Genomic DNA, 143,738 nt, shown 5'->3' with positions numbered 1-143,738 from the left:
AAAAAGCCATGCCACCTTACTCCTGCAAAAATGGTCATAATCAAAACATCAAAAAATAATAAATATTGGTGGGCATGTGGTGAAAAGGGAACACTTTTACACTGCTGGTGGGAATGTAAACTAGTACAGCCACTATGGTAAACTGTGTGAAGATTTCTTAAAAAACAAAAGTAGAACTACCATTTAATCCAGCAATTCCATTACTGGGTATCTACCCAGAGGAAAAGAAGTCATTATATAAAAAAGGTACTTGCACAAGCATGTTTATAGCAGCACAATTCACAATTGCAAAAATATGTAACCAGCCCAAATGCCCATCAATAAGTAGATTAAGAAATTGTGATATAAATAAATATATATATATATGTAGGAATACTATTCAGCCATAAAAGGAAAAAAATAATGGGATTCACAGCAACCTGGATGGAATCAGAGACTAGTATTCTAAATGAAGTAATGTCAGAATGGAAAACTAAACATTGCATGCTCTCGCTCGTAAGTGGGAACTAAGCTATGAGGATGCAAAGGCACTAGAATACTACAATGGACTTTGGGGACTTGGGAAAAAGGGTGTGGGTCGTGAGGAATAAAAGACTACAAATTGGATAGTGTATACTGCACAGGTGTTGGGTGCACCAAAATCTCACTAATCACCTCTAAAGAACTTAATCTTATAATCAAACACCACCTGTTCCCCAAAAACCTATGGAAATAAAATAAAATAAAATGAAGAAATTTTGTGTATGCATACCACATATTTTTTAACTTTTTTCACAGGTTCATTGAGATATAATTTATATATTAATTCGCTCATGGAAAGTATAAAATTCAATTTTTTTAGTGCATTAACTGGGTGGATAAGCAATCACCACAATATAATTTTAGAACATTTTTATGCTCCTTAAAAGAAACATTGCACCCATTAGCAATCTTTCCCCATTTTTCCCACTCTTTCTTTAAACCCCTCCCAGCCCTAGGCAACCATCCTTCTACTTCCTAACTAAGGATTTGCCTATTCTGGAAGGATTTGCCTATCCTGGACATTTCATGTAAGCAGAATTATAATAATATACAGTTACGTGTGACTCACTACTTTCACTTATCATGTTTTCAATGTTCATGCTTTTTGTAGCATCTATTAATACCTTTTTCTTTTTCATGGCCAAGTAATACTGTATTTTATGGACAGGCCACATTTCATTAATCTACTCACCAACTGATGGACATTTCTGTTGTTTCCTACTTTTTGTTGCTATAAATACTTGTATGCTACTTTTTGGGTAGGCATTTGTTTTAATTTCTTTTTGGTGTATACATAGGAGTGAATTTACTGAATCACGTGGTAATTCTATATTTAACCTTTTGAAGAACTGTTTCATTCTTCTGCATGTGGCTTGCCAATTATTCCAGCACCATATAATGAATAGGGTGTCCTTTCCCCACTTTATGTCTTGTTTGCTTTATCAAAGATCAGATAGTCTGATGCCTCCAGGTTTGTTCCTTTTGCTCAAGATTGTTTTGTTTTTTTAGCATCTTCTGTGGTTCCGTACAGATTTTAGGACTAATTTTTCTGTTTCTGTGGGCATTGGATTTGATAGTGGTTCCATTTAATCTGTAGATTGTTCTGGATAGCATTGAAATTTTGACAATATTATTTTTTGAATTCATAAATATATTTTTCTATTTATGTCACTTTCAACTTCTTTCATCAGTGTGCTATAATTTTCAGTATACACATCTTTCACACCCTTCATTAAAATTACTTAGTATTTTATTTACTTATATATTTGTTTTGATGCTATTATAAATGGAATTACTTTATTAATTTATTTTTCACATAGCTTGTCATGGGTATATAGAAACAAGAATACTATTTGTATGTTAATTTTGTAACTCTCAACTTTATGTGTTTATCAGCTTTAACAGGTTTTTTTTGGTGGAGTCTAAGATTTTATGTTAAGATTACATTTTCAGAAAACAGAGACAATCTCACCTCTTCCTTTCCTATTTGGATGCCTTTCATTTCTTTGCCTTGTATGATTACTCTGGCTAGCAGATTACATATAATGTTTTCAGCATTTGTAATTTGACATCAAATCCATCTGTTGTAAATACACTGATGTTCACTTTTCAACTTGAAAACCTGGACATTTATCACTACTCTCCCTTTCTCTTGGTCTAGCCCTTATCAAAAAAAAAAAAAACTATCAATGTAAACCAGTATAATTATTTTTCTATAAAACGATTTCAAAGGCATTTTAAAAATTTAACAATTTTTAAACTGTCTATGTCAATGATTTTAAACTGTGGTCTCTCAAAACAAATCCAATACCTTCAGTAGGAAAAATTATGTTAATCCCTATATTATCATTGGGTCTAGCCAAGAGTTGACCAAACATGATATTAATAGATATGCTTATTTATTACCTTGTTCTAACAGTTGTTGTATAAGTCTCAAAAATCAAGTAAAAATGTGTAAAGATTATAATTGCACAAACTATCTCATGAATCACACCGTTAATCCAAAGTATTTTTTCTAACTTATCAGAAAGCCAAAAAATAAATACAATGTAGTGTTTAAAAATAATCCTAATAAGTATATTCTATAAATGAAACACTAATTGATACTATTTATTGAATATCTCATATTTATTTACATAGAAACAAAGGAATCAAAAGCATATTATGTAACATTTAAATGACTAAAAATACTTGAGATAGCATTGCTACATAAATGCTATGTAAATGCTGACAAAAGTAAAAATGCCATTCCCTACATTTGCTAAATATATTGTGACACATTATAAGTATTTTAAAGATATATCACTAATGCTTGGGTCAAGTGGGCAAAAACGATTCTAAGTATTTAATTGTGAAAAAAATTAGTACGGGGATATTCATGTGATGGAAAAATTTTAAGTGGAACTCAGATTAGCAGCAGCAGGAAGTTTTAATAACATAGCAGGTGTAGTGTCTAGGATACAAGACAGAACTGTAGGTAAAGTCTGACTCTTTCCAGCATAGCTAGGTCCATGGCTAACTCCACCTGTCCCCAGGCCTTACCTAGAAATTGAACAGCTCCAAACCAGATAAACAAAACAATTTTCCAAAGCCGAAGAATCAATTTATGACATTAAAGCACTTATAAAATTTAACCTCTGACTTAAATTAGACAAAATGAATAAATTTTGATGATTTTTTTACCAATGATTTTAACACTGTCTTTATTTCCCAAAGATTACTGAAGTCATGTGAAATAAAAGGCATTAGAGATTCTATTTTTCTGACAAAATATTTAAGAGCTTTCCTTTTCTTTTAAGCCAAGTAATTAGGCTCCTTTATATATACATCACATACACAACACTTCTAGACAGGAAAAGATCTAGCAGTTGTAAGTTTTTCTTTCTCATTTTATGAACCCTAACACAACTTCCACAGACCCTCTATGACACAATTGAACTTTCTGACTTTTCCTGTATTTTCGTCTTTCATAGTTAGTCATTCTACTTTAGGACAAGAATTTGCCATACAAGATCCTCTCTCATATAACATTTCTTTCCTTCATAACTTTTCTTACCATAAATACATCTTCATATTCACAACTTTCTTTAGATCTCTCTCCCTAATTTCTGATGCTCACCCAAACCTAAAAGGTCAAATAACGCAAAGCGAAACAGAGGAGAGCCTTAGATTTTGAGAGAGACCTGTCTGCCTGAAGTTCTTGGGGTTCCATGAAGACAACAGAGGTTTCTCCTAAAATGGGGTTTGTAGCACCTTCTGTTTTTCCTTAAGGAGTCCCAGGCTGTCAGAAATTACCTTAGATCCTCTCATGTGGGCACTGAGTGGCAACAAGACAGACTAGGGAACAGTTGGCAACAAGACAGACAACTGAGCAGAAAAAGAAAAACTTACTACAGTCCCCACTGTAAAGATGGATAAACTGAGGCAACATGCAGTTTAAAAATTCATGTTTACATAGAGTTGGGCTCCACAGCTCACTCTCTTAACCATTCTGTAATTTTGCCAAACCTATGCCCAGTCACTGATGCACCTGTATGGTACCTCATGGCCCCCTTAGAGCTTAGAATCTGGGTTTCATTCCTGCTCTACAGCTATATAATTTAAAAATTTTCCTCTGAATTTGCTGGATTCTAACCCTATATTTCTAAAGTTTTATTAATATTACTGAATCTTAAAGGGAGCTGTGATGTCTTTAGTCTTAAGAAATATTAAACCTATAAACAAAGGACTATGTGAAGTTAAACTGTGTTCAAATTTCTACATGCTTTAAAACATTGAGGCAATGTATTAAGAAACACACCTAAGAAACTGCAACCAATCTACTCTGGACAAAAATTTAGATCCTATCTCTTCAAAATAAGCTACCTGGTGGTATTTATACATATTCTTCCATATATCAAGAGTATCTTACATGCTCATATCCTTAAAAATAACTAAAAAGTGTCAGAATTATAGGCCTTACACATTTCTGTTGGCTTGAAAAGTGATACAAAATGCATAAACTTCTAGAGTAATCAGTTTAAAAAAGAGTTCATACCAAAGGTAGTAATACTAGGAATCAAAGAGAGCTAAATACTGCAGGTTCTTAAAGGTGAAAGTTAATAAAACCTCATTTTTGGTTGTGAATCGTTGCCTTACAACATTATACACATAATTATCCCCCCTTCTTTTTCCTCTTGCAAAGATGTGGTGATGAACCAGGTTTGCTCATGCAGATGACAGTACTCTTGAAAATGGTGGCAGAGAAATAAAATGAAGGAAATATGGTTCACTTAATAATCTCATAAATTAAACTTATTACCCCCATGACTCTTGCATAGCTCCAAAAAAATATGTGAGAGAGACGAAATGGCTGTTTGCTACCAATATTTTATGTGATGCTTCATTTTTTGATTCCTTGAATAACACTTGCAACACATTAGCCCATTTATGCCAGAGACTGCAATTTGTTCAATTTTTGCATTAGTGAAAAATCAGACCTTGTCGATGTCATTTGGCAGTAGGATGTAAGTAACTCCCGCATGCTTAGCGTTCCAATAATGGAACACTAGGCATAAGTGGGTTAACATGATTATGAAAGCATAGCTATTCAAGTAACTAATTATACAACTGACATTTTTCCTCATCTCTAAAACATAGTAAGGGATCAGTTATTTTAAAAATACAACAGAGTGACAAGTATTTTATTTTTAACTCGGTTTTGGTTTGTTAAGGCCATTTTCCAGCATTAAAAAAAAAAAAACAGAAGGCGAAACAAGAACACAAACATGAAATAGAAGCAGTAGCAAAAGAAAATGAAGAGGAACAAGAAAATGAGAAGAAGAAAATACAGAATGGAAGAAAGGAAAAAGAACAGGTATGGGAATTAGAAGGCCTATTATGATACCTTTTATCTCTTCCTCAATTCATAAAATTCGAGTAAGTCCAAGAGTATCTCAACAAAAAAGCAAAAGGATACACAAATAGTCACCCCCTACATTTTGTTAAGAATGAGACAATGCTGCCACTCATGCTCGGCTCAGGCATCAGCAGAAGGAGGGCACCCTCCAGAGACTGCAGAAGAAGAGGGAGGACTCCTTGCCCTAGGTGTGCCTCCACTACTGCTACCAAGGCCTGCGTTACAACATCCACAGGTTCCTCCCCAGCCCAGAACGACATGGGCCCCCTGCACTGCTCCTATTCCCCCTTCCCAGCCCCTAGACTTCCTACTGCTACCACCACTAGTGCCGATGCCAATACAACCACTGTCGCCCTCAATGTACCAGCCCACCCTACCAAGCTCCTACCACCTGGCCCCCGTGAGTGCCCTCCTACCGCTCCGGTTGAGCTGCGGTCTCCATCACCACCACCACCACCAACCGCATCAAGCAAGCTGCAGAGCCACGTCATCTGCAGTTTGGACCATACCACAGGCGACTCCTCCTTCTCCTCCTTCAGCCTGGCTTGGAGCAGCTGGACAGACAAAGCCAGAAAAGCCCAAAACAGGATTCAGGGAGTGGAACCGTTAGAGCCTCACCTTGTCACACTGGAGACTGGGAGGCAGGGATCAGTTTAATTGAAGGCACTCACACCCACCTTCCAAATTCCAGCCTCTACTTCTGGCAAAAGCTGGCCAGGAACTGGGGTCTGGGGTGGGAGTGAGTGCCTTCACTGAAACCGGCCCCTGGCCAAGTCCAGCTGGCCAGGAATTGCTAGGCCCGCCAGGGCTGCCCTCCTCGGGGAGCCCGAGTAGGAGAAACTCAAACCCAGCCAGCCCTGCCCACCCAAGGGCTGGTTCCCATTCCTGACACCTCCTCCCAGTACCCTGTCTCCCACTTCCCCCATGGTGCCTACGACTCCCTGCCCAGTAGTCCCAGGTGGTCTCCGCAACACAGCATGAAGGCAGGCCAGGAAACCAAGGTGGGTGTTGGGGCCCTGCCGTGCAATCTAGCATAAGCAGGGAAAGATCACCTTCTACAGTCTGGAGTCCGGGAAGAGCAGAACGATCCCTTACTTGGAGACCACCAGAAGGAGGAAGGAGGCCACTGCTGTCGCTGTCGCTGCCACCTCCTCAGCTCGCCAATGCTACTGGCAGTGTATCCCCCATAGCACCCCTAATCTGCCCCCTGCCACTACCAGTGTAGCCCCCGGATAGAACATCCAACACACCCTACAGTTTAAGGCAATGTAACCCCAATACCCCCCCTCAAGCACTCTCCCCACACCGCAGGCAGTGTATCACCCAATAGTGCCCACAATCTGACCCAGCCACATGTGTTCCTGCACTAGACAGGGTCCCAAACCTGCCTCCCCCCACCCCACCACGGGCAGTTCAGCTCCGATGGCGCACCCCCTAGTCAGCACCCAACAATGCCCCAGGCAGTACAGCACCCAACAACGCCCCTAAACCGCCCCCCACTTCTAGTATTGTAGCTCCGGATAACTCCACCCTACCCACCCCCTGCCGCAGGGAGTGCAGCAGAAAATAGTGCCCCTAACCCTTTCCCAGCCACCGGCAGTACACATTAGCGTACACAACCTGCCTCCCCCCACCACCCCTGCCACCGCGGGCACACTAGTGTAGCCCCAGATGGCCAGCCAACCTGCCCCACCACCAGCAATGCCACCCCGGAAAATGCCCCAAACCAGACCACTGCCACAGGCAGGGTAGACTCTAGCAGTGAGCCCCAATAGGACACCCAACCCTTGCTCCCAGAGGCGTACAGGGCAGCCCCGGGAAACTCACCTACCCCATCACATTTCCACCACTGTGGCCGAGCTGCAGTCTCTGATGTCACCACCAACCACAGCGAGGTGAGCCGCGGTTGCTCAGGCTCCAGCTTCCAGCATGTGGCAGTGCCTCTTCCTTCTAGTTTTCTAGCCGGCAGGATAAGCTCCCACTGCCGGCCGCCCTCCTAGTACTCTGTCGCCACCACCAACCGCAGCGAGATAGTGTCCCAGGCTCCAGGGCTCCAGGCTCCATCCATTCTCCAGCCAGCGGAACGTGGCGGTCCCTTCCAGTTCTCTAAGCTGGGCACAGAGTAGTAGCTCCTCCGCCTGACACAGAAGAGCCCAAAATGATCTGACACAACTTCTGCATATTTTATATACTGAGGTTATACAAGTACAGTTCCTGGACTACATGTTCTGATTGGAGGAGAGAAAAACCTCTAGGCCTACTCTGATTGGACTTTATTTTCATGCTGTGATTGGTTAAGACTTGCTATCATCCAATCAGAACATGATAATAAAGTCCAATCAGAGTAAGCCAGGAGGTTTTTTTCTCATCCAATCACAACATGCAGTCCAGGAACCGCCATGGGCGTAACGGCAGTATATAAATGATGCTGACAACAGATCAGGATTTTTCGGGTTTTTGTGTCTCGCTGATTTGCTCAGTGCCCGGGCTAGAGGATTAGGACTCGGGAGTCACTGGCCGTATGCTGGAGGCTGGAGCCAACGGGAGCGCGGCTCGCCTCGCTGCGGTTGTTGGCAGCGACTGAGATAGCAGCCGCCTGAAGCGGTAGGAGAAGGAAAACAGTTTTGGGGTAGATGGAGGGGGGTAAAGTGGATAGTTAGTGCCAAAGGGAAAAAAGGATAGCTAGCAGGAGAAAGCGTTGCAAAAAGATGGTGGGGAAAAAAGGTTTTGGGTAGATGGAGGTGGAAAAACGGTGGGGAGCGGGAGGGAGGGAAAGTTTTGCAGAAAGACGGTGGGTAAAAAGTTTATGGGTAGTTGGAGGGGGAAAGAGAGGGTAGGGATGCGGGAAAACGGGGGCGAGCAGTAGGGAGAGAAGGTTTTGTGAAAAGACGGTGGGGCGAAAATACAGTGGGCGGGGGGGGGGGGAAGTTTTTGGGTAGAGGAGCAAAATAGGGTACCAAGTGGGAGAAGGAAAAAGAGGATAGCCAGCAGGAGGAAAACAAGGTTTTGTGAAAAGACAGTGGCAGAAAAGAAATACGGTGAAGAAAGAAAACACGGTGGGTAAAAAGTGTTTCGATAGATGGAGAGGGGAAAGAGGGTGACGAGGGGGAGGAAAGAGGGTGGCGAGAGGGAGCAGGGATACACGGTTGGGAAAAAGACGGAAAAATAGTTTGGGGTAGATGGAGGGCAAAACAGGGTGGCAAGCAGGATAGAGGAAAGAAGAGTACGAGTGGTAAAGGGGGGAGACTGAAAAGATGGTGGGGAAAGTTTTGGGGGATACATGGAGGGGGGAAAGAGGGTGGGGAGAAGGCTTTGTAAAAAACGGGGGGAAATGTTTTTGAGTAAATGGAGAAGGGAAAGAGGGTGGCAAGGAGGAGTGGGGAAAAGATGGTGGGAGAAAACAGTGGGGAAAGTGTTTGGGTAGATGGATGGGGAAAGGGTGGTGAGCGCGGGAGAGCAGAGAAGGCTTTGCAAAATGACGGTGGAGAAAGAAAAATGGTGCTGAAAAAGTTTGGGAGTAGGTGGAGGAAGAAAAAGGGTAGCGAGAGGGAGTGGGGCAAAGGCGGTCGGGAAAAGAAAGTGGGGAAATAATGGTGGTGGGACAAAGATTTTGGGTAGATTTTTTTAAATAAGAGCATTTGTAATTTTGCTTTTGAGTAGTTTGAGTTCTTTATGTTTTGTGTATTAACACGTTGCCTGATGCATAGTTTGCAAATACTTTCTTCCATTCTCTGGGTTTCTTCATTCTCATTGCTTCCTCTGCTGTGCAGAAGCATTTAAGTTTAATTATATCGTTGCTTTTGTTGCTTGTGCTTTTGATGTCTATTTGAAAATTCCTTGTCTTAACCAATTTCATGAAGCGTTTATCTTATGTTTTCTTTAGTAGTTTCATAGTTTCATGTCCTACATTTAAATCTTTGAGTAGAGTTTTGTATATGGTAAGATAACAGCCTAGATATGTTCCTGTGCATGTGGATGTTGGGTTTTCCTAGCACAGTTTATTGAAGAGTTTGTCCTTCCCAAATGTGTGTTCTTGGTGCCTTTGTTAAAAATGAGTTGACCATAAATGCGTGAATTTATTTCTGATTTCTCTGTTCTGTTTCACTTGTCTATGTCTGTCTGTCATTCATTCCTCTCTGTCTCTCCCTCACCCCTTTTGTTGATAGTACTATGCTGTTTTGATGGTACCATACTTACTATAGATTTGTAGTATATTTTGAAATCAGGTAGTGTGGTGTCTCCAGCTTTTCTTTTTATTCCAGATTGTTTTGTTTATCTGAGGTATTTTGCATTTCCATGTGAATTTTAGGTTGGTTTTTACTATTTCTATGAACAATGTCTCTTGCATTGATTCCTGTAGATCCCATTGGGTGATATAGATATTTTAACAATATTCATCTAGTGCGTGGACATGGGATATCTTTCCATTTACTTGAGTCTGCTTTAATATCTTTCATCTATGATTTATAGTTTTCATTGTGGGATCTTTTGCCTTTTGAGTTAAGATTATCTCTAGATATGATTTTTTTGGTAATGAAATATGATTTCTTTCTTAGATATTTCACTATTGGTGCGTGGGCATGCTACTCATTTTTATATATTGATACTGTGTCTTGCAACTTGACTGAATTTATTATTTCTACTAGGTTTTTTATGGAATCTTTGGGGTTCTCTCTGTATAGATGTATGTTCATGTCACCTGCAAACAGACAATTTGACTTCCTTTTTTCCAATTTGGATGCCTTTTATTGCATTCTCCTGTCCAGTTGCTCTAGCTAGGACTTCAGTACTGTGATGATTGAAAGTGGTGTAAAAGTAGCCACACTTGTTCTAGATGTTAGAGAAGAGCTTTTAACTTTTTCCCGTTGATAATGATGTTAGCTGGGGGTTTGTCATATATGGCCTTTATTGCACTGAGATAAGTACCTTCTGTGCTCATGTTGTTGAGTTTTTATCATGAAGAAATGTTGATTTTTTCAGCATCTACTTAAATGATTATATGGCTTTTGTTCTTGATTTGCTGAATGTGGTATCACACTTATTTGTGTTTATTGAATCATTTTAATATTCCTGGGATGAATCCCACTGGATCATGGCAGATGATCTTTTTATTGTGTTGTCAAATGCGATTTTCAAGTATTTTGTTGAGGATTTTTTACATCTTTGTTCATCAGGGATATTTGGCTATGGTTTTCTTTTTGTGTTGTGTCCTGGTCTGGGTTTTGTACCAGGGTCATGCTGTCCTCATACAACAAGTTTCAAAGCCTGCCTTCCTCTTCATTTTATGGGGAATATTTTGAGTAAAATTGGTATTAGCTCTTTTAAAAATGTTAGGTAGAATTTGACAGTAAAACCATGATTCTTGTGTTTTTCTTTGCCGGGAGACTATTACTGCTTTAATTGCATTACTCATTATTGGTTTGTTCAGGTTTGTTATTTTTTTATCATTCTTTCTTGGGAATTCATTATGTGTCTAGAAATTTATTCACCTCTAGATTTTTCAATTTGTTTGTATATAGATGTTTTTAATAATCTCTTCAAGCCTTCATATTTCTGTTATCAACTGTAATGTCTCCTTTCTCACTATGATTTTTTTTCTTATCCTTAGTCTAGTTAAAGCTTGTCAATTTTCATTTCTCTAAAACACCCCAGCACTTTGTTCCATTGACTTTTTGTATTTTTTGTTTCTATTTTCAAAATTTCTTCTCTTATCTTTATGATATTTTTTCTACTAATTCTAGCATTTGATTTTTCTTGTTCTCAGGACTGGAGCTATGCTGTCAGGTTGGCTATTTGAGATCTTTCTATGTTTCTGATTTGTAGGCAGTTATAGGTATGCACTTTTCAAACTTACAGCTGCCTTTGCTGAGTCCCACAGGATTTGTTATGTTGTGTTTCTATTCTTATTTGTTTCAATAACTATTTAATTTCCTTTTTATTTTTTCATTCATCGGTTGTTCATGAGCAGGTATTTTAATTTCCATATATTTGTACAGTTTTAAAAGTTCCTCATTATTGATTTCTAATACTATTCCACTGGGGTCAGAAAAGATACTTGATATGAATTCAGTTTTTAAAAATGTGTTGTGACTTGTTTTCTGGCCTAACACATAGTCTGTCCTGGAGAATAATCCATGTGCTATTCAGTAGAATATCCATTGTGCAGTTGTGGAGTGGAAAGCTGTGTAAATGTTTGTTTGGTCCATTCGTATAAAGTTTAACTGATATTTTGTTGTCTGTATGATCTGTTCATTGACGGTAGTGGGATGTTGGTTATAGTGAAGTGTTGAGATTCTCTACTGTTATATTGCAGTCCATCTGTCCTTTAAGGTCTGTTAATATTTGCTTCTGTATTTAGGTGCCTGAGTGTTGGTTGAATATGCACTTACAATTGTTAGGCTGCTGTTTACTTCTTTCTCATTATATAATTATCTTTATTTTTTGTTTTTTTGACTTAAAGTCTATTTTATCTAAGTATAGCTACTTCTGCTTTTTTGTTTCCATTTGTGTGGGATATCTTTCATCATCCCTTCACTTTCAGTCTATGTATGTCTTTATAGGTGAACTGAGTTTCTTGTAGGCAGTATATAATTGGGTCTTCTCTTTTAATCCATTCAGCCAGTCTTTCTTAATTTAATTTAATTCACATATTCAGGGTTATTACTAACAGGTAAAAACATACTACTGCCGTTTTTTACTTGTTTTCTTGTTTTGCTACTCTTTTTTGTTCTTTCTCCCTTCCTCTTTCTCTTCTCTCTGATCTCTTTTTCTTTCTTCCTTTCTTTTCTTTCCTCCTCGCCTTCCTTCCTGTCTTTATTTGTAGTGAAGTAATATTTTCTGGTAGTGTGTTTTAATTCCTTGCTTTTTATGTTTAGGATGTCTATTATTGATTTTTGTTTTCTGGTTACCATGAGGCTAAAAACCATATAATTATAATAAGTTACTTCAAACTGAAGAAAACTTAACTTTGGTTGGTCTTAGCTACTCAGGAGGCTCAGGTGGGGAGGATTGCTTGAGCCTGCGAGGCCGAGGTTGCAGCCAGCTGAGATCGCGCCACTGCACTCTCCAGCCTGGGTGACAGAGTGAGACTACGTCTCACTAAATAAATAAATAAATAAATAAAAATACAGTAGCTTATAATGAATTCTGATTATAAATTTTGAGATGATGATATTTTAAGGTATAAAGAAGAAAGTGAAATTCATTCATTATCTCATTACCCAAAGATAACTATTTCTAATGTTTTGGTACATATGCTTCCTAATTCATAACCCCTTCTCTCTCTCTGTCACACACACACACACACACACACAAATGTACACATAAGATAGATATATTTTACACACAGATATAATTTTATTGTAACTTTTCAGAAACAGTTTTGTAATTTTTTAAAAAAAAATTGAGAATAAATTTTGTGAATAATATTCATAGAAAATATTATACAGCTTAATTTTAAGATTTTGTTTTATGCTCTTTGGGGTGGCAGGTTCACTTCTTGCTAAAATGAATCGTCTCAGTGTCTTTGATTTTCCTTCTCTCCGCTACACTGTTGCTTTTGGAAGGGGGGCCTGTATCTCCCTCCTGTTTGCTTGGGGGCAAACACATAGTATCATGGGGTTATGAAGACATGTTGCCTGTGCCAGATAGCAATACTGGCTGTAGTTCTGAAAATAAAGATAATGTAAGAGTTTTTGTCCTGTGATTAATATAAGATGTAAATAAAGTGGTTTTACATCATCATAGCAAATGATTTAGATAAAACTGCATTTTAGATCATTGTAGCCAATGATTTAGATATAATTCTGTGTGTACCTTTTAATTAAGAGTTCAAGATTTCTATACAGTATGTTCATTGTCCGCTTTATCTGTAAAGCATAAAAGCTGATACTGGGTGAGGTAAGAAAATGGATACGTTTTACTATCACAAGGAAAAGGTGGTATCCATAGTCTTGCCAAGGAGGCATGGACTACTTAAGTTGGCTTCTGGATATTTCAGTTTGGGTATGATAGCCTTAATATGAATTTTTTGGTTACTGCTTGATAATACTTAGTAACTGATTGTGTGTGTTTAGTAATGATTGAGTATTGTAATTGATTGATTAGTAATTGATTGAGTTAATGAACCCTCCCGTCCTAAAGGCAAAAATGAAGAGGTTCAAGGGAGCATGAATTGTTAACATCCCCTTTAAACAAATAGGCTAGGTTAGAAATTTTTTTACAGAGCTTTACAGTATTACATGTCAGTTTATTACAGTATAACATGTCAAGAAAAATGGCAGAAGCTCTCTTAACTGACTTGCCAGATGGATTAGATCTCTCCATTCACTCAGTAAAATGTCCAGGATTTCATATTATACTTTTATGAAAAAAAAAAGGAGTTTTAGACTTTTATGTTGCTCCAATTTATGGATACCTACTCTCTTGTACTTTATATCCAAATTTATAGATCTATTTGAAGAATTCAAAGAATCTATGGAAGATGGCTCAGCTTGCTGTGAAGCAAAGAAACCAGGGACCTTCTCCAGAACCTCTGAAGTTGATGTTAGGTCCAGCTAATATTTGTCCTCTAAAAAGAGTAAGTATCTAAAGCCCGAACAACTTGCATGGCTTTCTTTTGTTAAATCCGAATAATAACCATTCAGATCTTAGAGGAGATTATAAATATTTAAATACATGTCAGTTACCCAGGAAGGATTCTATGTAAACCATATTCAGATTCCTTTAATTGAAACACCTTAATAGCTGCTTTTATATTTGTGGTGCGTAAGTCCGTTTAGTCCAACAATAGATTGTTTTATTACCTTTTTTTTAGAAGTGGAATTCTCTCTCAGTTATACTAGTGCTCGATTCTAGTAGCTACCCTAAAGAATGTGGAGAAAAAGAGATGAGTCTTTCTGATTGAATAGAAGTGGATCATTTCCATTAGAACAGCTTCAAAGCTTCCCCCAACTTTTACAGAACATCCATTTCTTAGAGGTATGTGACTGGACCATATGCTTGTTTGCATTTTTCTATTTGAACTTCCTTCATGGCCTTTTGTTTTTCTTTTTTTTTTTTCTTTTTTTTTTTTTTTTTTGAGACAGAGTCTTAACTCTGTCACCCAGGCCGTGGCACATTCATAGCTCACTGCTGCCATGAACTCCTGGGCTTATGTGATCCTTCCACCACAGCCTTCCAAGTAGCTGGGACTATAGATGTGCACCACCATGCCTGGCTAATTTTTAAAAAAATTTGTATCAGGCTGGGCATGGTGGCTCACACTGATAAACCCTAACTGGGAGGCCAAGGCAGGTGGATCACTTGAGATCAGAAGTTTGAGACCAGCCTGGTCAACATGGTGAAATCACATCTCTACCCAAAAATACAAAAATTAGCTGGGCATGGTTGTGCATGCCTGTAGTCCCAGCTACTCAGAGGCTGAGACACGAGAATTGCCCAAACCTGGGAGGCAGAGGTTGCGATGAGCGAAGATCTCACCACTGCTCTCCAGCCTGGTTGACAGAGTGAGACTGTCTAAAAAAAAAAAAAAAAAATATATATATATATATATATATATATAAAATAGTTGCCCAGGCTGGTCTCAAACTCCTGGGCTTAAGTGATCCTCCTGCCTCAGCCTCCCAAAGTGTTGTAATGATAGGCATGAGCCACCATGCCCAGCCTATTTTTGTTATATATTTTCTGTATGATGATTTCCTTATTCACTTTTCAGATACTTAACTGCTGATCAGTTGTTCTGTCATTGGCAGCTGCCTTCTCAGATGGGCTCAGTGCTAAACAACTCTCTGCTGCTTCACTACGTTAACTGTGTAACAGATGAGCCAGTCTTGCTGAGGTCTTATTAGTGGTTGAGTCAAACATTACAAGAAGGTAAGAGTTGCGTGAGGATGGGACAAGATAGTTTACAAATGGGTTTCTTTTGTAAGGGTGCCAAATTCTAGACAAGAAGAGCCTTCCTATGCTGTAATTATGTCTGTGGTAATCATATATTTAGAGCATGAATGTTTCTGTTGTAATTTCAAGGCAGTAAGAAGAGAGACGGATTTTGTTAAGGAAGCACTGCTGGATGCCACCAAGACTCACTGGGTGCCTCTACTTTGATGACTATCTGTCTGTGGTAATCATATATTTAGAGCATGAATGTTTCTGTTGTAATTTCAAGGCAGTAGGAAGGGAGAGGGATTTTGTTCAGGAAACACTGCTGGATGGGTGACCACCAAGACTCACTGGGTGCCTCTACTTTGATGACTATCACAATCCAAGGATTCTTCATCTTTGTATGTCCAGAAACTTAATGTGAGGCCCCCAGAGTCATCCCGTTAATGGTAATGAAACTCAGAGGAGACTAATGTAAGCCAGATTGTCAGCTAATTATTAAGTTAATTATTTCTGGTAAGCAAAATGCTCATATCTGCCGACTAGAATATCTCCTGTCTGCTATCAGCATATATGGGAACCAAATTTGTCATTAGAAAGTTTCTTAATTATAGAATTAAAGGAAAGGGCAGTGAGAAGCCTTTCATCCAGGCCATAGTAAAGCCTAAGCATTTCATTCCTCCACTGGTGGGGGGTGGCGGGGAAATGATATTTCTTTTGACCAAACTGAGTGTTTCATTACTGGATAAGCTACTCCTGATTTTTCTAGTGGTTAAAATTGCTTTTAGTTGGTTCCAGGCCAATTCTCCTCCTTCTACTCTGAATCTTTTAAACAGAATATGATAGTTAATTAGATTTCCACTTACTAAATTTCTATCATTTTTACATTAGACCCAGCCTACCCTAATTGAAGTTTAGGGTATTCTAAAACTTTCAATTCAGATGTTTATACTTTCTTGGAGTACTATGTGATATAAAGCTTACCTTATTCATTATATGTGAATTTTCTCCATTTATGTTTTCACTGTAAGCTTTTCCCTATGTTACCAAGTTGTTGAACGTATCTGTTGTAGTCTACCTCATGAGTTAGCTAGGATGTATAAGACTAATGGCTTTTTTACTTTGTCACTTATTTGTCACTTTAGTGATAATTACGTTCTGTGCACTTTTTTATTGTGGTACAGCTAGATGCTTATATTTACTGTTTCTGCTCTAGAATGTATTTGGTACAAGGTGAATAATTATGAACATGGAAAAGAATTTACCAACTTCCTGGATACTATCACCAGGGCAGAGTCCTTCTTACAAGTAAGATTTCACTTGCTGCTTCCACACTCCACCACTCTTTACTAACATTTATTTAGATACCCATTGAAAACCTTTTTCTTGGCCAGGTGTGGTAGTTCACACCTGTAATCTCAGCACTTCGGAGGCCAAGGCGGGTGGATCACTTGAGCCCAGGAGTTCAAGACTAGCTTGGGCAACATAGCAAAACCCCATATCTACAAGGAATACAAAAATTAGCCACGCACGGTGGCATGCATCTGTAGTCCCAGCTACTCAGGAGGATGAGGTAGGAGGATCACTTGAGCTCAGGAGGTCGAGGATGCAGTGACCTGTAATTATGCCACTGCACTGCAGCCTGGGTGACAGAGTGAGATCCTGTCTCAAAAACAAAAATAAAAAACCTTTTTTTAATACCTGACACCTTTTGTAAATAATATTTGTTGAATTTGAAACTCATTATAAATAGAGCTGAGTTGGACTTTAATCTTTGCACTGTTGGATTTGAAGAAAGAATATGTTACATTATGCAAATAAAAGAGAAAAGCCTGTAATTTAAGAGAACAAACTGAAGATGTAATTAAATATATTCAGTTAATTGGATTAGCCAGTAATGTAAATTTCATAAGGTCACTAATATTCTTATAATCAACAAACATTTTTTGTGTGTCAAATATATTCCAGCCAATGGACTGATTGGTCTGGGTAACCCTGAGTTGTATTTTAAGCTGCGACTCAGGTATCAGCACCATCAAGAAGACTTCACTTACTGCCCAGTGTGGGTTAGCTCCTTGTTCTATGTGCTCCCATGGCTCCCTATGCTTACCTCTATCGTGACACTTTCAGCATCCATTTTTCCACACATGATGAGCTCTCAGCAGGCAGAAACCATATCTAACTCTTCTTCATGTTTAGATGTTCAGCTTGATTGATAAATGTTTGTGGAATAATTCTTTGGGGTTTTTTTTGGGGTTTTTTTTTTTTTTTTTGAGACAAGGTCTCACTCTGTTACCCAGGCTGGAGTGCACTGGCACAATCATGGCTTACTGCAGCCCTGACCTCCTGGGCTCAATCATTCCTCCCCGCTCAATCTAGTAGCTAGGACTACAGGTGTGCACCACCACTCCTGGCTAGTCTTTTTGTTTTTTGTAGAGTTTTTTTTGGGTTTTTTTTATGTTTTTTGTTTTGATTTTTGTTGTTTAGTTTTTTGTTTTTTTGTTTTTGTTTTGTTTTTTGTAAAAATGGGGGTTTACCATGTTGCCCAGGCTGGTCTCATACTCCTGGGCTTAAGCATTCCTTCTGCCTTGGCTTCCAAAAGTGCCAAGATTACAGGCGTGAGCCACCACACCCAGCCCAAGTTTTAGGGATTTGGTGAGAAACCATTTAATTGGAAGCTGGGTGCAGACGATGGTAGTGAGGATAGCAATTTAGGTTGACATTTATGTTTCCTACTTGGGAAGATGGATGGCATTCACTGAGAAAAGAAATACAGGAGGAGCAGACTTGGAAGGAAAGATGTTTCACTTAAGAGATGCCTATGGGACATCAAAGCGGTCATATCCAGTACCCAGTAAAATAATGAGTCTAAAGCTCAGGAATGAGATTTGGGCTAGAGATACAGATTTAGGACCCCTCATGTTAAAAGCGATGGTTTTAGCTATGATGTGGATGAGACTGTCCAGAGGATTCATGTCATGAAATCAGGTCTTAGGACAGAGTCCTGGTGCATGTCACTATATAAGGCTTGGGTGAGAAAGGAAAAAAGGGAAGCCCCAGGTCCTCACTCTGGTGGAAATATAAGCAGCCTAGACATTTGAGCCTCTAAAGATGGAGCTGCTCAGAGTTGGGATTTGGCCTATGGCCTCTAATGAAATTCTAGCTGTATTACATAACATTGTACACATTTTCACTGTTGACATTACTGCATGTACCCCAAGATAATAAATTTTATTTTAAAAATTCTGTAACTTTTAGCTTTCTTTCCAATTGATGAAGTTTTTTGGTATTTGAGAACTATATTGATAAAGATGGCAATGCATTCTAATACTAATCATCTTATCCTTTTTCTGAGGAAGTCTGGCATTTAACCTAAGGCTGTTTATATTGATGACAAAAAATTAGTCTAAGAGTGAAGCAACTATAGAGCACAAAATAAACTGGTTTTTTAGAGCATAATTTTTGACTGAAGAGTTCCATATAAGAATTTACCATTCACTTGTGTTACAGGAGGGGTTTCATTCCTGTGAAGCATTCCTGTTTAAGAGCCTTCCTTCTGGGATGGCCTCTATTGTTGGTCACAGATCCTTCAGCTTGTGAGCTGGATTCTTTTAAGTAGCTTCTCTGGTATGTGTCATGAAAATTTGGAGTCATTTAATTCAATGTACTATGATTGAAAGGATTTTGATACATATTTTTTTAATTCCCAGAGGTGAAACCACTTCTTTTTGATCGTCTAGCACAGCTCTTCTTTTATATCAACGATTTATTTCAAGGTAACAAAAACTTGCCTTGCTGAGATTTAACAGGATATATTATTATATTGCTAGTGGTACACAATTCCAAACTGACATGACAGCAGTGGTTTTGTAACAGGATTGTCTTGGACCTGGGCTTTGAGGTGCTGCATCACTCAACTCAAAGTTAATGCATAAAATGTTCCTTTTTTAAGGCTGTGTTGCATACATTTTTCCCTGTTTCCACTTGTAGCAAATGACATAGTGAATGAACAAGTGGCAAATGCATATTAATAAATAATAAACTGACAAACAGTTTGATTGTTGTGGTTTATGTTTTTGTGGATACATTTATTCATGTCACAAATATTTTTTGAACATGTACTATATAGTCTTCTTGACACTGGGAATACAGTAGTGACCAAAGCAAACTAAACTCCCCATGACATTCAATTTTATATGTATAATTAAATAGTCATTTTCTGCTAACAAACTGGCCACACAGAGAGTAAACCATTGGGGTGCCCAGGGAAGTGGGGAGACAGGTTGGGAGGCTGGTCCAATCATCTGTCTTGAGATGATATGACTTGGACCAGAGTGGTTGGCAGGAAGGAAGCCCCTTGTGATGAGACTCTGGGCTGCTTCTCACTCCTCCCAGCTCTTCCTCTCCTTCCTGAATCAGCGGCTTCTTTCCCTTAAGAGGATCTTTGCTGAAGTAGGGATTCCCAGCAGATTTACCATTTTGGAGCAAACCTCAGCCCTACTTATGTCACACAGGTGCTTTATCAGTTTTTGTTTGCAGTCTTTTCAAAGTACGCAATTACAATAATACAGCATTGTGTTTGACTTTAAGGTGTCCATTGATTTTCTCAGAGGACCGGATTAGATAATGCTTCTGAATGCCAAGCTTAAAGTGATTGATTTTTATCTTGGATGCCTTTAAAGAGGTATATTTAGAATTGTCCGACATAAATGGAGGTGTATTTGCTAAAGGTTAACCTAGCAGGAGGGTTGAGGTAAGACAAGTAAGAGGGGGACGTGTTGAGTTTTAGGTGACAGAAGGCTGTTCAAGTAGAAATGTTGGTGGGTAGGGTGAGGCGTAGTTAGAAAAGTGGGACTAGCTCTTAGCAGCAAAGATAGGTCAGTAAATAGAAATGTGGGAGTCGCCATAGAGAGGTGGAGTTGGATTTGAGGAAGGGCCCTGATCTGTGTATTCAGCAAGCCATCAAGTATTCATTGAATACCTCCTAAGTGCTGGGAATGTTACGGCGAAGAAGGCAGGCGGATCCCTGTTCTCAGGGAGTTGGCATTCAGTCAGGCATGGGGAGGTAGAAGGGCAAACAATCATGACCTCATGAGTAAAATACTTTCTGAGAGTGGTAAGTGCTGTTCAGATAATAAAAGTCTGATGTACTCTGGCTTGTGGGTGCTGGGGAAGATTCTTTCTTAGATTGGCAACCAGGGAAGGCCTCTATGAGTAGGTGATGTTGAAATGACACCTGAATGATAGGAAAGATCCCACCTTTCGAAGATGTAGGGATAGAGTGTTGCAGGTAGAAGTCTTGGACAACAGAAGCTAAGTCTAATCTTGGGCAAGGTCTCATTTAAGCAAGTGAAGATGTTGAGCAGCAAAGAGAGAGACAGGAAGAAGGACAGGGACCTTGCTGGCTTCACCCACCAGCACAATAAGCACTTTACACAGAGGTAAGTGTTCATGTTAAAAAGAAACAAGGCTGGGCACAGTGACTCATGCCTGTAATGCCAGCATTATGAGAGGCCAAGGCAGGCAGATTGCTTGAGCCCAGAAGTTCAAGATCATCCTGGGCAACATGGCAAAACCCTGTCTCTACAGAAAATACTAATACAAAAATTACTGGGGCATAGTGGTGCGTGCCTGTGGTTCCAGCTACTTGGGAGGCTGAGGTGGGAGGATCATCTGAGCCTGGGGAAGTTGAGGCTGCAGCAAGCGGTGATCATGCCACTACACTCTAGCCTTGGTGGGAGAGGAAGACTCTGTCTAAAAAAAGAAACAAATGAGGATTGTGTTCTGCCACCAAGACTGAAGAATCAGAATCCCAAGAAGGATGGCAGTGATGGTGTGACCTGCAAGGAAGTCAAGGAAAGGGTCACTGGTTTTGATCTTAGTTACTGGTGGACCATTAAGATTGTGCACTCATTAGAGGGTGCTGAATTCGGGGACCACCAAATGCAAAGGGTTAAGCAGGGGATGAGGAAATATTAATGGCATTTTTGGACTCTAACAAACTTTTCCTTTAACGTTTGTGAATATGCCATAAAAGACTCCCCCACTATGTGCACCCCCACCTTTGGAAATCTTTCCTGGCTGTGCTCCTGAATTTACTCACCTTCTCTTGTCCCTTCTCCGTGGACTCCTCCTTTACTTTCTCTTTGCTGCTGAAGACTTGTCACTTTGCATTCCATTCTCTCTTAATCTCCAGACACCCCATAGCTGCAGGCCAGTCCTGCCTGTCTTGGCTGGTGGGAACCTGGTTCCTGGATCTAGAAAGTGGCCATGAGATGTGACAAAAGGGATGATATTTTAATGGGCCACCAAGGTGTTGTTTAAGACTTGTGAATGTTTGAAAACAGAAGGAAATTAATAGAGAGGGAGACACTAATGATGAAGGGCGGAAGAGAGCACAGGATTTGAGGCAGAAGTGGAAGGGCTAATCTTAATATAAGGTGAAATCCTTCTTTTTCTGAATTAAGAGGAAGGAAAGACTAAATGAGGCTGAGTTCCAAGATTCTAGAGTTGGAAGAGACGTGAGTGGGAGAAGCTTATGGTAAGTGGTCTGGATCTTTGTAGCAATACAGCAAGCCAGGTGGAAAAAAAGAAAGCCAGGTGGTCTGCTGAAAGTTAAGCTAAAAATTGTTGCAGGAATTTTGGAGTTACCACTCCAAAGATTTTTCTGGGGCCTAACCAAGTGAAGAATGAAGAAACTGCTAAGCACCAGCAAAGATCCAGTTGAAGTTGACATGTATTTTTAGCAAAGTCTGCCTTTGTCCAGGCTTGCTCTGCCAGGGCCCAAGCTGGTGCTAGTGTTAACTGCTGTTTATAGAGAGTTTGGATTTTAGTCACTGATGATATTTTGAGAAGACATCATTCTCATACTTGTCCTTAACAGGAAATCAAAGACTGATTTGTTTTCCTCGCATTTCACTTTGACCTGTCAGGGGCATGTAATTAGTAAGCACTGCCTGTGGAATCCAGTATAAGGAATTGTAATTAACAATTTTTCATAGACCTATTAAATGTGGCTCATTACATTTAGAATCTGAGCTGTTAGGAAAAATGAAAGCTCTCAAACTTAGCATAATCTCATTTGTTTGTAGTAGTTTCTATAGCACATTGTAGTTTTAAGGTGTATGTCTACTCAGGTGTAGTTTTTTGAAATATTTTTGAGCAGCTACTAACAATAATATCCTCAAGTAGAAATTTGCTAACTAAATGGAAACAGATAAATCATTTTGGGATCTCCCTTTTTTATATATTAGGTTGAAAACGGTGTATTTGTAGCCAACGCAGTTCAGAACGTTCAATACTAATGAGAAAAGAGGGCAAGTCTGCAGAAAATATTAATGAGATGCTTCTAAGTAGACTTTCTTGATATAGAGCCTCCCTATCAGCAACGCTAACTGCCTGGACTGGTTCCACCATCTCCAACACTCTGAAACAGTAACAAGCAGCTATGTTGCTCTGAGTTCCCCAGACCTGTTCCTCTGTATAGCTCTGTTCATCCATGTTTCATTGAGCACTTACTCTGTGCTTTACAAAGCCCTTACCTATGCATACTTGACCTTATTTTTTTTCCAGTCATTGTCCAGATTTTTATTCCAGCCAATACATGTTGTAGGCTATGGACATAAATTTGCATGAACCTGTAAGAATGCAAAACAGCCCCATCTTTAACTGTAAACACTTTATCATCATCACTGTTAGTATAAATTAGTTGATTTCATGTTTTTCATATGCTTTGTGAATGTGAAAACCTGATATTTAGCATCATCTTTGCTAAATGCAGTCTTGACCAAGCAAGTAAAAGCTTTCTATAGTACATATTTTTTTAGAATTTACCATTGTTTTTGTAATTTAATGTTCTAAAATAGCTGTACAGAGTTTTAAAGTCAAAACAGTGTACAAAGGTATATGCAGGGAAGTGTTATTCCCACCATGTTGATGAATTCTATATTCTGCCCCACCGTATCCCCCAGAAGTAACCATATTTACTAGTTTTCACTTATTCTTCCAGGGTTTCTTTATGCAAATATAATTACATTATATATGTTCATAATTTCTACCTTAATAAAAGGTAGTATAGTATGTATGCTGTTCTGTCCTTTTTTTTTTTTTTTTTTTGAGATAGAGTCTGGCCCTGTCACCCAGGCTGGAGTGCAATGGTGTGATCTCGGCTCACTGCAACTTCTGCCTCCCAGGTTCAAGCAATTCTCCTGCCTAAACTTCCAGAGTAGCTGGGATTACAGGCGCTCACCACCACGCCTGGCTAATTTGGTGTATCTTAGGAGATACGGGGTTTCACCATGTTGGCCAGGCTGGTCTCAAATTCCTGAACTGGTGACCCACCTGCCTCGGCCTCCCAAAGTGCTGGGATTACAGGCATGAGCCACTGTGCCCGGCCCACTGTGATTTTAAAGTAGGAGGAGTTCTTAACCAGCATAAACCTTTAAGGGGTTATTAAACATACTCCCTCAAAGTTTCAAATACCATTTTATCTGTATCTGGTCATAACTTTCATGAGATTTTCAAAGCCATCTGTGATTACCCAAAAGATTAAAAATCATCATTCCATAAGAGTTTACAGATAGCATACCAAATATCTGGATTTGTAACAAACCATAAGCTGTAGTAAAAAGGTAAGGCTAGAAAAAGATGCCATACGTAGAAAAATGCATCTGAGTTAATACGCATTTAATGAATTCAGTGTAATTTTATGCTTTAATTTTATAGTTGGAAATGCTAGAAAGTGAAAATATGATTAATTCGTTGTGTGACTACCAAGTTAAATACTCACACCAAATGAAATACTTATTAGTCCACACTAGAATTTAAGGACAGTATTTTATTTTCATAGGCCTCTATTGTATCAAATAGAAATGATAAAATTGTTAATAGTTGTTATAACTTGTGTAAGTGGATAATTTGAGCTTTTTAGAGGACAATTTATTTGTTTGTTTTACCTGAATAAACGTTGTCATAAGTTTGAAGGCTTGATCTGGGCTTGTCCCGTGGGAGAAAATTAAATCTTACCCTAAACAATGGAAATACTGAAGGAATGCTTGTTGAAAATGTGTGCAGTATTAAAAAAAAGCCATCAGAAGGCAAAGGTACATTTATAACTTGGTAGAAGTTGGTTTGAATATTTTAAACATGTGATTTCAGTGTTTTTTTTTTTTTGAGAGACAAGGTCTTGCTATGTTACCCAGGCTGGTCCCGAACTGCAGGGCCCAAGTAAGGACTGTACTTTTATATGCATTCTCTGTGTATTCATTTAACATGATATCACTACATTGAAATTCACCAGTTATGAACTGAGTAAAGTTTTGAAAATTAGGTGAACATTCAGGAGGTCTATAAGTTTTTATTCCATTATAAATTACTACCTATGACCATGTTAATAAGAGTGTATGTGTTAAAAACATCTTGGTGAAAATGTTATGCTAACAAAGTTCCTAATTTTTCAGTTATTCCCCTTTTTGGGTTTGTTACCAGTGGAAATTTATCCTCTTGGATTTATGTTCCTGAATGAAGAATATACTTCTTGGGGCTTACAGTTTAAGGAAAATGAAGGTTTTTAGAAGCACAGGCATTCAAAACAAATACCAGACAGATTGATTTTTACTTTTCTAATCTAAACCATTTAAAAATGAATTTTCATCTATCTAGGCTCTTTTTTTCTTCTCAAGATGGAATCTCATTCTGTCACTCAGGCTGGAGTGCAGTGGCATGATGTTGATTTCGGCTCACTGCAACCTCTGCCTTCTGGGTTCAGGTGATTCTCCTGCCTCAGCCTCCCAAATAGCTGGGATTACAGGCATACACTGCCACAGCCGGCTAATTTTTGTGTTTTTAGTGGAGATGGGGTTTCACCATGTTGGCCAGGCTGGTCTTGAACTCCTGACCTCGTGATCTGCCCACCTTGGCTTCCCAAAGTGCTGGGATTATAGGCATGAGCCACCGTGCCCTGCCATTAAGTTATATTTTATAGCCTGACAGCTTTCTAAGTGAACCACTCTGATTTTCTGTTGACATCATCAGTTCTCACTGGGCTTGTATATGGAAAATCCATAAACTCCATGTTTCAGATATGCCAGTAAGGGAGATTAAAGTACATTTTGCATCTCCTCACTAGAAACAATAATTATTTTCCTAATGATAGTTTATGTCATTGACTCTTTATAAAAGGAAAAATAAAATACATATAAAGGGTTACAATAAGTTACGCAGGTATAAAATTGTTTTGTAATATTTGAAAGCTTTTATTAGGGTGAAATTTTTGGCTGATTTTATGTTGGAAGTTGTTTGTTATGAGTGTAGTATCACAAACCTGTCAAGAATTTATGCTGTATAAAATGGAAAATAAAAGCCCAAGATCTTGATTGGAATACAGGTGGTTCATCCCAAATCTAAAAATCCAAAGTGCTCTGAAATCTGAAACTTTTTGAATGCTGATGTGATGCTCAAAGGAAATAATCTCACTAATCTCAGGTGTAATAAGTAAAAATAAAAATAAAGAAAATGTTCATTGGAGTATTGTGGATTTTTGATTTTTCAATTAGGAATGCTCAACTCTTAAGTGTAATGCAAATATTTCAAAATCTGAAAAAATCTGAAATCCAAACACTTCTGGTCCCAAGTATTTCAGATAAGTGTATTCAACTATATCAGTTTTTTTAGGGGAAACACAAATAGGATTTCTTCTCTTATTTTGAGATTTAGTCCACGTGAGAAATTTTTTTGGAATAATTTGTAGAGGCATGAGGCCGTATTGAGGATTGGGAACACTCTCAAGAAATGTCAGACCATATCATAGGAGGCCTTATAATAATAGAGCACATAACTGGGGTCAGGCTGTGGAGTCAGAAGATAAGTATTTTTTTTCCTTAGCTATTACTTCTTGCTCTGTTTTCATAATTGGGATTTATCTTAGTTTCAGTTTGGGGCTCCCTCATTTATACCCTAATCTGTTTTGGTAATCAAATGAATTTCTGTGTCAAATATTTAGACTTAGTATTTTCATTCCTTTCTCCAGCAAATACTAGCTGTGGGCTGCCTCTAAAAATGCTGCAGAAGACACATACCTGTGGCACCAGCTTGGTGATACTGGTGTCTTCTCCAGGGGGATCAAGCAGCTCTACCACTCGCTCTCCTTTTGGTGGAACAAATGGTTTGTGATCTTTGAAAAGTAAGTGATTTTTACTTGTGGCTCATTCCTTGATTTATCTCAAATTCTGAAATTTAAGGCTTGCCTATTATTTTAAACTTACTTTGTTAAACAGTTGTTTGTGGCCAGGTGTGGTGGTGCATGCCTGTAGTCCCAGCATTTTGGAAGGCCAAGGTGGGTGAACCACCTGACGTCAGAAGTTCAAGACCAGCCTGGCCAACATGGTGAAACCTCATCTCTACAAAAATAGAAAAATTACCTGGGTGCCTGTAATACCAGCTACTCGGGAGGCTGAGGCAGGAGAAGCACTTGAATCCAGGAAGCAGAGGTTGCAGTGGGTTGAGATCGCTCTATTGCACTCCAGCCTAGGTGACAAAGAGAGACTATCTAAAAATAAAAAATGTTTGCAATAATTCTCTGACAACCAAAAACACCAATTATCAATATAGGGTAGGAAGATTTAAAAATACAATTTTTGTGATTGACATAATAGTATAGTTTTGAAAAGAATCATCCTGTAAAAGTAGTCGAGACACTAATCAGTTCAACAAAGTTTTAGAAAACAGTATTTTCCCATGTTATTTACCGATGACAGCAAGAACTCTACTCACTATGATAGATTTTCAAAGCTATTAAAATAAGCATGTAAAACACCTCATTTTAGGACACACATACAAAATACTAAGCATACAATACAGAAAAAATGTATAGAAACAATATTTTTAAACGTACATATATTTTTATAAGGAGGCATACTATAGTAATTAAAGCAGTGTATTTTTGGCTTCAGAGTGGGTACACAGTTAAATGGAATAATGTATAGAATCAAAAAATGTTCCTCACGCTGGGCATGGTGGCTCACTTGTGTAATCCCAGCACTTTGGGAGGCCAAGGTGGATGGATCACCTAAGGTCAAGAGTTAGATACCAGCCTGGTCAACATGGCAAAACCATCTCTATTAAACATACAAAAATTAGCCAGGCATGGTGGCACACCAGCAGTCCCAGCTACTTGAGAGAAACAAACTCAAGAGACACAGCACTAAAGTTTTGTTTGAAAGTGGTGAAGAAAATAAAATCAATGATCACGATTAGTGTATGTGTGTGTGTGTATATATACACACACACATATATATACACACACTATATATATATATATACACACACACATATATATATGCTGGTGTGGATCCTTGACATATTTAACTCATTTACTCTTCACAATAACTGTATAAGGTAGGTATGTAGTTTTATTATTTCCACTCTACAATGAGGTAACAGATATTCCATGACTTTGCCAGGGCCACCCAAAAGTGTTAGAGCTGGAATTCAACCTCTGAATCCTAAAGTCCATGCTGTCACTGCACTGTCCTGCGGTAAGGGAAAAGGCCAAGGTGTCTCCAGGTTTTAGAGCTAGTATTTGGAAGGATTGCAGCTGAGCTATGTTTGGGTGTACACCAAACTGTATTGAGCACTAACTACAAAGTGTTTCCTGTAAACATTTTTACCTTGCATTGTTAATGATCGTAACCCCTCTTAAGTTATCCTTTTGATAATTAATGTATATCGGGAAAAGCCTTCATGCAAAAGTTGCCATTTTAGAAACACTTTGCAAATTCTGGTTCAGTATTAAATTTAGGAAGATGTGTGGCGACAGTTTTCTTTCTGTGGTCTTACGTGTTTATTTTCCATCTCTTTACCACTAATTGCCACCAATACACAACAATGACAAAAGGGTGTGATTGTTAAAAAGTCTTGTTAAGAGCCTAAAACTTAAAAACTTTGAAAATCATCTCCAGGCTCATGAAACAGCTTAATGTTTGTTTCCAACGTCCTAGCCTCTGGCTTGGTGTATCATATTTTGGGTGATCAGTTTACAAGTCGTGCAGACCCCATTGCTGCTGGGAGCTCACTGGGCTGTAGTGCTCTTGTACCAGGATTGAATAAGAAATAAACGCATTTCTTTGGAAAATTTAAAATTTTAGCAAATTTTCCCTGAAGTATCTTGCCAATTCTCTGTGGCATTCTAGTTTCCTTGAAAAGAAAGAAGTTTTGTTTAAGACAGAATCTCTTCTGTCACCTAGGCTGGAGTGAAGTGGCATGATCTTGGCTCACAGCAGCCTCCACCTCCAGGGCTCCCACCTCAGCCACCTGAGTAGTTGGAACTATAGGCACACACCAACATGCCCAGTTAATTTTACATTTTGTAGAGCCAAGGTCTCACTATGTCCCCCAGCCTCGTCTCAAAGCCCTGGGTTCAGGCAGTCCTCTCGCCTTGGCCTCCCAGAGTGCTGAGACCACAGGCAGGAGCCATCGCACACCGCCAGAAAGAATCTTTTGTGCTATTTAAATTTGGGAATCAAAATGAGAAATTTCTATATGCAAAATCATTCTGAATAAACTGCAATTGAAGATACTGTTCAGTAGGTTGTGTGATGATGCCTATAACAAATTATCAAGGTTAATGCTATGGAAATGTTTATTTCCTGTGAGGAACTGGTACACTTGTTATTGTGAGAAAGGGAACATTATGTAATACACTGGATTTTCTATTTGCCCTGGCTGGTGGGAAGCTTGTATCTAAGTGTTGGGCTCAGTTACTAGGGCTTTTTATTGTGTATTAATGTTAATTGGTCCCCTTTTACCTGGATTTTTAATGTAAGCCACTTAAATTCCTTTTGGAATTAGGCCACACATAAATCAGTTACTGTTTATTCTGTGAGACTTATTCCTTCTCACACAGGAGGTAAGCAAAAATTTAAAAATCTTGGCTTCTTGCCAAGTCCCAACCTAGTGTTCTGCCATGTAAATATATGGGAGTAAGGATGTGGGTTTCAACATTAGAGAGCACCCTTGCCCTTGTATTTTTGAGCAGTGCTTGTGTGGAATGTGTGTACAGGTAGCTGGTGGCATGATAGTTAAATAAAGTATGCTGTTTTTACAGGCACGTGCTAGGACTCTGTGAACAACATGTTATGGATGTGCTCAAATGATTATATCGATCAGTGGTGTAACCCTGGGAATCGAGCCTTCCGTTATGTCTGCAAGAGACTTGGAGTCCGTCAAATCGTCACTGAGCCCAAAGGTGAGGTCATCCCACCACCTCAAGGCTATTGCAGGGAGGCCAGGCAGGGAAGAGACCCCTCCTACTGGGAAGAAGGCAGGCCATGAACAGACCAGGGCAGCCAGTCCCCGGGAGCCACAGGCCAGGCCTTCCTAACAGGTGCACACCTGTTCCTGTCTTGCCCTGTGTGAATGTGGGGGCAGCGTGTGCTGCAATCAAGGGGGCTCCAGCTTAACTGACGCACATGGCTGTCTGTCCTTGCGGAGCAGCAGTGTGATGAAAAACCTTTCCCAGGATTCCATCTCTTAGTACAGAATTGTTGGTAAATGTGTTTTTAAAGATATCGATTACATTTATGTGGTCCTTCTCCTCTCCTACCCAGCTAGAAGTTGTTGAAGTTGGGACTTGTCTGTTTGATCCCTCATATGAAACCTGCATTGTCCCACACAGGGACAGACCATTGCCTTAGGAGGGACTGAGTGATGACTTCATGTGGCCCCTTCATTTTACAGAGGAGGAATCTGGGTCCTACCATGCTGGCAGAGTTGGTGCAGGCCACTCAGAGAGCGGGAACTAGGAACTAGAGGCCAGCTGCTGCCCAGTAGTGTAACACGTACTTCCTTCAACTTGAATGGGTTGTGAGCCATCCCTAGGGGCTAGTACCCCACTGCCTCATGCCAGGGTTTTTCTTTGCTCCGTGGTGACCATCTTTCCTGTCCCTTCTTTCTCATCACCCTGCTCACTTTCTCCCTGACTCAGCGGCCTGTCATTGCTCTCTATTGAGTGCACCTTCCTTCTTGCCTCTCCTGGACCTCAGCCAGGCTGGCGTGCTGGGGACAGCACCACTGCAAGGCCTGTTGCCCAAGGTCCCACAGCATTGGACTCAGTGGTGTGTGCAAACCTCTCCTTTTGTGTTTCAGCGAGGATGCCATGATGAAAGCTGGCGTGACGCATAGTAAATCCAGCAGGGATATGGAGAGCCATGTGTTCCTGAAGGCCAAGTCCTGGGTAAGGCCCTAGTGGGTGAGCCCCTCTGGCAGAGAGGCTGGGAAAGGACAGTGTCACAGACTCTGGAACCCCTCTGTGGGGGATCCTAGGGAGTCGGGGTGTCATGGTTGCTCATTGATTGATCACAGGGAGTCTGGGAGGAGTGGTTTATTGATCACAGGGAGTCCGGGTGGGGTGCTTGCTCATTGATTGATCACAGGTAGTCAGGGTGGGGTACTTGCTCATTGATCACAGGCACAGTTGGCTTTGCCTGCAGCACTCTGGGTCCTCCTGTGTGTCCACGGTATAAGGAGGACACGGGATGCAGGCCCAGCCTCTGGCCCCAGAGCTCACTGCCAGCACCTTCCATCTGTGGTCAGCCCCCATGAATCCTACAGAGAGCTCAGTTAGACCCCAGCTGCTCCTGTGGAAGGGATCAGTGCCATAAGCAAGAATCTGGTTTGTCCTTATAGTCTCTCCTAGGGGTCTTTACCTAAGCCCCACAGAGCCCTGAGGCGTGGGCCAGAAGCATCCCTGTCCCCTTTTGCTAAATGAAGAAGGTGATGCTTATCTAGAAGAATTCATCCCAGTGGAGTAGAGAAGGGTTTCCACCACATGAGCTCTCTCCCTGGGCCAGCACCACACTGAGAGCCTGATGTGACCACCTCCTTTCATCTGTGAGTGCCCTTGGGACAGAACTGTTTTACTAGAAATGAACAAAACACACATGCACTTATGTGCACGTGTGTGTGTGAGACAGAGCTGCAAGAGCACAGGGGCTGAGGTGGGTGGAGTAGGCTCTGTCTATGCATGCATGTGATAAGCTTTTTCTGTAAGAGCTTTATCCAATTCACCCTTTCAGGTTTACATGTTAGTAGTCTCTGTGATATTCACAGAGTTGTGCAGCCATCACCAAAATCTAAGTTTTGAACTTTCATTAATAAATAAATGAATAAACAGGTGCACCTTCACTGTGTTGCCCAGGCTGGTCTCAAACTGCTGGCCTCATGCAATCCTCTTGCCTAGGCCTCCCAAAGTGCTGGGGTCACAGGTGTGAGCCACCAAGCCCGGCCTAATTTTAGAACTTATTTTGTTTTTTGAGACAGTGTCTCTGTCACCCAGGGTGGAGTGCAGTGGCATGAACCCAGGCCACTGCAGCCTCAACCTCCTGGGCTTAAGTGATCCTCCTTCCTCAGCCTTCTGAGTAGCTGGGACTACTGGTGTGTGCCACCACACCGGGCTATTTTTTTATTTTTTATAGGTACAGAGTCCCACTGTGTCACCCTGGTTGGTCTTAAATTTCTAATCTCAAGCTACCCTCCTGCCTCCCAAAGTGATGAGATTACAAGTGTGAGCCACCATGCCCAGTTTGCTTTTTTTTTTTAACTGAGTCTTGCTCTGTTGCCCAGGCTGGAGTGCAGTGGCACCATCTTGGCTCACTGCAGCCTCTGCCTCCCAGGTTCAAGCAGTTGTCCTGCCTCAGCCTCCTGGGTAGCTGGGATTACAGGTGCACTCCACCACATCCGGCTAATTTTTGTATTTTTAGTGAAGATAGGGTTTTACCATGTTGGCCAGGCTGGTCTCAAACTCCTGACCTCAGGTGATCTGCCCTCCTGAGCCTCCCAAAGTGTTGGGATTACAGGCATGAGCCACCACACCCGGCCCAGTCTGCATTTTTTAAAGGAACTTTATACCTGTTAGCAGTCACACGCTCTTCTTTCCTTCAACCCTCAGCCACCAGTTATACTTTGCACTGCCGTGGATTTGCCTATTCTGAATTTTCCGTATAAATACAATTGTACAATACATGTTTTATTTTGCAGCTGGCTTATTTCACTTAGCATAATATTTTTAAAGTTTAAGGTCCATGAACAGTGTTTGGTATGTACTTCATTCCTTTTTATTGTCAAATAATCCATGTATAAATGGCTATATCACATTTTTCATAGCCATTCATTAGTTGGTGGATATATGGATTGTGTCTACTTCTTGGTTATCATGAATAGGTAAAACAATATTTGATGGGGGCTGTGTTTTCACTTCTCTTGGGTATATACCTAGCGGTAGTGTTGCCCGGTCATATGGTACCTCTGTATTTAACCTTTTGAGGAATTGTCAGGTGTTTCCCAAAGCAACTGCACTATTTTAAATTCTCCCCAGCAGCTTAAATGACATTCCAGTTTCCCCTCATCCTTTCCGGTACTTGTTACTGTTTAACTATAGCCTTTGAATTCGTGTCTCATTGCTTAGATTTGCATTTGACTAGTGACTAACCATGTGGAGCATCTGTTCCTGTGCTTTTTGGCCATTTGCGTATTTTCTTTGAAGCATATCTATTCAGATCCTCTGTTCATTTTTAAATTGTGTTGTTAGTCTTTTTATTGTTGGATTGTAATAGTTCTTTATGCATTTGGATGTAAGTCTCTTATGAGATACACAATTTGCAAATATTTGGGGGAATGTTTTCTTCAATGAAACAGAGTAGCTCTGTTGCCCAGGCTGGAGTTCAGTGGTGTGATCTCAGTTTACTGCAACCTCTGTCTCCCAGGTTTAAGCGATTCTCCTGCCTCAGCCTCCCGGATGGCTGGAATTACAGGCCTGCAGCACCACATCTGGGTAATTTTTGTATTTTTAGTAGAGATGGGGTTTTGCCATGTTGGCCAGGCTGGTTTTGACCACCTGGCTCAAACAACCCACCCTCTTTGACCTCCCCAAGTGCTGGGATTACAGGTGTGAGTCACTGCACCCAGCCTATTTTGGGGGATTTCTAATTTAAAAATTTGTCAATTTTTGGCCAGGCACAGTGGCTGATGCCTGTAATCCCAGTACTTTAGGAGGCCAAGGCTGGTGGATTGCTTGAGCCTATGAGTTCAAGACCAGCCTGGGCAACACATTGAGACCCTGACTCTGTTTTTTTGTTTGTTTGTTTGTTTGTTTTTTGAGACAGAGTCTCGCTCTGATACCTAGGCTGGAGGGCAGTGGTGGGATCTCTGCTCACTGCAACCTCCACCTCCCAGGTTCAAGCAATTCTCCTGCCTCAGCCTCTCAAGTAGCTGGGACTACAGTTGCCTGCCACCACACTCGGCTAATTTTTGTATTATTAGTAAAGACGAGGTTTCACCATGTTGGCCAGGCTGATCTGGAACTCCTGGCTTCAATTGATCCGCCTGCCTTGACCTCCCAAAGTACTGGGATTACTGGCTTGAGCCACCATGCCCGACCAAGCCTGATTCTGTCTTTTAAAAACTTTTTGTTTTTGTTAGTTTGTAGTTTCTTAAAATTAAATAAGCTTTTATAAGGGCTTATTAAACTATCTCAGATTGAAAGGCAAACTTACTCGTTCAGCATTATTAGTTCATAGCAAACCACCCCACAACTTAGGGGCTAAAGCAGCAAGTTACTATTTCTCCTGCATCTGTAGGTCAGGAGTTGGGGCAGCTGGAATTGCCTGGCTGGTCTGTTCTCCCAGTCTCGCTTGTGACTTCTCATGTGGCTGCTTTCTCCCCACAGCCCAGCCAGGCTGGAGGGCCATAAAGACTTCACTCTGGTGGCTGCACATCAGCTTTCCTGACTTGGCCTCCACCGTGGTATCTTTAGCAGCATAGCTGGACTTCCCTACATTATGGCAGCGGGCTTCCAAGAGGAGGAAGAAGTGGCAGCTGCCAGTCCTCACAGCCCCTAGAACATCACTTGAAAACAATAAGTCCGAAGGCCAGTGCAGATTCAGGGGAGGGTAAATCACCTCCACCATTTGATAAGAGCAGCAGCCTATAGGTAGGCAGACCGTTGATTATTTTGGGAGCATCATGGAGACTAGCTACCACAGACACCTTCCCACTGCCTGAGGATTAAGCTTTCCCTCCCAAAGGAGGCATCCAGCAGAACACCTGCCCCTCCCGAAGGAGGTGTCCAGCAGAACACCTGTCCCTTCCGAAGGAGGCGTCCAGAAGAACACCTGCCCCTCCTGAAGGAGGCATCAAGCAGAACACCTGCCCCTCCCCATGACAGCTTGTTCTGCCTTGAACCCTGAATTACTGCAGCCCACACACTGTGCCTTAATGATTGTAGTCTATTTCCTTTTATCAAGCTGGTTCTAAATTCCTAACTCCAAGAAGAAGCTTTAGTTGGAAGACAAATATGTATAAGAATTTTGTTGGAAATTTTCTGCATTATTTTTAAAGAGACAGACATCTTTACTTGGATATTATTGCCTAGTGGCCATCTTTATACTTAGTGCTCAAGCTCCACATGGAGGCAATGCCAGCTAGTGCTGTGAGGGCTGTCTCAGCAGGTGGACTGTGGTAGGACTCCAGGTCAGATGCAGCCCAGGCACACTTGTTACCTGTTCCTGCTGCCTGAGACCCTATTGGAGCAACCGTGAAGGAATGTAAAACGTGGGACCCATGAGCAGGGAACAGGATAGGAAGGAGTAATTTCTCTGTGTTTCCAGACCCCAAGAAAGTCTGGGAGGTTGTGGGGACATGGAGGAGGAGGATGACCCTCCATTGCAATCCTGGCAGGCTTCTGAGTCCAGAGGTGCCCATCCCAAAAGAAACCAAAAAAAAAGCCTTAGGTGCCCCACTAATGGGCACCTAAGGCTATCAAGTGTATACCCCAGGGCAAGGAAAGCCTTGCATGTACTTGTCTAAAGAATTCACCAAATGGTCTGGGATGAGCTCATGCCTTCAGTGTGGGTGTCAGCACCCCAAGTTAAAGCCCTCCATATCCTGTCATTGCCTGGCTCTGGGTCTCACAGCCAGACCCCATTTGTGCACTCTACAGTGATGTCTGCCTGCAAGGCCCTGTTCTGCATGCTTCATGCGTGTGCAAACTCATTTGATCCCTACTCGGCTACAGTACCACTCATTCCAGTTTATGGCCAAGGAAAAACCGAAGCATGATACTAATTGTTATGCTCAGGATGTCACTTGGCTGGTGTCAGAGCCCACACTATTACTGACATCTCTTGCTGACTCCCACCTGTCAAAGCAAAAGTTACCCAACACTCACTTTAATTTCTTAACACCTTAATTTCTGCAGGTGGGACTACTCTGTCTACGGGAGGCTGAGGGATACAAAAATAGCTATGCCTGGGGGTGGTAGGTGATAGTGAGGATGGCATCTCCAAACACTCCAGCCAGCCTCCTGAAGGAAAGTTCAGGAAGATTTCGCACCCACTGAATGAGAAGACGGGTACTGGCACCTCTGTGTCAGCACCTACAGGGGCAGTGTGGAGAAACGTTTACTGGAATTGGATGTATTTCTGGACATTTGCTTACTTAGCCATTAGAAGCTAAATACCTGTCACCTATTTTGCACTCAACATAGTATTATGGAAAACTAGTGCCTGTTTCTAGTTTGCAGTTTAGAAACTGCTGGTACAGAGCTGAGCCCTGACTAGGAGCTATGGTGAAACTCAGGGACTAGGGAAGCTGAGAGGGCATCAGAACTGGGGAGCCACTTTGGGATTCATCAGAGAGGAGGGCCTGGGCTGAGCAACCAACCAGCTAGAATCAAGGGGCAAAACAGATAGTCAGGCCCAACTGCGTTCCCCAGGTTAGCAAGAGAGGACAAAGATGCCCACATGCCTCTGATGAATGGAGATGCTTTGCTACCTTCAGCTTTGTGTGTGTGTGTGGTTAGGGTGTTGTTCTATTGCCTGGGCTGGAGTGCAGTGGTGTGATCATAGCTCACTGCAGCCTCAAACTTCTGGATTCAAGTGATCTTTCCACCCCGGCCTCCTGAGTAGCTAGGACTATAGGTGCACACCACAAAGCCTGGCTAATTATTTTTAACTTTTGTATTTTTTTCATAAAATTAACTCAAAGTGGGTCAAAAAATTTATAAACTGAAACTAAATATGTTAGAAGAAAGTAGAGGCATACATCTTCATGACATTGGATTAGGCAACAACAGTTTTTTTAGATATGATGCCAAAAAGACACAAGCAACAAAAAACGTAGATGACTTTGACTTCATCAAAATTAAAAACTTGTACATCATAGGACATTGTCAAAAGAGGGAAAAAGAAGAACGTATTTGCAAATTACATATCAGGTAAGAGTTTAAAATCAAGAATACATGAAGGATTCCTACGACTCAACAACACCAAAAAATGTGCAACTCAAAAATGGGCAAAGTACTGGAATTAACATCTCCAAAGAAGAGATAGAGATGGCCAAGAAGCACATGAAAAGATGCTCAGCATTACTAGTCATTAGGGGATTGCAAATAACCACAATGAGATGCCACTTCATACCTATCATAACGGCTGTGATTTAAAAAAAAGACAGACAAAAATAAGTGTTGACAAAGATGTAGAGAAATTGGAATTCTTTTTTTTTCTTGCGATGGAGCCTCTCTCTGTTGCCCAAGCTGGAGTGCGGTGGCCCAATCTTGGCTCACTGCAGCCTCCACCTCCCAGCTTCAAGTGACTCCCCTGCCTCAGCCTCCTGAGTAGCTGGGACTACAGACACACAGCACCACAGCTGGCTAATTTTGTATTTTTCATAGAGACCAGGGTCTCATGTTGGCCAGGCTGGTCTGGAACTCCTGACCTCGGGTGATCCAAAGTGTTGGGAGTACAGGTGTGAACCACCACACCTAGCAGAGAACCTGGAATTCTCATACATTGGTGGAGAGAATGTGAAATGGTACAGCTGCTTTAGAAAACAGTATGACAGTCCTTCAAATAATTAAATGTAGAGTTAACCATATGACCCAGAAGTTCCACTCTTAGGTATATACTCAAGAGAAAAGAAAACACGTCCACACAACAACATATACACAGATTGTTGTAGCATCATAACATCATTTGTAATAGCCAAAAGTAGAAACAACCCACATGTCTAACAGCTGACGAATGGATGAACTGAACATGGAATATGCTATGGAATATCATATGGCCACATGAAGGAATGAAGAGCTGGTAAATGTTACAACATGGATGAAACTTAAAAACGTTAAATGAAATGAAGCAGTCACAAAAGACTACATATTGCCTTTTTATAAAATGTCCAAAGAGGCCGGGTGCAGTGGCTCACACCTGTAATCCCAGCACTTTGGGAGGCTGAGGTGGGCAGATCACGAGGTCAGGAGTTTGAGACCAGACTGGCCAATATGGTGAAACCCTAAAAATAACAAAAATTAGCCCAGCATAGTGGTGCATGGCTGTAGTCCCAGCTACTCGGGATGCTGAGGCAAAATAACACTTGAACTGAGGAGGCAGAGGTTGCAGTGAGCCGAGATCACACCACTGCACTCCAGCCTGGAAACAGAGCAAGGCTCTAAAAAACTCCAAAGAAGAGGTAGATCTGTAGAGAGAGTATATTAGTTTCCCATGGCTGCACATAACAAGATATCATAAAGTTGGAGGCTCCATCTCTGTGTCTATGACTTTGGCTTCTGATCCCATGGCTCTGCCCTCATGCTCATCTTTGCTTTTCTTAAAGGGTAGCACATGTTTGAGGTTGAGTAGTTTTATCAGCCTGTTTCCCACCTCTAAAATTTTGAGAGTTATTTGATTTTGTCTAGTCCCTAAACTTTCTAGTCCAAGCTGGCAGTGTTTATGCTGGTAGAACATTCTAAAATCCTTGTGGAATTTCTGCATATATGATGGAATTCATGGCACTAGATGAGGTTTTTCCACAGATCTTTCTTAGATAATTTCATCTCTTTCTCACTTCCATGAGGTGATTGAGGGGATTCATGAGTCCCATGTGTAATCTCTTTGGCACTAGGGAAATTTGCAAGACATGCCACACCCTTGGCATTCTCAACAGAACACGATTTCCTAACAGTGAACCTCCTAGTTTTAGCTTTTTGGTTTTTTCCAATCTAAATAGCCTGAGAATTCCCCAAATCATCAAGTCTAGGTTCCTTTTGGCATAACAATTCTTCCCTCAGTTTATCTATTTTTTTGTACTTTTAAATTATTTATATTTTGTATTATTCCCTCAATTTATCTCTTTCCTCTTGCATTTACTATAAGCAGGAAAAAAGCCAAGCTGAGTCTTGAATGCTTTGATTGGAAGTCTGCTCAGCTAAATGTGCAAGCTCATTGCTTATGATTCTGCCTTCCAAATAGCTACAGGACACAATCCAACTAAATTTTTGCCATTATATAACAAAGATCATCTTCAGTCTAGTTTCCAGTAACATGTTCCTTGTGCCCTTAGCATTACCTTTACTATTCATGTGTCTACCAACATTGTGTTTATGATAATGTATGTATTCTTGAAGATAACACAGACTTTGTGTATCAAGTTCCTCATTTCCTTTAAGGCAGAGTCTTGGTGACAGAGTCTTGAACATCCACATTTCTACTTGTTGAAGGCAACCTAGGCCTTTTCTATCATGCTTCTCACAATTCTACCATTGACCTCATTATCCAATTCCAAAGCCACTGCCACATTTTTAGGCACCCCACTCCTGGTAATGAAATTCATGCTTCCTGTGGCTGCTATAACAAGTTACTACAAACTTGGTGGCTTAAAAGAACAGAAATTTAATTTCTCACAATTCTCAAGACCAGAAGTTCAAAGTCAGTACCACGAGCAAAAATCACAGTGGCAGCAGGGAGGCTATAGGAGAGGAACCTGTTCCTCACATCTTTCAGCTTCTGGTCACTGTTGGTACTCCTTGGCTTGTGGCTGTATCACTCCAGTCTTCAAGGCCAACATCACAGAGTAAATAAATTCTCTTTATGTTCCATCTTCACATCGCCTTCTCCTGTGTGTGTGTGAATTTCTGCCTCCCTCTTATGAGGATACATGCAATTGCACTTAGGGCCCACCTGTATAACCCAGGATTAACCACCATCTCAAGATCTGTAACTTCATCACATCTGCAAAGAACCTTTTCCCAAATAAGGTAACATTTACAGGTTTCAGGGAATAGGACATGATGTCTTTATGGACTGTTATTTAGCCTACTGCAGATAAAAAGTTGATAAGTGATTGTCAAGGGTCAAGGATGCTGTGGGGGAAATGGAGTTTTAATTTGGAGTGACAAAAATGTCCTGAAATTGGTCTGTGCACGGTGGCTCAACATCTGTAATCCCAGCACTTTGGGAGGCTTTGACAGGTGGATTGCTTGAGGTCAGGAGTTTGAGACCAGTCTGGCCAATATAGTGAAATCCCGCCTCTTCCAAAAATACAAAAATTAGTCAGGTGTCATGGTGCACATCTGTAGTCCCAGCTACTCAGGAGGCTGAGGCAGGAGAATCGCTTGAACCTGGGAGGCGGAGGTCGCAGTGACCTGAGATCATGCCACTGCACTCTAGCCTGGGTGACAGAGGGAGACTATATCTCAAAAAAAAAGAAAAAAAGAAAATGTTCTAAAACTGATTTTGATAATACTGCACAATTCAGAATGTGGTACCAAAAACCACTGAATGTAATGCTTTAAATGGGTGAATTGTATCTCAGCCAACCTATTACATAATGTATTTTTAATGGAACAAGTAAAGGTGATGGATGACGGGTCTGTCCTTCCTTGATGATCAGGTCAGGACAGCATGATTTCCTTGGGTAGCGGGCACTGCTGGGGCTGCCCAGTCCCTGATTAATGAAATCCCGCACTTGGACAGAACCGGAACAGAGGCAGTGGAGTAGGTTGTCTATGAGGCATTGGCCATCTTGTTAGAGGAGGTCCTCCATGTGACTTCCTCCAGGAATCCAGATCCTTGGGCTGCCTTTTTTTTTTAAGTTGCAATATTTAATAGAGTGAAAACAGCTCCCATACAAAGGGAGGGGACCCAAAGGGGGTTGCCACTCCCTGCTCGAATGTCTGGGTTTATATCCCGATCATTGTCCCTTCCACTGCGCTTTCAGGCAGTATATGATCTGACTATTTCTTTACCTCCTGCTTTAGCTTAATTTGTATTTTAGTGAGCCCTCTACTACCTGATTGGTTGGGTGTGAGCTGAGTTACAAGCCCCATGTTTAAAGGTGGATGCAGTCACCTTCCACAGCTAGGCTTAGGAATTCTTAGTCAGGATCCTTGGGCTCCTCTTGCTGCAGCCTGTCCATGGTCCGAGTCCATCTCAGCTATGTGAGGGTGCACTCAGGGTGTTGTTAGAGTGTCTTGTGTGTGCTCGACACACCCCTACTCACTTCTATAGGACAACACAGGACACGTAATTCTTTGGTCACAGTTTTGGGTTCAGGCTGAGCTGCTTTGGACAAGTGGGGCACACTCCTGGAGAAGCCCCAGTCTAGGACACAGGCTGCCCTTCAGAGGGAGGGCTGGCTTGGGGGTGCTGCCAGCTTCCCACCACCAACTGGGCCTCAGCCCTCACAGCATTCCTGCTGAGCACTGTGGGGCACCCAGGGCGCAGGGCTGTCAAGGATCCTACTGCAGGCACACCTGTGCTGCTCGCATGAGGACCATGTACTCACTGTGAAGGATGAAGAGCAAGGCCCTCGGGACCTGCGTCCTCAAAATACCATGCACTGCACCACTGAGAGGGGGCCTGGCGGCTGGCGGGGCCATGCAGTGAGCGCCTCCCTGTGCTGCCTGCCACTCTGGGCAACAGCCTGCAGCCCTCTGGTGATGAGGGATCCCCCCTTTTTTATGTGCACTACCCCATCATTTGTGATTGTTATGATAAATTCATTATTCCTGTGTTCATCAGGAGTTGTCACTGCGTACCCTTCTCCATGAACCTGGGCCCACTGTCCTGTCAGGATGCTGTCAGCCTTGGGGCTGGCACTGTCCAGTCTGGCCCTGGTCAGCCCTGACCTTAGCTCTCCTTTTCTGACATAGTGTCCCATTCCTTGGCCTGGTTCATCCTCCAGCTTCCTGGCAAAGTTCCTGCTCCCTGAAGCAGGAAGAGGCTGACATTAATGCCAAGGAAATGGGGCTGTGGGCCTCGGAGAACTGTGCTGCCGGGTGAGGGTGGCACTGAGCTAGCTGGCCACTCCCAGACAATGGACACAGCTGTGCTGTGGTGGGAGGGGTGGTGCAGGTGTGACCACAGCACTCTGGAGACAGTCTTCTGAGGCCTGTCACTTGTATTGTGTCAGGGCAGGAGAGGACAGCATCTTGTCCCCAGGAAGTGCAGTCTGGGCAGGAGACCCAGAGTGGTCATGTGTTTGGAAGGCAGCTCCAGCCCAGCTAGGGGACCAGAAAAGCCCTCCCACCTCCAGGGAGGTGTGCGCAGCTCTGCCAGGGCAGTGCCAGGTCCTGGGATGAACAAGACTCCTTGGCAGCCCAGAAAGGTCCCTGAAGGCAACAGAGACTGGGAAGAAACACCTGATAGCCAGTGAGGACAAGGCACACGACTTGGAAAGAAACAGCTTTATTTTCAGTCTTCAACAGGTAGGACAGTACTTAACTTCATCATGTGCTTTTGTGTGAATATCAAATAGCAAAATACTAGAACACAAACAGCTTATCAGATTGGAAATCAAGTACTTTTTCTATCTTGAGTGTCATCTATCTTGGAATTTAGCTGGGTTGAAAAGTAGTGGAATTGGCTAGGGGTGGTGGCTCACACCTGTAATCCCAGCACTTTGGGAGGCAGAGGCAGGTGGATCACAAGGTCAGGAGATCGAGACTATCCTGGGTAACACAGAGAAACCCCGTCTCTACTGAAAATACAAAAAAAATGAGCCGGGCGTGGTGGCGGGCGCCTATAGTCCCAGCTACTTGGGAGGCTGCGGCAGGAGAATGGCTTGAACCCGGGAGGCAGAGCTTGCAGAGAGCCGAGATTGTACCACTGCACTCCAGCCTGGGCAACAGAGTGAGACTCCATCTGAAAAAAGAAAAAGTGGAATTATCAGGAAATGGTGTAGTGAGTCAGTCTCCAGCTGCAGGTAGGTATGCCTGGCACTGACCAGCTGCGGGCATAGATCCAGGTGGCTCAAAGCACTGAGCGGGGCAGGTGCCAGTTCTGCAGTGCCTGTAGCCTCTTCTGCCACTTGGCAAAGTTGTTCTTCATGGTCTGCTTCAGTGCAGGCAGAGTGGCACGTGCTGCCACAGGAGTGGGGCTCATAAGCAGGCTGGGGGCGGGTAGAGGGACTGTCCCCTTAAGAATCCCCAGGAGTGGAGTGTGCATCAGGACCCAGTGAGGCCACAGCCTCCTCTGCTTCTGCACTGCCACCCCTCCTTCCCCACTCCCTCTCTGGGGCCCAGGCTGCAGGGCTGCCCCTATCTGCATGCCAGTGGGACTCACCATTTCTTGGAGAGGCTCTTGGTGGAGAACTTGGGGAACTGCATGCTTTCCTGGTCCCTGGGTGAAGGAAGAGTCAGCAGTGAGCCCCAAACAGGCACCAGGGATGGGGCGGGAGTGACCAGGCACTCACCTGGGAGAGCTAGACCCAGCCTCCTCTGGGGCTGCCTGAGGCCTCTGGCCCTTTTCCAGGAGGGACTTGAGGTACTGCAGCTGAAAGACAAGGACATCAGCATGGTGGGGCCCACAGCAGTGCCAGGCTGCCCAGGGCCACCCGCACCACCCAGGGCCTCACTTCTTGGGCCTGCAGGAGGTTGACATTCCACAACTGGCAGATGAACACGCTGCCAAAGTGTGGTGGGCTTTCACAGGTGCGGGGGCAGGGTCATTGGGGGGTGTGCTCTCATCACCTCCCAAGCACAAGGGTGGGGCTGTGTGGCAAGTCCCCCCAGCCTGCTGTGAAGACAGCGGCCAACACAGTCAGGGCTGCTGCACCTTCCCCATTCAGTCAGCGGCCTCACAGCTGAGGCATAAGAGGACATAGCCCAGGGCAAGCAGCAGTGCCAGGGAGGGACCAACTCAGAACAGAGAGGCCTCAAAGAAGGCCAGCAGCAGCCAAAGCAGAATCTGGTAGCTACCCAGGAAGCACAGGCTGAGACTGGGGCCATGGGCGTGGCCGGCTGTCTGCCTCTGCCCATGGGGCTTAGCAGGTGCCTGCTGGCCAGCACAGGCTCATGACATGGTAAAGAGACGGAAGCTTCCCAGGAAGTCATCCCAGGAACGCACAGCTGCCTGCCATCTGTCCTGCAAAGTGATGCACAGCGGCAGGGGGGCATGGGGTGGTGGAACCACAGTCCACCCCAGGACTGCACCGTGCACAGGGGCATCCAGAGCCCTCTCTGAAGAGGTCAGGCTGGCCCTCCTGCCCACTCTGCGGTGGGTGGCAGACGACCACCAGAAGAGCACACAGACCAAGCTGTCAATTTGTAGCTCTAAATGGGCTGCAGCTCTGGGTCCCCCTGGTACTCAATGTCAAACCTTCACAGCCAATTGATGGTCTATAAACCCAGGCCACAGGGACAGGCCAGAAAACAATGGCCCACACACAACTCTGAGGAGTGGAGCTGCATCTGTTCACGGGGGAGGAGGGAGCTGGGGACAGGTCAGGGCCCAGCCCATGCACCTCTCACCTGGTACAGACCTCCAGGGGCATGAGGATGAGTCCATCCTTACCCACGATGCAGTCGAGGACCTGCTGCTTTCCATTCTTATCCTGGGTGGTGCCCAAGGCGAGTGTGAACTGCTTGAGCTGTGTTTCACTGAGTTGCCAGAGAGAAGTGCCTCTTCTCTCAGTATGAAAGTGAAGGGTGGGGACTGGTCTTCACCCCACCGGCCTCTTAGAAATGGCAACAAGGAGACACAGACATGACGCTCAGGGTGTGGGCCTGCCTCCCACAATACTGGCTTCATCTGAGTGGGGCCTGGGACTGGTACTTGGCTGACCACAGGCTGAGGGGGAGTGGATCCTTTGAGGAAAGGGACCCTGATGGCCGTGAGGCAGGCCCCATAGTTCATACAGGGAGTATCTGGAGCAAATACTCCAGGGCCTCCTTCAGGTACTTGTCTGTCTTCCAGACACTGTCCTGCCCCATCTTGTCTGGATCATTGGCTGGGTAGGAGCAGCCGGGGGGCTCTCTACGCACTGGTCCAAGATGGACTTGGCCATGTGCTTGGCCTGCATGATGAGCTGAGCAAGGTGCGGGACCTGTGAGGGAGGCATGGGCAGGTCACTGGCAGGATGGGCCTGTGCTGCCACCGAGGCAGGCCAGCCAGGGACCCCAAGAGTGATGCACAGCCAGACGGTTGAGCACCAGAAGGAGCAGCGTCTGCCAGAGTGCTTTCAAAGACTAAAGGATGATCTTGTAAATGTGAAATTTCCCAACCAACACTGCCTTTGTTATCAGAAAAAAATCAGACTTTACTGAAACGGGAAGATGTGGCCTAAACGCTATGCCAGCCTCCCTCCTTCCTGCTGGAACACAGCACTCCCCAGGCTCTGCTCAGCCCCACGGCTCTGGGGACCCTGAGGATGGGTGCCAGTGACCCACTCACCAGGATGCGGGCCTCTGCCCCCGAACATTCGAGTGTGCTTACAGTCCTGGTCCTCCAGGCTGTAGACGTGGCTCTTCACCTTGAAGGACGCATCAGTGACTGCTGGCGGCCACTGTGACAGGAAGCTGCTGGTGAATGTGGGGACCTTGAAGAGTCAGTGCTTGTTGCGGGGGCGGTGACAAGCTCTGGCTGCAGGAACAGCTGCTTACTTGGAAGTCAGGAGACGTACCTGGTGCCCACTTCCAGGGGTAGAGTGTCCGGCTACTGCCTGTGAAATTCTGGGGTGCTTCTGAGGTGTCTGGGGAGCCATGACCAAAGGGTGTCCTCCTAAGGCCCTGTCTGGCCGCATCTCCCGTACAATAGGTGGTTGACATGCGGAGGGTGGGCAGGGCAGCTGGTGGTTCACAAAGAGCCCCCCAGCAGTGTTTGCAGGAGGCAAACACCAGGAGGAGTGATAGAAGCCAACGCCCAACCCAGCCAGGACAAACAGCAGAGACCAGGCTTGCCTCCTGAGACAGCCACCAGGAATCACCAGGGAGAAACGGGGCTGCAGCTTGGACTGCAGCCCCCCTCTGTGGGCACATCTGCAGCCCCTCACTCAGTGCCTGGTGGCTGCAGGGCAGGCGGGGTCCAGCCGGTCTCACACTTCACCTTGCAGATGTGTCCCAGGAGTCTCCACAGCACCCTTTGCCAGGGCCCACTTTGAGCACATGAGTCTCTGTTGCAGAGCTGCCACCCACCAGCAAAGGGCCTGGCCCCGGTCTGGCTGGGTCAGGATCTGCCAGTTTTGCCCAGGCTGAGGATTTACCTTTTTGGATCATCTTGGCCAGGTTGGGCTGGGCAAAGACTTTGGCCACTCAGAACATGATGAGTGCATGCTTGGGGCTGACCAAGTCTGTGGGGAGCTCATGGTTCAGGAACCCCACGAAGAGCTTGGTGTACATCAGGTTCTTCTGGACAAAGGGCGCCCTGGGGAATGAGGTGGCAGGTCGGGGCCAGTCCTCCCCCTGGGGGAGGGGCTGCACTAGTCCATGCCTCTAAGACCCCTGCTTGTCCCTGGGCTTCCAAACTCTCCCTGGCTGAGGAGATAGGGTGTCAGATGATAGCTCATGGGGCCGCGGGTGGGCAGAAAGGGCAGGTCGGAGGCAGGTGAGACCCAGGCCCTCTGAGGACACTGCATCCTTAGCAAGGCTGAGGTCCCTTTCCAAGAGGACTGAGGCCACCATTGGCAGAGGCCAGCTCAGAGCCAGAGGGGGGTGAGGGAGGATCCCCCAGAGGATTCAAAGGGAAAGGGCACAAGGGAAGAGGTCGATGGCCAGGCCAGGTGCCACAGAAGCCTGAGGGTCTGCCACAAGGATCACACAGGAGATGAGGGGAAAGTGGCCACTGCTTTGCTCTGTGCTGCTGGGGGTCAAAGGATAGTTTGGGGGTCATTGAGCATTTGTCTGGGCCAGAAGGTGGAGGGGACAGGGCAGGATGGGACACCCACTGCTTCCATGAGAAACCAATTCTAGGGCCTGGCAAAGTTGAGCCTAGGAAGGGCTGGTCTGCTCCACAAAGCAGGGCCTGGGAGAGGGGCCCAGGAGGCCACTGGGATCAGGGCCAGACTGACCCCAGCACAGGCCGCTGGCTTGGCCTCCACCCACTGCAGCAACGTCCATCCTGGGGAGCCAGTGGCATGGCTGTGAGGAGAGGAGCTGAGGCTCACCGTTTCTTCAACACACACCAGGAATGGGAGTCACTGCCTGGAGCCTGCTTGTCAGGCGCATAACACCATGGCTGCAGGTAGCTCAGCCACATTTCTAGGACCTGTGGGAGAGGGTGTGAGCTGAGAGCCCAGTGGCTGGGGGCCAACTCCTCCATTGGCCTGGAGTCCAGGTCCCAGGCAGCAGCTGGGTGGGACTGACTCTTCCCACTTCCCCCAGAGGGCACAGGAGACTCACACAGCCCTGTGAGGTTTGGCTCTCTTGCTGGCCCTTCAGAAGCCAGGGCCATGGGTGTGCTTTTCCCAGCCCAGGGGGTCCAGTGCTCCCTGGCTGGGTAAGGGTAGGAACCTGCTTGGCAGCAGACAGGTGGGACAGGGCAGGGCTTTCCTGTACCTGAGGGTTGGCTTTGGAAACTGAAACAGAACCATGTAGCCCTCCAAGAGCCCCCTCCTCTTCAAGGCCTCGTGACAACACTTGTTCTCCTCATCCACCCCAGGGGACCTCCCTCGTTAGGGTACACAGTGGACACAGGCACACGTGTGACAGGGCTGATACTCACAGCTCTGAACAATGCGTCCAGGGGTCAGTGGCCAAAGCAACGCTGCAAGAAGGAGTTTCTGCCGGATGAACCTCAGGATGGTGGCCCTGCAGAGAATAGGGAGGGCCACCTGCTGCTTGCCTGGTAAGGAGGCCTTGCTCATAGATGATGAGCCCAGGGCTCAGCAACAAGGGTTGGATCTGCTGGGGGAGAGCACCATGCACCTCTGAGAGGTAAGAGATGACCTTAGCACCATTCCTCAGAGGAAGAAACCAAGGTTCAGGGAGGTCAGGGAACATCCCAGAAACAGCACACAGGTGGCCAAGCCAGTGCAACTTATGCACACACCACCTCAGTCCCACACAAATAGCCCACTCTGCTGGCCCTGGTGGGTGGGAGTCAGGACCACCCCAGCCCTTCTCCAGACAAGGATGGGGAGGAACAAGAGATGGCAGCACGGTAGGGCCTCTCTGGCCAGTCTGGAGAGAGGCTCTGGGAGCCAGAGATCAGCTGGCAGCCCTGCCGGGCCATCTGGACAGGGTGAAAAAGCAGCTGCCTAGCCCTCCAGAGGCCTCACATCCTATGTGAGCAGGAAGGGACTCCCCTCACCCTGCCCCCACCATGCCCTGGGGTGAGGTCGCTATGGGTGACGCCTGAAGAGGGGTAAGAGGAGGAGACGGCAGCTGCAAGAAGCCGCAAGGGCCACCCACTATTTCAACTCCTCCAGGGGGCTGGTGGAGTGGGAGTGGGAGGAGAGTGAGGCCTGCTCTGACTTCAGGCTTTTGGCAGAGACATGCAGATGCTTCTGCAGCAGGTGCACCACCAGCACATGCTCCTCAGTGGGCCCGAACCACTGCTAGGTGGAGGAAGAGAGGGTCAGGGATGGGAAGGACTGCGGTGCCCACGGCACTCGGCCTCCAGGTCTGACCACATCCTGCCCTGGGCCATTTGCTTTGCTTCCCCACAGGAGGCATGAGATGAGCCAGGCCGGCAGTGGGGCCACCGTGCCCTGGGACACCACTGTGCCTGGCACCCAGCAGATATACCTTGCACTGCTTGGTCTAAACTGCAACCAGCTTGTGGTAGGGAAGCACTTGGCCTAACACCCACAGAGCCCACCCTGGGGAGGGCTCGCTAAGCAGACACATCTGCAGGGGGTCTCCCAGCCCTGACCCCTCCCCCTCCCCACTGCTGTGCACCTGCAGTGGGTGGCACAGGATAGACCTCACCAGGCTGTGCCCTTGGGCACTGCTTGACCCTCAGGGCAGGAGAAGGCCAGTGTCACCCCCAAGCTCTAGACCCAGGGTCTCCCACCTGCCTCCCAAGTGTGTGCAGAAAGCACACGGAACCCAGGCGCGGTGCCTCAGACCTGGAATTCCAGCACTTCGGGAGGCCAAGACAGGAAGATCGCTAATGCCGGGAGTTTGAGATTAGCCTGGGCAACACAGGGAGACCCTGTCTCCACGAAAGATTTTTAAAAGTTAGCTGGGTGTGGTGGTGCATATCTATAGTCTTAGTGACTCAGGAAGCAGGGGTGGGAGGATCACTTGAGCCCAGGAGTTCGAGGGTGCAGTAAGCTAGGATCATGCCACTGCACTCCAGCCTGGGTGACATAGTAAGACCCTGTTGAAAAAATAAAACCCCATGGCTTCACTTTCTTCCCCAATTCCTTCCACCTGCTCCTCATCCCAGACATAGCCCGACTAGGGCTCAGCCCAGGAGAAGCTCCAGGCATCACTTCCTCTGTTGCCCATGGACCTGTGGTCAGGAAAGCCCCAAGACAAGAGCACTGTCAAGTGTATAAGCCAAACTTTCGATTTGCAACACACAAGCAGGATCCTGGAGACCTAGCCGGAGAGGAAAGCCTTTTTGCTTGGCTGTGGGCTTCCTCTGGTTGCTCAGCATTAGGAGGGCAGGTGGGAGCATCCACTGGATGAGGGCAGGGGAATGGGGGCACTGAGGGTGGGATGTGAGTCTGAGTGGACATGCTCGCCTCTCCACGCTTGCCCCCCAGCCCTTTGGGCCTCAACACATCTGTGCTGCTGAGGCTGGTGCAGGGCATGGCCTCCAGGTATATCCTGGGATGCTGCAGATCTTGCAGGGGTCACTGCCCACATCACAATCCACTCAAGTCTCTGTCAGAAAAATGTCCCACAGGTCCAGGTGACACCCCGCAGATAGTGGCTGAGTCTGAGGATCGAGCTATGGGGTGAGGGGTATTTTCTTCTTTCTTGAGACAAGGTCTCACTCTGTCACCCAGGCTGGAATGCAGTGGCGTGATCTCGGCTCACCGTAGCCTCTGCCTCCTGGGCTCAAGGGATTCTTCCACCTCAGCCTTCTGAGTACCTGGGACCACAGGTACATACCACCACACCTGGTTAATTTTTGTATTTTTTTTTTTTTTGTAGACACAGGGGTCTTGCCATGTTGCCCAGGCTGGTCTCAAACTCTGAGCTCAAGCAATCTGCCTGCCTCACCCTCTCAGAATGCTGGGATTACAGGCATGGGCCACCATGCCCTGCTATTTACTTCTATTTATCTATACTGTTAGGTCTTTGGGCAATAAATTTGCGCTGTTTTGGAAGGATGGACTAGGCATGGTGGCTCATGCCTGTAATCCCAGCACTTTTGGGAGGCTGAGGCAGGCAGATTACTTGAGGTTAGGAGTTTGAGACCAGCCTGGCCAACATGGTGAAACCCTATCTCTACTAAAAATACACAAATTAGCCGGGCATGGTGGCATGCACCTGTAATCCCAGCTGCTAAGGAGGCCGAGGCAGGAGAATCGCTTGAACCCAGGAGTTGGAGGCTGCAGTAAGCCGAGATCATGTCACTGCACTCCAGCCTGGGCAACAGAGGGTGACTCCATCTCAAAAAAGAAAGGAAAATAAAAAGAAGAAAGGAGAGAAGTATGAGATGTAATACTTGTACCTATACTGCCTGACTAGAAGAGCACCAGCAGGGTGGGTCCAGCGTCCTTCTCCAGTCTCAGCCCTGGCCATCCTTCTGATCCTGACCTGGGATCCTGAGTCATGACATCCTCCTTACAGTCAGGGGAGCAGATGACCTCCACATGGGAACTGGAAACCCGCCTTCCCCGACTGGTGCACTCACCCCATCTCACCTGGTCCTTCAGAAGAGTATGGAGGGCTCACTGCCCCTGCCCCCAGCAGTCACATGGAACCCTCTCATGCTATTTTTCCACAGGTTTGCTGAGCCAAACTTCTCCCCAAGCTTTGCACCCCTCCTGGGCCACATTCCCACATGGAGTCCCTGGTTACAGTTGCACCTGTTTGCTTCTTAAGGATGTGTCCGCAAAGCCCCACGTTTCCTACTTGGCCCAGCCTTATAGTACCTCAGCTCACCCCGCATGGGCCTCACTAGTCACCCCTCCCACCATAGGGTTTGCCAGATACTTCCTGGACACTGCCTTCCCCACCTGGCCCTAGCCCCCTGGTCCCTCGTCTGCGTGGCTCCTGCAGAATAGGGTGTTCCCATGTGCTGCAGCTGCCATCCCAGCCCACCAGCACTCGGGGCCCAACACGTTCTCTAATCTTGTGCTCAAATTCCCATTCATGTGTGCTCCTTACTGGGTGAACAGGACATACCCCTGGCTGCGAGCACCACTTGTCTCTCCCTGCTCTCACGGATCTGTTAACTCTGCCATCCCTGAAGTCCCCTACGGTCTGAACTTTGCTTCACTGACCCCAAATCCATCCACACACTTGTCATTCCTGCCTAGACAGCCACAACCTCTATGAGGTCACCACTTAAACTCATCCATTTCTGAAGGTGTGTATGAGTGGCCAGAGCTCCCCAGGTGAAGGCTGGGCCCTGGCTGGGCTGTCAAGGACTGACAGCCTCTGTGGGCTATAGGGTCAAGCCCCAGATTCTTCCCATCCCCCTGCCTCACACATAGGCTCTGGGTCACAGCACCTCTAGACAGACACTTCTGAAGAAGGCAGAAACCACACCACCCGGAAGTCCCAGGCCTCTGTATCTTCCCAAGTGCCAAACCCTGCAGAGTTGGGGTGAATCTGGCCACTGCAGAGGCCTGACGACTCCAGCTCTTCAAACCTGGGCTAAGCACGGGGCCCCCAACACCAGAGAGCTTGTGACACCTCCACTGGCTGGGAGCCTGGCCAGCCAGGGCCATACACCTCATTCTGCCTCACAGTCACACTCCTGCCCACACCAGGCTACTCTGCAAAGCCAGGGGCCAGGCCAAGCTGGACGCTGACCCCCGCCTCTTCCCAATACAGGGGTTTCATTCTGCCTCGATCTAGACTCTCGAGTCACCTGTGGCTGGACCCTTGCTTTGCCAGGCACGGACATGCAATCCGGGCAAGGGTAAGGGAACAGAGGACCACAGCCAGTACGTGGTAGGCTGTGAAGAACCTGGAGGCTAAGTTGGGTGGGGCTGTGAAGGGTGCTGGAGACAGTAGTGCAGAATCTCCAGCTGAGAGAACCAACAGAGAAGCAGGAAGACACAGAAGAGCAAGGACAAGAGGTTGGGGTGGGGAAGGGGAGAGATGGGACCAGACATGGGAGGGCAAAGTGGAGAGAGAAAGCAATGAGAATGAGGCTGGAAGTGAGGAGAAAAAAACACTACAGTCAGTGACAATCCAAACACAGTCCCAGCAGCCATGGGTCAGTGCAGGACCCCCCCGCCACAGCCAGGCCAGGGCTGTGGCCACACACTCATCAGCCTTGGAGGCCCGGGCAGAGAGACCCTCCAGGTCACCTGGGTGGCCACTCAATGTTGCTGGGGCCTAAAGGCCTCTCCAGTTCATTGGAAGGGCCCAACTCACTGCCCTTCCAGATGGGACCCACTCTCCCCAGTGACTCAGGCCACACTATGTCACACATGCACATCAGAGGTCGTCAAGGGCCTTGGGCCCTCACTGGCACATGCTGCCAGCCACCAAGACCTCAAGATCCTGGGGCTCAGAAAAGAAAACCAGTGGGGCATATTCCAGGAGGTGGACTCCACCCAGAAAAGACTGGATTTCCCTGGGTTGTCTTGAGAAATTTAAGACATGATCAGTTCCTATGTGTCTAAAACCCAATCAATGTTCCCTCCATGAGTGGCTGTCTGAGAAGTAAGGATGAGCACAGGTCTCCTTAGGACACAAGGCCCTGCCCTCCACTGCTACAGTCTGGAGGTCAGCTGAGGTGTGCACATCAGTTCTGACTCTAGGAGGCATCCTCTCCTACAGCACCAGAAACTTCATCCTCCAGATATGGCAGCCTTCCAAGGGCAGGAGCCCCCAAGGATCTGGCCAGAACCACACACACCCACAGGTAGCAGGAGCCTGACGCTCAGCTGGCTCCCATCCAGGACCCTCCAACCTACACGCCCCACAGCACTGTGGCCTGCCAAAGCACCTCTTCAGTCTAGCACAGCCAGAGCCAGCCTGGCACACATCCTGCCCTGACAGCACCATGCCTTCTGTCCAAGCAGTGCATCCACTGGGGTCCATATCAGGAGAGATCAGAACACACCTATTAGACATCAAGACAAGCAGAGTAGGGTGGGAAAGAGCAGGGCAGGGAGGTGTTCTCCACAGCCTTCCTCTGCCATACCTGGGGCTCGGGCAGGAATCAGACATACAGTTCCCCCTGTGTGGTGCGTCCACACTTGCAGAAACACAGCGGCCTGCAGCACTGTGGCCATCCTTCCTGCCCACAGGGCCATCAGGGAGCAAGCACACACCCTGGACTCAACCAGGGCGAGGAGGATGACCCCAGGAATCTCAGTCCGTGCATCCAGAAATAAGGGCTAGCAGGAATGGGCAGGGATTTCTGTATGGCAGGTGCAGCACAGACCCGGGAAAGGGTCCTTAGGGGACACAGACATTCATAGTTGCCTTTCTCTGACTGCCACCCACCTAGTTTTCAAGAGTAAGTGAATATGGGGAAGAAAGGAAAGGCACCTCCTACCCTCTACAGGGACAGCCACCTGTTCTTCCCTCTGGCCCGTGAGGACACAATCTTCACAGGTGACAGCCCAGAAGAGCCTTTCTGGCTAGCCTTTGAAAGATGTGTTTCCACTCACTCAGAAGACAGAAGAAGCAACAGGAACACACTGCTACAATGTAGCAGTCCCCGCCCCTGCCAGGCAGAACCACATGCAGGCACACTGAGTGTCCCGGAGCCCCGCGGGAGGAATGGGCCCTGGGAACAACCAGGCCCCCAGGCAGTGGCCAGGCACACGCAGCTAGTCTGCTCTGGAAGCAGAAAGGGCACTGCAGGCTCTTTGTGACTCAGGAGGACGAAGATGGGGCCCTCAGCTTTTCCCCATTCTCCCATGTGATACTGAGGGTGAGGATTTGGGGGACCCTGTGCTCTGAGACAGCCTCCACACTGCAAAGCCTGGCTCCGTAGAACTGGCTGCAGAGACCGTGGCAGAAGCAGACCCACAGCTCTTCCCCAAAATCAGAGGAAAAGTGACAGGATGCTCTTCTGAAGTTCAATTCCATCACCCACAGAGCCTTTATTCTGGAGGAAGCCCTCAAAAATTTTGTTAGTGACAAAGCCAAAGTCCCCAAAGCACAATGATGCACAGACACTGTGGGCACCAGACTGCGTGGCTGATGCTGCTTCAGCCAGAGTCCTGGATGTGCGTGAGTCAAGCTGCTCCATGGAGGGTGACCGACTGGGGATCTACCACATTCTCACTCTGACCAGTCCAGAGGGATGTTAGCCCCATGGACAGCAACAACAGGAGCGACCCAGGGCCTCCGCCACCTCCATGCATCTGTGAGTCGCATGCTTCCCAGAGAGCGAACAGGGAGAGGTGAGGCAGAGGGAGAAAAAGCAGGCCAGGCCACATGCAGGAGGGCACCAGGCCCCATCCACCATGAGAAAGGCTGCTTGTTCATGCTCTGGAGGAGGTGGGGGAATAGGGGAGACAGGCAAAGGAGGCTCCAGGTCACCATAGTGGGCAGGCGTCTGCCCCAGGCAACCACTTCATGGGAAAACACAAAGTTGCTGCTGATGGTCAAGGAGACAGACGAGAATGGGCTCCCAGAGATGTCACGGCTCCCCCACACCCAGAGCAAGAGCACCACAGCCTCATGTGTTCCCCTGCCAGGGAGGGGGCTCCAGAGAGACCAGGCCTCAAGTGTCTACACATCAGGGTGCCACGCCCCCTGCCCTCCACCGGGAACTAGAGAACTATGCCCACCTCTTGTTTGGCTTCTGAGTGAGGGGTGGGTGGTGAGTCTCTATTCCCACCATCCAGCCTGTGCAATCTCACTCAGGATAAGAAGCAGCAGGCTGAGCAGGGTCAGAAGCAGGAGGTGGGAACAAAAACTGTGGAAACATACCTTGGCATGCGGGGACTGCATTTTTTGGCACATCTCCAAGGAATACGGGTGAAGCCACATTTCAACAAAAGCCTGCAAAAAGGCATTAGCTAGTCAAATTATTCTCAACAATGGTGCCACGACCGTTCAGTGGGGAAAGGACAGTGCCCCCAACAAGAGAACTGGGAGCACAGAATAGCCACGTGCAGAACAGTAAAGCTGGGTCCTTCCTTCACACCATCACCAAAAACTGAAAGTCGGTAAGCAGCCCAAGGACAAGAACTAAAACCATAAACTCTCAGAAGAAAACACAGGAGATAGCTTCATAACACTGGATTTGGTGGTGATTAATTAAATATGACACCCAAAGCACAGGCAACAAAAGAAAAAAAAAAGACAAGCAGACTTCATCAAAATCACTCAGGTATCAAAAGATACTACTGATAGAATAAAAAAGCAACCAGCGGATGTCGTGGCTCATGCCTGTCGTCCCAGCACCTTGAGAGGCTGAGACAGGTGGATCACTTGAGGCCAGGAGTTCAAGATCAGCCTGGCCAACATAGTGAAAATCTGTCTCTACAAAAAATACAAAAATTAGCTGGGTGTGGTAGGACACACCTGTAGTCTCAGCTACTTGGGAGTCTGAGGTGGGAGGATCGCTTGTTCCCAGTAGTTTGAGGCTGCAGTGAGCTGAGATTGTGCCACTGTACTCCAGCCTCGGCAACAGAGTGAGACCCTGTCTCAAACAAAAAAGAAAAACAGAAGCAACTCAAGTGTCCACTGGGAGATGAATGGATACACATAATGTGGTACATCCACACAGTGGAACACTATTCAGTCTTAAAAAGGAAGGACATTCTGACACAGTTGGTAACATGGATTAATCTTGAGTCCATTTTGCTAAGTGAAGCATGCTAGTCACACAAATCAGTACTGTGTTTCTGCAGATCTAGGAGTCAAATCTGTAGAAACAGAAAGCAGAATAGTGATTGCCCGGGGCTGGGTGGGGAATTGTTTAATGGTTCGGTTTCTTTTTTGGTTGTTGTTAAAAGATATGGGGTCTCATTATGTTGGCCAGGCTGGTCTCAAACTTCTGGCCTTGAGCAATCCCTCCCTTCTTGGCCTCCCAAAGTACTGGGATTACAGGTGTGAGGCCTCCATGCCAGAGCTGATTCAGTTTCAAGTTTTGCAAGGTGAAAAGCATTCTGGAGATGGGATGCGCAGCAGCGTGAACGTACTTAACACTACTGACTGTACACTTGGAAATGGTTAAGACAGTACATTTTATGGTATGTATATTTTAAAATTAAAATTTCTTTCTTAATTAAACAAAAAGGGCCGGGTGTGATGGCTCACACCTGTAATCCCAGCACTTTGGGAGGCCGAGGCAGGCGGATTGCCTGAGGTTAGGAGTTCGAGATCAGCCTGAACCAACATGGTGAAACCCAATCTCTACTAAAAATGCAAAAATTAGCTGGGCATGGCAGTGGATGCCTGTAATCCCAGCTACTCGAGAGACTGAGGCAGGAGAATTACTTGACCCAGGTGGAGGTTGCAGTGAGCTGAGATCTCACCATTGCACTCCAGCCTGGGTGACAGAGACTCCATCTAAAAAAAAAAAAAAAATTAATGCTTTGGTCTGGAAAACAACAGAACCTTCCAGTTCTGCCCTGTAAGCCTGTGTCATGGTCTCCTGCCCACTTCACAGCCAGCACAGCCCACAGTCCACACACCCGAGAGCCATCTGGGCACCATGGCCCCCTCTGAACAAGAGTGATGGTTCCTACCATTCCACCCCTGGAGGAAGCTGTGAAATGACATGGAGGCTTCAAAAAGCACAGCACCCCACATACTAGGAGTTCTGTACAAGGTGGGAGAAAGAATCCTATCTTATCTACATGCCAGGCTGTCAACAGTGAGGCTGTGGCTACCAGGTCAGCCCTAGGGTCCAGTGTAAGAAGAAGCACCTGCCAAATCTTTCTAAGGTGTGCCTAGAAGACACAGCCAGGACCTGAGAGACGGCCAGCACTCAGGAAGCGAGCCAGCCCACACCATCCTGAGAGGCTGCAGCCCCTCTGGGCAGACAGGGGACTCTGTCATCTACTACTCACATCCTCTGAATCAATTGAAGGCCTGTGGAGGCTGCACAGACCCCTCACCACTCAGTCATAAAAATGCTACTGGGGCAGGGCTGTATATCCACATGGTGGTAATCACAGGAAACATCTCCAGCAACACAGGAGATGGACACTAAAAGACTCTGCAACAATTATATCACCATGGGCAAAATGAAACAACTCCCATGGACAGGGGATCCTGGGATGAAAAACACTGTCAATGACATATGATTTATTTTATGCTTTCTAAATGTCATAGCAGGAAAATATCAACAATTTAGAATTAGCCCCTGGCTGAGGGGCCGTCTCTGGGACTCTCCTGCACATAGTGGAAGGTGGCTGAACACTTCTTTCTTTTCTTTTCTTTTGCAGTGGCACAATCTCAGCTCACTGCAGCCTCTGCCTCCCAGTTCAAGTGATTCTCCTGCCTCAGCCTCCTGAGTATCTGGGACTACAGGTGGCTGCCAGCATGCCTGGCTAGTTTTTGTATTTTTACTAGAGACAGGGTTTTACCATGTTCACCAGGCTGGTCTCCAACTCCCGACCTCAGGTGATCCACCCACCTCAGCCTCCCAAAGTGCTGGGATTACAGGCGTGAGCCACCGTGCCCACTGGCTGAACAGTTTCTTTTGAAACAGAAGTTAAGACCAGCCCAGCTCTCACTGGGACAGAGTTTCTGACCTCCAGATCTCATGGGAGGTGGGGTCTGCATTCACAGACGTCTGATGAGAGATATTTCGCTTCAGGAAGCTAGTGTGGTGGAGGCTGTAGGAAGCAAAGGGCATGGCTGGTGTCCTGAGGGAGACACAGAAACAGGTCCAAGTTACAGGCTGCTGCTGGCCTAGCCAGGGGCAATCTGGACATCAAAATCAATGGCAGTAGGGACTGACTGCAACTTGTTCAATAGCACAATGCTCCCCCTTGCCCCGTGATCCACACTGATATCCCTGAATAAATAAATAGCAAAGAGGAGTCTTCCTTACCACAGAGTGACCACAGACACACTAATCAATGTAGGAGGGATGAAGTTAGAGAGCCACCATTTGGCAACTGCCCTATTAAGAGCTGATTTGGTCCAGAATCAACACTGAGGTCACGCATGGGGGCGCATACCTGTAATCTCAGCACTTTGGGAGACCAAGGCAGGAGGATTTCTTCAGACCAGGTATTTGAGACCAGCCTGGGCAACAAAGTGAGACCCTGTCTCTAGAGAACCATTAAAACATAAAATAACTGGGCATGGTGGTGTATGCCTGTAGTCCTAGGTACTTAGAAGGCTGAGGAGGGAGAATGGCTTGGGCCCAGGAGTTGAGGCTACAGTGACATATAATCATGCCAACTTCACTCCAGCCTGGGGTGACAGAGCAAGACCCTGTTTCTAAATACGAAATTTCCAGCCTGGGCAACATGGCAAAACACTGTCTCTACAAAAATACAAAAATTAGCCAGGTGTGGTGGTGCCTGCTAGTAGTCCCAGATACTTAGGGGGCTGAGGTGGGAGGATCACTTGAGCCCAGGAGGTTAAGACTGCCGTGAGCCAAGATCACACCACCTCACTCCAGCCTGGGGTGAGAAAACAACACCCTGTCTCAAAATAAAATTAATTTGAAAAAAGGAGAGAATCAACAGTAGATGCTAATAGTAGTGATAATTACAAAGTCTCCATACATCTTCCTGGTAAATCGTCATTACCATTTTTTTTGACAGGGTCTTATTCTGTTGCCCATGCTGGAATGCAATGATGCAATCACAGCTCACTGCAACCTCAACCTCCTAGACTTAGGCCTCCCAAGTGGCTGGGACCACAAGTGCACACTGCCATGCCTGACTAACGTTTTCCTTTTTAGTAGAAACAAAGTCATGTTGTGTTGTCCAGGCACTGATTACTAATTTTTTTTTGAGATAAGATCTCGCTCTGTAGCCCAGACTGGAGTACAGTGGCATGATCTTGGCTCACTGCCACCTCTACCTCCAGGGTGAAAGTGATCCTCCCACCTCAGCCTTCGAAGCAACTGGAATTACAAGTGCATGCCACCATGCCTGATGTAAATTTTGGGTAGAGATGAGGTTTTGCTATGTTGTCCGGGCTGGTCTTGCACTCCTGAACTCCAGTGATTTCCCCTGCCTTGGCCTCCCAAAATGCTGGCATTACAGGCATGAGCCACCACGCCTGGCTTCATTACTATTTAATCTGGGCACAAAGTATTTATTTTACAGAGACAAACCAGGCTGACACTCTTTTGCCCAGTGATAAAGCTAACATCACCAGCAATGGGGCAAAGGGGCACTGCAGGCCTCCTGATGAGACACTTGGCAAGGACCAGATGTCCCGCTGCAGTGCTATTGCCAACAAAGCCCAAGCTGATAGACAGCCCAAGGGGCGGCCCCAGGCAAGCCCCAGCAAATATCAGACAGCCCAAAGGGTGGCCGCATGCTTTGGAGGGGTCAGGATCAGGGAAGACAGAAAGGCCGAGGGACGATTCTGACTGAAGGGGACTAGAAACATCACTGCACACAGTCGGTGAGGCTGTGCCGGACCCCAACTGGGTAACGGGCATGAGTGGAGTACCTAGTAATGAACCCCAAGTGGGCTCTGATGAGTAGGTGTGGCCTAGTAGCAATACTAAATTTCTGGTGTGGTTATAAGCACTGTGAATATATAGGATAATGCATTCATTTCTAGTAAATATACTGAAATATTAACAGGTCAAGGGGTGTCGTATCCTGTAGCTTACTCATATTGGCTTAGGGAAAAAAAACACATACAATAGAGATGGGATAAAACAGATGCAGCAAAGTGTTAGCAATTTGGAAATCTGGGTGAAGCATCTATGAAAGTGTTTTGTTTTGTTTTTTTTCTTTTTTTTTTTTAAAAATAGTATAAGAAAAAGTTTATTCATCATTGTAGTATGCACTGTTCAGTCTTTCCAGTCATTTGTATTTTTTTTTCTTTTATTATTATTATTATTATTATTATTATTATTATACTTTAGGTTTTATGGTACATGTGCGCAATGTGCAGGTAAGTTACACATGTATACATGTGCCATGACAAGATCTTATTCTGTTACCCCAGGCTAGAGTGCAGTGGCACAATCATAGCTCACTGTAACCTTGAACTCCTGGGCACAAGTGATCCTCCCACCTCAGTCTCCTGAGTAGCTGGGAGCATAATTGTGCATCACCACGCTTGGCTAATTTTATTTTTCGTAGGAACAAGGTCTCCCTATGTTGCCCACGCTGATCTCGAATTCCTGGTCTCAAGGAGTCTTCCTGCCTTGGCCTCCCAAAGTGTTGAGATTACAGGCATGAGCCATCATGCTTGGTCTGAAAGTTCTTTTTATTATCTGTGGAAACTTTTCTGTAAGCCTGAAATTATTTCAAAATAAAAAGTTAGCTAGGTGTGGTGGCTTGCACCTGTAATCCCAGCTACTTGGGAAGCTGAGGCAGGAGGATTGCTGAGGCCAGGAGTTCAAGACCAGCCTAGGCAAAACACAGCGAGGCCCCCTCCTATATCTCTACAGAAAAAAAAAAAATGTTTTTTTTAAGTTAGCTGGCTGTGGTGATGCATGCCCGTACTCACTGAGGTGAGAGAATGGCTTCAGTGATGATTGTGCCACTGCACTCCAGTCTGTGTGATAGAGTAAGATCCTATCTTTAAAAAAAAATAATGGCTAGGCCAGGCGCAGTGGCTCAAGCCTATAATTCCAGCACTTTGGGAGGCTGAGGTGGGCAGATCACTTGAAGTCAGGAGTTCAAAACCAGCCTGGCCAACATGGTGGAACCCCGTCTCTATTAAAAATACAAAAATTAGCTGGGGGTGGTGACAGGTGCCTGTAGTCCCAGCTACTCAGGAGGCTGAGCCAGGAGAATCACTTGAACCCAAGGCAGCGGTTGCAGCGAGCTGAGATTTTGCCACTGCACTCTTGCCTGGGAAAGAGAGCAAGACTGTCCTCTCAGTCAGTCTTGCTAATGCTGTCAACAGCCTGAGCCCAGGGAAATCCATTAAAGTAAAGCTCTGGCCCAAGTGTCCTTGCAGATCTTTCTTGGCTATCTTCACAAAAAAGAGAAAAGTAAGCAAATTACAAATCAAAGAAACTCTGAACCCGTGGTCTTCATCTGAGTGAGACTCTGGTGGTCAGAAGGAAAGTCTCAAGCATTCAGACTGTGACAGGAACCCAGTTGTGGAATCAGCAGCTAAACTCAAGAGGAAGAGGCTTGGCCACTGTTTGCAGAACACTTGGGTAAGTAGGAAACAATGCAAGAGCTTCCAAAATCAAAATCAGAAACCCGATTCCAGGACTTGGTGACTGCAATCCTTCCTGCCTATCACTGTCTGGGGAAGCTCAGATGTATGATCCAGCATGAACACACCTAGAGGATGAGGCAGCGAGCCCCTGCTGCTGCTGCCACTGCTGGCACCATCAGGGCAGACCAGGTTTGCTGTCCAGGCCAGGTGTGGACAGGCCGTGCCTACCTTTCCCTAAATGGACTTGTGGTGTGTGTCCTTTCAAAACGTTCCCTTGGCAGTGTGCTCTCTGCATGGCTTTGCTCCTGGGACACATCCTAAAAGGTCCCCTGCACACACTGCCAAGGGCTTCTGGGACATGACCTGTCTTTAGCGGTTCTGGGCCTCAGGACTCAGGGCTGATGCAGGGCCTCTAGCTGAAGCAGCTTTGATGGAAATGTGTAGACACCAATGTTGCTCAAGGAGCATGAGTGCAGTAGATGCTGCAGTTACAGGGCTCGCCCATTCCTAATCATTGTGCTTTGTGTCTCCTCACAAAGACAGAAACAAAGGCAGCACTGCCCTCAGGGGAACATCGGCCCTGGTGGAACGCAGCGGCCACAAAGGATCCAGCCAGAGGATGCCCCACCTGCCCAGCACTACCAGGCTGCCCAACGTGGGTGGGCGTGGGAAGAGCCCTACACTCAGAAGCACCTAGGATAGGGCACAGACTTGTCACATCACTGTCCCCAGCAAAGGCTACGTGTTGTCTCCTTCAGTTGATGATAAACCTTTCTGAGATGCAGAGCATCCAGATCAGACGTTCTCTACCTTTTTGTTTTTATTATATTAAGGCACAGACTTAGAATGACATTTTTGTGCCATTCCTCGTTGTGCCACAGCTGAACTAACCAGGTCCCTTCACCATGGGGCAACTTCCTAGACCTGATTTGGGTTCTGAGAAAAGGCATCTGGATTGCCAGGTCTTTTATAAAGACGTCAGCAAGCTTCACTTGAACTGAAAGGTGGGAGGTTTTCTACCAAGCCCATTGATTGACAGTGCTGAGAGGCAGAGTGGCCGTGTGTGTGCACAGAGGGCAAACACTGTCTTCCAGGTTACTGTGGAAGGCTGGCTGTGTTGTAACCTTCTGTGGGCACGAATGCTGTGCAGAACACAGTAACACTCTTTCCCCCTTCTAAAATGTCCTGACCTTACACATTTGACCCGCAGCTTTAGGGATTTCATGGACAAGCCCCATCCACAGACCTCAGATTTAAACACTCCACTTCTAGACTCTTCTTTTTAGCCAGCATCACCCATCAATAGAGAAGCCCTCAAAATTGCAAATTCAATTGAAAACCCTGACTCTGCTTTCCTAGAATTTAGGAAATCTATACACTGAACACTCGGCTTTGAAGAAACAGTTTTCTCCATGTCAAGTTATTTCTGTAGCAGCTCCTTAAGTATGTACTGTCCCGCTGCACCCAACCCCACACCAGCAGGGCAGGCTGGCACCCCACCACTGTCTATGCCGGCTCTGGGGGTCCCACTTGCTCCTGCAGGCAGAGCTAAGCAGCACAACATACAGAGGTCTTGGTTTTATACAGAACCTTTAATTGCAAAGAACTTGAAAGCAGCCATGCTGGGGGTGGCAGTGGAGAACCCACCACACCCGCCCCTCAGTATTCTTCACCTTCTTCAGCCTCAGCTTCCACGGAATCCACGCCCACCTCTTCATAATCCTTCTCCAGAGCTGCCAGGTCCTCGCGGGCCTCGGAGAACTCCCCCTCCTCCATGCCTTCTCCCACGTACCAGTGCACAAAGGCCCGCTTGGCATACATGAGATCGAACTTATGGTCCAGGCGAGCCCAGGCCTCCGCGATGGCCGTGGTGTTGCTCAGCATGCACACAGCCCGCTGCACCTTGGCCAGGTCTCCCCCGGGGACCACCGTGGGGGGCTGGTAGTTAATGCCCACCTGCCCGAGAAGAGGAAGAAACAGTCCGTGAAGCTTATATCAAACCTAGAAATGGTGGTTACTTTTCCTCGAACAGAAGACACCCTGTAGGTGAACAGGAGAATTCTCAGTTCACCCCACAAATGTCACTAAGCCCTTCTCTGTGCCAGGCAGGGTGACAGTTCCAGACAACATATGTTTCCCAGGCTGACCTCAAACTCCTGGGCTCAATCGATCCACCCACCCCAGCCTCCCAAAGTGCTAGGATTACAGGCATGAGGCAGCATGCCCAGCGTTTATTTTTTTTAATTTTAGAATAAGGTATTTTCTAAAGGATTTTTGTGCCCCTTTCCTGGGTGGTAGAATTCATGTGGAAAAGGTAGGTTGAACTTAGTAGGAATTGTATGGGCATTTTGGGGAATCTTGTAGGTGGTGTATATATTTTATTTTAACTTGGGCATTACTATAAACTGTTTCACTACATCCTTCTCTCCACTGTCTCATGAAGGGTTTGATTTAAAAAAAGAATGAAAAGAATGAAAACAGCAACAGTTACAGTGGCTCACACTTGTTATCCCAGCTCTTTGGGAGGCCAAGGTGGATTGCTTGAACTCAAGAGTTCAAGACCAGCCTGGACAACATGGCAAGACCCTGTCTCTACCAAAAATACGAAAAATTAGCTGGGCACGGTGTTGTGCACCTGTGGTCCCAGCTACTCAGGAGGCTGAGGTGGGGGGATCGCTTGAGCCTGGAGGGCAGAGGTTCCAATGAGCTGAGATCTGACCACTACCACTGCCTGGGTGACAGCGCAAGACCCTGTCTCAAAAAAAAAAAAAGGCCGGGCGCGGTGGCTCACGACTGTAATCCCAACCCTTTGGGAGGCTGAGGTGGGCGGATCACAAGGTCAGGAGATCGAGACCATCCTGGCTAACATGGTGAAACCCCATCTCTACTAAAAATACAAAAACAAAATTAGCTAGGCGTGGTGGCGGGCACCTGTAGTCCCAGCTACTCGGGAGGCTGAGGCGGGAGAATGGCGTGAACCCAGGAGGCGGAGCTTGCAGTGAACCGAGATTGTGCCACTGCACTCCAGCCTGGGTGACAGAGCGAGACTCCGTCTCAAACAACAAAAAAATACACAAAAAACCAGCAACGTCTTTATTTCTCTTCTGGGAAGCCTAGTAATTTTGGCCTGGGTTTGCCTCAAGACACAAAATCTGTCCCCACTTTCCACTGACACAAAAGAAACCTTGCTGTCCTCTTTCAGCTTTATCAATAGTTGGTTACTAAATCTTGTGGCATTTCTCTGTTGGGCCTGTGCGTCCTTGTGCTGTGCTTTCCCTGCTGCCTCTGACTCAGATCCCCACCGCCTCTGTGGGGAGAGACCACTGCAGTCAGCTCTGACTGGGATTTCCTACTGTGGGTGTCTCTTCCTCTCCTTCAAGGGTTAGCACAGCTGCTGGACTAGCCACTTAATTTTGTAAGTTCTTGTCCGAACATAGCCACCACACCCCTTCATTTGCAGATTGATTTTGCTATCCAACAGCAGAGTGGGGTAGGTGTGACAGAGGTCTTGTGACCTCTAATGCCTAGAATTTGTATGATCTTGTCTTTTTTTTTTTGAGACAGAGTCTTGTGCTGTCACCCAGGCTGCAGTGTAGTGGGGTGATATCTTCTCACTGCAACCTCCACCTCCTGGATCCCAGTGATTCTCCTGCCTCAGCCTCCTTAGTAGCTGGGATTACAGGTGCCTGCCACCACCCGGCTAATTTTTGTATTTTTAGTAGAGACGGGGTTTTGCCTGTTGGCCAGGCTGGTGTCAAACTCCTGACCTCAGGTGATCCGCCTGCCTTGGCCTCCCAAAGTGCTGGATTACAGGCATGGGTCAATTTTTGTATTTTTAGTGGAGAGCTGTGATCACCACACTGCACTCCAGCCTGGGTGACAGAGTGGGATTCTGTCTCAAAAAAGTAAATAAATGGGGTCGAGCACAGTGGCTCATGCCCGTAATCCCAGCATTTTGGGAGGCTAAGGCGAGCAGATCACTTAAGGCCAGGAATTTGAGACCAGCCTGGCCAACATGGTGAAATCCCTTTACTAAATACACAAAAATTAGCTGGGGTGTGGTGGTGCATGTCTGTGGTCCCAGCTACTCGGGAGGCTGAGGTGAGAGAATCACTTGAGCCTGGGAGGCAAAGGTTGCAGTGAGCCGAGATCACACCACTGCACTCCAGCCTTCTCAACAATAACAACAAAAAAGTAAGTAAGTAAAGTTCATCACAGATATATAGTGTAATGACTCAGAAAGACAGTTCGAAAGACATCACTGGGCCAGGTGCCGTGGCTCACGCCTCTAACCCCAGCACTTTGGATGGCCGAGGTGGGTGGATCACCTCAGGTCAGGAGTTCAAGACCAGTCTGGCCAACATGGCAAAACCCTGTTTCTACTAAAAACATAAAAATTAACCAGGCATGGTGGTGGGTGCCTGTTGTTCCAGCTGCTTGGGAAGCTGATGGAGATTGAAGTGAGCTGAGATCACACCACTGCACTCCAGCCTGGGCGACAAAGCTAGACTCTTTCTCAAAAAAAAAAAAAAAAAAAAAGACATCACTGAATTAATGATCACTCTGGTTCACTAATTGATGCCCACGCGCCTAGCCCATGGAACAAGGGTAGTCTCCTCAAAGGATGCGAGCCTTCAGGGGCAGCATTACTCTGTGTGTCTGTTGCTTGCTGAAAGGTACAAGGCCTCCACATCACCCAGTCATACCTTAAATCCAGTTGGGCACCAATCCACAAACTGGATGGTGCGCTTGGTCTTGATGGTGGCGATGGCCGCGTTGACATCTTTCGGGACCACATCCCCCCTGTACAACATGCAGCAGGCCATGTACTTGCCGTGGCGAGGGTCACACTTGACCATCTGATTGGCTGGCTCGAAGCAGGCATTGGTGATCTCGGCCACGGACAGCTGCTCGTGGTAGGCCTTCTCGGCTGAGATGACCGGGGCGTAGGTGGCCAGGGGGAAGTGGATGCGGGGGTACGGCACTAGGTTGGTCTGGAATTCCGTCAAGTCCACATTCAGGGCCCCGTCGAATCGCAGGGAGGCCGTGATGGACGACACGATCTGCCCAATCAGACGATTGAGGTTGGTGTACGTGGGACGCTCGATGTCCAGGTTGCGCCGACATATGTCATAGATGGCTTCATTGTCGACCATGAAGGCACAGTCAGAATGTTCCAGGGTCGTGTGGGTGGTCAGGATGGAGTTGTAGGGCTCCACCACGGCTGTGGAGACCTGGGGGGCTGGGTAAATGGCAAACTCTAGCTTGGACTTCTTGCCATAATCCACTGAGAGCCGCTCCATGAGCAGAGATGCGAACCCAGAGCCAGTGCCGCCCCCAAAGCTGTGGAAAATGAGGAAGCCCTGCAGCCCCGTGCACAGATCCGCCTGAAAGAAACCAAACAACATGAGCCAATGCCCGTGGATGCCACACCACCAACCTCCACCAAGCCAGGGCCACTTCTCTGCCTCTGAAGACTTGATATGGATTCAAATCATCCATAATAAACACGCAGTACACTCTGAAGCAAAGAAAAGCAGACAAAGATCTACAGACAAATCCCCATGCATACTTCAGACTAAGACCATTTTTTTTTTTTTTTTTTGAGATAGAGTCTCACTCTGTTGCCCAGGCTGGAGTGCAGTGGCATGAGCTCCGCTCAGTGCAGCCTCTGCCTCCTGGGCTCAAACCATTCTCCTGCCTCAGCTTCCTGAGTAGCTGGGACTACAGGCAGGCACCACCACGCCTCACTAATTTGTGTATTTTTAGTAGAGACAGGGTTTCACCACGTTGGCCAGGCTGGTCTCAAACTCTTGACTTCAGGTGACTGCCCACCTTGGCCTCCCAAAGTGCTGGGATTACAGGCGTGAGCCACCAGACCCGGCCAAAGTGCTGGTCTAAGTTTTGACAAAATGACCTCCCCATCACAACCCAAGATCTACCCTCCTGTGCAGGACAATGGTCACATGAAGCCTTCTCTTCTTACCAGTTTGCGGATGCGGTCCAGGACCAGGTCGACGATCTCCTTGCCGATGGTGTAATGGCCTCTGGCGTAATTATTGGCCGCATCTTCCTTCCCGGTGATCAGCTGCTCTGGGTGGAAGAGCTGCCTGTAGGTTCCTGTCCGCACTTCATCTACAAAAGAGACCGTGTGTACTGTGAATCTTTAAGGCCTGTACTCACCAAGATGGACACATTCCAGGACTGTTCACTTCTACAAAGTACATGCTGTTCAAAGTACATGACCTGCATGTTGCAGGTCAACAGTGGCAGTGTCTGGTAGAAAATGTCTCTGTGTGATAACCAAACTGCGATTTATGACTCTGGGAAGTCCAACTCAGCTTGCAGTATAAATGTTAGCATGACCAGTTCCCAGGGAAGGGAAATAAGCTCTAGCAACCCCACACAGGTAATTCTAAAGGTACATAATTCTTTCCTACATGTAGCTACATCAAAGGCTGTAAGTTAAAAACTCTTACAAACTGGGAAGTCACCAGGTCAATGTGACTTCTGCAGGGCAGTCCCATCAGGGCACCCTGTGTGGCTGGGGCCCCACGGGCTTTCAGGTGACACTGTCATCTCATGTGGGGCCACTGAAAGGAGCTGTCTCTTTGCAGCTCTTCTTGGAAACTATCCTGGGCTTCTAATCTGGAGGAAGCAAATGCATGTTCTGTACTTAACCTTCTATGCCTAAGATGCAGGTCAGGACTCTCGTGCACCAGTATAAGAGAGTGCACAGCATTCAGGATGGAACCAATGCCGTCGTGCCCCGCAGGCAGGGCCACCTGAACAGGGCTGAGGCAGCCACGACGGAATCTCTCCACAGCCCATCTTACTGCCGGCAAAGCAGCTTTTCCCTGTAGGTCAGGTTTTCCTAAATTAGGAGCGGAGTCTCACAGACACTTTAATCATGAACCTTTCAGTTTATCTCTTAACAACATCATGGGAACATGCTTCTCTATCTCATACCTTCTGCAGAAGGATTCAAAGGAGCCCACATGGGGCCTTACCAACGATGCTCTCCCACCCTCCTAGAAAAGCTGCCATCCAGGGCCCTAGCACCTACCGACCACAGTGGGCTCCAGGTCCACAAACACTGCTCTGGGCACGTGCTTGCCAGCCCCAGTCTCACTGAAGAACGTGTTGAAGGAGTCATCCCCACCACCAATGGTTTTATCACTTGGCATCTGACCATCGGGCTGAATTCCATGTTCAAGGCAGTACAGTTCCCAGCAGGCATTGCCGATCTGGACACCTGCCTGCCCCACGTGGATAGAGATACACTCGCGCTGTGAACCACAACATAAATGTAGACCCATTCATTTCAAGGCAACTTGAAGCTATATGACATGCAAGATATTCTAATTTAATATTTGTATAGTGCTTCAGTATCTGGTGCTTTCACAATTGATAATTCCTAGGAGGGTTAGGTGACTGACCCGTTTATCCCCATTAAAACTTACTTGCTCTAAACCATCCTAGCTACTAAGTTCCAGAGGTAGGCCTAGAACCTAATGTTTGCCACTATACAAAAATTTGATTATTTTAAAATGTGGAAGCCATGTAAGGTCAGTAATCAACCCCACATTATAGCCAGTCACAGTAATGCTCTGAAGAATACACAGCAGTTTTTGATTATGTCCTGATCAAAGGATAAGGTAATTGGGTTGGGTAAGGAAATAAGACAGTAGGTCCCAGGTCACTGTGGTCCAAACCCAGATGTTCAGTATGTGTCCTCTCTCTGCCCGCGCCCCCCCGCCCCCCCGCCGAGATCTACCCTCCATCATTCACCACCTGCTCTGTGCTCCCAGAGGCTGACCCATGAGGACGGCACCAGAGGCCTTCCTTGTCCTCTGGCTTCGTGATGGTTTGGTCAGTGACAGGCAGCAGCAGGAGACCAAAAGGCTTGAGGAGAATGGCGTCAGGGTACTCTTCCCTTGGCCCCTTCCTGCTCAACTTTCATGGGTGATCCAAATCCCTCCATCAGGGCCACAGTTTTGGCAGGTGGCCCTCTTCATAAAGTTACCCTCTCAATTTTTTGTAAGCACTCCCTCCCCTCCACCCCTTGAAGCCTAGGAGTATAATGGCTCCCAGATGTCATCAGTGCTGGGACACTGCACTGTCCTTTGGTGGTTTCTTCAAGCGCTGCCAAGCCGGATGTGGTGGCTCATGCATGTAATTACAGCAGTTTGGGAGGCTGAGCAGAGATTGTTTGGGACCAGTTTGAGACAAGCCTGGGCAACTATGAAAAATTTTTTGTTTGGTTTTTTTTCTTTTGAAACAGAGTCTCACTCTGTCGCCCAGGCTGGAGTGCAGTGGCACAATCTCAGCTCACTGCAGCCCCTGTTTCCCAGGTTCAAGCGATGCCCTTGCCTCAGCCTCCCAAGGTAGCTGGGACTACAGGCCACTACGCCCAGCTAATTTTTTGTATTTTTAGTAGAGACGGGGTTTCACCGTGTTAGCCAGGGTGGTCTTGATCTCCTGACCTTGTGATATGCCCACCTCGGCCTCCCAAAGTGCTGGGATTACTGGCGTGAGCCACAGCGCCCGGCCAAAAAATTTAAACACTAGCCAGGTGTGGCGGTGCATACCTGTAGTCCCAGCTACTCAGGAGGCTGAGGCAGGAGGATTGCTGGAGCCCAGGGGTTCAAGGCTGCAGGGAGCCGTGATCATGCAACTGTGCTCCAGCCTGGGCAACAGAGCTGTTGTTGAGCTGTCTCAAAAAAAAAAAAAAGATACTTGACAAACCACATGGCCACAGCTATTCAGACTTGGGACTTGGAAATCTATTCTTTACGTAAATGCGATGGTTGCTTTTTCTTTCTTTCTTTTTTGAGGCCAGGTCTCTGTCGCACAAGCTGCAGTGCAGTGGCACCATCATGACTCACTGCGGCCTCGAAGTCCTGGGTTCAGCTGACCCTCTCACCTCAGCCTCCTGAGTAGCTGGAACCACAGATCCACGCCTCCACCCCGGGAATTTTTCTATTTTTAGTAGAGAAGGGCTTTCGCCATATTGGCCAGGCTGGTGCGGAGCCCCTGACCTCAGGGGATCCCCCGCCTCTACCTCCTGTCTGAGCTTTAATTCCTGATCTGAGCAATGTCCACAGCCCCAGCCTCCATCAGCAAGGCTCCTTGGGGGTTCTCAGTGGTTTCCAGTAGCACAGAGACGTTTGGAGACCGGAAAGCGGGAGCAGCACCCTCCTGTCTTCATGAGGCGACACCACTGTTTGCTCCCTGGGGGATGGGACACGGTCAATGCTCCCTGTCCACTGACTCAAGGCCGGCAGCTTCGTCTAAAACAAAAGCTGCCATCCCTGCCCTGGAGCCCGCAGACCCAGTAGACGATCCCGTGTCCTCGTGTCCCGCCCTGGGCCCTGCGTCCTTCTCTGGCCTCCTCTCTGCTCCCTGGCCCGCAACAGCATCCCTCCGTCCAGCCACCTCAAGAGGCCAACTTCGTCCACCCCCCAGCCTGGGCGTCTGCGGGGCGGGAGTGACCTGGCCTTACCATGTTGAACTCCGCCGCTGCTGCAGCCCAACGCTACTACTTGACCTCAACCGCCGCTGCAGCTGCGCACGTCCAACTGCAACCTCCCCCCACGCGCTGTCTGGGATTGGCCCGCTGGTGCCAGGCCACCATTGGTCCGGAGCTCCTGGGAGGTGGGCCAAGGCTCGGATCCCAGTTTCAATTGGCCGTTGCTCGACACACGTAGTGGGGACGCCCTCTGACTGGATGCAGGATTGGCGGGAAGGCAGTGGGGTCAGAGGGCAGCGCGTGGGCTGAGACGATTCCGAGGGTCCTCTGACCCGGGTTGGAGCAGCTACTGCGCCTTTGTGGGTCGAGGAACATTGCTTTGTAAGTAAGCTCCCAGCCTGGCAGTGGCTTGACCACGAATTTGTGCGGCTGCCTTCTCCCCGGTTGCCCCAGGCCGGCTCCTCTGGAGGTGCCTTATTCAGATCTTTGCAAACGGGGCCGCCTTTGAGAGGCCTTCCGGGCATCTACCTAAGTCACAGCAGCACCGCAATCACCCCACCTTCCCACCCAGCACCCGGGAAGTGGCGGGATTCGATCACTTTTGTGATCTAAAAAGGATCTGAAATCCCATCACTTTGGAGGCAGAGGCGGGCAGATCACCTGCGGTCAGGAGTTCAAGACCAACCTGGCCAACATGGTGAACCCGTCTCTACTAAAAATACAAAAACTAGCCGGGCATGGTGGGCGCGCCTGTAATCCCAGCTACTCAGGAGGCTGAGGCAGGGGAATTGCTTGAATCCGGGAGGCAGAGGTTGCAGTGAGCCAAGATCGCACTGCAGCCTGGGCAAGACTCCGTCTCAAAAAAAAGAAAAAAAGAAAGAAAAGAAAAGAAGAAGCAGAGGTAAAATTAATATAAGTGGAGAGGCGGAGAGGTTGGGCCGGGCGCAGTGGCTCAGGCCTGTAATTCCAGTGCTTTGGGAGGCCTCCGCGGGAGGATTGCTTGAGGTCAGGAGTTTGCAACCAGCCTGGGCAACGTGGTGAGACCCGCCCTGCCCCCGTTTCTACAAAAAATAAAAATAAAATTAGCCGGGCATGGTGGTGGGTGCCTGTAATCCCAGCTACTTGGGAGGCTGAGGCACAAGAATCCCTTGAATCCAGGAGGTGGAGGTTGCAGTGAGCCGAGATTGTGCCACACTGCACTCCAGCCTGGGTGACAGAGGGAGACTCCATCTCAAAAAAAAAAAAAAAAAAATACAGTTATTTGGGCCAAGTTTGAGAACTGCAACCCTGGAGATGCAAGTTGCCTTGATTGATATACACTCTAATTAGCAGCAATTACAAATGGGTTTTTAAAGGAAAAGAAGAGGCAGTTTCTAAATTGTTTACCAAGAATTTTAAAAATAGAGACAGAGTTTTGCTGTGTTGCCCAGCCTGGTCTTGAACTCCTGGCCTGAAGGGGGCCTCCCACCTTGGCTGGCCTGGCCAAAGGAATGTATATTAAAATAACATAAGCTATTTATTGGCTCTGTATTATCTTTTGTATCACAAATTCCAGTAACAGGAAGATAAAGCTAATCAGGAACAAAATGCCTTTAAATAGTCGCTGGGGCATGGGTATGAGGTGTGTGACTGAAGTCCCATATTCCTCTCTCTGGGCCTGATACATTCTGCACACCTCGCATAACTCAAAGTGCTTTGAACACTTTTTTTCTCTCTTCTTTAGTGAGAAGGACCGGGTTTACAGGCACCAGGAAAGGGGAAGGCACAGCTCTGTCCTGGGAAGAGCAGAGTAGGGACACAATGCCCATTTTGGAGGAGTCTGGAACAGTCACCTGATTCTTCCTTATGTATTTATTGTTTGTTTATTTATTTTTTGGACACTGGTTCTCACCATGTTAACCAGGCTGGACTCAAAACCCCTGGGCCCAAGTGATCCTCATGCCTCAGGCTTCCTTGTAGGCTGGGACTACAGGCGTGTAATTCTTCCCAGTTTGATTCTTCCATTTCTAAAGATCATCTTAACAATGTGTATTCAGTTCTGACAAAAGGCCTGGAGGAGACGTGCTGGCTTACCCCCAGCTCATCACCAGGATGCAGCACCCCATCGTGGCATCTCCCTAGAGGGTGGCCAAGCAGGCTCTTAACTTTGCCTCCTGAGAGGAGAGCACAGAAGAGAGAGGGAGCTCCCCCAGTGGGATGGGACTCATGAGGTCCAGGAGCTGAGACTTTTCTGTGGGCTTTGGGGACCTCTGAACAGTGCGATCAGGTCTGCCCTTGGAAGGATGTTTTGGCACAAAGGGGAGGGGCAGGGAGGGAGTTCTGTGGAGAGCCAGGGAAACCAGAGGAGGCCTCTGGCCCCCTGCCTCTTCTCCCCAGAAGGGTGAATCCTTCCATCTTAGTCGGCTCCAGGTGCCCTAAAAAAATACCATGGGCTGAGTAGCTTAAACAGTAGAGTTTTATTTTCTCACAGTTCTGGAGGCTAAAAGTCCCAGAGGCGTCTTGTCCTGGCTTGCACACAGCCACCTTCTCACCATGTCCTCCCACAGGGTGGGGGAAGGCAGCACTCAAGCTCCCTGGTCTCTTATAAGGACACGAATCCTACCGGATCAGGGCCCACCCTTATGACCTCACATAATCTTCATCATTTCCTTATAGGCCCCGTCCCCAAATACAGTCACACTGGGGATCGGAGCTTCAGTGTCTAATAATGGGGGGGGGACACAGTTCAGTCCACAGCCCTCCCCTCCCTCAGGGCTCCAACCACATCATGCACAGAACTCAGCTGTAGCCTGTATCACCCGGTGCTCTTCAGTACAGTCGTGTGTCCCTCAGAAGCTGGGATACGCTCTCAGAAAGCCATCATCAGGCAATTTCGTTGACGTGAGAACATCATAGAGTGTACTTAGCCCAACCTACATGGAGCAGCCTACTGCACACCTAGGCCACATGGTACAGCATATTGCCCCTTGGCTGCAGACCTATACAGTAAGTATTTCTGTATCTAAACACAGAAAAGCTACATGAAAAATATGATATTATAATCTTATGGGACCACTGTTGTATATGCTGTCTGCTGTTGTCTGAAACATCATTATATGCCACATGACTGCAATGTTTATTTTTCTGATTATAAAAGTAACACATATTCCCAGTAGATAGTGTAGAAAATTAGCAACAAAATATTCTACCGTAAATGACAAAAGAAAAATTGAGTCTTGGACGTGCCCATTTTTACTGTAAGTTATGATTCCATAACTGACTTGTAGTAAACAGTATTTCTGGCCCCTAAGTATTGCTGCCTTGTGTATTTTATTTAGTATACAGTACTAAAAATAAGTGTTCTCAATTATTAAATACTTGCAGTAAGTCAGCTAACAAAGTTTACATATAGTCACTACACAGAAAGGAGCACAAATTATTTCCTCTTTTGCTCAGATTCAAACAGGCTTGAGTGACAACTTGAGGACAAGGACACTTTGCCAAGATTTTACGCAGCAGCTGGCAGGGCCAGAGAGGCAGCATGGTGTGGCAGGAGAATGAGGAACTGCGCAAGGTAGGTGGCTCAGTTCTGGGTGAGAAAAGCTTACGAGACTTTGCAAAGTTTTGTAAGGTTGAGTTCATACAGATGTCTAAAGACCTCTCTGGGACTCCCACTCATGGACTGTCCCTGCTGCATGCAGGACACCAGGGCCAAGCCTGGTTCTAGGGACCAGCCAGTTGCTGCATAGCTCGTGTCAGTGGGCTAAGCTTGGCTCCCAGTCATGGGTGCCTGTTAGAGCCCTGCCTGCAGCAGGCACCCACTTCACAGTCATCTGTCATCTCCAGTTCAACCCCACAAAATAAGCAGCAACTCCCCCACCCCTGCCAATTTTGAATGAGAAACTATGTCTGTGTTATCTGCAGTGACATGCTGCGCCTGACACCAGTGACACTCCCTTCTCTCTCCACCATACCCCCTGCTCTTAGAAGGGGCATCTTTGTGATGACAGGGAGCTGCAAAAGAGACTTGTTAAAATGTGGGTAATTCCCCCATAACTCCTTCATAAATTTGGTTTTTAGTAAGATATGTGAAACTTTATGTTCAAATGCCAGTATAGTAATAGCACAATTAGGTTCTGTTTTCAAAAATACATTCATTTATACACTTAAGTCCTTGGACCTATAGTTTGTGATCTGTCCTCTAAAATGTGCCAGATTGTAAACCCAAATTGCTTCTTAAGATCATCTGTGGTGTCATTCCCCTGCATGACTCGTCTGGGACTGCTGCGTGGGCTGGGTGGCGTCTCATTGCTTAATGTAGTCACAATAACTCTGAGCTAGGCAGAGAGGCCTGGGGAGGCCTTTCCTCCCTCACTTCCAGTCTTAGACCAGCAGATGTGACAGTGACTAAACAACCAGATTATTGAGCAGATTGGCTGCAGGGAGGCCCGAGTCATCAGTGTAGCAAGTGGTAAGGTTGATGTCAGTGCAGCTGACCTCACGGCAAGTCCCACTGTGGCTCTCCACCCAGGGAGATTTTGATTTAAATATTTTTCTTCTTAATTTTCTTTTCTTTCTTTTTTATTTTTTTTAAGAGATGAAGTCTCACCATTTTGCCCAGAAATTGATCTTGAACTCCTGGGCTCAAGTGAGCCTCCCACCTCAGCCTCCCAAAATGCTGGAATTACAAGCATGACCCACCGTGCCTGGCCTGATTTAAATCTTAAGTACTCTGCGTGTGTGTGTGTGTGTGTGTGTGTATTTCTGTTTCCGCTTATGTTTAAGTGTGTGTGTGTGTATTCCTGTTTCTGCTTATGTTTAAGTAACTAGATTGAGTGCCCAAATGCTTTATTCACCTTTGCAGTTGTGTAGATGACATCAGGCAGAGGTTGATGTTACAGAGCCAGCTGTCCTGCTGTAAGCTATTCAATGCAGTTGCAGGGTCTTGCTTGGTGTGGAGTTGGTGCTCAGCACCTGAGCCCAGGTGGTCTTCCCATTGAATGTTTGGCTGGGGTGAGGTGAGCACAAGGCTTTTTCCAAACAGGGGATTTCTCCGATCTTTGGCTTTAATCTGTAACCAGCACTGGCTGTCACTTGTAACTCTTTAATATGGTGTAAGACTAAACCTTCCAGGCCTTTTTAAGCAAACATAAAACATCTATAATTGTGATTTTTTTTAAGCAATATGGTGAAGGGACTAAACCTTCCAGGCCTTTGTTAAGCAAACATAAAACATCTATAATTGTGATTTTTTTTTTCAGCAATTGGTTGAAGCCTCAGAGTTATTGAAATCCCAGGCCAAAGAACTCAAAGATGCCCATCAGCAGCAAAAGCTGGCCCTGCAGGACTTCTTGGAGCTCAGTGAGCTGGTAGCAGAGCTCTGCTCCCAGAAGCAGAAGGTGTGGGACAAGGAGGGGGAGACGGAGGTGGCCATGCAGAAAGTCAACACGATGTGGCAGGAGATCTGAAGATCCAAGAAGCTCAGAAAGAGGAAGCTGTTTAGATGGTTCAGCGATGGTATTGATTGGACTTTTTAAAAATTTTTATTATGATACTTTAAGTTTTGGGGTACATTGTATGACCTTAATACAACATCTTTGAAAACTTGAGCTGCATTATGTAAATTACTTTAAAATGGATCTTAAGTTTTTGTGAAACCAAGTAAGTTGATATGCTGAGCATTTATTTTGTTCTTATCCTTCAATAGCTATCTGTGAAATTATTAAAAGAGGTTCCTGTGGTACTAAGTTTTAAAAATTCCCTTTTGGCCAGGTGCAGTGGCTCACGCCTGTAATCCTAGCACTTTGGGAGGCTGAGGCGGGCGGATTGCCTGAACTCAGGAGTTCGAAACCAGCCTGGGCAAAACGGTGAAACATCATCTCTACTAAAAAACACACAAAAAAATTAGCCAAGTGTGGTGGCGGGCACCTGTAGTCCCAGCTACTTGGGAGGCTGAGGCAGGAGAATTGCTTGAACCCAGGAGGTGAAGGTTGCAGTGAGCCGAGATCGCACTACTGCACTCCAGCCTGGGCGACAGAGCAAGACTCCATCTCAAAAAGAAAAAAATTCCCTTTTAAGTAAGTAGAGGGTATTTATGCTCTGCTGTGCTGTGGCCTGGCTTAAGTGAGTAAGAGCACCTGCAGTCCATACAAGGCTGGTGGCAGCAAAAAGGCAAATCTGCCTAGGACATTTCAACCCACTTGCTTTAGACCAGTGCTTCTGAAGCATCTTGACCTCAGCACTCCTTTACACTCTTACAAATTATTAAGGACCCCAAAGAGCTTTTACTTACATAGATTGCAGCTCTCAATATGCACCATGGCAGAAATCAAAACTGATAATTCTTTCAATACAATGAAAACCCATTACGTTTTAACATTTGTACTGAAAAGTAACTATTTATTTAAAAATTTAGTGAGATGAATGACATTTTTATATTTTTAGTGTTTCTTTTTTTTGAGACAGAGTCTCACTCTGTTGCCCAGGCTGGAGTGCAGTGGTGCGATCTCAGCTCACTGCAAGCTCCACCTCCCGGGTTCATGCCATTCTCTTGCCTCAGCCTCCCGAGTAGCTGGGACTATAGGCGCCCACCACCACGCCTGGCTAATTTTTTTTTTTTGTATTTTTAGTAGAGATGGGGTTTCACTGTGTTAGCCAGGATGGTCTCGACCTCCTGACCTCATGATCCACCCGCCTCAGCCTCCCAAAGTCCTGGGATTATAGGTGTGAGCCACTGTGCCCAGCCATTTTTAATGTTTCTTTAATATCTGGCTTAATAGAAAACACTTGGGTCCTCATGTCTGTTTCTGCATTCAATCTGTTTTGATACACTGTTCTGGATGAAGTACATAAAGAATTCCTGGCTCCTACAGAAGCTAATTATTCAAAGATGTTCCTGTGGTACTACTAAGTTTTTAAAACTCCCTTTTAAGTAAGTAGAGGGTATTTATGCTCTAATGACATCTCAGGATCCCAGTGTTGTCAGCCCCCACTTTGAGAACTGCTGCCCTGGGTATTCTGAATGTTCTGCTGTTGATGAATGACATGTTTTAAGCAATGCTCAGTTTAAAATTTGATTAAAGGCCAGGAGCCGTGGCTCACACCTCTAATCTCAGCACTTTGGGAGGCCAAGGTGGGCAGGTCGCTTGAGATCAGGAGTTTGAGACCAGCCTGGGCAACATAATGAAACCCCATCTGTACTAAAAGTACAAAAAACTAGCTGGCTGTGGCCAGGTGCGGGGGCTCATGCCTGTAATTCCAGCACTTTGGGAGCCTGAGGTGGGTGGATCACCTGAGGTTGGAAGATTGAGATCAGCCTGACTAATATGGTGAAACCCTGTCTCTACTAAAAACAAAAATTAGCCAGCCTGCGGTGGTGCATGCCTGTAGTCCCAGCTACTTAGGAAGCTGAGGCAAGAGAATCTCTTGAACTCAAGAGGCAGAGGTTTCAGTGAGCCGAGGACACACCACAGCATTCTAGCTTGGGCCACAGAGGGAGACTCTGTCTCAAAAAAGAAAGAAAGAAAGAAAAAATATATAGCTGGGGTTGTGGCGTGCACCTGTGGTACAAGATACTCAGGAGTCTGTAGTGGGAGGATCACTTGAGCCTGGGAGGTGGAGGTTGCAGTGAGCCAAGATCACACCACTGTACTCCAGCCTAGGTGACAGAGTTAGACTCTGTCTCAAAAAAATTCTATTAAAACCTACTTAATGAATTCCACGAACGAGAAGGCCTGGAAGCACATGCTCATGTTCCTTTCAAGTTCAGGGCTTTTTGCTTTTTAGCCACAGAATACCTATTTGTTTTCTTTTTAGACAGTTTATTTTAGAACACAAATATATTTGTTGTTGTAGCCAGTTACAACTTGAGTTAATGAAACCCCTAACTAAGGATTACCATTCCACATATGGATGCAATGAACATTGCCTGCGATTTGATCTCTAATGGTTTGGGTGTAGGCAGAGGTGAAGCAGGCTTGGCTGAGTTGCTCACTGTCAAAGCTGGCTGCCAGGCACATGGGGTTCATTACTCTCTCTTCTGTGTGTGTTTGAAATTGTGCATTTAAAAAAATGAATCAGTGTTTTGCAGATATCAGAAGTACTTGTTTTCACAAGTCAGTCTCCTTTCTTGAAATCTAATCTCAAGTATCAACTTAAATTAAAATTTGAACTTGCTTTATTACTAACTGACCATTTCAGCTGAGCCCTGAAGTGTATTTCTGAAACTTTAATTTGTGATAAGATTTGATGAAGGCAAAAATATACAAAGGTCTTGTTCTCTTAGAGGTCCGTTGGGTGAAGATCTAACTGGTGAGGCTGTGCTTGCTTTGTGTTAATGAAAAGCGCATCTTCCTTTTGTAGCTGGAAGCTCAGCTCTAGAACCCTGTTGCCGAGGCCTCAAAGGAGTGCAAACTTCGTGAGCACGGTGTGGACCAAGCAAGCAGAAAGTGAGCCCAAAGCCCTCGAGGTGGTTCTGGGTTAGGGTCTTTACTCTTAACCGAGACAGAAAGCTCATCCTTGCTGATGCCATCATGTGGACATCACCTTGTGTAATGTGCTCGTCCCGGCTGAGCATTACCCAAGGCAGTTCCAGACAAGACAGGGATGTGGAGAGGTGGGGTGGGATTCTGCCTTTTGATTGCTTTCATGTTTGAAAGCCAAGTATATTAATCCATTCTCTCCCAGTTATAAAGATTTACCTTAGCCGGGCATGATGGCACATGCCTGTAATCCCAGCTACTCAAGAGGCTGAGGCAGGAGAGTTACTTGAACCCAGGAGGTGAAGGTTGCAGTGAGGCAAAGTCACAACACTGCACTCCAGCCTGGGTGACAGAGCAAGACTCCATCTCAAAAAAAACAACAAAGAATTACCTGAGGCCGGGTGTGGTGGCTCATGGCTGTAATCCCAGCACTTTGGGAGGCTGAGGCAGGTGGATCACCTGACGTCAGGAGATCAAGACCAGCGTGACCAACATGGTGAAACCCCATCTCTACTAAAAGTATCAAAAATTAGCTGGGCATGGTGGTGGGCACCTGTAATCTCAGCTACTCGGGAGACTGAGGCAGGGGAACCACTTGAACCTGGAAGGCGGAGGTTGCAGTAAGCCAAGATCGCGCCATTGAACTCCAGCCTGGGTGACAGGGTGAGACTCCGTCCCAAAAAACAAAAGAAAAAAAAAAAGAATTACCTGAGACTGGGTAATTTATAAAGAAAAGAGGTTTAATTGGCTCACAGTTTTTGCAGGCTATACAGGCTTCTGCTTCTGGGGAGGCCTCAAGAAACTTGCAATCTGGTGGAAGGGGATGCAGCCACATCTTACGTAGACAGAACAGGAGGAAGAGAGCAGGGAGATGCTACACACCTTCAAACAACCAGATCTCATGTGAACTCACTCACTATCACAAACACAGCAAGCGGTAAATCTCCCATAATCCAGTCATCTCCCACGAGGTCCCTCCTCCCACATTGGGGATAACAGTTTCACATGAGATTTGAAATTATATCACCAAGTTTTGTTTTTTTTTTTCTATATAAAAGTTTCAGGCAGTTCACGGTAAGTCCTAGTAAACCAACAACTAATCAACTCCTATCCTGGTTCAGTCCAATCAATCCATATCCTTCTTCATATCCTGGTTTCCTAAATTCAGTGCAGTTCAGTTTTAGAAAAGCTCCTTAAAGCCCATGACTTGCCGCTGACCAAAAAAAAAGGCAGGCTGGCCATCCGTTGGGGCCCCTGCTGGGACCAGAGGGTGTGGTGGAGGCCAAGGAGGGACTGAGCACAGAAGGCCACAGTGGCTAAGCCTAGGCAAGAGGTCAGTGGACGAGTCTCCTGGCAGTGTAGCATGGCCTGGGTCAGCAGACGGGTCTCCTGTCAGTGTAGCGTGGCCTGGGTCAGTGGATGAGTCTACTGGCAGTGTAGCGTGGCCTGGGTCAGTGGACGGGTCTACTGGCAGTGTAAGCATGGCCTGGGTCAGTGGATGGGTCTCCTGGCAGTGTAGCGTGGCCTGGGTCAGTGGACAAGTCTCTGGCAGTGTAGCGTGGCCTGGGTCAGTGGACGGGTCTCTGGCAGTTGTAGCATGGCCTGGGTCAGTGGACGGGTCTCCTGGCAGTGTAGCGTGGCCTGGGTCAGTGGACGGGTCTCCTGGCAGTGTAGCATGGCCTGGGTCAGTGGACGGGTCTACTGGCAGTGTAGCGTGGCCTGGGTTGGTGGACGGGTCTCTGGCAGTGTAGCATGGCCTGGGTCGGTGGACGGGTCTCCTGGCAGTGTAGCGTGGCCTGGGTCGGTGGACAGGTCTCTGGCAGTGTAGCGTGGCCTGGGTCAGTGGACGGGTCTACTGGCAGTGTAAGCATGGCCTGGGTCAGTGGACGGGTCTCTGGCAGTGTAAACATGGCCTGGGTCAGTGGACGGGTCTCCTGGCAGTGTAGCGTGGCCTGGGTCAGTGGACAGGTCTCTGGCAGTGTAGCGTGGCCTGGGTCAGTGGAAAAGTCTCTGGCAGTGTAGCGTGGCCTGGGTCAGTGGAAAAGTCTCTGGCAGTGTAGCGTGGCCTGGGTCAGTGGGCAGGTCTCCTGGCAGTGTAGCGTGGCCTGGGTCAGTGGACGGGTCTACTGGCAGTGTAAGCATGGCCTGGGTCAGTGGACGGGTCTCCTGGCAGTGTAGCATGGCCTGGGTCAGTGGACGGGTCTCTGGCAGTGTAAGCATGGCCTGGGTCAGTGGACGGGTCTCCTGGCAGTTGTAGCATGGCCTGGGTCAGTGGACGGGTCTCCTGGCAGTGTAGCGTGGCCTGGGTCAGTGGACGGGTCTCTGGCAGTGTAGCGTGGCCTGGGTCAGTGGACGGGTCTACTGGCAGTGTAAGCATGGCCTGGGTCAGTGGACGGGTCTCTGGCAGTGTAAACTTGGCCTGGGTCAGTGGACGGGTCTCCTGGCAGTGTAGCATGTCCTGGGTCAGTGGACAGGTCTCTGGCAGTGTAGCGTGGCCTGGGTCAGTGGAAAAGTCTCTGGCAGTGTAGCGTGGCCTGGGTCAGTGGAAAAGTCTCTGGCAGTATAGCGTGACCTGGGTCAGTGGGCAGGTCTCCTGGCAGTGTAGCGTGGCCTGGGTCAGTGGACGGGTCTCCTGGCAGTGTAAGCATGGCCTGGGTCAGTGGACGGGTCTCCTGGCAGTGTAGCATGGCCTGGGTCAGTGGACGGGTCTCTGGCAGTGTAAGCATGGCCTGGGTCAGTGGACGGGTCTCCTGGCAGTGTGGCATGGCCTGGGTCAATGGACGGGTCTCTGGCAGTGTAGCATGGCCTGGGTCAGTGGACAGGTCTCCTGGCAGTTGTAGCGTGGCCTGGGTCAGTGGACGGGTCTCCTGGCAGTGTAGCGTGGCCTGGGTCAGTGGACGGGTCTCTGGCAGTGTAAGCATGGCCTGGGTCAGTGGACGGGTCTCCTGGCAGTGTAGCATGGCCTGGGTCAGTGGACGGGTCTCCTGGCAGTGTAGCGTGGCCTGGGTCAGTGGACGGGTCTACTGGCAGTGTAGCGTGGCCTGGGTCGGTGGACGGGTCTCTGGCAGTGTAGCGTGGCCTGGGTCGGTGGACGGGTCTCTGGCAGTGTAGCGTGGCCTGGGTCAGTGGACGGGTCTCTGGCAGTGTAGCGTGGCCTGGGTCAGTGGAGGGGTCTCCTGGCAGTTGTAGCATGGCCTGGATCAGTGGACGGGTCTCCTGGCAGTTGTAGCGTGGCCTGGGTCAGTGGACGGGTCTCCTGGCAGTGTAGCGTGGCCTGGGTCAGTGGACGGGTCTACTGGCAGTGTAGCGTGGCCTGGGTCGGTGGACGGGTCTCCTGGCAGTTGTAGCGTGGCCTGGATCAGTGGACGGGTCTCCTGGCAGTTGTAGCATTGCCTGCGTCAGTGGATGGGTCTCTGGCAGTGTAGCATGGCCTGGGTCAGTGGATGGGTCTCCTGGCAGTATAGCGTGGCCTGGGTCAGTGGATGGGTCTCCTGGCAGTTGTAGCGTGGCCTGGGTCAGTGGATGGGTCTCCTGGCAGTTGTAGCGTGGCCTGGGTCAGTGGATGGGTCTCTGGCAGTGTAGCGTGGCCTGGGTCAGTGGATGGGTCTCCTGGCAGTTGTAGCGTGGCCTGGGTCAGTGGATGGGTCTCTGGCAGTGTAGCATGGCCTGGATCAGTGGACGGGTCTCCTGGCAGTGTAATGTGGCCTGTGTCTCCTCCTGTGTGAGGAGGGTGTGATGGGTCTCACCTCTTCCTCCTGCCTCAGTGACCTGTCAGCTCTTCCTCTAGCACATGTGCCCAACATATCTGTTCCTCTCTGTTGTCTTTGCTGCTGCCTGGTCCAGCCACCAGCAGCTCAGCTTGGCTGGACCTCAACATGCAGGTGCCTGGGCCTCCATGCCCCTTTCTTGGCCCTTGAGTCTCCTCTCCACATGGCAGCCAGAGTGAGCTTGGCAGGCTGAAGTCAGAACATGTCACTTTCACAGCCAGGGCCCTCATCACTCCACAGCTCTCCAGAAGCCTGGAAGCACCTCTCCCACACCTTCCTCACCACCACTCCAGACACACTGGCCTCTCTCTGTGCCATGAGCACCTTCAGTACATTCCCACCTCACCCCCTCACCCAGGCCTTGTTCTTTGCCCCTGGCCTGATACCTCACTTAATAGGTGACCACCTCATAGATGCTGTCCATAACCATCAGGCATGCTCTCCATTCCTTATGACTCAGCCTGTGTTTGTGTCTCATCTGCTCCTTTATTGGTTAGCTGTCAGTACCCCCACCCATGAGAGCAGACACCCCAGTCACCAGAAGAGGGCTGGGCACAGAGTCAGCCCTCAAAAGAGTGTTGCATGGATGAATGAACAGAGGGTGGGACAAAGCTTCTGGGGTCCCCGGAAGATCTGGGCATATCTCCCTGCAAGGCAGCCCCTAGAGTTTGGATCTCATTATCCAGGTCAGCAACATCATTCGGGGTAGTCCGGCATGCAAATAGTCCTTGGAAAGGTGTCTGTACTTGCCAGGGATAAAAGGAAAGTGTGAACCCCAACGACACACAGATTGATCACTTTATGTTAACCTTCCTCTGCAGGTGAAGCAAGGAGGCCCGGGACCAGGTGCCTCTTTAGAGCATCTGCAGTAGATTTCCAAAATAAAATGCAAGCTTGAGATGAACACCTTATTTTATGAAGAGGAATTGGTCAGACATGAGGCCTCCCATGTGCTAGCAGTGAAAAACCTGAAGGAGGTGCATGATTCAGAAAGCCACCAGTTGGTCCTGAAGAGAGAAATCTTGATGTTAAAAGATAAATTAGAAATGTCAAAAGGAGAGCAGTAGGTTTTCACGTGTTCCTCAGTACAGAAAATAAAAGCTTATGCCCACGCCATAGATATGAATATTAGTGAAGTTATGAGCCCCTAAAACTGTTTATCTCATTCATCTTCGCAGGCATAATAAGATGGAGGAGGCAGTAGATACGAGGAAAGATAAATATGCACAAGAAAGAGCAGAGCTGTTTGAAAACAAGAAACTGATGCTGAAAATGAGAAAGTAATTAAGGCCAGGCACAGTGGCTCATGCCTGTAATCCCAGCGCTTTGGGAAGCTGAGGAGGGTGGATCACTTGAGGTCAGGAATTCGAGACCAGCTTGACCAACATGGAAAAACTGTGTCTCTACTAAAAATACAAAAAAATTAGCTGGGTGTGGTGGTGCAGGCCTGTAATCCCAGCTACCTGGGAGACTGAGGTAGGATAATCGCTTGAACCCGGGAGGCAGAGGTTGCAGTGAGCCAAGTTCGCGCCACTGCACTCCAGCCTGGGCGACAAGAGCAAAACTCCATCTAAAAAAATAAAAATAAAAAAATAAGTCTGAGTGATCACATTGTATGCAGATTGTAATTTTTTCATTCTTGAGTCTTAGAAGTTTAGTTTCTTTCTGAAATACAGTCATGTGCTGCATAAAGATGTTTCAGTCAAGGACAGACTGCATATACAGCAGGGGTCCCACACAATTATGATACAGTTATATTTATTTATTCATTCATTCATCTACTGAGACAGAGTCTCACTCTGTTGCCCAGGCTGGCATGCAACGGCACGATCTCGGCTCAGTGAAACCTCCGCCTCCCAGGTTCCTGTGATTCTCCTGCCTCAGCCTCCCGAGTAGCTGGGACTACAGGTGTGTGCCACCACACCCAGCTCATTTTTGTATTTTTAGTGAAGATGGGTTTTCACCGTGTTAGCCAGGATGGTCTTGATCTCCTGACCGTGTGATCTGCCCGCCTTGGTCTCCCAAAGTGCTAGGATTACAAATGTGAGCCACCATGCCCAGCCAATACAGTATTATTACTGTACCTTTTCTATGTTCAGACCCTAAAGTCCTCACCACTGTGTTACAGCTGCCTGTGGTATTCAGCACAGTACCATGTTGCACAAGCTTGTAGCCTGGAAGCAATAGACTGTACCTCATAGCCTGGGTTTGCAGCAGGCTCTGCTGTCCAGGCTTGTGTAAGTATACTCGAGGGTGCTAGCACAAGGACAGATTTTTCAGAGTGTATTCTGATTATTACATGATGCATGACTGTATTTTAATTCTTTTTTTTTTTTTTTTTTGAGACAGAGTCTCACTCTGTCACCCAGTCTGGAGTGCAGTGGAGCATTCTCGGCTCACTGCAAGCTCTGCCTCCCGGGTTCATGCCATTCTCCTGCCTCAGCCTCCCATGTAGCTGGGACTACAGGCGCCCACCACCATGCCTGGCTATTTTTTTTGTATTTTTAGTAGAGACAGGGTTTCACCATGTTAGCCAGGATGGTCTCAATCTCCTGACATCATGATCCATCCGCCTCGGCCTTCCAAAGTGCTGGGATTACAGGCTTGAGCCACCATACCTGGCCTGTATTTTCATTCTTTTTTGAGACAAAGTCTCACTCTATCTCCCACGCTGGAGTGCAGTGGAACGATCTTGGCTCATGGCAACCTTGTCCTCCCGGATTCAAGTGATTCTCCTGCCTCAGCTTCCCAAGAGTACCTAGGATTATAGGCATCCAACCCTACACCCAGCTAATTTTGGTATTTTTAGTAGAGATGGAGTTTTGCCATGTTGGCCAGGCTGATCTCAAACTCCTGACCTCGGGTGATCCACCCGCCTCAGCCACCCAAAGTGCCAGGATTACAGGCATGAGCCACTGTGCCCGTGGTGAATAGCATCTTTTAACTGAACAAAAACAACCTATTTAATAGCAGGGTGTGGTGGCTCATGCCTGTAATCCCAGCGACTCAGGAGACTGAGGCATGAGAAGCACCTGCACCTGGGAGGCGGAGGTTGCAGTCAGTTGAGTTGGCGCCACTGCACTCCAGCCTGGGTGACAAGAGCAAAACTCTGTCAAAAACAAAACAAAACAAACAAAAAAACCCTATTAAAGAGATAAAATATGTTACTTCATTTCAAAATTAAAATACAGGGCCGAGCATGGTGGCTCGTGCCTGTAATCCCAGCACTTTGGGAAGCCAAGGCAGGTAGATGACCTTAGTTTAGGAGTTTGAGACCAGCCTGGCCAACATGGTGAAACCCCGTCTCTACTAAAAATGCAAAACATTAGCCGGGTGTGGTGGCAGGCACCTGTAATCCCAGCTACTTGAGAGGCTGAGGCATGCGAATCGCTTGAACCTGGGAGGTGCAGTTTGCAGGGAGCCGAGATCACACTACTGCACTCTAGACTCGGTGACAGGGTAAGACTCCATCTCAAAAAAACAAAAACAAAAACAAAAACAAAGGTGCTAATTACCTGAAATCACCAGGTCTATCAGTTTTATTATTATTATTATTATTATTAGAGATAGAGTTTTGCTCTTGTTGCCTAGGCTGGAGTGCAATGGCGTGATCTCTGCTCACTGCAACATCTGCCTCCCTGTTCAAGCGATTCTCCTGCCTCAGCCTCCCGAGTAGCTGGGATTACAGGCATGCACCACCATGCCTGGCTAATTTTTGTATTTTTAGTGGAGATGGGGTTTTGCCATGTTGGCCAGGCTGGTCTCAAACTCCTGACCTCAGGTGATCCACCCACCTCAGCCTCCCAAAGTGCTGGGATTACAGGTATCAGTTATCATGCCCAGCCAAGGTCTATCAGTTTTAGATTTAGATTTGAATTGAAATGTGACTTAAATTAGATACAATTTAAAAATCCATACCATGAACCTACGTTCGTGTTTGGAAACATGTTCTAAACTAGTTTGGAAAAATTTCATGACAATCAAAATTTTCAAAATCTTCAAAAGAGCTTCCAGTGTTAATAATGCTAGCATACTGCAGGATGCCACATGAGGAAGTTATGGGGTAAAATTGTCTCATGTCAGCTTTGTTCCACTGTGGATAAACTCACATGCCAGAGGGTGTGTGGTCAGGGCTGTGCATTACAGGTGAGGCCAGGTGACCTCTTGCCATTGGTGATCACTGTGATTTGTCGGACTCCACCTCTTCATGCGGTCACCACTCCAGCCTTGGATGCCAAGGGCAGTGGTGCTAGGGCAGGTGGCCAGCTGGGAGTGGAGTGGGCGTCTGTGTAGAGACACGAGAGGTGATAGGGTCCAGCAGTAAGAACCATGGGAACCTCAGGCCAGACAGAGTGCACTTTTTGAGTAAAGAACTTGTAAGGAGAGTGAATCCTGTGGAATATGTCTTCATCCCACTATTTCTTTCCTTGTTATCACAGACCAGCTCAGCCAGTGAGCAATAAACACAAGCATTGAAGCCAGAAGCATCCCCATCCATTCCTGTGGCTGTGAGCAGAGAACCACAGGAAGTAAGACAGCGTTGTTCTGCTGATGCTCTCACCTGAGGTCTGCCCTCATGTCCAGGTGACACAGCTGCCCTTGGTGACCAGAAGCCATTCACCTTGTCCATGTGTAACAGCTTGCAGTGAGGACCTCTGTCCAGGCATGCAAGCCCACCTCCTTTTGAGAATGACTGTCAGTCCCTCAGCTAGATGAGGGAGGCCTCTGCAGATGTCTCAACATTGCAGCAATTTAGAAATGCAGAACTGTTCATGATGAATGAACTCTAGAGAGAAGTGAATCCCATATGGGGTCTAATGTCCTAATGTCTCAGAGCAGTGCTGAAATGGGCCAGTGCTCACCTGTCCTGCTCATCTCCCTGGACATGGATCAACCCCTGCAGAGGTCACCTGCTGTGCTATTGCCCATTACACCAGCCCTGACTTTGAAGGAACCAAAGTTAGGAGCCTTGATTTCACCTGAGATGCCTTCTTAGTTTTAGAAAATAACTTTTGTGTAAGTAAAATGAACTCACTCATTTTTACATACACACAGTAAAGACCCTCATGTTCTGTTCTGAATTTGTTGAGAATGATGTGTAATTCAGGAAGGTGTCAGAACCTTGCCTTTTCTTGATTATATCAATGCTACACAAATGCATTTATTTATTTATTTATTTATTTATTTTTGAGACGGAGTCTCACTCTGTCACCCAGGCTGGAGTGCAGTGGGATGATCTCAGCTGACTGCAACCTCCCACCCCTGGGTTCAAGTGACTCTTCTGCCTCAGTCTCCTGAATAACTAGGATTACAGGTGTGTGCCACCATGCCTGGCTTATTTTATTTTATTTCATTTTTTATTTTTGTAGAGACAGGGTTTTGCCATGTTGGCCAGGCTGGTCTCCAACTCCTGACTTCAAGTGATCTGCCCGCCTTGGCCTCCCAAAGTACTGGGATTTCAGGCATGAGCCACTATGCCCGGCAACTAATGCATTTTATTTGGTAGTGTTCAGTGTTCAATTTCCCCAGTCCCCTTTTCTTACTCCCAAAACCAGATTCCTCTCTCCAGTGGTAACCACTGTATTGTATGTATCAGCTACCTTCTCCAAATGTATTTCCATTTATCTCTTTGCACTTAGACAGCCTTACAGAACCATGTGACTTGTGGATGAGAATTATTTCCCTAGCATTAATGCTGCTATCCTGAATATGCAGTTCTGAACCTTGTCTTTTTCACAGATGCATCTTGGAGAGCTGTGCACGGTGGTACACACAGGGCTCCTGATCCTTTGTACTGATCTTGGCTTCTCCTGGAGCATCCCCCTTTTTTCTTTGTATAAACATCAACACAGAACATAAAATCTCCAGTTGTGACAAGACCCTAAGTTTCAAGCTTAGTGAGCATTTAGTCCTAGGTACTAGGATGGGTTTTGTTTTGTTAATGCAGACATGGCCTCTGTTTATCATTTCAACCACAGGCTGCCATGCCAGCTAGAGATGAGATAAGCAATATTTTGATGTAGCTGACATTGTCTTCTCCACATAACTATTACAGCAGTCTTCAGAGCCTTCTGTCTCCTGTGCACAATGGCAACTCTTAAGGAAAAACTCATTGCACCAGTTGTAGAAGAGGCAACAGTCCCAGACAATAAGATCACTGTACTGGGTGTTGGACAAATGGGTGTGGTGTGTGCTATCAGCATCTGGAAAAGTCTTTGGTTGATGAACTTCTTCTTGTGGATGTTTTGGAACACGAGCTTAAAGGAGAAATGATGGATCAATCTGCAGATAGGAGTATATTTCCTCAGACACCTAAAATTGTGGCAGATAAAGATTATTCTATGACTGCCAATTAAAAGATTGTAGCAGTAACTGCAGGAGTCCATCAGCAAGGGGGGAGAGTCGTCTCAATCTGGTACAGAGAAATGTTAATGCCTTCAAATCTGTTGTTTCTCAGATCATTAAGTACAGTTCTAATTACATCATAATTGTGATTTCCAACCCATTGGCCGTTCTTACCTATGTTACCTGGAAACTAAGTGGATTACCCAAGCGCCTTGTGATTGGAAGTGGGTATAATTTGGATTCTGCTAGATTTTGCCACCTTGTGGCTGAAAAACTTGGCATTCATCTCGGCAGCTGCCATGGATGGATTTTGGGAGAACATGGTAATTCAAGTGTTGTTGTTCAGAGTGGTGTGAACATGGCAGGTGCTTCTCTCCAGGAATTGAATTGAGAAACGGGAACCAACAATGATCGTGAAACTTGGAAGGAAGTGCATAAGATGGTGGTTGAAAGTGCCTATGAGGTCAACAAGCCAAAAGGATATACCAACTGGGCTACTAGATTAAGTGTAGCTGATCTTGTTGAATCCATGTTGAAAAATCTATCCAGGATTCATCCAGAATGAACAATGATGAAGGGGATGAAGGGCATTGAGAATGAAGTCTTCCAGAGCCTTCCATGTATCCTCAATACTCGGGAATTAACCAGCATTATCAACCAGAAGCTAAAGGATGATGAGTTTGCTCAGCTCAAGAAAAGTGCAGGCCAGGCGCGGTGGCTCATGCCTGTAATCCCAGCACTTTAGGAGGCTGAGGCGGGTGGATCATGAGGTCAGGAGATCAAGACCACGGTGAAACCCTGTCCCTACTAAAAAAAATACAAAAAATTATCCAGGCGCGGTGGCAGGCGCCTGTAGTCCCAGCTACTCGGGAGGCTGAGGCAGGAGAATGGCATGAACCCAGGAGGCGGAGCTTGCAGTGAGCTGAGATCGTGCCACTGCACTCCAGCCTGGGCAACAGAGCAAGACTGTCTCAAAAAAAAAAAAAGAAGAAGAAAAGTACAGATACCCTGTGGGACATCCAGAAGGACCTAAAATATCTGTGATTACTGAGCTGTGTAGGCTGTAGAAATTTTAAAACTACAATGAGATTAACTCTGAGCCTTTAGTTTTCATCCAGGTACATGGATCACAATTTGCTTTTGTCTTCTTCAATATGTGAATTTGGGCTCACAGACTCAAAGCCCATTCTTGGTTTAATGCAAAGACTCATAATAAAATTAATTATTATAGTATGCTTCTAAAAAAAGAAGAAAGAATTTGTGTGAGACTAATTAAGGGTTTTGCTTTTGAACTCAGACTCTTGTAGAGTCAGGGTCCAAGTTGAGAGCTTGTTTATGTGATTAACATATTTGAGACCCAGCAGCCGCTCTGCAAAGTGCTCTTGTGTCACTCACAGTCATGATGGTCCAGCCCATCTTTCCCGGCCTCTTCTCACCACTGCTCTCTGGAGTTTGTGTTGATCACTCCCTTACTCCTTTCAAATGGCTTCACTCCTATCTGTGTTTTCTTGAGAACAGTATTGGTTTTTGCTACATCTGAGCTTTATAAGCAGGCAGCCCTGCCTAATCTGCAGCATGCTCCTCCGTTCAGCCTTAGGTCTTTCTCCATTGCCAATGGAATCATAATGTGTCCATTTTCCTGAGGAGGGAGAGTGGGCCTTTCCAGGGTTTTGCTATGGTGAACTGTTTTCCTGTAGATGTTTCTTGCAAGTCTCTTGGTCACATGTGCGAGGGCTGCTCTAGGTGCAGCCCAACCAAAAATGTGGCCACAAGAGCCAGTTGGTGTTGGTCCTCCAGGAGGCCAGGAGCTCAAGCCAGAAAGAGCATCAGCTCTGCCACCACGGTGTTCCAGCCCAGCCAACCTCTTTTTTGGTACCAGTGCTCCCTGACCAAATGAAGCTTATGTTTGTTTATTCTCTGGCTGCAGCTCCATCAACTGCATAGGTGGTTGTTTTCACCAGTTTTTGTTTTGTTTTGGTTTTGTTTTGTTTTGGTTTTGTTTTGTTTTGTTTAGTACAGAGTCTCGCTCTGTCACCCAGGCTGGAGCACGGTGGGACCATCTTGGCTCACTGCAACCCCCACCTCCCGGGTTCAAGTAATTTTTATTGTGCCTATGCCTCCTGAGTAGCTGGGATTACAGGCATGTGCCACCATCTCCAGCTAATTTTTGTATTTTTAGTAGAGACAGGGTTTCACCAGGTTGGCCAGGTTGGTCTGAACTCCTCTCCTCAAGTCATCTGCCTGCTTTGGGCTCCCAGTGTCCTAGGATTACAGGCATGAGCCCGGTTGGCAGGTTTATTTTTACAAATGCTAAGTCAAGGTTTTTGGAATTGTGGATCTCTGCTGCACCAGGAGCTCTGGTGTGCTGCTGGGGCTGACCCGAGTCATCTATTGAGAATAATTACAAATTTTACAGTCCATGGCTGTTCTATAAAATCAGAGAGGAAAATAATTGTAGAAAATCTTCTATTGTCAAATCATCTAGAAGGCTGGGCACAGTTGCTCATGCCTGTAATCTGAGCACTTTGGGAAGCTGAGGCGGGCAGATCACTTGAGGTCAGGAGTTCGAGACCAGCCAGGTCAACATGGTGAAACCCCCTCTCTACTGAAAATACAAAAATTAATCAGGCATGGTGGTGCGCATCTATAATCCCAGCTACTCTGGAGTCTGAGGTAGGAGAATTGCTTGAACCCAGGAGGCAGAGGTTGCAGTGAGCCAAGATCACGCCACCACACTCCAGCCTGGGCCACAAGTGAGACTCTGTCTCAAAAAAAACAAAAAACAAAAACAAAAAATGAAAACAAAAACAAAACAAAGTCATCTAGAGATACTCAGGATTATTTGCCTCTGCTTCTAGTCATTGTTATGAGTATTTTCTAGATTCTGTCTTGTGTTCTTGCCCTGTGCTTGGATTTGGTATGATCATATTCCCTCAGTGCTGGCCCCATTCTACAGATGAGTAACCAGCCTGAGGTAACCCAGTGCTGCATGACTGTCCTGGGGCTGGAGCCCAGACCCGTGCTGGCTCGGGACACACACTCCTAACTATGGGTCAGTGGGCAGAGTTGTTCTGCAAGAACAGCTGTGGTATTTTCCTTCATGTTCCATGATAGCAGAAGCATTTCCTTTTGTTATTTCAACTCATGAGCATTTCGGTTGGCTGCGAAGACCTGTGCATGTCACTGTGACCACTGACCTGTAATCAATGTGCAGGCTGGTTGCTGTGAGGAGGTTTGGAAGCTCACCCACATAGGAGAGCCCCAGGCTTGCAGGGATAACAGGAAGCGAGCTTCTGCAGGAATGCTTTCCTGTTTACAAGGCCCCCCCTTGCCCTGGGGTGCTCCTTTGAGCAAGCTGAAAATTTATCTAACACCCAAATTCCTGTGCTTTTGTGTAGCTTGTGTTCTACAAGCTATTTTTACCTTCTTGCATATCTGGGTTTTTTGTTTGTTTGTTTGGTTGGTTGGTTGTTTTTTGATGGAGTCTGTCTCTATTACTTAGGCTGGAATACAATGGCGCTATCTCGGCTCACTGCAACTTCTACTTCCCAGGTTCAAGCAATTCTCCTGCCTCAGCCTCCCAAGTAGCCAGGATTACCAGTGCGGGCCACCATGCCCTGCTAACTTTTGTATTTTTAGTAGAGACAGGGTTTCGCCATGTTGGCCAGGCTGGTCTCGCACTCCTGGCCTCAAGTGATCTGCCCACTTTGGCCTCCCAAAGTGCTGGGATTATAGGCATGAGACACCACGCCCAACTATCTGGGCGTTTCTTGGTGAGACCTGGTAATTACTGAATGGCCTCCTCAGCGCGTATGTTTCACAGTGGCTTCTCCTCTGTAAGAAGCAAGCTTTGAGGGTGGCGTTCTTTCTCTTTTCTAGTGTGTTTCTTTGCATGCCATATGTCCTCCTGCACAGACGGTGCTTCCTAGGTGTGCCCAGTCCCTCCTGAGCAGTCCAAAGGGCTTCGTGGCAGGGACATACAGTGAGTCATAGAAACAGCCTACAGAGGCCACGCCAAGGTGGGAAGGTGTGGGAATGCAGGTTTTCTTCCATTCGATCAGCCCTCAGTGACTGTGAGGTGTAATAACCAATAACCACGCCCAACTGCTCTTACAAACAGTCCCAGTGCTATGGCAAACAACCCTGCTGCCAGCCCTGGGAGGCCTCCCCTCCTGGGCACAGAGGGTGTCAGGGTGGTGCGGCTGCTGCTCTGAATGGTATGGTGCTCTGGAAGCCCCAGGCAGAAGCTTGCTGACAGAAGTTTGGGGCTCCTGGGCTCCCTGCCTCCTGGGCTGAGCATTAGGGCTCCCAAACTCAGTGGTGTCTGAAGGCCACTGTGCTGTGCCACTCTCTACGTGCTTGTCCAGCTGTGTGTGTCATGGCGCCCTGCATGGGGAGACCTACCACTGGCTGAACTGCCACCTTTCCCCTCTACCACCTGCTGCCATGCACAGGCCCCTCCCTGGCACTTCCCTGAGCCTTCCTGGGCAAACATATCTCTGTCCAGACAGGTCTGCCACCAGCCTGGGCAGGGCACAGGGAGCACTGTCTCTGGCAGCTAGAAGGAGATTGTGAATGAGTATAATGGGGCCCAGTGGCCTCCCTGGCCTGGTAGAATGTGGACAGTTTGTTTTCAGGTCCCGAAGCCGACTGTGGTGAAGAAGGGATGGCAGCAGGCATCCATGGTCATCTGTGACTGCAAGCTCTTCTGCACGATCTGCCTGAAGGAAAATCCACCCAGCCTGGATCTCAGGTCTATGTTCGAGGCCAGGCAGGTCTCAGGGCTCCTGGGGAGAGGTGGAAGCTTGAGGAGAGGCTTGGGCCAGGGTGAGGGAATGCTCAGGGGGGTCAATTTCCCCGAGTTATATGAGGAGTTGGGTTCTGTTTGCTACTCACTGAGACCTCATTGTCCCTGGTAGGACAAGAGAGTGACAGCACCTACTGAAGACAGCCATGCAGGGAGAAGACTATGGGCCACGACAGGCAACCCAGCACCCAGTAGGGGCTGCTCGGGACCCCTCAGCTCTGAGCCAGGCAGCTGTGGGAACAAGCAACTCAAATGGAAGCAGAAAGCATCTCTCTCTTTCCACAGTCCGATAGGGTCAGGCCCCTGCTGGCACACTGACATCCATGAGTGTGGGCGAGCATCAGGCAGCAGGTGGTTTGGGGTCAGCAAGGGTTTGCTTCCTGTTCTGCACCAGGCACTGCAGTGAGTCAGGACTGAAAAGTGTGTGTGCGAGTGTCAGCCACTTTTGAAAAATGAACTCTCAACTATTGGAGTGAACTGTGGCATTCACGTGATGGGGTACTATCCAGCACCCAGTGATGCATTCAGACACACAGCAGAGGTGCCATGCAGTGCGGGTGTGCTGATTCAGGTTGCAGGAAGCATCACAGCGGCTAAGCCAGGCCCTAGGCAGAAGACTCCCTGAACGGGGGCGGAGCTATGACTGGCGGTGCCGGTGACACCTCCAGTCACTTTGCCACAGTCCAGCTGTGCACACAGGGTTGGTGCTATGGTGCACACACGTGGTGATGCCTGTGTGATTTGCCTTCCCACAGCGGTGGGGTAAAGTGCCAGCTGGGTCCTAACTCCAGCTACGTAGTGCTGGCATCTGACCCCCAGATCAGAGACACCCCGAGAGGTGGAGGACACAGCCTCACCTTGCAGTGAAGGACACCAAACACCACACTGTGAGGCAGCCCACTCAGCAGGGCCCCAAGGCCTTCTGTGTCCACAAGCAGCCCCTCCCTGTCCCAGCCGAGGGGGCCTGGCCCTGAACTGCTTGGCACGAGGAGGGAGAATAATTATAGGAGTGACTCCTATGTTGAAATAACGACAGTTTTATCTCTGAGAAACTGCAAGATCTTCAGAAACTGATGTGACCAGAAGCCTAGAAGACAAATGGACTAGGGGCCCCGAGGCACATTCCTGGGGTGCTTACTGTCCCCACCGAGTTAGAAATAAAATTTGGAGAGTATACTTGGAGCAAAATATCTTCTCCCAGATGTCGGTGTCATAACCTTAAGACATGAATTGGTGATAAGTCATCTAGAGATCTTGGGCACTTTGCTGAGTCAGGATGGAAATGTAGCACGGTTTATTCGGGGTGGGCATTTCCTATTATGGGATGTGGACTTCAATAATAACCCTGAGGGCTGTGGGCAGCTCTGAGCAGAACAAGGTGCAGCCATGGTAGAAAGCAGGCCTCGTGGGCTGGAGGCTGCGGAGGACTTCATACCAGTCGGGGAAAGCGCTCTGTCCATGCCCAGGGAGCCAGGTGAGTCGAGAAGCTTGGGGCAGGAGTAGATGGATCCACCCTGGTGTGCTGGTCCTGTGTACACTTTAGTGTTCTAAGCGTGCTGTGGGTGGAGGAAGGTTAGGGTACTCATAACCCCTGGATCCCCTCCTCAATGCCAATGGCCACTCTCACTGTCTCACCACTCCGGTGATGAGATATTCAGGTTTCTCCCTCCACTGTCCTAGAGGTCTTGACCTTTCTAGCACTTTTCTGAGCCTGTGTGCACTGATCCTGACTCTATTCACAGCACAGCAAGATCCAAAGCTGCTGCAGGATGATCCCTGGAAGTTTTTTTGCTTGATGATGACCCTGATCCTGCTTCTTTTGGTCCTTACCCTTGGTGTGGTCTTGGTTCAAGGTAAGGTGGCCAGGCCTGTGGGAATGGGTGATGGGAAGGCACCAGGCCCCTCCTAATCCTGCCATCCTCAGAGGAGGGCCTGTCAGTGATGAGCAGAAAGGGATGGCTGGCCTGTTTTAGGACATAATGATTTTAGGAAGAAACTGTTCTCCCTACCCTAGCCAGGAGATATTAGAGGTAGGAAAATAACCCAGTAACTTAAAGATCTAGAGTGTATCATTTTATCCTCCCATCCCCCCAGTCTTGTAGTTTATGTACAAGATGCAGCAGGAACTGAAGTCACTGGATGCCCAGTGTGAGTGTGAATTGAAACGGTGGGCCTCCTCCCCACCTCCCGCCCCTTCCCCTCTCCAGGTCTTGACCATTTTTCCTCCATAGGTCACTTAGCTCTACAGGGTCTGGCAGATGCTGGACATAAGTGAGACACTTTTGGGGGAGAAATGTTCTGGCAGATGGTAAGGGGGCATGAGGTGGGGTGGAGTGGTGAGGCATGAGAGTTGGGAGAGGATGGGATGTTGCTCTTCACAGTATTGACAATAGTAGGTTTTGCTGCCTGTGAATCTATGAGGGCTTATTTTTAGATGGAATCTCACCATCTCCCAGGCTGGAGTGCAGTGGTGTGATCTTGGCTCACTGCAAGCTCCACCTCCTGGGTTCACACCATTCTCCTGCCTCAGCCTCCCAAGTAGCTCGGACTACAGGCACCCGCCACCATGCCTGGCTAATTTTTTGTATTTTCAGTACAGATGGGGTTTCACCATATTAGCCAGGGTGGTCTCGATCTCCTGACCTCTTGATCCGCCCACCTCCGCCTCTCAAAGTGCTGGGATTACAGGCATGAGCCACTGTGCCCGGCCTCTATGAGAATTATTTTAACCAAGCCCCCACTTGCAGTTGATGCTGACATAAAGTTTGAGTCATTCTTCCTCAATATTCTGCCTTGATCATGTCCACCCTGGAATGGATGCCCGGGGAGTTCATGTGCTCCCCATGGCAATGTGTGAAGGATGCACCTTGTGGGTCAGGTTGAAATCATCCTGCTTTGTTGGAGGCTCAGTTTGGTGGCTGGTGCAGCTCCCAGCCCCAGAAGAACTGACCTGCCTTCCTCTGCAGCATCCTCCTGTGAGCCCTGCCCGACAGCCTGGTCGGCATTTGAGGGCTCCTGTTACAACTTTTCCACAAACACACACACACCTGGTTCCCAGCCAAGGATCACTGTGCTGAGGAGGGAGGTCATCTGGCCATCATCAACAGCCAAGCAGAGAAAGTAGGAAGAGAGAAGGAGCATTTTAGGGACTTTTCAAGACATTGCAAGCTCCTGTTCCTGACCCTTGTAGAAACGAGTGCAAATTCTTCATTCTACTCTTTGTAATTTACATTGGCTTCAGGACACAGAGTGGTCATTATTCATTGGTGCCTAGCTTCTGAGCAATTATTCACACTGCCCTCTGTCTGGAATGCCCTTTCTCCTTTAATCTGCATGGATGATTAGTACTATTTCATAAGCAGCTCAAACATCATCCATTAATATCCTTCCCTTGATCTCCTTAACTCTGGACTCTACTTGCAGATATGGCACCATTACCCCACACATGAGGAATCCCCCGGGCAAGGACTGAATCTTACTTGTTTTTGAGTCCATAGTGCCTGGCACCAGGCTCCACATACAGCAGGACTGTGCCTTTGTCAGTGGAATCCATTTGATTGCCGGCACTGTTGCTTCTGAGCAGAGCCCAAATTCCTTGCCCTGTCTTCCATGCCCTTGAATGATACTCCTCACTACCACTCATCCATAGCACGCTGTTATTCCCTCACTGAACCATCAGAAACATCTGGAAGACATCTACCTTTGGTATCCCCATTTTACAGATGAAAAGCCTGAGGATCACAGGGGCCATGATTTACTAGGCATATATTCCATGGTCAGGTTGGAAACAAGATTGATCCAGAGCTTTCATCCAGTGTATGCAACTGCTACACTGGACAATGCTCCCTGCCTGTGGGGACATCTAGGTCTGGTCTCATATGTCTTGACTCAACCTACCCTCTTTCCATTTAGAATTCCTTGAGTCTAGCTAAAGATGTTGCCTACTGAATTGGCCCTAGGAAAGGATACTCAAAAGGCATCTATAAGTAGTAAGATGGCTCAGCCCTCACCTTCATGTGAGTATATGTGTGGGGACTCAGAGCCCCTCAGCTGCAATCAGATTCCCTCTGGAGCTGGGGAGATAGTCATCCATTAGATGGTTTCTCCACTATCTCTATTCTTCTTTTTCTTTTTCTTTCTTTCTTTCTTTTTTTGAAACCGAGTCTCGCTCTGTCACTAGGCTGGAGTGCAGTAGCGTGATTTCGGCTCACTGCAACCTCGGCCTTCCAGGTTCAAGTGATTCTCCTGCCTCAGCCTCATGAGTAGCTGGGACCATGGGTGCACACCCGGCTAATTTTTGTATTTTTAGTAGAGACGGGGTTTCACCATGTTGGCCAGGATGGTCTCGATCTCTTGACTTGATCTGCCCACCTTGGCCTCCCAAAGTGGTGGGATTACAGGTGTGAGCCACCATGCCCAGCCTCCATTCTAGTTTGCTATAAACCAAACTACTCATCTATGGTTCTGATGCTTAATTTTATTTGTTAGTTGCAAGCATGTGTGTTTGTGTGTGTGTGTGCACATGCTTGCAAACTATAGATTAAACAATATCAAATAAGAATTCATTTTTCAAGATCATCACAATACCTGTAAACATGTTAAAGAGGAGAGCATGTTTTTTGGAGGAGGGTAGAGAATGTGAGATTTCCAGGCTTATTAAGAAGTAGACTGCCTCTGGAGTTATCTAGAGCTCCTAATGAGCACACTGGAAGAAAGTGCCTGGGGAATCCACTCTTAACTTTTCAGCATGGCATTTAAAACCCTCCTAGACCAGCTATCACCTGTCTTTGAGCTTTCCTTGATTTCCACGCACCTTCCAAGAATTTCACCCCAGCCTGCAGGACCTCTCCTGAGAACTTCTGGTAGTCTTCATGTCATTGCTTCCACTTCAGATCAAGGCTCAAGGTTTCTGGGCTGATCAATTGCTGTAGATCTAGTCTTACCCTTCTCAACCTATGTTCTACTCAAGCCCACGGTGCCATCTTTCTAAAATGTGTCTTTGACATGGCTTAGAAAACGCCCAAACACCCAACATGCATGGACAAAGTCCAGACTGTTTTCCATGGCACCGCTCAGCACCCACACATTGGTGACCACCGATCTTGACATTCTCACCTACTACCCTCCCACGTGCTGTCTGCCTCTTTACACCAGCTAAGTGCCGAATGAATCCTCTTTTAAGACATTGACTGGCGTCTTATTCTGGTGTTGCTCTTGCCGTGCCATCTGCCTGTGACACTTTCTTTTCAGTCTGGTGAATTGCAACATGACTTTCGTAGAAGAGCCATCGCGTGCCCAGCATGAATTAATGAGAATCTCCTACTGTCCCAGCCACACTCTATTGAGATTTTTGTGATTCTATCTCTATTAGGATCTTCCTTTGCTTATGCACGTGTTACCCACCAGACAAGCTGCGGCTTGAGGGGAGAGAGGGTACACACCTACATGTCTCTTACATACCTACATATCTCCAGTACCCATCAGAACACTTGGTATGCAGCAGGTGCTCAACTTAAGAAAGAGGCAGGGACTCATTCCACAGATTTAGCACCTCTTGTATGCCGGATACCGAAAGGCCTCATATCCTCAAACTTAGACCCAGGGATCCAGAGCTGTCAGGTCACTTATCTATTTCAGCCTCATTTGTATCATGTACAATGCAAGAGTTTGCATGAGATGATTGCTATGAGACAGTGGCACTCAACAGGAGATGGTTTTCCTCTTAGGGATCCTTGGCACTGTCTGAAACTATTTTGGGTTGTCTCGATGGGGATGGGGATGCACTGGCATCGTGTGGGTGGAGCCCAGGGATGCTGCTCACTACCCTTCAGTACAGCCCCTCACCACACAGGATGATATGGCTTCAAATGTCAATAGTTCACTGTGCTCAAAACTCTGCTATAAAATACAGCGAGTATTTTTTATTTATTGGGATTTCTCAACAATCCAAGAGGCTGGACCTTCACTCTGGTGGACAGATCTTCCTCTGGGATCTTGATGGTGAGGACCCAGCTAGGCATGGCTTAGTGTGCCCTGTCCCTGCTTGTGATTTGGAGACATAACTAATTCTAGTTCATATTTTCACAGTAATTGGCAGCCTGAAAAATCTTATACATATGAATGTGTCTACATGGGGAAGTCTGGTTCCTGGCTCACGGATCTATGTGAGCACTATTGGAACAAACACTGGATCTGCAAGAAGCCACAGATTTGCTGAGTTTGCTTCTTTTCTCTGTCCCCAGGCTTGTGAAAGATTGTGCTGATATGTGATCTCATAATGATTTACTAACTGCTCTGAAGAACAGGAAGTCTCTGAGCCTCCCCAGGCTTGTGAAAAATTGTCCCGATATGTGACCTCATAACAATTTACTAACTGCTCTGCAGAATCGGAAGTCTCTGAGCCCCATTCTCCCTGGTAGGACTTTTTCCTTTTTTGCCTCCACTGTAATTCTGTGTGAGGAATGTGTAAAAGGACACCTTGAAGAAACAATAAGCACAACATAGTGTGTAGGACTGTCTACAGAACAATCCAGCTTTCCTAGACAAAAAATGGCATGAATAAAGGAGAATGATTGCCAGAATATAAAAAAATTATAAGAGGCACAACTAGATAAACCTGTGTACCGTGACTGGATTTTGATTTGAAGAAAAATTCTTGAGTAAATCACAACATTTGAGTATGCAATGGATATCTGGAAGTATTAAGTCTTTTAAAAATTAATTTATTAGCTGTGCTAATAGCATGGTAGTTTTCTGTCTTTATCTACACCTATAACTAGCTATGTATCTGTCCATCCTATCTATCTATCTATCTATCTATCTATCTATCTATCTGAATCATATGGTAGCAAATCATACTATGAAATTATGGTAAAGTTTTGTACTATGTGAGATTTTACTTAAAATAATAAATTTAAAAAGTGGATAGCTTATGTATAAAAAACAATTAGTCAAGTGATTATAATTGTTGAAGCTGAGACACAGTTCATTATATACACATATTTTTCCTTTGTGTATGTGGCTTTTTCTGTATAACATTTAAGTTAATCAATGTAATTTATAATAACTCATATAAAGTTAACATGATTCAAAAAGAAACTCAGCAAACTAGTAGTAGAAAGAAAATGCGGCTGGGTGTGGTGGCTCATGCATGTAATCCCAGCACTTTGGGAGGCCGAGGCAGGCAGATCACTTGAGGCCAGGAGTTTGAGACTAGCCTGCCCAACATGGTGAAACCTTGTCTCTATTAAAAATATGAAAAAAAATAGCCAGGCATGGTGGCTTCATGTGATTCTTGTGCCTCAGCCTCCATTGGCTGAGAAAGGAAATGCCTTAACCTAAAAAAGGTACCTGCCCAGAGTCCTGCCATCAATATCATACTGAACAGTGTAGTGTTAAGAACATTTCATTTAGGCCGGGCGTGGTGGTTCACACCTGTAATCCCAACACTTTGAGAGGCTGAGGCAGGCAGATCATGAGGTCAGGAGATCAAGACCATCCTGGCTAACACGGTGAAACCCTGTCTCTACTAAAAATACAAAAAATTAGCCTGGCATGGTGGTGGGTGCCTGTAGTCCCAGCTACTTGGGAGGTTGAGGTAGAAGAATGGTGTGAACCCAGGAGGCAGAGCTGGCAGTGAGCCAAGACCGCACCACTGCACTCCAGCCTGGGTGACAGAGCAAGACTCCGTCTCAAAAAAAAAAATTCATTTTAGCTCAGGCAAAATACATGGGTTCTTGCAGTTACAACTTGTCCTGAACATTATAATGAGGGTCCTAGTAAGGGCAGTAAAACCAAAAGGAAAACAAAAACAAACAAACAAAATAAAAAAAGTACTTAAAACTGGAAAGGAAGATACAAAACTGTCATTGTTTCACAGATGACATTATTGTGTTCTCAGAGACCGAAGGATCTATGCACACCTTTAGAATCTTAGGTGTGTAGCAAGTTTTCTGAATTCAAAATCAGTACAGAGATTAATTGGTCTTATAAACCAAGAACAAACTAATAGAAAAAGAAATATTTAGAAAAGATAACATTTCCCATAGCACAGACAGATTAAGGGGCCATAATGACTGCAGATAGTTCAATGTCTTTGAGTGAAAATTCCAAATTTATGTATGAAGATACAAAAGTGGACCTAAATAAACAGAGAGTTATATCACATTCATGGTTAAAAACTCAATACTATGAAGATGTTAATTATTATTGTTCTAAAAAGCTACATTGCCTGGGCAGGGTGGTTCACGCCTATAATCCCAGCACTTTGGGAGGCTGAGGTGGGTGGATCACTTGGGGTCAGGAGTTCGAGACCAGCCTGGCCAACATGGAGAAACCCCATCTCTACTAAAAATAGAAAAATTAGCTGAGCATTGCTGGGTGTGGTGGCTCATGCCTGTAATCCCAGCACTTTGGGTGGCCAAGGAGAGCGGATCACAAGGTCAGGAGATTGAGACCATCTTGGCTAACATGGCGAAATCCCATCTCTACTAAAAAAATACAAAAAAATTAGCTGGGCGTGGTGACATGTGCTTGTAGTCCCAGCTACTCGGGAGGCTGAGGCAGGAGAATGGCGTGAACCCGGGAGGTGGAGCTTGCAGTGAGCTGAGATCGCACCACTGCACTCCAGCATGGGCGACAGAGCGAGAGTCCATCTCAAAAAAAAAGATCAAGCCACTGCACTCCAGCCTGGGTGACTCTCAAAGGAAAAAAAAGAATTTGCTTTGTTTTGTTTTTTTGCAGGAATTTCAAGAGCCTTTACTCTGCTAGTAAATGTTGAACAACGTCCAAGAAGGGTAGAAACAATGTAGCATTCATCAACCTTTGAGGACACAGAACCCTCTCAAGCCCATCAGATCATCTACCAGGTGCTGCACCCTACAAAGCAATTTTTAAATTGAGTTTTACTTCAATAGCTTTTGGGATCCAAGAGGTTTTTGTTACATAGATCAGTTATAGAGTAGTGAATTCTGAGATTTTAGTGCACTTGAATAGTGTACATTGTACCTAATAGTGTACTTTGTAGTTAATGTGTAGTATTTTATCCTTAACCCCCATCCCACCCTCCCCATTCTGAGTCTCTGAAGTCCATTATACCAGTCTGCATGCCTTTGTGTACTCATAGTTTAGCTCTCTATTACAAATGAGAACAAGCAGTTTTTGGTTTTCCACTCCTGTGTTACTTCACTTAGAATAATGGCCTCCAGCTCCATGTAAGTTGCTACAAAAGACATTATTTCATTCCTTTGACTGGCTGAATAGTATTCCATGGTGTATGTATGCCACAATTTTTTTAATCCACTCATTCATCAATGAGCACTTCTGTTGGTTCCACGTCTTTGCAATTGTGAATTGTCCTGCTATAAACATACCTGTGCAAGTGTCTTTTTCATATAATGACTTCTTTTCCTTCAGGTAGATGCCCAGTAGTGGGATGTGTGTAATGAACCATCCCAAAAACCTACTGACTTAAAACAACAAACTTTATTTGGCAACAGATAACTAAAACGAGGGTAAACATCTTGGAGTATACTCTATGGGGAGCCATGAATGTCACAGTTCATCACATCTTAGAACGGAAGCTCCCTGACCTCAAGGGACCAGGCAGATTTGGATGTGGAGGTGTCAGCTGCTGGTGGGCATGAGGTGGACAGCCCATGTCATGTGACGTCTTCCCCTGGCAATATCCAAGCTTTCTGGATCCTGTGCTGCCCTGGGAAAGAGACCCTCCCACCTACCCACCCAGCCAGCTGCCACCACCACCAGCAAAAACAAAAGCAAGAAAGGCTGAAATGAAAGATTTTCTCAGGCAGGTGTGTATGACAATAGTGTAACACAAGAGTGTGACTGTCCTTGTGGAGATTTTAGATAGGCCCGGACCGGGCCAGACAGGCTCTCCCAGGATTCAGCTTTGGTTTTGTATGTGCATGGATGTCACTGGCGTTTCCCAGCCATCCTAATAATACCGTGATGATATTGTGGGTTTGTTACACCACTCCCAGAGAACAGCACAAGCACATGGTTGTGAAGCAGGGCCGCTGTTTGGACGCCAGTGCCTTTCCTGCTCGATGCGGAATCCTTGCCTCACCTTTGCTCATTAAATCTTACCACCCTGCACGAGGAGTCTTGCACTGTCTTTGCTTTATCAAAGAGGAAACCAAGGCTTACGGAAGGTTCTCCGGACCATTCCCAGAGCTGTTCTCATAGTATGCTCCATGGCCATGTAAAGGAACTAAAGCAGTACCTCGTCATGAACCAGACAGAAATATTGCTCAAAATCAAACTCCTATGTCATCACAAATAATCAATTGTTTAAAGTATTATCATTATTATACTTATTTATATTACATATTTTTCACTTGGGCAATTTCTCAGCCCTGGGTTACGAATTATACGAGTGAAACATGGGCCCCACACATAATTTCAGATTTCACTCTTCCATGAACTAGTAGAGCTGAGTGATTTTGTTTTAACTGCTGCTGTTGCTTTATTGGCACTATTTTGTCACACTGTGACAATGTGGAGATCCAGTTACTTAGGGTTCAAAATCACTTGAGGTATGATTATCTTTTAACAGTAGTTTTAACCTACAAAACATTTAATAGCATCTACGTAGCTGCCTAACTATTTGCTGGTCCTAGGTAATTATTTGTTGGGAGGCTTTAGATTTATTGCATTGATCTCCCTCCTAGTTATAAGTCTGTTCAAATTTTTTATTTATTTATTTATTTATTTATTTATTTATTTTTGAGACAGAGTCTCGCTCTGTCACCAGGCTGGAGTGCAGTGGCGCCATCTCTGCTCACTGCAACCTCTGCCTCCTGGGTTCAAGTGATTATCCTGCCTCAGCCTCCCAAGCAGCTGGGACTACAGGCATGCGCCACCACGCCCGGCTATTCTTTTGTATTTTTAGTAGAGATGGGGTTTCCCCATGTTGTCCAGGATGGTCTTGATCTCTTGACCTCATGATCTGTCTGCCTCGGCCTCCCAAAGGGCTGGGATTACAGGTGTGAGTCACCGCACCCGGCCTATTCATTTATTATTCAGTTTTGGTAGGTTGCGTATTTCTAGAATTGGTCCATTTTACCTAGGTTATCCAATTTGTTGAAATATCTCTAGAGAATTCTTTTTTTTTTTTTTTTCTGAGACAGAATCTCGCTCTGTTGCCCAGGCTGGAGTGCAGTGGTGCGATCTCGGCTCACTGCAGGCTCTGCCTCCAGGGTTCCCACCATTCTCCTGCCTCAGCCTCCCAAGTATCTGGGACTACAGGTGCCTGCCACCACGCCACGCTAATTTTTTGTATTTTTTTTAGTAGAGACAGGGTTTCACCATGTTATCCAGGATGGTCTCGATCTCCTGACCTCATGATCCACCCGCCTTTGCCTCCCAAAGTGCTGGGATTACAGGAGTAAGCCACCATGCCCAGCCTAGAAAATTCTTAATAGTTTCAGGCATGAAATTCTTATAGATGTAATCCCGTGTAATTATATAGGGGCCCTATTAAGCTGTTGGTAAGTTAGTGGGGAATAAGCGTATTCTATAGTCCTATAATTGGCCTTATGATTTGTGAGCCTTTGCCTGTGGGCTGTGACTTTCACAAGTACTTTTTAGTCCTCCCACCTCAGTTGAGGCAGAAAGGGTAGAGGGGAATGGCGATGGGTGTTTCCTTTTTCTGAGATCATTTGGGCTCTAGTAGGATCCCAGTCACTTATGTTTTGTTAAGATAGGTTATTTTGAAGGCATATCATGTTAAGAAGTATGCTCCTGGCTGGGCGCGGTGGCTCACGCCTGTAATTCCAGCACTCTGGCAGGTCAAGGCAGGTGGATCACTTGAGGTCAGGAGTTCAAGACCAGCCTGGCCAACATGGTGAAACCCCGTCTCCACTAAAAACAAAAATTAGCTGGGCATGGTGGCACATGTCTGTCATCCCAGCTACTTGGGAGGCTGAGAAAGGAGAATTGGTTGAACCTGGGAGGCAGGGGCTGCAGTGAGCTGAGATCGTGCCACTGCATTCCAGCCTGCTGTGGCAGAGTGAGACTCTGTCTGAAAAAAAAAAAAAAAACAGGAAAGCATGGTACTGACATAATTTCAAATGGCTGCCTTTCCCCAGGCAGATTTTCCTCTTTTCCTCTACCTCTGCAGGATGCACAAAGGGTTTTTTTCTCTGATCTTCACTTTCAACCTAGAATACTTTCTGGAGGTAAAACTCATAAGCACATGAGGACCCCTGTGAATGGGTCCTCTCCTATTTTATACTGTCAAACTTGTCTAAACTCAGCCTTGAACAAGTGGCCAATTAAACTTTGCATTTCCTACTTGTGTAGTGGTTCACACAGAGCTCAAGGCTCAAAGTTTTTACTCAGGTAGGTCGTGATTTTAGGCATCTTTCTGTCTCTGCAATTTGGGGCAGGGATATTCCGTGTCACAGTTTTCTGATGAATCTAAGATGAGTGATAGATTTTAAATCAGTTCAGATTTTTTTTTTTGAGACAGAGTCTCACTCTGTCACCCAGGCTGGAGTGCAGTAGCATGATCTCGGCTCACTGCAACCACTGCCTCCCAGATTCAGGCAATTCTTGTGCCTCAGTCTCCTGAGTAGCTGGGATTACAGGTGTGCACCACCATGCCCGGCTAATTTTTGTATTTTTAGTAGAGACAGGGTTTCACCATGTTGGTCAATCTGTCTTGAACTCCTGACCTCAAGTCAACCACCTTCCTCAGCCTCCCAAAGTCCTAGGATTACAGGCATAAGCCACTGTGTCTAGACAACCTTAGATTTCTTCAAGAATTTTTGTACTGATCTTCAATATTCTGGTCTTCCTATTTGTTTCCTAAAATCTAGACTTAGAAAGTTATAATTAATAATTAGTTTATCCAAACAATATGGTATTGGATGAAATATTTTTTCCATCTGAAAATGTATTTTGTCCCATTCTCACAGCAGTGCCTAAGGGATCGACCCCTTAAAAACACTGGGGACTGACTAACTAATTTCCCTGGTAGACATTTTATACGTATTGTCACAAGTTGATAACTGAGAAATCGAGCCCATTGCATGGAATTACATCTAGAGAGAATAATCAGAAGCTTACAAGTGGTTTGCTGCAGACCGGATTTAATCAAGAAGCAAAGAGGCCGGGTGGGGTGGCTCACGCCTATAATCCCAGCACTTTGGGAGGCCGAGGCAGGTGGATCACGAGGTCAGGAGATCGAGATCATCCTGGCTAACACGGTGAAACCCCGTCTCTACTAAAAAACACAAAAAATTAGCCGGGCGTGGTGGCAGGTGCCTGTAGTCTCAGCTACTGGGAAGGCTGAGGCAGGAGAATGGTGTGAACCTGGGAGGCAGAGCTTGCAGTGAGCTGAGAATGCTCCACTGCACTCCAGCCTTGGCGACAGAGTGAGACTCCATCTCAAAAAAAAAAAAAAAAAAAAAAGAAGCAAAGAAAACTAATGATCAATATTTGCTGATGCAAACAGCACAATGTGAAAATTTCTATTAGCTGATGTCAAAGCAGAATGGAATAAATCAAAAGATTGAATATGTTCTTAGAAAATAATGTCACCTAGATGCCACTTCTTATAAATGATATCCTTATAAATTTCCATAAATTCCCAATGTTTTTTGTACTCAGCAAAAACTACATTTCTAAACCTATAAAAACAGCATATCTAACAATTGTCAGTCTTCTGAACAACAGTGTGAGGGCTTGCCTAACACACATCAAGGATTTTCTTTTTTTTGACAGAGTCTCACTGTTGTCACCCAGGCTGGAGTGCAGTGGCATGATCTCAGCTCACTGCAACCTCCACCTCCTGGGTTCAAGTGATTCTCCTGTCTCAGCCTCCAGAGTAGCTGGGATTACAGGTGCCTGCCACCGCACTTGGCTAAGTTTTGTATTGTTAGTAGAAACGAGGTTTCGCCATGTTGGACAGGCTGGTCTTGAACTTCTGATCTCAGGTGATCCACCTACCTCGGCCTCCCAAAGTGCTGAGATTACAGGCAAGAAACACTGTGCCTGGCCTACATATCAAGGATTTTCAAACTGATACATGGAAGAGCATAGAGTTAGTAGGGACAAACAAACAGGTGAAGAAAAAGAAGAAGAGTCTTTAATGAGCTGGCATGTATACTGAAAGCTGACTGAAGATAGAACCAGCACTGTAGACTAGTGGGGGAAATATTAAGTACTTTAAAACCTAGGGCAAAGTTCATTGGTATTGGTATTTAATTGGAAATGCATTGTATTCCCCTCTATTCTCTGTACAATATTCAAGGCACTATAGATTCAAATATGAAAGATAAAAGTAGAACACTTAGACTCACAAGCCAATGTTTATTTGACAGAGGGGCCAGATTATTTCTTTATGTTGCTTAAGCTGGAGTGCAGTGGCTAGTTACAGGCACGATCATAGCGCACTGTGGCTTTGAACTCCTGGCCTCACGCACTCCTACTGTCTCAGCCTCTTGAATAACTGAGACAACAAGCACCTGCCATAGTGGCCAGTTTCAGCAGTTTTTTAATATAAGAAGAAGGGTAATCAATAAAGGAAAAGGGACTGACAAATTTTAATGTATCGAACTTAGGAGACTTAAAGGACAAGAAACACAGTGTAAAGAAATATGCAATATACACAGTACAAAGGAAATTAGCATGCAGAGTAGAAAGGAATGAACACACAATTACCAAATAAGAAAGTAAGCATAAATATGCTTAACAGAAGATAAAAGACCATATATGAAAAAAAGAATCAATCTCCTTGGTAATGAGGAAATAGCCCAACAAAATGGTATACAGCTAATATTTGACATGGATTAGAAGGACAAATAGCAAGCAGAGACTCCTAAGTGGTGATGAGCACAGCAGGCACAGCCCTCTGTGAGCCTGGTGACCATGGCAGCCCCGGTGGGGCCGCGACTGTCTGGGCTCCTAAGGAGGCACCTGTGGCTCCCACAGGACCGATGAGGACGCCAAGGCCAGGAGGCCCTGCTGCCATTGCGGGACGGCCCCTGCAGCCCCCGGCTTTCCGTGGTTCTCTGGGCCCCTCTGCAGTGGGGACTGGATCCTGAGGGGCCGAGCTTGAGGGACCCCGAGCTCGGGCCAGGACGCTTCCTTTGCGGATGGTGAAGCTGAGGCCCAGAAGAGGGCAGGGGCAGCTCCCAGGGCTCCCCAGGAAAAGGGAGCCGACCTCGGGGTTGGGGTCACAAGGAGCGCTCCTGTGACCTCTAGGGAAGCCCTAGAGCCGGGGAGGAGGAGACACCGGGGGCTTTTCGTCCACTCCTGGGCAGAGGCTCAGCCTGTGCCGCGCGACCCAAAGCCGCTTCCAGCCAGAGGGAGCCACGGCCCCTTTAAGAGGGGGCGGTGCCTCAGCCTGGGCGCCAGAGACAAGAGGGAGGCGGGGGCCTAGTTGTTGGCTTCAGAGCAAGGCCTGGGGAGGGGTGTTGTCGTCGTGGTCACATCAGGGCCAGGGCAGAGGCAGCGGCGGCGGCGGCGGCAGCTTCCATGGGGCGGTGGAGGACGAGGCAGCCTCATCGGTAAGTGGCGGGGGCTTGGAGCCCACAGGGGACTCGTCCAGGACGGCCCGGCTCCTTCCCGGCGGCTCCCAGCCTCCGGGCCCTGAATTCCTTGTGGGCTTCTGGGTGCGAGTGGTCTGCGTGGGGGCCTCTTTGGGTTCCGTGGCAGCGCCCGCACCCCTGCTGGGAAAGCTGTGCTCCGTCCCACCCGCGTCTGGCGCAGGGGAGCGCCCTGGCCCGGAGCCGGCGGCGAAGCGGCGGGGTCTGGTTCCCTCCGAGCCACACAAGCTTCCAGGCTGGGGTCTGCAGTTATTAGTATCATTATTACTATTTTTGAGACGGAGTCTCGCTGTGTCGCCCAGGCTGGAGTGCAGTGGCGCGGTCTCCGCCCACTGCAAGCTCCGCCTCCCGGATTCACGCCATTCTCCTGCCTGAGCCTCCCGAGTAGCTGGGATTACAGGCTCCCGCCACCACGGCCGGCTAATTTTTTTTGTATTTTTTAGTAGAGACGAGGTTTCACCATGTTAGTCAGGATGGTCTCCATCTCCTGACCTCGCGATCCACCCGCCTCGGCCTCCCAAAGTGCTGGGATTACAGGCGGGAGCCACTGCGCCCGGCCAGGGTCTGCAGTTATTATTGAAGCCCCAGGACGTTTAGAAGGAGACCTCAGTAGAGCAGGGGACGTCGTATTTTCAGTTATTTGAGGATAATTTCCAGTCCCACCTGCAGCGTATAAGACCCTGTTGCTCCAAAATTATAGGAGCATTCCTATTTTTAAAAACTGTTGGCCGGGCGCGGTGGCTCACGCCTGTAATTCCAGCACTTTGGGAGGCCGAGGCGGGCGGATCACGAAGTCAGGAGATCAAGACCATCCTGACTAACACGGTGAAACCCCGTCTCTACTAAAAATACAAAAACAAAATTAGCCAGGCATGGTGGCAGGTGCCTGTAGTCTCAGCTACTCGGGAGGCTGAGCAGGAGAATGGTGTGAACCCGGGAGGCGGAGCTTGCAGTGAGCTGAGATCACACCACTGCACCCCAGCCTGGGAGACGGAGACTCTGTCTCAAAACAAAACAAAACAAAAAAAACCCTGTAATCTTTGTAGGAATATTTATTCCAAAAAGTGTGAGATACCTGCCTGCACTTTTGAATTACAGTTTTCTGATGAAGAGTGATTTTGAGGATCTTCTCGCTTACCTGTTGTTCAGTTTGATGTATACTTTGCAGAATTGTCTACTCAGGTTCTTTGCTAAATACTAGATTGGATTTTTTTTTGCCACTTCATTGTGTGTGTGTCTGTATGTGTGGTGGGGGGATGGGGGTTGAGACAGAACCTCGCCCTGTCGCCCAGGCTGGAGTGCAGTGGCACGATCTCAGCTCACTGCAACCTCCACCTTCCACCTCCCAGGTTCAAGCGATTCTTCTCCCTTAGCCTCCCCAGTAGCTGGGATTAGAGGCCTACACCACAACGCCCATCTAATTTTTGTATTTTTAGTACAGATGGGGTTTCACCATGTTGGCCAGGCTGGTCTCGAACTCCCGGCCTCAAGTGATCCACTTGCCTTGGCCTCCCAAAATGCTGGGACTACAGGCCTGAGCCACCTAGCCCGGCCTCTCAAAGCTCTTTATTGAGCAGATGCTGCTTTCCACATTGCGTCTTTGTAAAAGTGAGGTGACTGTGTATATGTTTGGGTTGATGTTTTTTTGTGTTCTCTCTTCTTGTATATGGCTGTAGGTTTTTGTGCAAGTACCATATATCCTGCATAACCATAGCTTGGCAATGTAATTTGGTATCGGGATTCTGAGTCCTCAGGCTTTCATTTTCTTTCTCAGGATATCCTTTGGAGATTTAGGGCCTGTTGTGGGTCCTTGTGATTTTTTGTGTTGTGTATTGTTAATGTGTATTTAATTTCACTTTCTTGGCACATCATAAAGGTCCATAATTAGGGTTACACTGGGACATTTGGATAAGTCTGTGTATTGGATAATGATCAAATCATGGTGTTTGCCATTTCTGTTTCCTAGCACAGGTATTATTCTTGTGTGGAGAGAACATTCAAAAGCCTTCCTTCCAGCTCCTTTGAAATCTGCAATACGAAATTGTTAACCAGAGTCACCCAGCTGTGGAATAGAACACCAGACTGTTCCTTTCATGTAAGGGGAACTTCATTTCCATAACCAGTTCCTCCCCATTACGCCTCATCCCTCAGCCTCTGGTAACCAACAATGCCCTTTCTGTTGTTTATGATAATGTTGTTTAGATTTCAGTGATACTGGGCACTGTTTGTCATTCTGGGCCTAACTTATTTAATATAATGTGTTCCAGGTTCAACTGTATTGCTCCAAGTGACATATTATTATTTTGATGGCTAAAGTGTTTTGCCTTGTGTATATATACACCAGAGGTTTTTTAAATCTTTTCATCTGTGGACAGACAGGTAAGTTGGTTGCATTATCCTGGGTTTTGTGAATGATGTTGCAATACACATGGGAAGTCAGATATCTCTAGATAATACATATTTCATTTGTTTTGACGGTTTATCCAGAAGAAGAATTGCTAGATTGTATGGTATTTGTATTTTCAATTCTTCAAGGAACCTCTAACTTATTTTGTTAACTTTTAACTTCAGGGGTACACGTGGGAGTTTGTTATATAGTTAAACTTGTGTCATGAGGGTTTGTTGTACAAATTATTTATTCAGCCTAGTACCCATTAGTTATTTTTCCTGATCCTTGCCCTCCTCCCACCCTCTGCCTTCTGATAGGCCCCAGTATGCGTCCTTCCCCTCCATGTGTCCATGTGTTCTCATCATTTAGCTCCCACTTATAAGTGAGAACATGTAGTATTGGGTTTTCTAGGAACCTCTAACTCTTTTCCATGGTTTACTAATATTCATTCCCATTGGCAGTGGATAACAGCGCCCCTTTCTCCAGATCCACAGCATAATTCTTATTTTTAGAAACTTTTATTCTTTTAGCATTATTCATTCCAATAAGCAGGAGATATTATCTGAATGTGTTCATGAATTACATTTGTGGAATTCATAGTGTTGTTGAGGTTCTTCTGTCTTACCTGTTGGTCCATTTTACGTGTCCTTTGCAGAATGGTCTGTGGAGGTTCTTCGACATATAGGTTTTTTTGCTACTTTTTAGTGTTTTTTTCCTGTATACAGGTTCAAGAACAACCCATTATATGATTGCCTGAAATGCTTGCCTATTCTTTAGAATGCTTTTCAATTTGTAACATAGGGTTTGTTTTGTTTTTGTTTTTTTTCTTTGAGATGAAGTCTTGCTTTGTTGTCCAGGCTGGAGTGCAGTGGTGCAATCTTAGCTCACTGCAGTCTCCACCTCCTAGGATCAAGGGATTTTCCTGCCTCAGCCTCCCAAGTAGCTGAGATTACAGGTGCACACCACCACGCCTGGCTAATTTTTGTATTTTTAGTAGAGATGGGGTTTCATCATGTTGGCCAGGCTGGTCTTGAGCTCCTGACCTCAGGTGATCCACCCACCTTGGCCTCCCAAAGTGCTGAGATTATAGGCATGAGCCATGGTGCTTGGCCATAATCTGGAACATAGTTGTTTTTTTTTTTCTTTTCTTTTTTTTTTTTTTTTAAAGTTCAGGAGTACCTGTGCAGGTTTGTTACACAGGTAAACTTGTGTTGTGGGAGTTTGTTGTACAGATTATTTCATCACCCAGACATTAAGCCTAGTACCCATTAGTTATTTTCCTTGATCCTCTCCCTCCTCCCACCCTCCACCCTCTGATGGGCCCAGTGTGGTTGTTTCCCTCTGTGTCTCCGTGTGTTCTCATTCTTTAGCACACTTATAAGTGAGAACATGCAGTATTTGGGTTTCTGTTTCTATGTTAGTATGTTAAGAATAATGGTCTCTAGTTCCATCCGTGTTTCTGCAAAGGACATATCTAGTTCATTTTTTTTTTTTTTTTTTTTGAGATGGAGTCTCACTCTGTCGCCCAGGCTGGAGTGCAGTGGCACGATCTCAGCTCACTGCAAGCTCTGCCTCCGGGGTTCACGCCATTCTCCTTCCTGAGCCTCCCAAGTAGCTGGAACTACAGGCGCCTGCCACCACGCCCAGCTAGTTTTTTTGTATTTTTAGTAGAGATGAGGTTTCACCGTGTTAGCCAGGATGATCTCGATCTCCCGACCTTGTGATCTGCCTGCCTTGGCCTCCCAAAGTCCTGGGGTTACAGGTGTGAGCCACTGCACCCAGCCTAGTTCATTTTTATAGCTGCGTAGTATTTCGTGGGGTATATGTACCACATTGTCTCTTTCCAGTTTACCACTGATGGGCATTTAGGTTGATTCCATGTCTTTGCTATTGTGAATAGTGTTGCAGTGAACATACATGTGCATGTGTCTTTATAATGGAACAACTTATGTTCTTTTGGGTATATCCCCAGTAATGGGATTGGTCTGTCTTTAGGTCTTTGAGGAATCACCACAATGTTTTCCACAGTGGTCAAATGAATTTACACTCCCACCTGCAGTGCATAAGCATTCCTTTTTCTTCACAACCTTGCCAGCATCTATTATTTGAATTTTCATTTTTTAAAATTTTATTTCAATGGTTTTTGGGGAACAGGTGGTTTTTGGGTATGTTGGGGTGATCAGACCCAACACCAGGCTGTGGAGGTGACAAAGTCCCACGGAGTCAAAGGAATGAGAAAAGACAAGAGAGAAAGTGGGACCAGGGGGCCAAAGCTAGTATGGCCCCCCCCCACCCCCTTCCCTGCCCAACCCCCCCCCCCCCCCCCCCCCGCAAGCTCTGGGACCCTATGCTGTTTGTTGGTGATCAAACAAAGAAACAGGTGGTGAGGATGTGGGGGTTGAAAGGAAGTGATGTATCAAGAGTGAATGAACTATAGCTGTGATGGTTTAGCATTTTCTTTGAAACATATGGCTACTTGAGATAATGGGAGTGCTAGAAGCAAGGAGCCAGCAAGTCTGGACACATTCCAAAGGCCAGGAGGAGTTTTACCCTGGACATGTTCCAAGCTCTGCCTCAGCTTCTCTCCCAACGCTCAGCTTTTCTCCCAGCAGGTTACATGGTTAAGTTCTTTAGTGGTGATCTCTGAGATTTTGGTGCACCCATCACCCGAACAAGTATGCACTGTACCCAGTGAGCATCTGTTATTATTTATATATATATCTTTTTTGAGACAGAGTCTGACTGTGTCACCTATCTCAGCTCATTGCAACCTTCACCTCTCGGCTTCAAGCAGTTCTCCTGCCTCAGCCTCTGGAGTAGCTGGGATTACAGGCATGTGCCACCCTGCCTGGCTAATTTTTGTATTTTTTTTTTTTTTTAGCAGAGACGGAGTTTCACCATGTTGGCCAGGCTAGTCCCAAACTCCTGGCCTCAAGTGATCCGCCTGCGTGAGCCTCCCAAAGTGCTGGGATTACAGGCATGAGCCACCACGCTGGGCTGACAGTGAGTTTTTTCCTTCAGGTTTTGTGTGTGTGTGTGTGTGTGTTGCCCTTCTTTCAAAGTGGAACACAGATTCAGGGTCTCAAAGTACACCCTCAACCTGTGTTTTCATTAAAGGCATTTTATGGTTTAAGGTGTTTTGATTTGTTCTGAGATCATTTTTGAGTTGATTTTCATACATCATGTAAAATAAGGGTTCAGTTTCTGTCTTCTGCATATGGATATCATTTTTCTCATAGCTCTTTACTGAGCGGACCCTGCCTTCTACATTGTGTCTTTGTGGTGTGCTTTATAAAAGTGAGTTGACTATGTATACAGTTGGGTTTATCATTTGCCTCCCCTTTTTTACCCATGATGGCTGTAGGTCTTTGTTTTTATGCAAGTGCCATGGGATTTTGCATAACTATAGATTTGCAGTGTCATTTGATATCAGAGACAGTGAGTCCTCACACTTTTGTTGCATTTCTCAGGATTTCTTTGGCTATTCAGATCTTTTGTGGTTCCCTGTGATTTTTAGCAATGTGTATTCATTTCTGTTAATTTTCATATCATAAAGGTCCATAATAAGGGAGTATTCTGGGACATTTTCACACACGTATATATTAGGTAATGACCAAACTGAGGTACTTAGCGTCTCTATTCCTTCATACAGGTATCATTTTTGGGTGGAGAGAACATTGAAAATCCTCCCTTCTTGCTCTTTTGAAAAATATATTATTTTTAATCACAGTCACCAGGCTGAGGAAGAGAACACCGGAATTTATTTCTTTCATGTTAGGGTAACTTTGTTTCCATAACCAATTCCTCCCCATTCCCCCTCTATCCCCCACCCCCAGTAACCAAAATTGTGCCTTCTACTTCTTTAAGATAAATGTTTTAAGATTCCACGTGAGTGATGACACGCACTGTTTGTCTTTCTGGGCCTATCTCATTACATTTAACATAATGTTTTCCAGGTTCATCTGTGTTGCCCCAAATGATATTGTTTCATTATTTTGATGGCTGAAAAGTATTCCCTTGTGTATATATACTAGAGTTTCTTGATCCCTTCATCTGTGGATGATCAGGTGGGTTGATAGCATAATCCTGACTTTTGTGAATGGTGCTACAAGAAACACTGGAAGGCAGATCACTCTGGAAAATATAGATTTCATTTGTTTTGAATGTGTACCTAGTAGGGGTACTGCAGATGGTATGGTATTTATATTTTCTATTCTTTGCAGAACCTTCAATTGTTTTCCATAGTGTGAATACTAATCTACATTTCCACAAGCAGTTTTCCTTTCTGGAACCACACTAGCATTTGTCTTTTTGAATATTTTTATCTTTTTGGTAATACTCATTCCAGTTGGAGATAGAATCTGAGTGAGGTTTTGAGCTCCATCTTTCTCATGATTAGTAATGTTAAACACGTTTTTGTAAATGTTGGGTCAGTTTCATGTCTTGTTTGCATAAACGTCTGTTCATGTTCTTTGCCCAATTTTTGGTTATTTTTACATTGTTTTGTTTTGTGCCAGCTGGTAGTGGTACTGGCTTATACCTTTTCAAAAACAACCCCTTACAGGCTGTAGGCTTTCCCAAATTTTTCTTTCCTGTTTTTTTTTTTGACAAGAGTATCTCTCTGTCACCCAGACTGGAGTACAGTGGCGTAATCTTGGCTCACTGCAACCTCCACCTTCCAGGTTCAAGAGACTCTCCTGCCTCAGCCTCTGGAGTAGCTGAGACTACAGATGCCCACCACCACGCCTGGCTAATTTTTATATTTTTAGTAAAGACAGGGTTTCACTACATTGGCCAGGCTGGTCTCGAACTCCTGACCTTGTGATCTGCCCGCCTTGGCTTCCTAAAGTGTTGGGATTACAGGCGTGAGCCACTGTGCCCCGCCATCCCAAACTTTTCTTATAATGTTTAGGGTGCTTTTTCATTTTGTTCATTGTTTTCCTTTGTTCCTACAGCTTTTCAATGTAGTTAGAAATCAGAGAGTATGATACATCCCACATAGTTTATATTTGTCAGGATAGCTTTAGAAATTCATGGTGTTTTATGTTTCCACATGAATTTTGACATTGTTTATATTTCCTAAAAAAGATTTGCCAAATACTAAATGTATATAATTAGAGAGCACAAGGCACATTTTGATCTGTGCATACGTTGTGTAATGATCAAATCAGGTTATTTAGCATCTTTTTATATCATATAGTTATTATTTCTTTGTGGTGAGACATTCAGAATCCTTCTATCTAGCTATTTTGAAAAACAAGGTACAGTACTGTTAACCATAGTCACCCTGTTGTGGAATAGAACAGGAGAATTTATTCCTCTCAGGTAAGCGTAACTTTGTACTCATTTGCAATCCTCGTCTAGTACCCTCCTCTCCCAAGTATAACCACTATTATACTTTCTACTTCTATGAGATAAAGTTGTTTAGATTCCACATGTGTGAGATCATACAGTATTTGTCTTTCTTTGCCTGGCTCATTTCGTTTAACATCATGTCCTCCAGGTCTCTCCATGTGGCTTCAGATAACAGGATTTTCTGAATTTCTGTGGCTAAAGAGGATTCCCTTGTGTGCTGCAGTTTCTTTATCCTTCTTCTGTGGATGGACAGGTAGGTTGATTCCATATCTTGGCTACTGCGAATAGTGCTGCAGTCACCATGGGAAGGCTGATATCTCTTCAACATAGGGATTTCAAGTGCTTTCAGTGTATAGGCAGTGGCAGGATTGCTAGATGGTATAGTAGTTGTATTTTTTTTTTTTTTTAAATAGAGTCTTGCTCTGTCACCCAGGCTGGAGTGCCGTCGCGCGATCTCCACTCACTGCAAGCTCCGCCTGCTGAGTTCACACCATTCTCCCGCCTCAGCCTCCCGAGTAGCTGGGACTACAGGCGCCCGCCACCACGCCTGGCTAATTTTTTTTGTATTTTTAGTAGAGATGGGGTTTCACCATGTTTGCCAGGATGGTCTCGATCTCCTGACCTCGTGATCCACCCGCCTCGGCCTCCCAAAGTGTTGAGATTACAGGCGTGAGCCACCGCGCCCGGCCTGGTAGTTGTATTTTTTATTTATACAGGAACCTCTAACTTTTTTTCATCATGTGTACAGTAATATACATTCCCACCAACAGTGAATACAAGTTCCCCCTTTCTGCAAATCTACACTGGCTGTTGCCTCTGTAAGCATTTTTTTTTTTTTTTTGGTTGTTTTGGTAAGATTCATTCTATGTGGAGAGAGACTCTATCTGAGTGTGGTTTGGACTTGGATTTGTGTGATGATTAGTGAAGTTGAGCAGCTTCTCTTTGACTCATTAGTCAATTTCATGTCTTCTTTTCAGAAATGTGTCTGTTTGGGTCCTTTGCCCAGATTTAACTTGGGTATTAGTATTTGTTCTTTCTTCCAGGCAGTGGTGTTAGTTTCTTGGATATTTGCAGCAGCTCTAAAGGTTTTCCTAGTCCCACGTGGTAGTGGGGATTTTTGGTTCCAACAGAAAAAGAGTAAAAAACATTGTCAAGCCAATTGCATTGTCTATGGGTTTCTTTCCCCTACTTTTTCCTTTTGTTTTCTTTCCTTTTGGCAACCTGTGTGGAAAGATTCAAGTTTTGCTGAAGTACATGCTCACCCTATGTTTTCTTCGAGAAGTTTTGTGGTTTTTATTATTGGGTTGAGGTCTTTAATATATTTTGCATTGATTTTTGTGTCTTGTGTAATACGAGGGTCCTACTTCAGTGTTTTGCACATGAACATTCAATTTTCTCACAATCATTCATTGAACCGACTTCTTCTTTTCCTATTGTCTTTTGTGTGTGTGTGTGTGTGTGTGTGTGTGTGTGTGTGTGTGTGTGTGTTTGAGACAGGGTCTTGCTCCGTCACCTAGGCTGGAGGACAGTGGCACAATCTTGGCTCACTACAGCCTCTGTCTCCTGGGCTCAAGTGATCCTCCCACCTCAGCCTCCCAAGTAGCTTGGAGTACAGGTGTTTGCCACCATGCCCAGCCAATTTCTTTCTTTTATTTTTTTTTTGACAGAGTTTTGTTCTTTGTTGCCCAGGCTGGAGTGCAGTGGTGCAGCCTCGGCTCACTGCAACCTCTGCCTCTCGGGTTCAAGCAATTCTCCTATCTCAGCCTCTCGAGTAGCTGGTATTACAGGTGCCTGCCACCATACCTGGCTATTTTTGTGTGTGCGTTTTTTTTTTTTTTTTTTTTTTGAGATGGAGTCTTGCTCTGTTGCCCAGGCTGGAGTGCAGTGGCACAATCTCGGCTCACTGCAAGCTCCGCCTCCTGGGTTTACACCATTCTCCTGCCTCAGCCTCCTGAGTAGCTGGGACTACAGGTGCCTGCCACCACGCCTGGCTAATTTTTTGTATTTTTTAGCAGAGACAGGGTTTCACCGTGTTAGCCAGGATGGTCTGGATCTCCTGACCTTGTGATCCGCCAGCCTCGGCCTCCCAAAGTTCTGGGATTACAGGCGTGAGCCACCGCGCCCGTCCTTTTTTGGTGTTTTTAGTACAGATGGGATTTCACCGTGTTGCCCAAGCTGATCTCGAACTCCTGGATTCAAGTGATCTGACTGCCTTGTCCTCCCAAAGTGCTGGGATTACAGATGTAAGCCCCCATGTCCAGCCAGTGTTCTTTTGAAAAGTGTGTTCATCATATATGATTTTGGGTTGAATTGTCACCTGCCTCATTTTGTCCATTGTGTTGTCTTTCTATGTGTATGCCAGTAAGGAATAGTTTGGATAGCTATAGGTTTTTTTTTTTTTAAATTATTTTGTTCGTAGTCTCTAATCTTTTTTTTTTATTTTTTATTTTGGTGTGTGTGTGTGTGTGTGTGTGCATGTGATAATTTCTACTTTTATTAGAGATTGAAGGGTACACATGAAGTTAGTTACATGTGTTGATTGCATGATGCTGAGGCTTGGGGTCCCAATGACCCGGTGATCCAGGCAGTGAGCATATTACCCACACCTGGGTCTTCCCCCCTCCCATCCGTCTGGTAGTCAGTCTGCAGTGTCGTTATTCCCTTATTTATGTTTGGGTGCATCCCATGTTTAGCTCTCACTTAAAAGTGGGAACATGTGGCATTTGGTTTTCTGTTCTGGCCTTAGTTGGCTTAGCACAGTGGCCTCCAGCTCTATCCACATTGCTGCCAAGGACATGATTTTTTTTTTAATGGCTATGTAGTGTTCTGTGGTGTACGTGTACCACATTTTCTTTATCTCATCCACTGCTGATGGGCACCTAAGTTGATTCCATGTCTTTGCCATTTGTGCTGCCACGAACCTACATGTGCACGTGTCTTTTGGATAGAAGGATTTATTTTCCTTTGGATAGATCCCCAGGAGGGGATTGGTATGTTGGATGGTAGTTTTAAGTTCTTTGAAAAGTCTCCAAACTGCTTTCCACAGTGTCTGTACTAGTTTTTTTTTTTTTTTTGAGACGGAGTCTCGCTCTATCGCCCAGGCTGGAGTGCAGTGGCACAATCCTGGCCCACTGCAACCTCTGCCTCCCGGATTCAAGCCAATTCTCCTGCCTCAGCCTCCTGAGCAGCTGGGACTGCAGGTGCCTGCCACCACACCCAGCTAATTTTTTGTATTTTTAGCAGAGACAGGGTTTCACCGTGTTAGCCAGGATGGTCTCGATCTCCTGACCTCGTGATCTGTCCGCTTCGGCCTCCCAAAGTGCTGGGATTACAGGCCTGAGCCACCGCACCCGACCTGTCTGTACTAGTTTTTATCACCACCAAGATCGCACCAGCTTTCCCTTTCCTCAGCTGCCTTGCCAGTGTCTGTGCTTTTTCGTCCATGTCATCCTGAGTGGCATGAGATACTGTCTTCTTGTGCTTTGGATTTGTGTTTGTCTGATGATTAGTGAGACTGAGAGTGTTTTCATGTTTGTTGGTCACTTGGTCATTTTTTTAACCAAGTGTTCATGCTCCTTGCCCATTTACTAATTGGCTTTTTTGTCTTTGGCTGATACATTTCTTTAAGGTCTTTAAGGTCAATCCTGGGTATTAGGCTTTGGTCAGATGCGTAGTTTGGGAACATGTTCTCCCACTCCATAGTCTTCTGTTTAGGCCTGTAAAGTTTACTCTGTTGGTAATTTCTTTTGCTGTGCAGCAGCTGTTTAGGGTATTAAGTCACACTTGTCAATTTTTGTTGCTGGTGGTTTGGGGGACTTAGCCATATAAATACTTTGGCAAAGACTCTGTTGAGAAGGGTATTTCTTGCAGGATTTTAATACTTTGAGGTCTTCCATGTAAATATTTCACTCATCTGGAGTTCCTTTTTGTGTCTGGGGAGCAGTAGGGGCCCAGTGTTACTCTTCTGCACATGGATAGCCACTTATCCCAGCACCACTGATTGAATAGGGTGTGTCCTCTCTTGTGTTCACTGCTCTGTGTGGAAGCGGGTCCCCAGCTTTTCCATGAAATTTGAAATTGGGGAGTGTGATGCATCCAAAGTAGTCTGGATGACTTAGAATTGCTTTGGAAGAAATTGAGGGCATTTCATGGTCTCATGGGAATTTTAGGTATTGTTTGTTTATATTTGTTTAATCAAATTGGCCAAAAGAGTAAAGGAGTACTGGCCGGGCATGGTGGCTCATGCCTGTAATCCCAGCACTTTGAGAGGTCAATATGGACAGATGCTTGAGGTCAGGAGTTTGAGACTGGTCTGGCCAACATGGCAAAACCCTGTCTCTACCAAAAAATACAAAAATTAGCCAGGCGTGATGGCATGTGCGTGTAATCTGAGCTACCCGGGAGGCTGAGGCACGAGAATCACTTGAACCTGGGAGGCAGAGGTTGCAGTGAGCCAAGATTGTGCCACTGCACTCTGTCCAGCCTGGGTGACAGAGCAAGACTATCAGGCTATTTAGTGTCTCTATTACCTCATACTGTTGTTAATTTCTTTGTGGTGAGAACCTTCAGAATCCTGCAGGCTTTTTGGAAAGAGGCGTGATGATGCTTTTAACCCTGGTCGCCCTGAATAGAAGGGCAGAATTCCTTGCTCTCATCTGAGTGTCACTGTGCACCCAATTCCAATCCCTCCCATCTGACCCCTTCTGTCCCAGCCTCTGGTAACCACTGTTGTGCTTTCTAGCTTTTTAAGAGATAGATTTTCAGATTCTGTATGAATGCGAGGATTGTCTTTCTCTGCCTATCTTACTTCAGTTACCATCACGTCCTCCAGGTGCAACCGTGGGGATCCACATGGTTGATGTCATTGAATTTTTCTGGCTGAAGAGTATTTCATTGTGTACATGTACGACAGCTTCTTTATCCCTTCGTCTGGAGAAGGACAGGTAGGTTGATTCCTTATCCTGGCTATTGTGAATAGTGCCACAGTCTACACTGGAAGGCATCTTTCTCTTTCATGTCCTGATTTCATGTGCTTTCAATGTATACCTAGTAAAGAATTGTTAGATAAAACAGTAGTTATAGTTTTAAGGTTTGGAGGAAACTCCAAGTGGTTTCTGTAGCATATAAACTAGTTTATGGGCCGGGCGCAGTGGCTCACGCCTGTTATCCCAGCACTTTGGGAGGCCGAGGCGGGTGGATCACGAGGTCAGGAGATTGAGACCATCCTGGCTAACATGGTGAAACCCCATCTCTACTAAAAATACAAAAAATTAGCTGGGCATGGTGGCAGGCACCTGTAGTCCCAGCTACTCAAGAGGCTGAGGCAGGAGAATGACGTGAACCCGGGAGGTTGAGGTTGCAGTGAGCTGAGACTGCGCCACTGCACTCCAGCCTGGGCGACAGGGAGAGACTCAGTCTCAATAAATAAATAAATAAACAAACAAGCAAACTAGTTTATGTTCCCACCAACTGTGGAGAGGTGTTCCTCCTCTCTGGAAATCCACACCAGCATTTGTCTTTCTTTTAATATTTTTCATCTTTTTTTGGTAACATTCGTTCCAACTAGAGTGAGATGGTGTCTTTGTGAGGTTCTGATTTACATTTTTCTCATAATTAACGATACTCCTCAAGCTACTGTGAACTTGTTTTCAATTTTATGTCTAAGAGTGGACAAAGAACGTGAAGACATGATACTGATACACAGGTAAAAGAAAAGATTCTCCACATCACTAATCCTCACAGAAATGTAGATCAAGACCACACTCAGATACTCCCTCACTCCAGTTAGAATGAATATTACCGAAATTCCATGGTAATTTCATCCACCTTTGGATGGACTGGTAGGTTGGTTGTATACCTTGTCTGTCGTGAGTAGTGCTTCAGTACCCATGGGAAGGCCAATAGCTCTTCAGCATAATGGATTTTATGTGCCTTTGTTGTATACCCAGTTGTGGGTTGCTAGATTAAAGGAAGTTGTATTGTTAATTTTGGGGGGAACCTCCAACTGTTTTTCACAATGTGTATGGTGTGATATACGTTCCCACCAATAGTGTATAAGAGTTTCTCTGAGTATGGTTTGAACTATTTGCATGAGGATTAGTGAAGTTGAGCAACTTTTCTTTTTCCCACGTAGTCAATTTTATGTCTTCTTTTCAGAAACATCAGTTTGGGTTCTTTACCCAGTTTTAGTTGGGTATTCATTTTTTTTTCTTTGTCATGTTGGACACCTTCTCTTTTGGTTCACTGTGCTTTTTTTGTGCAAAAGCTCTAAAGGTTTCCATAGTCTCACGTCTACATTTGTGTTTATTAGTGATGATTTTTGTGTCTCATTAAAAAAAAAAGGAAGAAAAGCTTGCTTAGCCAATATTATTGTCTGTGGGGTTTCCCTCTAATTTTTCCTTTTACTTTCTTTTTTTCTTTGGCAACCCGTGTGCATAGATGCTGAAGTGTATGTTCACATTATGGTTTCTTATGGAAGTTTGTGGTTTCAGGTTCACGTTTAAGTCTTTAATGTGTTTTGCATTGATATTTGTGTATTGTATTTTAGACTTTGAAAAGTCGATTTCTTGGGCAGTATGGCCATTTTCACGATATTGATTCTTCCTACCCATGAGCATGGAATGTTCTTCCATTTCTTTGTATCCTGTTTTATTTCATTGAGCAGTGGTTTGTAGTTCTCCTTGAAGAGGTCCTTCACGTCCCTTGTAAGTTGGATTCCTAAGTATTTTATTCTCTTTGAAGCAATTGTGAATGGGAGTTCACTCATGATTTGGCTCTCTGTTTGTCTGTTGTTGGTGTATAAGCATGCTTGTGATTTTTGTACATTGATTTTGTATCCTGAGACTTTGCTGAAGTTGCTTATCAGCTTAAGGAGATTTTGGGCTGAGACAATGGGGTTTTCTAGATATATAATCATGTCGTCTGCAAACAGGGACAATTTGACTTCCTCTTTTCCTAATTAAATACCCTTTATTTCCTTCTCCTGCCTAATTGCCCTGGCCAGAACTTCCAACACTATGTTGAATAGGAGTGGTGAGAGAGGGCATCCCTGTCTTGTGCCAGTTTTCAAAGGGAATGCTTCCAGTTTTTGCAGATTCAGTATGATGTTGGCTGTGGGTTTGTCACAGATAGCTCTTATTATTTTGAGATACGTCCCATCAATACCGAATTTATTGAGAGTTTTTAGCATGAACGGTTGTTGAGTTTTGTCAAAGGCCTTTTCTGCATCTATTGAGATAATCATGTGGTTTTTGTCTTTGGTTCTATTTATATGCTGGATTACATTTATTGATTTGCATATACTGAACCAGCCTTGCATCCCAGGGATGAAGCCCACTTGATCATGGTGGATAAGCTTTTTGATGTGCTGCTGGATTCGATTTGCCAGTGTTTTATTGCGGATTTTTGCATCAATGTTCATCAAGGATATTAGTCTAAAATTCTCTTTTTTGGTTGTGTCTCTGCCCGGCTTTGGTATCAGGATGATGCTGGCCTCATAAAATGAGTTAGGGAGGATTCCCTCTTTCTCTGTTGATTGGAATAGTTTCAGAAGGAATGGTACAAATTCCTCCTTGTACCTCTGGTAGAATTCAGCTGTGAATCCATCTGGTCCTGGACTCTTTTTGGTTGGTAAGCTATTGATTATTACCACAATTTCAGATCCTGTTATTGGTCTATTCAGAGATTCAAGTTCTTCCTGGTTTAGTCTTGGGAGAGTGTATGTGTTGAGGAATTTATCCATTTCTTCTAGATTTTCTAGTTTATTTGCATAGAGATGATTGTAGTATTCTCTGATGGTAGTTTGTATTTCTGTGGGATCGGTGGTGATATCCCCTTTATCATTTTTTATTGCATCTATTTGATTCTTCTCTCTTTTTTTCTTTATTAGTCTTGCTAGCAGTCTATCAATTTTGTTGATCCTTTCAAAAAACCAGCTCCTGGGTTCATTGATTTTTTGAAGGGTTTTTTGTCTCTTATTTCCTTCAGTTCTGCTCTGATTTTAGTTATTTCTTGCCTTCTGCTGGTTTTTGAATGTGTTTGCTCTTGCTTCTCTAGTTCTTTTAATTGTGATGTTAGGGTGTCAATTTTGGATCTTTCCTGCTTTCTCTTGTGGGCATTTAGTGCTATAAATTTCCCTCTACACACTGCTTTGAATGTGTCCCAGAGATTCTGGTATGTTGTGTCTTTGTTCTCGTTGGTTTCAAAGAACATCTTTATTTTTGCCTTCATTTCGTTATGTACCCAGTAGTCATTCAGGAGCAGGTTGTTCAGTTTCCATGTAGTTGAGTGGTTTTGAGTGAGATTCTTAATCCTGAATTCTAGTTTGATTGCACTGTGGTCTGAGAGAGTTTGTTATAATTTCTGTTCTTTTACATTTGCTGAGGAGAGCTTTACTTCCAACTATGTGGTCAATTTTGGAATAGGTGTGGTGTTGTGCTGAAAAGCATGTATATTCTGTTGATTTGGGGTGGAGAGTTCTGTAAATGTCTATTAGGTCCGCTTGGTGCAGAGCTGAGTTCAATTCCTGGGTATCCTTGTTAACTTCCTGTCTCGTTGATCTGACTAATGTTGACAGTGGGGTGTTAAAGTCTCCCATTATTATTGTGTGGGAGTCTAAGTCTCAAGGTAATTTATAGATTCAATGCCATCCCCATCAAGCTACCAATGACTTTCTTCACAGAATTGGAAAAATTACTTTAAAGTTCATATGGAACCAAAAAAGAGCCCCCATTGCCAAGTCAATCCTAGGCCAAAAGAACAAAGCTGGAGGCATCACGCTACCTGACTTCAAACTATACTACAAGGCTACAGTAACCAAAACAGCATGGTACTGGTACCAAAACAGAGATATAGATCAATGGAACAGAACAGAGCCCTCAGAAATAACGCCGCATATCTACAACTATCTGATCTTTGACAAACCTGACAAAAACAAACAATGGGGAAAGGATTCCCTATTTAATAAATGGTGCTGGGAAAACTGGCTAGCCATATGCAGAAAGCTGAAACTGGATCCCTTCCTTACACTTTATACAAAAATGAATTCAAAATGGATTAAAGACTTAAATGTTAGACCTAAAACCATAGAAACCCTAGAAGAAAACCTAGGCATTACCATTCAGGACATAGGCATGGGCAAGGACTTCATGTCTAAAACACCAAAAGCAATGACAACAAAAGCCAAAATGGTCAAATGGCATCTAATTAAACTAAAGAGCTTCTGCACAGCAAAAGAAACTACCATCAGAGTGAACAGGCAACCTACAAAATTGGAGAAAATTTTTGCAACCTACTCATCTGACAAAGGGCTAATATCCAGAATCTACAATGAACTCCAACAAATTTACAAGAAAAAAACAAACAACCCCATCAAAAAGTGGGCGAAGGACATGAACAGACATTTCTCAAAAGAAGACATTTATGCAGCCAAAATGCACATGAAAAAATGCTCATCATCACTGGCCATCAGAGAAATGCAAATCAAAACCACAATGAGATACCATCTCACACCAGTTAGAATGGCCATCATTAAAAAGTCAGGAAACAACAGGTGCTGAAAAGGATGTGGAGAAATAGGAACAACTTTTCCACTGTTGGTGGGACTGTAAACTAGTTCAACCATTGTGGAAGTCAGTGTGGCGATTCCTCAGGGATCTAGAACTAGAAATTCCATTCGACCCAGCCATCCCATTACTGGGTATATACCCAAAGGACTATAAATCATGCTGCTATAAAGACACATGCACACGTATGTTTGTTGTGGCACTATTCACAATAGCAAAGACTTGGAACCAACCCAGATGTCCAACAATAATAGAATGGATTAAGAAAATGTGGCACATATACACCATGGAATACTATGCAGCCATAAAAAATGATGAGTTCATGTCCTTTGTAGGGACATGGATGAAATTGGAAATCATCATTCTCAGTAAACTATCACAAGGACAAAAAACCAAACACCGCATGTTCTCACTCATAGATGGGAATTGAACAATGAGAACACATGGACACAGGAAGGGGAACATCACACTCTGGGGACTGTTGTGGGGTGGGGGGAGGGGGGAGGGATAGCATTAGGAGATACCTAATGCTAAATGACGAGTTAATGGGTGCAGCACACCAGCACGGCACATGTATACATATGTAACGAACCTGCACACTGTGCACATGTACCCTAAAACTTAAAAGTATAATAATAATAATAAAAAAAAAGAAAAGTCGATTTCTTTGGCTAGTTTTTCACTAATGTGTTAGAATGGAGGTTCTGTTGGAACTGTGCTCGAGGGCATCCTTTTCATTCTTGTTCCAAACAATTCTCTTTCCTCTTTATTTATATGAGAGAGAGTCCGTTTGAAGGTCTGGGAAAATCCATAGTGGGAAGATTTTACCTGGATTCCATCAAGACCATGGGCCAAGTCTGGTCTGCACAGGACTTCTGGAGAAGGCCAGCCCCATCCCTTGCTTAAATGCCTTAAATGTTTAAGTTCTTCATTAAATATTTATGACCCTGAGGAAAGCAGAATAAGCTAGTGGAACATGAATTTACCCAGGATTTAAGCTGGAGAGTTGCTGACCAGCAGAACAGGTGTGGTGGGTTCGGGGACATACTATGCTCTTTAAGATTTTCAGCTTTTATAGAATTAACAATAATTAATTTGAACAGAGAAGAATAAAACTCCATGTTTGACATACAGACATAAAAATCCAGGAAAATTAAAAGTTTATTTGATGACCTAATCCAACTTACATAGAAGATATAAATCTCACATAGATACATAGAAGATATTAAAAAAAGTTTTTTTTTTAAGAAAATTTGAAGGACAAATAACTTCAAAATAGTAAAGTGCGTAAAATAATATTAATAATAGCCTTGAGTTTTCCAGTCCCTTGTATGACTCTTCATCTCTATAGCTTATTTCCTTTTGTGCTTCAGAATTTATAATTTGGTTCTCACTTTTGGAAGATCCTACACTCAAGATGTCTCTAGTCAAGTGATTTCTGTTTATTCTAGTTTGCCCTGCTGGAAGGTGAACAAAACCACATGGGTTTGACATCGTTGTGGTTAGTCAGTATCTAAAGGGAGCTGGCTTCTTAGTTTGATTACTCCTCTGGGTTGGTTCCTTTATTTAATTTAGCTTCTGGGATGTACTCATATTTTCTTTTTTAATTCTTTTTAAAACTCAAAGATTGTTGTAACTTATTGAGAATTTTTGAGTTGTCTGTATTCAAGTTTTTGCAGTATATGTTATTTTTCCTGTAAGCACAAATATTCACAGTGTACACCTATGTGAAATATTTCACATAGATATAGGAGACAACAGCATCTCACAGGAAATTGCAAATTTCTTTATTTGGAACATTCTTTTCCCCCAAATATATCATATGGTAATCATAACGTATAGAGGGTGATAATTTTTTAATATAGAACGTTTCATTCAGTTTTATGTAAATTTTTGAAAAGCTATACTGCATTGCAATGAACAACATCTGTACAGGCTCAGAATTTCTGTTTTATAGAACATTGTAAGCTAACAGGGTAGAAATATGTACCTGAACTCTGGTCTCTTGGCTCTAGTCACCATTCCTTCTTCTTAGAGTTCCTGACTCTAAAAATCTGTTTGGATTTTTCATTTAATCCAGAAGTAAATTAAAAGGGGCTGAAATGAAATTTGCACGTGGCTGCATATTACTCATGGGATACATATTAATTCATACTTTCTCCAGTCATTTCACAGAGCCTAGAAAATGTGACTTCATTCACAGGGGCTTCCATCAAATTACTGAGATTTTTAGGCCTAAAACCTTACCAATTTAAATAATTTTCTCTTATATTGGAAAGTAAAGTATATCTCATCTTTACTGTGAAGTAATGCTGTTTATTTGTCACTCTGCGTAATTCTTCGTATTTTTAAGAAAAGTTAGCTTCCTTTATGTTCAGTTTTGTGTTACACACCAGAACATTTTATTTCTATGGTAGCTTTAATACCAGTAAATAGGAATGTAATAGTGTCATCGTTTATACCATTTATTATTTACTAGGTTGCTTAGTATTTGTTCTTATCATAATTTGCTTTTCTATTATGTCTAAATGTTGACGAAAAAGAGAGGTAGGCAAATGGCATGGTTCACTAATCTAGATTAAATAACTCATTTGATTCACACACTAAAAATGAGTGTGAAGTATAGCAGTTATAGTCATCTTCCTCATAGTACAACAGAGAAAAATTTGGGTTATTCATTGACAACACCAAAGCCTCATTCACCCACATGAAACTGTCTGGATCGTCCATGTTAACTGCCAGAAAACCTAAAAACCTGGTATACTGCAAATTTAAAATCAATACGTTGATAAATACAAATGAGTTAAATGACCCCATAAAAGATCTCTTCACAGAAAAAAGTCATTCTCTAAGCCAATAAATACAGATAACATAATTTAATAACAGGAGACAAAGGCTTTCTTTTCTTTTGTTTTCCTTAGTCAACAGATTAGTAAAATAACTTTGGAAAATTACAATTTTTTTCTTTTTCTTTCTTTTTTTTTTTTTTTTTTTTTTTTTGGAGAGAGGGTCTAGCTCTGTTGCCCAGGCTGGAGTGCAGTGGCATGATCTTGGTTCACTGCAGCCTTTGCCTCCTGAGTTTAAGTAATTCTCGTGCTTCAGCCTCCCAAGCAGCTGGGACTACAGGCACACGCCACCACACCTGGCTAATTTTTTGTATTTTTAGTTGAGATGGATTTCACCATGTTGGCCAGGCTGGTTTCAAACTCTTGGCCTCAAGTGATCCTCCCTCCTTGGCCTCCCAAAGTGCTAGGATTTACAGGTTGTAAGCCACTGAGCCTGGCCAAAAGTTATAATTTTTTCAAAAAATCATTGCCTAAAAAGAGTTTGATAAAGAATACCCAAGGCCTGATTGTTATTATTGTGAATATAATACACAATTATTTCTTGCAAGTTACATTCAGACACTGTCAGACAGCTTACTAACAAATGGGAAAATGTCATCTGCCATGGTTTACACACACTATACATGACAGATATTACCCTTAAAACCCCCAACAGAATGAAGTCCTGACAGTGATTTTAATTTCTGAATGCTCTTTCAGTAGGATTAGTGAAGGCTGGGGGAGACCTAAATGACTTGTTTTTTGTATTCCTCTTCTACTTCATTAAAATTGAATCTTCAAAGGACATTTTATCTAGCTATCCAGGCTTCTGGGGTTATGATATATGTGAATGTGTTGTTTCTTTCCAGGGTAAATAATGGCATTTTAAAATAACATAACTGCTATGACATGCCTTTTTCAGCCATGGCCTCAATTGGACATATTAGACTAATAATTCTAAAGATTCACCTACTGTTACTGTACCAAAATTACTTTTATCATTACAATGGCTATAGGAAATTTTTGATAGGTTTTTTTTTTGCATTTAACTGAAATGCAAGTTTTTAAAAAAACTGACTTATAAACTATAACAAACTACAATTTAGACAATAATATCATGGTTGCCCATCTCCCTCACATAAGTCTGAGGGCCTGATCTTGGCCAGCAGGAGCAGTTGGTTCAGCAACAGGGAATCAAGCAGCTGAGCTGCTACCCACCTAGAGTGGTCCTCTGTTGTCCACCACCTGCGTAAAGGGTGGTGCAGAGCCGGTGTTCTCGACAGTATCCTGGTGGGGCCCCAACCACTGCAGGTGCTGAATCCATGTTGCTGTCCTACTGGGGTTGGGGCTCCAGAGAGGCAGCTGTGAGACCACCATGAGCCACACATCAGGTCCCCTCCTGGTGCCCAGCTGGGGTCCTGGGACCCCAGTGATCTCCATGCAACAGGGCCTGATGCTGGCCCTGGAGCCATGACCACAGGCTCTCTGCAGCTCATGAGAGAGCTTCCTCCATGCTGGGCACAGTGGCTTACGGCTGTAATCCAAGCATTTTGGGAGGCCAAGGTGGGTGGATTGCTTGAGCCCAGGAGTTCGAGACCAGCCTGGACAACATGGAAAAACCCATCTGTCCAAAATTAAAATTAAGTAACTGGGTGTGGTGGCATGCGCATATAAGCCCTAGCTGCTTGGCAGGCTGAGGTGGGATGCTGTTACCCCTCAGTGGGCCCCGGGTGTCCTGTGGGAAGAGCAGCCTGTAGGCAAGTGGAGGTGGTGGTTTCAGTGAGCCACCCAGTTTGGTGTGGTGGTCACCGTGATGGTTAATTTGAGGTGTCAACTTGACTGGATTATGAGATACACAGATAGCTGGTAAAGCATTATTTCTGGGTATGTCTATGAGGGTGTTTCCAGAAGAACTTAGCATTGGAATGAGCGAACTGAGTAAGGAAGATCCCTCCTTACGTAATGCGGATGGGCACCATCCAGTTCATTCTGGGCCAAGACAGAACAGAAAGGCTGAGGAAAAATGAGTTCATTCTCCCCTCTGGAGCTGGGCCATCCCTCTTCTCCTGCCCTTGGACATCAGAATTCAAGTTCTCGGGACTTTGGACTCAGGTTGATTTATACTACTGCTTCCCTAGCTTCCCAGCTTGCAGATAGCATATTGTAGAAATTCTCAACCTCCATATTGAACCAAATCCCATAATAAATCCACTCTCATCTATTTATCTGGGGTAGGAGGGAGAACTCAACTCTGAAGATGGAGCTTGGACACAGGACCAAATTGAGGACTAACTAAAATGGACAGGGTGGAAGCAGCTTTCCCTAAGACACACCCATTAGTGTGCCATGTCAGTTTACCATTGCCATGGCAACACCCAGGATTGACCATCCCTTTCCATAGCAGTGACCTGACCACCCAGAAATTACTACCCCTTCCCTAGAAATTTTTGAATAAGCAGCCCCTTAATCTACATATAATGAAATGCAGGCAGAAATATGCCTGCAAAGCTGTCCTGTGCTGCTACTGTCTGCCTATGGGGTGGCCCTGCTCTGCAGGAGCAGTTGTGGAGCTGCAACACTGCTGCTCCAACAAAGCTGTTTCTCCTACCCTACCACCAGCTCACTCTTGAACTCTTTCCTGGGCAAAGCCAAGAACCTTTGTGGGCTAAGTGCCAATTTGGGACTCATCTGCTCTGCATCACATCTATCACCTGTCTGTCTGTCTATCTATCTATCTATCTATGATGGTTAATATTAAGTGTCAACTTGATAGGATTGAAGGATGCAAAGTACTGTTCCCGGGTGTGTCTATGAGGATGTTGGCAAAGGAGATTATCATTTGAATTACTGGACTGGGAGAGGCAGACCCGCCCTCAAAGTGGGTGGGCACCATCTAATCATCTGGCAGAGCAGCTAGATTAAAGTAGGCAAAGGAAGGTGGGAGAAGCTGACTTGCTGAGTCTTCTAGCCTTCATCTTTCTCCTGTGCTGGATGCTTCCTGCTCTTGAACATCAGACTCCAAGTTCTTCAGCTTTTGGACTCTTGGACTTACACCACTAGTTTTCCAGGGGCTCCTGGGCTTTCGGCCACAGACTGAAGGCTGCATCATTGGCTTCCCTACTTCTGCGGTTTTGGGACTTGGACTGAGCCACTGCTGGCTTCCTTGCTCCTCAACTTGCAGACAGCACAGCCTGTTGTGGAACTTCACTTTGTGAGTGAATCATGTGAGGCAGTTCTCCTTAAGGAACTCCCGTTTATATATACATTTATCCTATTAATTCTGTCCCTTCAGAGAACCCTAATACACTATCTAGTCTGTTCAATCAATCTATCTCTCTGTGTCTCCTATTGGTTCAGTTTCTCTGGAGAACCCTAATAGAGTCAGCTGTTCATTCAAAACACACTAGCGTGGCCAGGCGTGGTGGCTCACGCCTGTAATCCCATCACTTTGGGAGGCCTAGGCGGCGGATCACGAGGTCAAGAGATCGAGACCATCCTGGCTAACATGGTGAAACCCTATCTCTACTAAAAATACAAACAATTAGCCGGGCGTGGTAGCAGGCGCCTGTAGTCCCAGCTACTTGGGAGCCTGAGGCAGGAGAATGGTGTGAACCCAGGAGGTGGAGCTGGCAGTGAGCTGAGACCGTACCCTTCCACTCCAGCCTGGGTGACAGAGCGAGACTCCATTAAAAAACAAACAAACAAACAAAAAAAACACTAGGGCATTAAAATACCAAGCAGTGTTTCCAGAAGTTTGAGATCAGCAAACCACAGACAACGGCCTGGACCTCAGGTACTTTGATTCAGGGCCTGGACATCAGATGCTTTGATTCTTCTGCCTGCTTTATTCTAGCTGTGCTGGCAGCTGATTAGATGGTGCCTACCCACACTGAGAGTGGGTCTGCCTCTCCCAGGGGAGACAGACTGGAAACAGTGGCAACAATCAAAGAAGCACATGGAATGGTAGGGAGCCTGGATAAAGTAAGCAGAGCAGGGAAAATCCAGAGTGAGGAGCAGCTGGTACTCTGGTTATTTCAAGATTTGTACAATTGCATCTGGGTGATGACTTAGGTTAGGGAGAGGCTACAGGTGGAAGGTCCAGCCATGCAAATGTCCATAAGCAGGCACAGCCTGGCCTGGTCAGTAGCAACAGGGAAGCCAGGTGGCTGCAGCCAGCAAGCAGTGGGAGCAGGACAGGGGATGCAGCCGGGAGGGCAGGGCTGTGACCTGAGATCACATGGGCTGCCGGCCACACAGTGGCCGGTTGGTGCCAGCTCAGCACCAACCCCAAGGCTCAGGGAGAAGGGAGCAGGGCTGGTTTCCATGGACAGCCTTGTCCTCAGCTAAGGGGTCTCAAGAAGTAGAGTGGAGCAGAGGGTGGGGTGGGGTGTGTCCCCTCTTCCTCCTGCCTTCCCTGCCTTCATCATGGGCCCTTTGGGCACAGGGCCTGTCCTGACTCCTGTCTCTTCTGCATTGCTGCCACCCCACCTCCCAGAGGAGCCTGTCTGAGCTCCTGTCCGAGCTCCTGTCCCACCTTGCTCAAGTCTGTGTGTGGCACTCTGTGCTCCTGTTACTTCTCTCTGATTCCTGGTAGCTCTGGGACAGCTTTTTCAGGCAGAAGACGAGACTCACTCCCAGCCCCCAAGCTGCCTGTTGCCATCATGGGAATAGCTCCTTATGACCCACAGTGACCTGGACAGGGGGTCAGTGAGACCAGTCCCTCCCCTATACCTCCCCCACCAGCTGATCAAACCTTGCCCCCTCTCCCTGCCCTGCTAGCACCACTGGGAAGAAGGGACTCCTATCCGCAGTGCACTTGATGACTCTTGCTAACTGCTGCACTATCAAAACCTGGGTTTGCCTGGGAAGAGCCAGAAAGAACCATGAAACCCAAAGGAGAGCCTAGGAGAGGAACATCTGTGTCACATGCACTTAATCAGAGCACCTCCAGGATCCAGAGGGAAAAGGAGAGCCTTGGAGAGGAACAACTGTCACACGCACTTGATCAGAGCACCTGGATCCAGAGGGGGAGCTGAGTCCTTAAACAGATCTATCCCACAAACCCCTAGAACACACACAGGCAGTACAAGTGTGGGGGTCAGGTGTTGGGGGAGTCAGTGCACTACTGCCTAAGTGCAAGCAACATGCCTGTCATCACAGACAGTGCTTATGTCCTTAGGAATGTTACTTTCCTGTTTCTGTTGACTTTCTCTATGCTCCACAATCTTGCAAAATAAATGCATCACCTGATTTATCTAGAGTGGCTTTTTCCTCCACAGACACTCTATGGTGGCCTTGTACTGTTTCAACGTAGCTAATCTCCCTTTCCAGAAACTCTTCTCTGCTTGGTTGTGGACTAGGGTGAGGCATAAGAGCACCTCTGACATCAGCTTTGGAAGGCAGGTGCAATGCTACAGCCATTGTCTCTGAGCTCTACAGACTGGTGCAGGGTGTCAGGTGCTGTGGTGACTCACACTCACTGTCATCAGCCTGCAGCCTCACCTGGCTATTGAGGGGTGACCCCAGCTCCACAGCTCCTCCAGCATCCACCAGCTGTCTTCCACCAGGTCTCCAAGGCCTGGGCCAGGGGTGTGTGCTGCTGTGTGGAGAAGGGCACCAGCTCCTTCACCACAGAAGAATACTCCAGCATTGAGCTTAGGGTTGCAGGGAGGAGATGTGGTTTCTAGTTGTCTTAGTTCTTGTCCACACCTGGCTTTCCTTCCCAACTGCAGATCTGACTGACCTAGAGGCTCAGTACTAGAAGCAGAGGCAATAAATAGCCTGGGAATTCTGCTCCACCAGTGTGCACCACTGCGTAAGGCCCTCTCGTAGTAAATCTCTTGATGTGCACCCAGCACAGCGATTCCACTTCTCTGATCAGCTGTGGCTGATACTCACCTAAACCAGAACCCTTGGTCTACACAGCAGGACTCTCTCTCCCTCCAGCATCCTTCACATTATCACATTCCTCTTGGTCCTCACTGCAAGTATTGTTCACATTTGGTATTGTAGTAGATGCTGTCAGGGACCTGCCCATATTCCTTCCACACTTGTGATATAGTTTGGATATTTGTCCCCTCCAATTCCCATGTTGAAATTCAATGCCCATGTTGGAAGTGGGACCTAGTGGGAAGTGTTTGGGTCCTGGGGGGCAGATCCCTCACAAATGGCTCGGTGCCATCCTTGGAATAATGAGTGAATTCTTGCTCTATTAGTTGCCACAAGATCCGATTTTTTTTAAAAAAGCCTGGCATCTCCCTTCTGTCTCTGTTGCTCCGTCTCTCACTTCCTTCCTCTCATGTGATCCCAGGTCCCCTTCACCTCCCACCGTGAGTGGAAGCTTCCTGAGATCTCACCAGAAGCAGATGGTAGTGTCATGTGCTTGGCACAGACATCCCGGCGGGGCTGTTAAGCTTTACAGGGGACTCCTGTTTCCTGAACCTTAGGATGTGGTCCAAGTCCTATATATCGAGCCAGAAGTGTGTGGGGACCTACTTTCCAAACCTGAATCAGGGCGTGTGTCCTGGTTACTACAACCATCTTCTAGGAACCACAGGAAAGAATGTGTGAATCAGGACTGTCCAGGTGAGGTTAGCCAGTTAAAAACATAGAACAAAAAAATAATAAATATGTGTGTGTGTGTGTGTGTGTATGGATTGAATCACAGAATAAGACAGAACAAAGGAATCTCAGAGTTTATCCCTGGCCAGTGGATTTGAGCTTTTTTCCTTTTTGTTTTTATTTTTTTTAAAGCAACCACGAAAACCTTTTTTAAATGAAATTTCACTTGAGTTCTTAGAAATAAAACAGACAGAAGCCATGTTGCTCAGGTGCAGGATGAGATGAGGGGCCTAGAGTCCTTCCTGCTAACTCCTCCCCCTGGTTCCTCAGCAATAACCCCTGAACAGATTACCTTCAAACCCATGGTCTCCCAAGCTCACTCATCACACAGATAGAAAAACTGGGGCTCAGAGAAGGGTGGGATTTGCTGAAAGTCACACAGCTCAGTATACCAGGAGCAGAATTAGAAATCAGGTCTCCAGTGTCCCATCAGGGGCTCTGCCCACTCTGTGCTCTGAGTCTTTGAGGTGCCCTGGGGTAAGATCTGGGGTGAGCTGAGCAAGTGAGTGTCCATTCCCCTCCATCCACCCTCGATAACAAGGACCTTTTTGATACAGTTTAGGTTCTTAAGAGTGGCAAGGGAAAGGGGGAGCAGTTAGGAGGAGCTGGATGGGCAGAGAAAGAGAATTGTTCCAAGTGGAGTTTGATCTGGACAACAGTGTTCAGCCTTGGATCTTGTTTGATTCAGGATGAGGGATAGGGAGAGACAGGGAGCCAAATAAACCTCTTTTCTTTATAAATTACTTCAGCCTTGACTATTCCTTTATTGCAATACAAATGGACTAAGACAACTTGCATTTCTCTTTGGCTTTTAATTCCTATCACCTGGGCACCTATGGCCACTGGCCATCTGTGCCTGTGTGCGGGGAAGGGCAGGCAGGTATGAAACCAACTCCACCAAGGAGCAGGTCTCAACCAATGACTGGTGAGAGTTGGTGGAGAAACATCCAGGTTTCCTCCCCCTTCCAGGGGGATGTCTCCGAAGTGCGTGTTCTAACATGTTTCCCAGGGGTTTCCAGTGGGATTCACCTCCTGTTACCTAGAGTGATAACTTGTTTTCCTACCCTCTTTTGCTTCCCTATCCATGTTTCCTCCCAAAATAAGCTACTTGCCTTTGATTCAGAATTCTTGAAAAACCTGAACATTAAGTAGCTGATCCTACAAGTGCTCATGACAAGCAGATCTTCAAAGTCAGATTCTGGAATTGGATCACTCCTCAGCCAAACAGAAGGAAGGACACACTACTAGCATTAGGCAGGACGGTGATAACCCTAGTGTGCTGAGGACACCCAAGTAATATGTCTTTGACCTATTGAGATCCTTACATGATGGACCCATGGGATTCAGGTGGAAGGGGCTGCCCTGACTAATGCAGTGTCTATGGCATTTGAGTTACATGGAAGAAATGACCATCATAAAACTGTGGAGTTTGCTAGTTGTTGAATGCCAGCAGAGCACTGGAAGTAGAAAATGACAGTCTCAGAACAACCATCCATTAACCCTGGACTCGATGTGGGAGCCAGGTGGCTTCTCTGGCAGTGCTTAGAGACCTGCATATCTTATGGTCAGAGGGCAGGGTCAAAGTCAAGACTTTGACAGGGACAGTGTGAGAACTGGGATTTGTTATGGGACATCTAGCTGGAGACAATTGGGAACCAGTAACTCCAATTCCCATGAAACCTCTGTGCCAAGCAAAGTGCCCTTTCCACTTGCAGAAGGCTTGGAGTTTGAAGCCTCAAGAAATGCCCCACATTTCATCACTCCTTCTGGATTAATGACTAGTGTCAAGTCTCAGCATGGCTTGACTGAGGAGTAATGTCTCTGGATGACAGAAAGAGAATTCACAAAAAACTATGGAGAGGTCATGCCTAGATGTGTCTTGCAGGCATTGGATTGAGTTGGGGAATAAAAGGCTGGACAGGGAGGCTTATGATGTCAGTGTGGACACCTGGAGTTGGTCCTAATCAGTCTGTTTAGAATCTGATAAATGGGTGTCTAACATGATAAATGGGGATGCTGAAACTGCCTCAGTAGTCTTGAGGACAGGGTCAAAATGCTACAATGGATTTTCCATAGAGGACTAGGCAAGCATCAGTGGACTGCTTCCCAGAGGATTCAGAAGACACTCCCATCCTGAAGTGATACGGAACTCGCTCATGCAGAGGCACTGCTGCTCTGGAGTTCAGTGGTGGCTTTCCCTGTAGGTTGGGGCTTATGGTAGGGACACTGCCATGGAACTGCGCTCCCCCACTTCAGTGAGTATGACATGGGTCCCAGTGCCACTGAGCCACAGAGGCCAGGTGGAAGTATCTATCATGAAGGCCATGTCTCATGCAAGTGGCCCTCCCAGATTTCTTTGCAGAGAACCCAGGGAGCAGGGAGAATTAAGAAGGGGACAGTTGAATGACAGCCCTTAGCTGCTGCTTCTCGGCTGCTCCCATTTCCTTACTGAGCATGAGTGGGCTACTAGTGATGTTCCATTCCTCCCCACCACGGAGTCCCCTCATGGGCAACTTTCACTGGGGAACAACCTGATTAGCCTGACTAAAATGTTCTCAGCACTGTACTGTGGTCTGAGGCTCTCCCTCACCAATCTTTTCTCCTGTTTCCAAGGCCTCAGACCAGCAGCATTGTCTGAAGGCTGTCTCTACTGACTCTTTCTCCCATTATCTTTATGGGCATTTGCCCTTAAAGAAAACCTGAGAAAAACAAGAAATGGGGAAAGGATTCCCTATTTAATAAATGGTGCTGGGAAAACTGGCTAGCCATATATAGAAAGCTGAAACTGGATCCTTTCCATACACCTTATACAAAAATCAATTCAAGATGGATTAAAGACTTAAACGTTAGACCTAAAACCATAAAAACCCTAGAAGAAAACCTAGGCATTACCATTCAGGACATAGGCATGGGCAAGGACTTCATGTCTAAAACACCAAAAGCAATGGCAACAAAAGCCAAAATTGACAAATGGCATCTAATTAAACTAAAGAGCTTCTGCACAGCAAAGGAAACTACCATCAGAGTGAACAGGCAACCTACAAAATGGGAGAAAATTTTCGCAACCTACTCATCTGACAAAGGGCTAATATCTGGAATCTACAATGAACTCCAACAAATTTACAAGAAAAAAACAACGCCATCAAAAAGTGGGCGAAGGACATGAACAGACACTTCTCAAAAGAAGACATTTATGCAGCCAAAAGGCACATGAAAAAATGCTCATCATCACTGGCCATCAGAGAAATGCAAATCAAAACCACAATGAGATATCATCTCACACCAGTTAGAATGGCAATCATTAAAAAGTCAGGAAACAACAGTTGCTGGAGAAGATGTGGAGAAATAGGAACACTTTTCCACTGTTGGTGGGACTGTAAACTAGTTCAACCATTGTGGAAGTCAGTGTGGCTATTCCTCAGGGATCTAGAACTAGAAATTCCATTTGACTCAGCCATCCCATTACTGGGTATATACCCAAAGGACTATAAATCATGCTGCTGTAAAGACACATGCACACGTATGTTTATTGCGGCATTATTCACAATAGCAAAGACTTGGAACCAACCCAAATGTCTAACAATGATAGACTGGATTAAGAAAATGTGGCACATATACACCATGGAATACTGTGCAGCCATAAAAAATGATGAGTTCATGCCCTTTGTAGGGACATGGATGAAACTGGAAGTCATCATTCTCAGTAAACTATCGCAAGAACAAAAAACCAAACACCGCATATTCTCACTTATAGGTGGGAATTGAACAATGACAACACATGGACACAGGAAGGGGAACATCACACTTCGGGGACTGTTGCAGGGTAGGGGGAGGGGGGAGGGATAGCATTGGGAGATATACCTAATGCTAGATGACGAGTTAGTGGGTGCAGCGCACCAGCATGGCACATGTATACATATGTAACTAACCTGCACATTGCGCACATGTACCATAAAACCTAAAGTATAATAATAATAAAAAATAAATTAAAAAAAAAGAAAGAAAACTCCTGCATGTCTAATCCCACTGCAATGTGGATTCTTGGAAGATTCAAACTCACACAGACAGAAAGGCTGAAATTGCAACAAGGGGGAATTCTCTGCAGGAAAATGTGGAAATGATTCACAGACCACAGTGCTACCAGGTATCAGACGTGTGGACAACCACTTATTGCTCGACGTAGGATCACAAGTGTGTGTGTAGAATATTGAATTCAGCCACACCAATGAAAAGACATGAACCTGCCCCAATTGCCATGTATAAACCGTTCTTGGATGCAGAACCCATCAATAGAAAGATCAGGTCCAATTTAGGAAAGACGTTGCAGTTTTTCAGAAATCTTTCCCCAAAGAGACCCAAATGGCACCAGGAAAGGAGAATTATTGAGATACTTTTGAGGTGTTGACACAGCCTCTGAAATGACACAGAAGACAGGGGAACCAAAATGTCACTTTTTGGTTAGTTTGTGGATACACAGGGGATAGGTAATGAATAGATTTAGTCCTCTTGTCTGACTCATGCTTGGCCCAGTGGGTCTGTGAAATCAGCTGGGGATCATTTCCTGTTCCTGGACATATAACTGAGACGGACACACTTGGCTGGTAGAATCGTCATATCCATTCATGGCCTGTGGTGTAGGAGCCATTATGGTGGGAAAGGCCAAATGAAAGCCTTGAAACTGTACTCTGTCCCAACAAGTCAGGTCATCTGTTATTCCACTCTAGGTGGAATAACAGAAGGTACTGCCACCCTACAGACTTAAGTGATGGAAGCGTGGTGATTCCCCTTCACAACCTTTAAGTTCATGACCATGATCCTGAAAATTCTACCTGGATCAGGGCATCAGGGCTGAGAATGGTGGAAAACTTAGTAGTGATCAACTTAACCAAGGAGCAACCGTAATTATCCTGGATGTGGTATCTTTACTAGAACAGATCAGCACAGCGCTTGATGTGTGAATTTTATGTCAGATATATTGAGAGAAAATTCACATAAAATTCACATAAAATTCATCCTCTTCAGTGTACAGTTCTGGGTTTTGGCAAATGCATCCAGATCCTTTCTTTTGGCATTACCCCTCCCCCCAAGCACACACAGCACAGCACCGAGGGAAAGAGCTGCTTGGCTCAAGAGTTCTTCTGAGGGGAAAGGAAGAGTGAAGTAAGCGTCCAGGGTACTTCACCATCTTCAGCTCATTTACCACTGCCAAGTGCTGTATCCTGTGCCCGAGGGCCAGCTGGGAGGCGAGGTTGCTGGAGGTGACCAAGTGTCTGAGGCGGGAGCAGCAGCACAGGCTGAGCAGGAGAGCAGTGAGGAGGGTGTCCTTCAGCTGGCAGTGGTTCAGGGCCCGGTGCTTTTGTGAGCCTGAGCCCTCTACCAACAGGGTCTCTTAAGGGCACAAGGACAGGTTGTTGGCACTCAGATCCAGCTTCTTCAGGCAGGAGGCATGAAGACTCTGGGACAAGTAGGTGATATTGGTGTCTACAATTCCACATTCTAGGGTCTCCAGTGGTCTCTGCTTACCAGAGAAGAGATAAGCAATTATTATTACCAGGAAGCTGAAGTTGGAGCTCAAGTTCCATTTCAGAAATCCCTAGGGCTCCTAGCTTGGTAGACCTTCACTGCCCACTTGTAGGGCCAGATCCTAATTGTATGAGACAGTAAGGTCTAATTGTAAGGCCAAAGTTCAGAGCCAAATGCTCTCTAGTACCCAAATGACTCTTAATATGTAATATTGGACAAACTGCTTAACCATGGTTACCCGTAACTGGCTATATCCATGTAATCATCATTCATACCACCTAAGAAGCTGTGGGTATTAAGGTTTTGAAAGAACTTTGCCTCTGTGGGTGAACTGTTACCATGCAGAGTTTGGAAAGATGCCCACACCTCTCCACCTGGTTCCCAGTGGCCATTTCCTAGTCCAGTCCAAGGCCCTGATATGTTTTATGAACTATGCATGAGTCCAGTGTTTTTAAAATGTCAACTGGGACTAGATTCAGTGGTGTGGGGAGTGTGGACACATGTTCTACTAGTGGCATGATAAAAACACATATTTAGTCTTTGTCCCTGGTTCCTGACAGAGCTCTTAAAACCCTTGGAATTTCCTGAGTGATAGCAGTATTTTATTGTTATTTGTAAATGTTATTCCTATCCTTTTTGACCACACCTGAGTTTATGATGTCATGAATGTAACTTCTCTGCCCAGACAGGTCTTTATTCTCTTTAACTATTACAGAGATCAACTAGCTCAGAACCCCAGCCTCTCCTGTGGAGAACACAGGGTGGACAGATATATGGTCTGCTGGGAGCCAGAGTGGGGCCAGCAGCATGGGCCCTGCAAGGGAGCAGGCCTTGTGGCCCTTATCCCTCCATCTACCCACCAGCCTGCCCCACCCCATCTGCTGCCCCAGCACAGCGGAGTTCTTCCATATGGTTCTTCCCTCCAAACCTCCTTTGTCCCTATCTCATAAAACCCTTTGTCACCACTCACAGGGGCTTCAGAATGACTGTTGACCCCTTAAGCAGGCCCAGCCTACACCCAGCACTTTCATCCATAAGGGGCCCTGGGCAAATGACTGCAGGCCCTCGGAGGTCTGTGTCCATACCTTTCCTCTGATGCTCCACTCTGGGGGCCGGAGGGTCTCTGTGCCCTGCTTGCATCCCATCTGCACCATTACCTGGGACATGCAGTGTCCACATGACTTCCAAGCCATTTTTCCTTAGTGACAAGATGAGGGAGAACTAAGTTCTGAAGCTGGGCTTTAAACTATCAGGAGCATCACAGCCTGTTTTCATCTCCACTCTTAACTATGTCCTTTCTTTTTTTTTTTTGAGATGGAGTCTTGCTCTGTCGCTCAGGCTGGAATGCAGTGGTGCGATCTCAGCTCACTGCAAGCTCCGCCTCCCCGGTTCACGCCATTCTCCTGCCTCAGCCTCCTGAGTAACTGGGACTACCTACAGGTGCCCTCCACTGCGCCCGGCTAATTTTTTGTATTTTTAGTAGAGACGGGGTTTCACCGTGTTACCTGATCTCCTGATCTCATGGTCTCGATCTCCTGATCTCATGATCCACCCACCTCAGCCTCCCAAAATGCTGGGATTACAGGTGTGAGCCACCGTGCCTGGCTAACTCTGTCCTTTCTATTCCCAAGGCCACCCCATCATTATCACAGCTCTTGTACCTGCTGGGGGCTGTGCCACAGATGATGAAATTAGGGTATGTAGACCAGCAATCTGCATGTAATTTATTTCCTATTTGTGTCTCTTTTTATTGTATTTCCTCTCCCTCACTCATCTTTGTAGCTTTTCCCCATTCCCTCTTTCCTTCCTTTTATGACTCTCTTCCTGAAAGACCTGGTCTCCTCCAGGAAGTTGAGGTGCTTGGGTCTTCACTGTCTATAATCTCCCTCCAGCCCTCCCCTCCACTGTCTAGGCATTGCCCAGGTTTCTGACTCTTAGGGGGCAGCATGGAATTGTGCTGAGTCACCCTGAGTGTTCCAGGTAGTGAGCTGCGTTTCCGCCCAGAAGAGCTGGGCTCTATTCTGCTGGAGGTGGCCCCAGAGATGCCTGGGTCTCCTTGGGCACCCCCTTCACAAGGCATTTTCTCCACTGGGGGGTCCCAGACATGCACAATTGTTATCTTCTTTCCAGATGTCTACAAATTCTTTTGCCCTCCATTCAGGAGAAGAAATGGAGGATATAAAAGATGGAGAAGAACAAGGAGAGGAAATGTAAGTGGGGAGGGCGTAGCAAGATAAGGGGAAGGCAAATAAGTGCTCCTGCTCTTGATTGCTTCTTTAATTTTCATTGTGGCCCATCAGGTAAATGAGCATGTCCAAGGAAAG

General features: G+C 45.9%; 2 protein-coding genes, 1 long non-coding RNA gene and 2 pseudogenes across 6 annotated transcripts; 3 read left to right on the top strand and 2 right to left on the bottom strand.

Moving 5' to 3' along the window:
• The first annotated feature begins 7,803 nt into the window (after positions 1–7,803).
• Positions 7,804–19,345, top strand: LOC129047773 (uncharacterized). 2 transcript variants are annotated; one of them, XR_008509520.1, is made up of 8 exons: positions 7,804–8,023; positions 13,869–13,997; positions 14,235–14,398; positions 15,135–15,292; positions 15,446–15,539; positions 16,515–16,606; positions 18,809–18,925; positions 19,009–19,345. It is a non-coding gene; the product is annotated as an uncharacterized LOC129047773 (long non-coding RNA). The 2 variants fall into 2 exon arrangements; XR_008509518.1 differs by having other exon boundaries at positions 7,818–8,023; positions 15,172–15,292; positions 19,009–19,339.
• Positions 19,346–41,800: 22,455 nt separating this feature from the next.
• Positions 41,801–54,440, bottom strand: LOC100449991 (sphingomyelin phosphodiesterase 4-like; annotated as a pseudogene).
• A 7,846-nt stretch (positions 54,441–62,286) lies between these two features.
• LOC100434822 (tubulin alpha-3 chain) lies at positions 62,287–70,336 on the bottom strand. Its single transcript, XM_024241533.2, has 5 exons — positions 70,219–70,336; positions 67,780–68,002; positions 66,700–66,848; positions 65,420–66,100; positions 62,287–62,669 (listed from the first exon to the last, which is right to left on the bottom strand). Exons 1-5 carry the CDS (start codon positions 70,219–70,221, stop codon positions 62,373–62,375), a joined length of 1,353 nt encoding a protein of 450 aa, XP_024097301.1. The 5' UTR covers positions 70,222–70,336; the 3' UTR covers positions 62,287–62,372.
• A 111-nt stretch (positions 70,337–70,447) lies between these two features.
• Positions 70,448–75,906, top strand: LOC100449402 (uncharacterized). Of its 3 annotated transcripts, none has more exons than XM_054519586.1 (3): positions 70,448–71,086; positions 73,621–73,738; positions 75,426–75,906. In XM_054519586.1, the coding sequence occupies exons 2-3, from the start codon at positions 73,706–73,708 to the stop codon at positions 75,630–75,632; spliced, it is 240 nt and encodes a 79-aa protein (XP_054375561.1). In that variant the 5' UTR covers positions 70,448–71,086; positions 73,621–73,705; the 3' UTR covers positions 75,633–75,906. The 3 variants fall into 3 exon arrangements, with proteins under 3 accessions (XP_054375561.1, XP_002832633.1, XP_054375559.1); XM_002832587.3 differs by having other exon boundaries at positions 70,457–70,566; XM_054519584.2 differs by lacking the exon at positions 70,448–71,086 and adding an exon at positions 72,904–73,170 and having other exon boundaries at positions 75,426–75,900.
• A 12,592-nt stretch (positions 75,907–88,498) lies between these two features.
• Positions 88,499–89,621, top strand: LOC100457576 (L-lactate dehydrogenase B chain-like; annotated as a pseudogene).
• Positions 89,622–143,738: the final 54,117 nt, after the last annotated feature.

The sequence above is a fragment of the Pongo abelii genome, chromosome 13 (genome assembly GCF_028885655.2).
Source record: "Pongo abelii isolate AG06213 chromosome 13, NHGRI_mPonAbe1-v2.0_pri, whole genome shotgun sequence".
NCBI classification, from domain to species: domain Eukaryota; kingdom Metazoa; phylum Chordata; class Mammalia; order Primates; family Hominidae; genus Pongo; species Pongo abelii.
The sequence above is the reverse complement of the archived record's forward strand: the minus strand, read 5'-3'. Positions and strand labels throughout refer to the sequence as shown.

What these genes read in the sequence shown, in the direction of transcription:
- LOC100434822 (XM_024241533.2), bottom strand. An exon ending in TGGACCGCATCCGCAAACTG is followed by an intron (nt 66,101 to 66,699) that starts GTAAGAAGAGAA and finishes GGTTTCTTTCAG; the next exon opens with GCGGATCTGTGCACGGGGCT. An exon ending in GGTGCCCAACTGGATTTAAG is followed by an intron (nt 62,670 to 65,419) that starts GTATGACTGGGT and finishes CTTCTCGGGCAG; the next exon opens with GTGGGCATTAACTACCAGCC.
- LOC100449402 (XM_054519586.1), top strand. Translation starts at nt 73,706, where the DNA reads ATGGTGTGGCAGGAGAATGAGGAACTGCGCAAG. An exon ending in AGAATGAGGAACTGCGCAAG is followed by an intron (nt 73,739 to 75,425) that starts GTAGGTGGCTCA and finishes TTTTTTTTTCAG; the next exon opens with CAATTGGTTGAAGCCTCAGA.